The sequence below is a fragment of the Nilaparvata lugens genome, chromosome 7, assembly GCF_014356525.2.
Source record: "Nilaparvata lugens isolate BPH chromosome 7, ASM1435652v1, whole genome shotgun sequence".
NCBI classification, from domain to species: Eukaryota; Metazoa; Arthropoda; class Insecta; order Hemiptera; family Delphacidae; genus Nilaparvata; species Nilaparvata lugens.
Genome location: NC_052510.1, coordinates 45618456 through 45738957, shown reverse-complemented (window position 1 = coordinate 45738957; position 120502 = coordinate 45618456). Strand labels below are relative to the sequence as shown.

Sequence of the window (120502 nt, the reverse complement as noted above, 5' to 3'; positions counted from 1 at the left end):
TTCAGTAAGTGTTTCAAACATTTTCCAGGAGTGGCTCACCATCTGTTGCTATTGCAAGATTTACATTAGCGCGATGGGAAACGTCTCATTTTTCAATGTCTTTTATCCTACAATGCCATCCCACCCAATTACTATTGCCTGTAACAACCTCCAACTGTATCTTCCCACTTGTCCTCTCAGCTCTTTTAATTTTTCTCCACCACACCTGTCCAACTATCTGGCAGCTCTGTCACTTGTACAACCACGCCTTTCCTTTTTCTAATACAATATAGTCTACATGTCAGAAATTTCAGCGCATTATACATCTTATTATTCTATTAACTAGATAATCATTCAAATTTCACTATCAAAAGGAAACCTATAATAGAGGATATCACGAGAGGAGAAGAAGAAGATTCAAATTTGAAGCCTAGTTCCAAAACCAGATGATCCAATAATAACAGTTAACTTATTGCTTAATACACTTTGTTCGAAAAGACCTTGGAAGCAGAGTATTAGTTATTGCTTTTATTGTATTACATGAAGTTATTTATTTTTCTATTGTACTTGAACTTCCTCTTCTAAATACATCTATCATCAACAGGGTAGTCTATTTCAGGAAATTCCGTTTAAAGCATGGTAGACTAATGATACAAGATACAAAATACAATCACATTTTTTTCTCAAAATCCATTACAAAACAATAAGCTACAATCCTGCAACATTCAATCATAATATTCTAATGAGCATCCATAATTTTTGTATTTGATTATTTCTTTGAGAATATTATTATTTATCACTTCTACCAATTGAAATTTTTGTATGAATATAGTGTTCTTTTAAACACGTTTAGGTGGTTTGGGAAAAATTTTATGTGCTAATATTGGATTTTTTTTCTAGAAAAACAAGTTTTAGGAGAAATAAGTGAATCAATTTTAAATACTTTAATCTAATCAAGCATATACATAGCAATAGCATACATTATTCTAATCTGCAATGCTATTTGTGATCATCATTCAAAGACTCGTACTCGTACAAGCGTGCTACGTTACTGTAGTACAATTAGCATACTAACGTACATATTTCATAACCTAGGAATATTCCAGATCCTCAATAACGATCCAGCAGCCTTCTACGATTATTCTCCTGAACAGTGTTAATTGGTCGATTTCTTGAAATTCACTTTTCTTACATAGACAAACTAGATTGGTTCATCTGTTATAGTATACTAATTTTACTATTTCTCAAATGAGGCCCATATGCACCATCTCGCTTTGTACAGAGATAGATCAGTTGTTGGTTTGAACCCCGAGAGACACACATTATAATAAATGCGACCATACCTAGATGTCATCATAGATTGTCAACGTAGATGGTGCATATGGCATGATGCATGATGGCCGTAAGCCCCATCTCAGTTTAAACGTTGATTGATCAGTTGTTGGTTTAAACTCTGAATGTAACTCATCGGATGTTTCGTGAATGTTTCGTCACATCATCATGTTATGTGCGAATACAGCTTTAAACTTAGATAGTGCATAATTATGGGCCTTAAACATTGAATTAAACATAGATAGTGATACAAGCCTGTCAAATCTATATCACATAGCTTTGGACATATTGTCACAGAGCAGCTGCCAGAAGACATGTGGCGAGACGACCATATAAGTCAAGCTATGATATAACATGAGCCAAAGAAGCCTTTCAGCGATTCTGGTCACGGTACAAGACGCGTCCAGGTGAGCAGAGGGTGAAGTTCAAGGCCACGGTTCGATACCGGTACTTATTTAGAAGAAACGACAAGGAGCGAATGATGGAAGAAGATGGGGAGAGAGAAGGATGGATGAGAAATGAGAACCTATCTGGTTATAATTTATAGGGAGCGGCTCGATTCCTCTTCAATAGGATCGGTGAAATATTAACTCGCCGACAAGTGTGGCATTTACAAATACACTACTTTGAATTGACCTTTGCGATACCGGTGAGGTGTTTCATTTGGAAATTCTTTATGGTGAGTAGAGGCAACAAGAGGCAAATGGATTACTTGCGCTCAGTGCACTCAAAATAAAACCAAAAATTTTGTACAAGCATTTTTTGCACTCAGTTCACTCCGCCCAGTTCACTGAAAATGAAACATCTTGTATCAGGATTACTTGCATGTATTTCATTCGAAAACATGCAATCTTCTTTCAGAACGAAATGGTATAGTAAAGCCATGAAAAATGATTAGAAAATCTCTTTATCAAATCATTTCCACCAAGAAATGAGATGGTTAATAACAGAAATTTTTAAACTCAGTTTCAATGGTATCCTATGCTATACGGATTAAATGAAGAATTTATAATATTGTAGGAGGAGATTGGTCAAGTTGATTTCTGACATCAGAGATACTGTATTACAAATGAATTATTTTCCCCACCTTGTATGGAAGTTCCTTCTCCACATTAATTACACTTCGGACTTTACATTTCCACAAATTTACGTTTTTGGTGAATGTTTAAACTATGCTTCTCTCAGACAATATCAATTCATGTACAACAAGATCGACTCGGGTAGTTGAATCGAAATTGTATTCGAAAATAAGTGAACCTTTCAGTTAAACGTAGCCTCATGTAATAGGATGTGAAGAGTAGAAGAGCTGAATATGTTAAAATAGTTGGCAAGAATTTATTGTCGGTACAAGAGGAATCTATGAATAGAATTCACATTGACACGAATATTTATGTAAGATGGTGTCTCAGTTCAGGAAAACTTCATCAAGTGGGATGTAAAGTGCTGATTGTGTTGAAACAACTGTCAAAAATCAACGATCTCTCATTAAGAATAATTTATGAATAACATTTCTTGTTCAAGAATTCATATAGAATCGCAAAATCCTACACTGAAATTACGTCATTTGAAACGAGCTCCTCTCACGCTTGTCTAAGGCACAGATGGAAATATTTATCAGTTATAACTTCTCATAGATCATGTTATCAAAGTTATCACCCATTTTGAACATATACCATGTAAATATTAGAGTTATTTAATAAAATCTCTATAAATAAATACGATTCCAATGGAAGTTTCGAATACAATTCAGCAATATGAGACAATCATGAAAAATGGTAATGCGTTTCAAATTTTTCCCGATAAAGGCGCACTCACTTGAACAACTACCACCCTTGAACCCGGTATTTATTCCAAATATTGCACGATGCAGCTTGCAGCAGTAAACGAAGTTTACAGCTGAAAAATATTTATCTTCAAAAGTATCCGCAAATTTGTTCATTAGTTCATACAAAATGAATTTTAATTCACTTAAATGATGGATCAGGATGAATCCTGAGTCCTGGCACCGTCTTACATCTAGAAGTTTCAAGATAATTTATCATCTATTGTACTCATGAATTACATTCCAACATTATGAAATACGTATATACCGTATTTTACGTAACTGAGTACGTGATGTCAGTCAAGTTTCTTCAAAATTAAGTCTCAAACTTATTGTATACTTTAGAGTAATGTCATGCATTTCTCGTTTTCGCAGAGGAACAGGTAACTCCAGCCTCACATTATCAGCGCCAGAACAAAAATTCGTGACCAATCAAACGGAATTGAATTACTTAATAGGTGTAACTCGAATACTTCGCTATTGCCACAACAAACCGCTGGCGAATTTCGTGTCGCTGTTGCAGTGCCAACCAGATTCTATACTCTCTGGTGCCAACTAGTTTGGAAATCACTTGAATCGAGGTCTGCGATCGCTCTGTGTTTACAGTGGTGTGGAGTGTGGAGGCGAAAGTGGAGTCAGAGTCGCTACTCCGCAACTCTCAGCTCTCAGACGCATCACAGAGTAAGAAAGATCCTTCTATCCTTCTCTGTGGCGGCGTCCACTCAGAAAAGCGAGAGTTGTGTCAGTTGACCGTCAGTCAGTTGCACGTCCTCAGTTCCTGTCTTCTTGCAACTTTTTCAATCAATTTCCGTCGAGCATCAAGAGCACTCGTTTTTATTTCACTTTCGCGCTCGCGAAACGCACTCCCTCTCTCAACCCAACAAACTCTTCCACATCCATAGTAACAGTCACTTCAAACAGTCAGCATTGGATCAATGGGAAGCAGCAAGCAGTGGTTTCATTCATCTGAAATGCTCACAGTTTAAAGTGAATCTCACTTTAAAAAAATGCAGCCATCAACAACTTCCTGCTCTTGACTTCTGAAACTGTAACAGCTTCCTTATGAACCGGATTGAATGCTTCCATGCTTTTACAGTCTCAAACGAATTAATTTCCACTATAAAAAGTAACAATTTTATATTTATTGACCCATAACGCGCATAGTTCAGCTGATGAGCTCTGCACTCAACAGCTTTCTCACAGACAAATTATCGAGATGTTTGTGATGGATCTTGAAATCATTGGGAATAGTTTTGTTGAGTATAAGTACATTTTAAAGTCTAATTAAGAGCCATGAAGATATTTTTGCAATTGGCGTTTCAAGATTTTGCGATGAAAATTCGAAAGCATCCTTCATCATCAATCGGAACTGTTAAACTAATGTTTCAAGTTTTTTCATAATATATTCCTTGAACTAAACTTGGTAGTTTACAGCAACATTTTGAAGTGGCTGAAACGTTTCACAGCGATTGAGAATCGAGATGCAGAGAGTAATGAATTGAAGAGTACCTATTGAAGAACTCATACAATTATTGAAGACAGAATCAGGTTCAATTTCTAGGGGATTCTCAGACACAACTATTATTGTAATAGCCAATAAATGTCGGTAATATTCAATTTCAATTTTTTGCTGAATATGCAGGAGAATCAATGCGGAGCTACTCCAACACGTATTGGACATTATCGGGTATTGTTCTCGATTTGATTCTCTTATATGAGAATTATTATACGTTCCCCCATCTCATGGAAATTAGTGATTATAGTAGGCCTACTCAAAATTGAGAGCAGATGATAATATAAGCCTTCATTTCAACTCACAGCTCATCATAAACTTACTGATGGAGGTAAGCTTCAAACTCTGATCTTCAATTTTCACTAGAATTGAGCCTATAATCAATAATTTCAATCTAGTCAAATTTCCATGATTCTATCAACAATGTTTTTTTCCAGACACAGAAACAAAAAACTGTTAAAACATAGATCTCAGGTGTGTAAACACACGTCTTTCACACTACGACTATATTTTTATTCACATGTTCAAAATAGGTGCGATGCCCTCCTTTTGATGTGAGAACACTCTTTATTGTTCTTGAGAGCACAGTCTGGTAATGTAAAAGAATCTGTATGCAAAACAGTGAGTTAAAGAGTTATTATGGTAAACTTGAGAGAGTTATTCAACATGACAGAGTGGGTGGTTAGATAACATTGCGCAGACAACCAACCAGTTTATGCTTATTATTCCGAGATATCTTTCCAGTGATGAGTGCTTTTGCGGGTTACTCAGGTTCAACCACTGTATTAAAAGCAATTCCCGACCAACAATAAATGCTGAGGACCACCTGCGGTTTAATAAAGCTCCTCCATGTTGATGCTTGCTTCACAACGTTTACCATGTTTTTTGCAATGTACAATACTCGATTACAGAGAGCATTCTCATTTAGTACAGCTATGTTCCATGCTACTCCGACCGTGTTTAGAGCTAAAATAAATTAATTCTTCCAGAACTTATTTAGAAATGCCTTTGTTAAGACGCTGCACTAATTATCATCATTATTTCAACAATCATTCTGAATGCACCGCTCAAATGAGCTTTGAGTAGATTGAATCTTGTGAGGATTAGGTATTCAGATTTACATTCAGAAATGTTTATAATTACAGTTTAAGAATAATGTGACCTGGCTGACACTCCAACTGTCTCGGGAATGATTCCTACTTCAATCCTATAGTGAGGTCCACACTATAATGGCAGTGTTTCATTAACATTGGTGTTGCTATAATTGTCTATCATTCGACAAAGCAGATAGCGCTATCCTTTTCTAGCTCCGTAACGTTGCCATATCGTTCTTAAACAATGTGGAAATATAATTCATTAACAAAATATTTTATATCAATTATAAAAATATAATATTCAATCTATAAAAATATATTTTCTTGACGAATAAAATGTGATTGATTAAACAAGAATGAACAGTTAACAATTTACATCAGATATACCGGTATCAGCTATCCTCTTTAGTAGGCAGTGGCAAAGCAGAGGATCGGCAATGTTGTTCTCCTATCTTTCTTCACTGCTATTATAACGTGGATCTCATTATAGTGCATAAATTCCACTTAATATCACCAGTTTCATCCTCTTACTACAAACTCGATAACTTTGATAACGTTGCGAGTAAACAAAATATTTTATATAAATTATAAAAATGTAATATTTAATCTATAACTAAATTTAATTATAGATTTAAATTGAGTATCAATTTAAAACAATATATGCGAACAATATATTCCGACCAATCACAATTCACTCCCCACTCTGCTACAATTGGTTCGGTTTGATCCGTTCCACAAAATGGCCAATGAGAGTGAAGGGGAGTGAACTAGTCGCTTGTGATTGGTGGATAGTTGAATGGTTGAACGTTAAACGTAGTACCATCACTGTCCCATGAATCGCAGTGGTTGAATCGTTCTACAGTGACTAATAATATTTCTATAGTCTCTGTAGAATAATCTTTCCAGATGAAACGTCAAGAAATCAATCAATAATATAGTATTTGAATTACGAAATTTGCAGTTTCATTTTAATTGAAATTTGGAATTATGGACATGTATAATCAGGTGGAGTAAAGTAAATTTTCATGGCTTCTTGTTATTGGGGATTCCCTTGCGGGGAAGCTGAAGAGCATGATCTTAGAAAGCTAATCAGGTAATAATCAATAGCAATATAACAATCGATCTTTTGCGAATTTTCAATCAAGATGCTTGAACTTCAATCCTAATGCTTCTATGCATTATACCGTAATCACTTTGATTACTGATTTTTATTTTCTGGGAAGTATTGTTAATAAAATTATACTTTAATCATTTTTCTCAAAATTCCATTTTGTATAGATTCTCCTTTCAATATTTGTACAACATATCACGTGAGATTTTCTGTTTTTTAAAACTCTAACAGGAGAAACATGATTCATTTATTGCTATTTTCAACATCTATCATTCATCATTGGCTACGTAAACTTTTAGTAATTATCACCTTACTTTTTTGAACAGATGGGGTAACAGACTTGCACTTGAAAAAGTTGTGAATAAAATTCATTGTGAATCCAATCACAAGAATCACAAAGGAAAAAACAAAATTGTTCCTTGAAAAAAGTTGAACAAATTGTTTCTTTTTCTGTTCCAGAAAACAAGTCTTGAACTCCATCAAAAGAGAGCCCCAAGAGCTTCCTGAGAGAGCTCAATAAAAAACAATATCACTTGGATCAATTGGAAACAATTTTCATTGACACCCCAAGCAGAGAGCACCAGATTTAATAGATATTGTCATAGTTTCTGGCGGATCTCTGTTCGGAGTCGCCCAGTGTCGGCAAAGCAAAAATAACAATTTAAAGCTGGAAAAGCTTTCCATTGATTGTGGGCGATCAAGCCACAGATACGCTCGTTAGGCCGAAGCTTGACTTGATGCAAGGCCTCACTGAAGGCGGCTAACATTTTAGTGAAGCCTCGCTCCAGCTTCCCACAACCCTTGCCCGGGCAAAGGTCAATGGAACTAGTGATGCAGTGCAGAACCTGTGGACCTTGCTCCTTCTAGAACACCGCCTCTGCCTTCTGCCATCCAACATCCATCAGTCAGACCCTGAAAGAGGTGCAAGGTGATCAGTGCACTCCTCCTCATGTCAAACGCCGTCTTATTCATCCTGCCAAGTGATTTACTAATATACCAAAGAATAACCAATCTAGCTGTAGCTATTCTCTGGTAACACACAACCATCTAGCATCTACCCGTCTCAATCATCATTTTTTTTAGTTAACTCACCGTTTTTACTTCTATGATTATCTTGGTGATATACTTGTCATTAGAAAGTAACGTGATGGTGGTGAAGATTTGTAACTACTTCCCTCGTTAAGAGTTGAGAGCACCATCATTGTCTAGTTTTGAAGATACACGTCAAGGATCACTTTATCAACTATGAGTATGCTCACTTCTTGTGGAGAGGGACTGAAATAATCGAATAATAGCGGATGGGATGCGAGAAACGGCTAAAGCTGTAGAATAAACTCGCTTAAAAAAAGTATGCTTACTAATGTGTAAGAGTACACTATTGGCTATTGAATGAATGCTATTTTTTCTCGAAACTCCAAGTTGATTGAAAAATAATAAAGACGTAGACGTTCTAAAATCAATGGATTAGCTAATAGCAATTACTGTCTCAATATTTATTTCGGATAACACAGCAGTGCATAATAATTTGATACATAGTTTTCCGAAAAGAAGTACCGGTATCTCAACCTTTTCTTAGAGGAAGGACTTCGCATTATCAGCAGAATCAGGAATTCGATGATGTTTGAGCACGAAGAATAACTGGATTAATCTAATAAATTTATTAATGCTAATTCAATCCTCGACTTGTATATTTTCAAAACTAGACCACAAAGAAACTCTCAACTCGGTACGATTGTATCGTATGTAGTTACGAATCTCCGTTGCTTTCAATGACTTGGAGAGTCTCATCTCACTAGGCTTCAATCTGCAAAATTTGTACAGAACAATCTTGAAAAACAATCAATTGTTAGAAACCATTATCCTATCCCTCCACATCTCTACGGTACCAAAGATCAGAGTCTTATCATTCGATATCCACGTGACAAAAGATATTTTCATGTGATCCAAATCAGTACAGTAGTTAATAATAGTTTCGCTGTAAAGATTCTATCTATATGATGCTTATGCTACGGTATTGTTAGTTCTTATTAAATACAGTATTAGATTATACATTAGATGAATAACATTTTGTAAAATGAAATAATGACTATTCAAAGAATGCTATTTTGGATTTTTCTAGCCGTTTCTCATTCCTCTTGTTTTACTGAACCCCCATTCTCAATGAGGCATAGCAGAACGGTGATGAAAGACATCAGGAGTTGAGAAGAGCATACTCATAAACTAAGGCAGAAGACATCCGTTATGATATGCAGCTGTTTGCACTTCTACCTGTTACATGAATGGATTCTGCATACCTAAACTAAAGGGAATTATGATAGTGCCGACACACCGGCTGAGTAAATTGACTCAACTTTCATAAACCGTTTCGAACGGTTAGTCTGAATAATTCTGAAGAAGCTATGAATTTGTCATGAGTTTTATGCCCTGTGTAGAGGTCAGTGTACGAGGATCGACACCATTAAACCAACCTGTTGTACAATCTGTTGTCAAAGATCGCACAAAATACATAAGATATGTACCACATGTATATAATTATGCCTACATCCAACAGGCAACATCCCGCAAATTATTACTGTACAGCTTATTGTAGAAAAAACTTTGAGAGTTGAACAGAATAAAAATTATTGAACTCATTATCAAGTGGAGAGCAGTTTCATATTGGAGATTGTTGTTAAAGATAAATTCTAGATTTTATCTCCAAGAATCTTTTGCCGCTGGTAGGCTACGATATATTTGATCATTCTCTAAGAAATTACGAAACCCATCAACAGAGAATTTTCTAATGAGTTACTTGAAAATTCGGAAAGAGATTTGGTTTAGTGTTCGCGCTTATAAGCTATCGATAAGATAAGCTCCATGCGTCTACTACCATAGAGAAACATAGCATAAGCTTAAGTTATCTCTATGCTACTACTCCCTTTGTAAGGATAACCACTTTAAGAACCGAACTCCTGAGTCAATAAAATCGCTGCCCGGTGGTTCGGAAGCTGTAGGTCCACAGGTCCACTCATCTCTCATCATCATCATTCGTTTCATTAACCACTCACAAGCCTGGGTAAATGATGTGGACATCATCCTCAGCAAAAAAAAAACAAAATAGGGTAGGCCAACCGCCCAAAAACTTCACCATAGTTGATCGTGAATAAAACTGTGTTTTTTCAATTATGAAAAAAATCCACAATATCGTCAATTCTCATTCAACAAATTTGTGTATATTTATTCAATAATATCTCTATTTTAATATTTATTTATTTAATTGTATGGCAAAAAAATGAATTCCAATTTGGGAAAATTTTATCGTAAATACAGTACTTTACAGAGTGTTCTAGTATAAGTATACATAATATTCCTTTTCCACTATTGTTTTTCAAGTTAAAACACCAAAACTTCGAGACCGGAAAGTCCGTGAGAGATTTTTGAGAAGTCGGGTGTACGTGATCTGGATGGAATTCAGTGAGGAGTGTATGTTTACTACCATCAGAGTATTCATGACATCACCTCCCAACTTGTGTGAGGCCACTCCCAGATGCAATAATGCTCACTCACTGATCCCAATGCAAAGGCCACTCAATGCTTTACTAATGCTCTGCCACTCAATGCTTTACTAATGCTCTGCCACTCAATGCTTTATTAATGCTCTTCCACTCTCCAGTCACATTTTAAATTTGAAAAATATGATTGAAAGGTCGATGACCGTTTATAATGATTACCATGATGATCATTTCATTATAATAAATTAAATTAAATGACGATCATGATCTGTCAATAGCCATTCATTCATTCATTGATTTAATCGAATTGGTGAGATATCAAATGTATACCAACTCCGTCATTCCATTAATAGGATTGTCAAAATATCAAATCCTCCCAACAAGCTGATCTCACAGTAAACTCATCCGGTCATCAATTCATTTCACAATAACTTGATTTGATTGAATTTATTGATCGAATTGGCGAATGTGAATTGAACTCCAACAAATGGATTAAGCTATAGGTACTTCAGAAGTATCACTGTAACAATAAGTACGGTAAGCACTGTAGTAAACAAGTTCCAACACTGATGTACCATTGGTCAATCCAAGTAAATCACACCATAGAAAAAAGATAGCATGAGCTTATGTCTTATGCTATATTTTATCTATGATCACACCAAACAGTTTTAGTTATGGAAATTATTTCATCCTCTACGGATAAGAATGTAGGTCCAGAAATTGAGATTGTAAGAAAACTATGTAACTTTTCATATTATGCAACTATTAGCTATTTATTGTCTTGAGTTAGACTGAGTGGGATTTCAAGGATCTTTACCTATTGTCTTTCTTATATGATAAACTAGTTTATCAAATATCAAACTCCATACAAGATATGATACACAATACAATGTTTACAATGTTACAATGTTTCAATGTTCATCTTGAATAAAATTCACTTAATTTTGTGACAGGAGTATTAAACCATTTAATATTCATATTACCATTGGTTGCATCTGGACAATTGATTTATATTTATAATGTGCGCAATCTTATTTGAATTTTGATTGGTTTTAGCAATAAATTTTACAATAAAGTTTCATTCATTCATTTATAACAGTAGGCTACTCTTAATACATAGTAGGTACTTGAGGCTACTATACTATATTATGTAACGCATCTTTTGAGTCATTAAAAGCCAGCAACAATAAATCATTTTAATCACAAAATATTTACTGCTTGTTTCACCATCCAAGCAGAACGCAAATTATTAATGATTTTTACGTTTGAAAAGATTTACAACACACATGTAGACTTCAGTTTAAGTTGCAAAAATACAGCAGTTTATCGCTGCGGAAAATAATTATTCAGCAGTTGTTGGTGATAGGATTTCAAGTTTTACAGTGAAATCGTAAACATGCCAATTTTTCGATACGTTCCACGACTTGGAAGAAGATTGAGAAAGATTAGTTATTAGTTATTATCTACCTGCGTTACGGCAGCGTAACAAGCTAGGGCAAGACTGCTACAATTTCCCCCACCTCAATAATAATTTATGTCGATATTACCTCTTCAAGATGAGTAACTGCTACGAGTATAACTACTGGGGGTAGTTACTATTACAGAAAATAATTATAGCAGTACAGTAATTTTACAGTATTCAAATACAAGGAATTGTTTTATTGAGTAGAAAGTCAAGATTGGTTGTAAAACCTACCTATCTCATAACCTAGATGGATGGGGTGACTTCCAGTCCTCAGAAATGGAAAAGTCAAATGAAAATAGGTGTATAAATCAATTTTCTATTCATATAACAATTTCAACTATAACTTGGGACGATACTCACCCCTCAGTCCCGAATATTAAAAAAGTATCAGCTTTTCGAAGGAAAAAAGCTCATAAATTTCTTCTTATATAGGATTTAGGGAAATCGTTTTCATCCCCACTGTCATGTTTTTTGTGAAGGAATTCCAATAAAAATATCAGAACATCCATCGATTCAACACAATCTAGGCTTTACTGCAGTTATCAATAATAAAATTAACTGTGCTTTATGATCTCTTGTATGCAGGATTTGTGAATAATAATTGTATTATTTATACAATTCAATGGAGAGGAATGAACAATAGAGGAAGACACGAATAGAATAATTGAATAGATAAGGATGGAAATGGAATTAGTTACAAAACAATAACTTTACAGTACCAGTTTGCTCATTTTCAGCTCGTTCACCTTCTCCAACTCTATAACTTAAGTTACTAGTTTGTTATTTGCGTGTGTGTGCGTCATACGTGCATACGTGGAGAGAATGCTTGTTTTTCTTTGTGTATGTCTACCCACTTATCAAATTCATTCCAACTTTTATATATACAGTATATTCGAACAAAAGCTGTTCAGATAGGCGCATATTTTATTCCATCAGTGGGATACCACTTGGCATTTCAATTTTTCAATAATCATGAACAATCAATTGATTTCATTGTAAACGATAGCCTACCTCTGTGAGCTCATCATAGACATTTTTTCATCAGTAGGTAGGCTACCGTATAAGCATCTATTTTTTATACTCAATCCACGTTCGATTCTTATCAATGAATACTATTAATTATTTTTGCTGATTCGAAATCAGAAAACTGGAAATACCGTATCACTGGGAAAAACTCACCAAAATGCCTCAAAAGGTATCCTCATTTAAAAATTATTGAAATCAATTTTAATCCCTGAAAAAATCTATGATTTCATTCTCTAATCATTTTTCAATATTTGAAGCTATTTTTTAGGTGCGATAAGAATCCTGAAGTCTTCAAATTACAATCAGTTTACAAGAACAAGATATTTTTGAAAAATAAGTTGAGAAAAATATAGCACCAATGATTTCTTTTTCGTAAATAGCCTAAATATAGACCTTTATGGTCAAAGTGTTTCAGTTAGAAAATGGCCTCTTTCAATTGATAACTATTTAAATTCTCGATAACGATCCCCTGACAAGATTTTTTCTATGGAATTTCCCTATATTTTCTCAACTCAATTGGACTGATTTGCAGTCTAATATTTCCCAATAACTAATAGTGATATAATCCTATATACTAATAGTGATAGGCCTATAACCTAATAGTGAGTATCACTAATACTGTTGTAATAGTGTGATATTGAGAGGGTAGTATTATAGTTTTTTTTGTGTATCTTATTATTTTTCAGGTTTTTGAACTGGAATGAACTTTGATTTTTACTGTATGTTGAACCCTGCGTTTTAGTCTGAGAATTGACTCTGTCTTGTTTGAATTTGCTAACTTGTTGCTTAGTTGTCGAAATTAAAGCAATTTTCGTGCATTTTTCAAGTGCAGTTTCAATTTCTTGTCGAAAAAGCTACTGTATCTGGGAATTGTACCTTTTTGCAGTTTTGGCTTTTCCACTGGAAGTTATGCTCAACGCTCGTGGAGGGGGAATAATTTTCAGTGAAAAGGCCACAGTTGGTATTGAGACGTGAACGGAAAATCATGTAACGGTGCGCGAGCCTCGGTCCTCTGAATGGGTCTGTTGCCCATCCAGAGGGACAAATTTAAAAGTTTTCTAGTTATCAGTAATTTTTATGTAGTTAAATAGGAACCAAAATTTAATATTGTTAGTGAGAGTAGAACCAGGAAATTATTTGTGCGTGTGAGTACCAGTATAGTGAGTTTTCTTAAATCGTATGTGTGTGTTTCTGAAGAGTCGAAATTTGAATTGTAAAAATGGTAAGTGCCAAACTTTTGTTGTCTTCGTATTATAGCTCAAAATTTAGCAACATAGAATGACCGAGGCCCGAATTTAAATGCAGCAAGTTATAGCAGGTTCCCAAAATGTATAGATTAAAAATTGAGTATGTCTTCTTGACCTGAATCGATGGCTGAATAACTTTGTTCTGTTTGAAAATTTGACATGTTACATGACTTTTATTAATTTGTTCTATTCATTTAGAGTTCAATAAACCGGAAGTTGAATTTTATTAGTATTTTTCATTGAAGTTCCTGACTCGTAGTTGCTAGTTGCTAAAATAGGTGACAATTAGTGTTAATGATGATAATCTGTGCATTTGAATGAACGAATCCACTAAAAGCTCCCAACCAATCAAGGATTCAAATACCGTTAGATGATTTGATAGCATAATTTTGGTAAATATTATAGAAGAGAAGAAACAACCCCCTCCGTTTACATTGGTGCGCAGCGGTGGTATAGTCTGCAAGAATGACTATCGAACCACATGTATTCTTATATATTTAATATTTTGGAAGATTAATCAAGTCAAGAGGCAAAGTTATCACCTGTTTACAGAAATGATGTCAGGTGTGGTCTAGGGTTAAAAATACCTCCATCGGTTACACTGTCGTGAATTAATTATAATCACTGTCGTGATGACTAATTTTTAGAATGAAAATTATATCGAGATTTATAAGTTCCATTAGTTTTCAACTTTATGGCCCGGTTGCACAAAAGCCGGTTAATCGTGATTAATCGTTTAATCATGATTAATTTCAGGAGAACCAATCAGAGAAGGATTTTTCGTGAAGAAGGCTTCTCTGATTGGTTCTCCTGAAACTAATCACGATTAAAATTTAACCGGCTTTTCTGCAACCGGCTCTAAGTTGTTGAAGGAGTTAAAAAGTATTATCGATGGGTGCAAATTAAACCTATGATGGGAGTTATGGGAAAAATCGTTATGGAACATTCCAGGTAAGTGGCCAAGGGCTTGATGACTCGAGGATTCTGACGATGCATTTTAAAGGTTAAAATGTAATTTAAACTGGCTCTCTTTCGAGCTAGCTTATTTTCATCGTCCATATTCACTGAAGCAAGGAGCGTATCACAAAAGTACAGTAGTAAGTCACCTGGTAAATCGCTTTTCCGTTTCCGTAATAGCTTTGCTGCAGAATCCTCAAACAAAAACATGCACTCTCATTGGATGAGCGCCGCCTCCGTCTAACGACTCTCGTTCATTCCATCCTTTCCAAATAGCAGTCGATATTATTAGTTCTTGTTGATACATTTTCTACTCCTGCGATGAGCTTTTTAAAGGTCACGGGATTCACACTGCTACAATATACTATTCTTTGTAGGCTGCTATATTTATGCTGTTACTGTTCATACTTTCATGTCGATTATATACTTATTGAGAAATTCAAGGAAGCAAAGAAAGAACTTATCTGAGTTGAGATGAGAAACTATCGAAAAATTTGGATTTTTAAATCTTTATCTAAAGAAACTATAATATTTATTATATCTACTTATTTGATAGAGCAAACAATAGTCAGAAAAGAAGAAAATATCCAGATTTGTAGTGAATATATAGCCTACAGAGAAGTTTTGTGTAGAGAAACGGGTACATCCCACACGGTCTCACGTAACCTAACACGAGGGGAGTGTTATTTATGAATTATACCTCTCCAATTGTGTTTCATATGGACACGTAAACGTCGGTCCCGGCTAATCGTTAAACATTGGGTATGTTATCATGTCAGAGGCTCTGAAAACTCTGATACCAGACCTTATAGCCAACCAGAAACCAGATCACATGATTAGTTATCATTATTGATCGTAGGCCTATTATTAATATTATTATCATCCCTCTCCAAGATGCGGAAATAGCCTATGCTTTTAGGTTCAAAACTAAAAATTTAATAAATTGATATTGGGATACCCTGAAAATAAGCTTAAAATACTAGCTGTTCATTTATTTTTCAAAGAGTAGCTTTTTTCTGACCACTCTTTGCATTTTCCACTCTCTTTACAAGAATATTCTCTTCTTGGTAATAATTGAGGTAGGCTACGACTGTATTGAAAAAAGTTTTAGATGAGAGACGCACAGTATAGATACTTCAACTTATTGTTTTACTTTCATTACTAGTGCGAGAGTGACTGATAATGGAATTCTCTTCCTGTAATATCAATATTGAAAGGCATTAGGACAGCAAGTCAGTTGCAATTTACCTAGTCATCTATATTGCACTTTATTCAAAAAAACGTTCATTGAATATGATAAACCTGTTTACCTACATTTATTTTATTCCTATGTATTAAATTACCTATTTTCAACCATTCCTTCAAGTTTATTCTATTGTATTACTAGTTTTTTAGCATGAATATGCTGAGAATCGTAAACAGATCTGAATGAAATTAGCAATCAGGACACACGGAAAGTACTTTCAGTTTCAACTGGATACCGGTTGTGCAAGCATGCAAGTCAACCGGCTATGTGCAAAGCTGCTGCAGTCGCCAATTATTGACATGAGGCCAATGAGAACCAACAACGGCCAGTCCAACTCATATAATATACAGCTGGCTAAAAACTTGTCTTCTGAGCAGTTTCCATTTCGCAATCAAACCGCTTTGAATATTATTGGCTGGACCACACCCTTGCTGCTAGCATACAAATGGACCGCATCATGTAAATTCAGGTCTGAAAATAAATAATATTTATCCTGCTAAGGCAACCTTTAGTCACATTATCCTTGTGAAGCTGAACCAATAAAAAATGCAAATTTTGGCTTACTAAAAAGATATGCATTCTTCGGTGAGATGACCTTTAGCCTAACTTCTCTCTAGTGATCCTGTATGCTTTATAGCATACAATCACATCTAAGAAGGATGAATAATAATAAACTTCAGTAGCTCAACTAACACTTACGCGACTCAGGTCGAGAAGAGACTGCGACTTTAGACTCTTCTCGAGCAGCATGTGTTTTCAAATGGTGACGTCGTGGAGACTAGAATTGACTGGTCTGAGTGTCACCATTTGAAAACACATGCTGCATCGAGAAGAGACTAGAGTCGCTGTCTCTTCTCGACTTGAGTCGCATAAGTGTGAGTTGTGGCTAAGTATTTTATGACTCATTCACTAGGATTAGTTACTGAATTAAAATAATGATAAATTACTCTCTGAATAATCAATGCAAACTTGAAAATAGATGAGTCGTTGCAATAGCTAATTAATAAAATTTATTGAGTATGTATTGATATGTTGTGGAACTTCTTCATATAACTAAAAAATAACAAGGTTCTTCTTGTCAAATCCACTTTATAGTTGAGTTTTTTTTTAATTGAAGTTGACAATAAATTAGAATAGTGTCTCTTCAGCTAATATTAATATTTGAAATCAGACTGCTCTGCAAGGGTGTACATGATCATCCCTCCCCCAATATGCATAATATCTTAATCCTTTTTCATCTATATCTCTATTCGTGATAATATTTGGATAGGTGAAATATGTTGTAGGCCTAATCTTATTATTTTTAACATTGTTAATATCCTATCTTGAAAGAGAAAGGTACGGTAACTTACCCAATATTGTTTCTATCTTATGGGTACCCTACGGTATACTTTCTTGCTATATATAATTCAAGTTCTTCCACCGCTTGAAATAATACATCTTCTATAATGATTCTCAATTATCATTATCGAGTTCAGAATCGATCCTCCTTTACTCAAATTCACATTATTTTACAATTTCCTATAGGCCTGATTAAAAAATGTCAAAGAATAAATCCAAGATAATTTGAAATGTGACTTTGTCATTACAGTAGATTCGAGCTGAAATTCATACAAAGTAGGATCGTTACAGGCTGAGTCAGTGGACAATTAGATAAATTGTATTTGAGCAAGTTCACTAAAGGGCGTTGGTGAAGTTATAAGTGGTAATTATGAGAATTAGCCAATCTTCTCTCAGCATAGCATGCAAATAACTGGTCATACAAGCTCATTACTTATAATTTCAACTTTTTGCTAAAGAATAAAAATGCTTAGAACTCTGAAACATACACTGGATGTAGAACTACGTGTAGCAGTAGACTCCTCAGTCTCCAAGGAATAGACCAATACATGAAACTATTGGCCGAATGGCCAGCTAATAAGCGGTTCAAGCGAATATATATTCAAGGATACCCTATATAATATTAATCATTCTACATTAAACATGGAATACATGAAATACTCTTTCACGATAAAAGTGGGCTAGTATATTGAAAACGTTGTTCAATTAACAATGTGGGCATAAATTTATTTTAATGAGAATGAAAAGGAGCAAACTAATGTGGAACTAGAGGTGAGTTTGAAACACTTTTTGGAAGAAAGGAATAATAATTCTATAGTTTGTATGGTGAAACGGGTGGAGTAATGTGAAAAGTAATGATAGTAAAAATACTGGTGCCTAGGTATATTGTTTATGAATGAGAAGCTGAATTCATAAAAACATATTTTCTAATAAAGCATTCTATTAGAATTAATATTTTCTCATATTATTTGAACACAAAAACATACACCAATAACTGAATAGCTGGTATGAATATTATTGTTATAGATTACTGAAAAACGGAAAAGAAAGAGTTTCAAGTTTTACATCGATATTCATTAACCACAAATTCAATGAGAAAGGTGATTTACATGAAATGTCCATTCAGTAATTATAAAAATCGAAAGCATCATTTTAGCAGCAAAGAATGACTCATGATGATTTTAAAGTGTGACAATTGTTCTTTGCTATGGTAATTTCATGCTACTAATGTCAGGATGGTCTTCAATTAGCCGTCCCAAGTGTAGCCACATTTTAGGAAAGAGGGGCCGTGCTTTCGCACTGCCAAACAGGGTTGGTCGCGGAAAGAAGGGAACAGGAACCTTGCAGTGTTAGTCGTGAGAAAGGGCTTCGTGTCGGGACTAAGTCTTAGTCCTCGGGCACCGGGTGTCTTCCCGGGTCCGGGTTGGTTGCGGAGCTCTGGTAAAGGCTTTCCCTGGCCTTCCCAGAGGTCCTCTTCCGGTTCCGCACTGGTTTAGTGCGCTGCGGCGGCCCGCGCTCTGGACTTTCCTAAGTCCTACTTGCCGGGCACCAGCTGTCCTCCTGGGGTCCGGATCGGCCGCGGAGTTGCGGGAAAGGCTTTTCCTGGCCTTCCCAGACGTCCTCTTGCGATCCCGCACTGGACTAGTGCGCTGCGGCGGCCAGCACTCTGGACTTTCCTAAGTCCTACTGGCCGGCACTAGCTGTCCTCCTGGGGTCCGGATCGGCCGCGGAGTTGCGGGAAAGGCTTTTCCTGGCCTTCCTAGACGTCCTCTTGCGATCCCGCACTGGACTAGTGCGCTGCGGCGGCCAGCACTCTGGACTTTCCTAAGTCCTACTGGCCGGGCACTAGCTGTCCTCCTGGGGTCCGGATCGGCCGCGGAGTTGCGGGAAAGGCTTTTCCTGGCCTTCCTAGACGTCCTCTTGCGATCCCGCACTGGACTAGTGCGCTGCGGCGGCCAGCACTCTGGACTTTCCTAAGTCCTACTGGCCGGGCACTAGCTGTCCTCCTGGGGTCCGGATCGGCCGCGGAGTTGCGGGAAAGGCTTTTCCTGGCCTTCCTAGACGTCCTCTTGCGATCCCGCACTGGACTAGTGCGCTGCGGCGGCCAGCACTCTGGACTTTCCTAAGTCCTACTGGCCGGGCACTAGCTGTCCTCCTGGGGTCCGGATCGGCCGCGGAGTTGCGGGAAAGGCTTTTCCTGGCCTTCCTAGACGTCCTCTTGCGATCCCGCACTGGACTAGTGCGCTGCGGCGGCCAGCACTCTGGACTTTCCTAAGTCCTACTGGCCGGGCACTAGCTGTCCTCCTGGGGTCCGGATCGGCCGCGGAGTTGCGGGAAAGGCTTTTCCTGGCCTTCCTAGACGTCCTCTTGCGATCCCGCACTGGACTAGTGCGCTGCGGCGGCCAGCACTCTGGACTTTCCTAAGTCCTACTGGCCGGGCACTAGCTGTCCTCCTGGGGTCCGGATCGGCCGCGGAGTTGCGGGAAAGGCTTTTCCACACCTTCCCAGATGTCCTTTCTCGCCTCGATGTCCCACTGGTGGCCTACCAATGGGGAGTCAGGTTTCGACCAAACCTGACGTGTTGTCGTTGGTCGAAACTGGCAACCCGTCGTCCAAACAGGTTAAATGTCGTTCAACACTCGCCCAAACGAGTGTAGAGCAGTGGAGTTCACTGTGTGAGAGGCTAATCGACTTTAGCCTCGACACAACTCCCGGTCGCTGAAGAAATCGGAGTTCACTTAGTACTGGTGTACTGTGACGTTGCTAGCTGCTCGCTGCTTCCTTCTCACCTCTCTCGACCGCTCGACTTGGCTCTCCGAACTCGACTGCCTCTTGCTGGCCTTTCTCGAGCCTCCCTCAGTGACCGAGAGGGAGGGGAGAGAGGATGCGCAGCAACGCTGAGCGGTAGGCCAGTGGCTGGCTTGAACGTTGACCCCTCAGATTCTATGATAGATAGCCGAGCGTCGAATAAATGAGCCCTAAATTCAATGCCTTTCTCTAGTTACGATATACATCGTGACACACTGTTCCTACTAAGGGAAGGGGGGGGAAAAGAGAGGGGGAGGAGAGGGGGGGGTGAGGATGGAAGGGGTAAACGGCAGACAGAAGGTCCCAAATGCCTGAGTACATTCTGCCGCCTCTCCGCCGGTCAACATAGACCGAACATAAACTGGGCGCCAGGTTGGTTCCTCGCCAACCGGTGGTGATGCGTCGGCACCATCCGAAGAAATGAGCAAGCTACCCGGCCAGATCCTAGGCCTAGCTTCAGAGAAGATCTTGAAGATCTGCGCCGTGCTTTCGCACTGCGTTGAGACGCCGTGTTCGCACACTGCAAGAGACCGCCGTGTTTGCACACTGCAAGAGGCCGCCGTGCTTCCGCACTGCGATGGGGGACGCCGTGCTTTCGCACTGCAAGAAACGCCGTGCTTTCGCACTGCAAAGGACCGCCGTGCTTCCGCACTGCAATGGGGGACGCCGTGTTTGCACACTGCAAGAGGCCGCCGTGCTTCCGCACTGCGATGGGGGACGCCGTGCTTTCGCACTGCAAGAAACGCCGTGCTTTCGCACTGCAAAGGACCGCCGTGCTTCCGCACTGCAATGGGGGACGCCGTGTTTGCACACTGCAAAAGGCCGCCGTGCTTCCGCACTGCGATGGGGGACGCCGTGCTTTCGCACTGCAAGAGACGCCGTGCTTTCGCACTGCAAAAGACCGCCGTGCTTCCGCACTGCAATGGGGGACGCCGTGTTTGCACACTGCAAGAGGCCGCCGTGCTTCCGCACTGCGATGGGGGACGCCGTGCTTTCGCACTGCAAGAAACGCCGTGCTTCGCACTGCAAAAATAGGACGCGGTGCTTTCGCACTGCAAAAGGAATGCCGTGCTTTCGCACTGCCCGGGGCGCCGTGCTTCCGCACTGCCAGGAACACCATGCTTTCGCATCGCGAAAAGGACGCCGTGCTCCCGCACTGCAGAGTTGCCGTGTTTTCACACTGCCGAGGACGCCGTGCTTCCGCACTGCAGATGAGAGCGCCGTGCTCTCGCACTGCCAGGAGGGGCGGGTAACACAAAAAAAACGAGGTGAACACACCTCAGACAGGTTCTGAGAACCTAAGTAGCATTGCAAGGGAAACGCCGTGCTTCCGCACTGCAAAGAGTCGCCGTGCTCTCGCACTGCAAAAATAAGGACGCGGTGCTTTCGCACTGCCGAGTCGCCGTGCTTCCGCACTGCCCAGGACGCCGTGCTTCCGCACTGCAGGTGAGAGCGCCGTGCTTTCGCACTGCCGGGGAGCGCCGTGTCACACTTGCAGGACACTGCCGGGAAGTGTCGTGCTTCGCACTGTACATAAATGGACGCCGTGCTTTCGCACTGCCGAGTCGCCGTGTTTTCACACTGCAGAAGGACGCCGTGCTGTCGCACTGCAGGTAAGAGCGCCGTGCTCTCGCACTGCCAGGAGGGACAACACAGGGTACACAAAACACACAAAAAACACAGAAACACAAAAACACAGAAACACAAAAACACAGAAACACAAAAACACAGAAACACACAAACACAGAAACAAATCGCCGGGCTTTCGCCCTGCGGGCCGTGCTTGCGCACTGCGTGCCGTGTTTTCACACTGCCGCGGTGTTCCCACACCGCGAAGGTGTGCGTCCGCGTAATGACAATCCAGACACTCACTGACCGATGTGTCATGCTTGCGCACGACGTTCGGACGAGCTCGCAATCTGGCTGCCGTGTTCCCACACTGCCTTGGTCAAGCTCGCGCACTACCTTTGCCGGGCTTTCGCCCTGCGGGCCGGGCTTTCGCCCTGCATGCCGTGCTTGCGCACTGCGATGGGGGACGCCGTGCTTTCGCACTGCAAGAAGCGCCGTGCTTTCGCACTGCAAAAATAAGGACGCGGTGCTTTCGCACTGCCAAAGGAATGCCGTGCTTTCGCACTGCCCGGAGCGCCGTGCTTCCGCACTGCCAGGAACGCTATGCTTTCGCGTCGCGAAAAGGACGCCGTGCTCCCGCATGCGCACTGCAAAAGGAACGCCGTGCTTTCGCACTGCCCGGGGCGCCGTGTTTCCACACTGCCAGGAACGCTATGCTTTCGCATCGCGAAAAGGACGCCGTGCTCCCGCACTGCAGAGTTGCCGTGTTTCCACACTGCCGAGGACGCCGTGCTTCCGCACTGCAGATGAGAATCGCGGTGCTCTCGCACTGCCAGGAGGGGCGGGTAACACAAAAAACGAGGTGAACAACACCTCAGACAGGTTCTGGGAACCCAAATAACATTGCAAGGGAAACGCCGTGCTTCCGCACTGCAATGAGTCGCCGTGCTTGCGCACTGCATGTGCCGGGCTTTCGCCCTGCATGGCCGTGTTTTCACACTGCCTTGCTTCGCCGTGCTTGCGCACTGCATGTGCCGGGCTTTCGCCCTGCATGGCCGTGTTTTCACACTGCCTTGCTTCGCCGTGCTTGCGCACTGCATGTGCCGGGCTTTCGCCCTGCATGGCCGTGTTTTCACACTGCCTTGCTTCGCCGTGCTTGCGCACTGCATGTGCCGGGCTTTCGCCCTGCATGGCCGTGTTTTCACACTGCCTTGCTTCGCCGTGCTTGCGCACTGCATGTGCCGGGCTTTCGCCCTGCATGGCCGTGTTTTCACACTGCCTTGTTTCGCCGTGCTTGCGCACTGCATGTGCCGGGCTTTCGCCCTGCATGGCCGTGTTCTCACACTGCCTTGCTTCGCCGTGCTTGCGCACTGCTTGTGCCGGGCTTTCGCCCTGCATGGCGTGTTTTCACACTGCCTAACTTCCAGCATCAGACAGCTGGAATGAATCTCCAACACGACCAGGAACTCGTCGTGGTCTCAGCAATAGTCAGCTGAGATACAGCTCCAATAATTCCAGGAGCTCGTCGAGGAAGTAGACTCAAGTTGCAGTCCCCATCCTCAAGAAGAAACGTGATACACAACAATGTACCACTTCACAGGAGGCAGAAGTTGATAGAGGCGAATTGGAGTCCAGGAAAATTACCAAGTGTCAGAGTGATGGATACTCTCAGTTAGTTCAGTGTATCAGCAACTTATTGTTCACAATAGAATATGAGAGATGATAATATGATGAGGAATACTGAATTATATGGTTGACATGAAGCCACTAGTTGTGATGTTACACCACATATTTCGATTTTATATCACAATTAAATGTGGTCGAAATAATAATTCATTTTCGATCTGTTATGAGGATCTCAGCCTTCTCACTATATCACAATAATAAAATCGGAACTATAAATTTCAACTCAATATTCCACTTCTCACTGTTCATTTCAATAATGAAATCAATCACATGATTTACTTATGCAAAGTAACCTTCCATTGGATATAAATGACAGTGTGTTTATTATAACAGATAACATCTGCTAATTAATTCACAATCAGTGAACATTTATTGCTCAATCTCTCTTTCTCACTTCAAGACTTATTTCACCCCGAAATAAATCTTAATTTACTTTTTCAAAGTAATTATTCCACAAGGCGTGTATAATGACACAACAGCTGTTAATTAATTCACACTCAGTAAATATTGATTTTCCGAAAAATAATCACAACAATCAGCACAAATAATAATTATTGAATGAATCAATACACCGTCAATAATAACTCATGATGGTAGGCTGAGTAAGAATTAGATTCACTCTCGAGACGTGATCTAATTCCAAACTAACAATAGCACGATCAAACTCAGACTGACTCAATAACAGTAGAATATCTGGAAAAACTAGAATTCACATGAATTCAATTTTATAAATTGTTATTGAAAAGGAGAAGTAATTCTCTTCTACAGACTAGAAGCTTGGCGATAGCAGTTAGCCAGTTGAGATAACGTTTATCTTATCTTCACAGCACAGCACAAACAACTTTTCGATCCAACATAGAATTAATTCCAATTGAAATAATAATTATTTTATTCCAATTTATAGTAAGTCCTCCGACTTTATTTTCAAGTTGAATATTAGAAAATTTAAATCATAATCTGAAGCTAATAATCCCCGATTGTAGTACATCTCGACTCACAATCAAACGCAATTTATTCATTCCACATGAATAATTAATTGCAACGTAATTCACTTTTATCCCACAGTATAATAACGTCTGTTAATTAACTGCATCGTAACACTTTACACGGATTAAAGCAATTACCACCAGCTTCATTAAATGATTTCAATTATTATAACCATTACCTCATGGTTAAAATATTAGTCAGATCATACTGATCTATAATATTTTCTAATATTCTCTATCCACTCATTTCGCCATCAACTATTTATGGCAAGTAGAAAACAAGCTACTGCAAGTTTTGTTTGTTAACCTGTACCTGGTTACAACAATATCGGTAACATACCGATTAAGAAAATTTAGTCTAGTTGGAATCGATTTTAGCTGTTATTAACTAGTCATAGACTGTAGAAAATTTTCTTGATTATCATTGCTTGGTCACATCTTTATATTGTAAATAAATTTCAAACTGAAATTATTGAGATTGCCTTCAGATCAAAAGAAACGTATTGATTTGTCAATAATAATTTTTTCCATTTAATTCAGCCAGTGCTTTATGACTGATTATAATTGTTAAACTGTAATGGTTGAGTTGCCATTTAGTTTAAGTAGAACTCTATTTTATGAGAAAAATTAAACGGAATATGCTGTTTCCTTTTCCTTTCAAACTATTGACCAATTTCTTTCAATAACAATAATATTGTCAGTCTTTTAATATTTTCATCATTTTCGGAATCGTGCTAATGCTATCTTCAAAATTCGGCTAATAAATTCGTGCTAATAATTCTGAATTAATTTTCTTCAATTTCTATACAATTTTGTCTTTGATAACAAAATTTAATTTCCTCATTTTAAATGGGATAATTTATGAATCAAAAATAGCTCTAAAGCTGTGATATGATTGAACTCTATGATATTCACCCCTTCTCGCCTCTTACCTCCTTATTGGCGGCGCGTGACACCTCTCTGGTATCCCATCCTCCGGATAGGCAGCGACCCTCTATAGACTCGCTCGGCCTCCTGCTGTCCATCCGCTCGAATTCCGTCCACCTTTTCCGCAACTGCTCCATCACCATCCTCTTCCTCATCCTCGGGCAGGTGTGGCTGGAGCTTGGTGCCCTTCTCGTGCACAGTAACCCTCTTACCGGCACTCAACATTTCCTCGACCTCATATGGGCCAGAAAATTCCGGCGCTAACTTCGCGGCAAGCTGATTAGCACCCGAGGACAGGTGACACTCCTTCCTGTAGACTAGCTGTCCAGAGTTCACCTTCCTTGTCCTCCTTTTCCAATTATAATACCGGTTGGCATTATAATTCTTGTCTCCAACATCTGAAACTACTTTGAGTGTAGTTTCCAGCACCGGCAGTCTTCTAGACTGCACTACTTGACGATTATCTCCAGCTCCTTGCTGAAAATTATCCTCCTTCTTCCGCCTCCGGTACCGCTTTTCCGGACAGTTGAACCTCCAGTGCCCAGCTCGTTTACAGTGCCAGCAAATGAACTTTCCACGGGCTGGAGAAATTTTCTGAGAAAGAAATTCCTCTTTTCCAGTCTTCCACACGGCTCCTACGTGTTTCTGGACTTGAGGAAATTTCTTCTTCTCCTGCTTCTTCACAGGAATAATTCCAGGTGGCTTCCTTGACCTCCCTATGTCAGGCTGGGTTTTAACAGTAGCCAGCCTCGAGTTGACAGCTCCTTTTCCCACTTTTGGAGTGGAAATATCGTCTCCAATGTGCTTTTTGACGAGATGAGGATCCCATTCCACTGACCGGGAATAGGGGTCTATTTTCACCCGGTGCTCACGAAGAAACTCCATACCAAGCAGAACATCTGGAGAAAGCCCATCCATTATTGTGAGTGTTGTTGATAGGGATATTCTGCCAATTTTCAGGTTGGTTATAACACCACCTCGCAGACGTGCAGCCGCTCCGTTAGCCATAACAGCGCCGCGCTGCACAGGCTCTCGTTCCACTGCTTCCAAACTATTAAAAGCTTTAGAGCTAATATAGTTGGACTCTGCTCCGGTGTCGAGAAGAGCACTATACTGTCTGTCTCCTATTTCCACTGTAGTGAAAAGACGGTTGTCATCCTGGAGCTCTGGCTCTAGCTGGATTTGAAGCCTTGTTTTAACCCCAGCTGTTTTATCAGAAGTCTTCTTCTGCTCTCTCTCACAGGAACAATTTGGTCGTGGCTTCCCGCACTTTGAGCAGAGTGAAACCTCCGGACACTCTGATCTCCAGTGTCCCACCTTCTTGCACTGCCAACACACGGGGCCTTCTGGAGGTTGTTCACTCCGACGCTGTGTAGTAGTAGTCTCCTGTCGAGGCTTGGTCTGCTTCCTCACCTCCTCCTGCTTCACAGCTCGTTGTCTCTGTTGAGCACTCTTCTCCTCGAATTTAATTCGTTCATATTGCCTCGCTAAGTGTAGCAAGTCGTCGGTGGTGTACACTTCAGCCTCCCTGATGTAGAGCTTGTAGCGTGGTAAAAGATTTTTGTACAATCTCTGTACCTGGCTACTCTCTGAAAAACCACCTCTTCTCCTCATCAGCGTTAGCAGCTCCTCAACATAGTCGTCTATGAGCTCGCCTTCTTTCTGCCGCCTGTCGAGAATTTCATTCTCAAGATCCTCCACATAAGTAGGTGGATAGTAACGAGACCGAAAGTCTCTCAGGAAATCGTCCCAGTGTCTCCACTGTTCTCTCCTATTCCTCATCCATAAGGAACATTTCCCCGCTAACATTTCAGGTAGCGCTGGAAATAACTGTCTGCCAGACAAGCCATATGCTTGTTGCAGCTCCTCGAGCCGCTCCATAAAACTTGGAGCATCTCCACTCCCATCATATGAGAGCCGCCACCCTCGAACCTTGTCACACACGGCACCCGGGTCCATACAGGATGTAGCAGGCACCGCTGACCTGGTAGGTGACCTCAACACATGCCTAGGCATGTTATTATGCCTCTCCGGCATCTCCGGCCTCACCAGTGCAGGCTCTGCCTCCTCGCTAACTGGTGCTGGCCTTCGCGCTCTTCGACGAAGCGCCTCCTCCCCATTATCCAGAACGGGGAGCATCGCAACAATCCGCTGTCGTTGCTCCAGTAGAGCCCTCCTCAGGCTCGTACTTGTGCTATCTGTCAGCACTGAGTCGAGTAGTAGATCAATCAAGCCTTGATCGTGCACTCTGTACACCCAGGAGTTGCTGGAGTCTCCATCAAACTCTGGAGACGTCTCCTTGGGTATTTCTTCCAGTCTGGAACATGCAGTGGCCTCCGCGACTGGTGGCCACAAAGCTGCAGCTCCTTCCTCTTCCTGACCTGTGCCAGCTCCGCCACCGATCCTGTTTAGACCGGCGGCCTCCACCATTGTCCTCCGGTGGTTTTCGACAAGAGCTCTCCTGAGCTCTGCCATGGTACCTGTTGTAGGTAGCCCTGCTGATGCTGCTAGATCCACTGCTTCATTCCGGTGGAGTTTGTAAATCCAGGACACTCCTGGATCGCTGTTATCCTCTCGCGCCTCCTGGTCTTCTCCGGCGCGATTACATTTCTCTTCTGCACTCATTGCTGCTTTTCTCCTCCTGCCTTGGGCCCCACGTTGGGCGCCAATCTTCTGAGTAGATTTTTGCCCACACCTGTCTCTATCAGAGTTCCCAGTGTCGCTCTGGGCCGGCTAAACTCAGTCGGCGACTGGGGAGGGCCGCGGCAGGGGACGGGAGTCTTGGTGGGGCGTCCGTCAACCACCCTCGTTCGGGTTGGGGGTTGAAACAGGGTTTTGAGTGCTTTGGAGAAATGTTTCCCTCTTTTAGGAAAGAGGGGCCGTGCTTTCGCACTGCCAAACAGGGTTGGTCGCGGAAAGAAGGGAACAGGAACCTTGCAGTGTTAGTCGTGAGAAAGGGCTTCGTGTCGGGACTAAGTCTTAGTCCTCGGGCACCGGGTGTCTTCCCGGGGTCCGGGTTGGTTGCGGAGCTCTGGTAAAGGCTTTCCCTGGCCTTCCCAGAGGTCCTCTTCCGGTTCCGCACTGGTTTGGTGCGCTGCGGCGGCCCGCGCTCTGGACTTTCCTAAGTCCTACTTGCCGGGCACCAGCTGTCCTCCTGGGGTCCGGATCGGCCGCGGAGTTGCGGGAAAGGCTTTTCCTGGCCTTCCCAGACGTCCTCTTGCGATCCCGCACTGGACTAGTGCGCTGCGGCGGCCAGCACTCTGGACTTTCCTAAGTCCTACTGGCCGGGCACTAGCTGTCCTCCTGGGGTCCGGATCGGCCGCGGAGTTGCGGGAAAGGCTTTTCCTGGCCTTCCTAGACGTCCTCTTGCGATCCCGCACTGGACTAGTGCGCTGCGGCGGCCAGCACTCTGGACTTTCCTAAGTCCTACTGGCCGGGCACTAGCTGTCCTCCTGGGGTCCGGATCGGCCGCGGAGTTGCGGGAAAGGCTTTTCCTGGCCTTCCTAGACGTCCTCTTGCGATCCCGCACTGGACTAGTGCGCTGCGGCGGCCAGCACTCTGGACTTTCCTAAGTCCTACTGGCCGGGCACTAGCTGTCCTCCTGGGGTCCGGATCGTCCGCGGAGTTGCGGGAAAGGCTTTTCCTGGCCTTCCTAGACGTCCTCTTGCGATCCCGCACTGGACTAGTGCGCTGCGGCGGCCAGCACTCTGGACTTTCCTAAGTCCTACTGGCCGGGCACTAGCTGTCCTCCGGGGGTCCGGATCGTCCGCGGAGTTGCGGGAAAGGCTTTTCCTGGCCTTCCTAGACGTCCTCTTGCGATCCCGCACTGGACTAGTGCGCTGCGGCGGCCAGCACTCTGGACTTTCCTAAGTCCTACTGGCCGGGCACTAGCTGTCCTCCTGGGGTCCGGATCGTCCGCGGAGTTGCGGGAAAGGCTTTTCCTGGCCTTCCTAGACGTCCTCTTGCGATCCCGCACTGGACTAGTGCGCTGCGGCGGCCAGCACTCTGGACTTTCCTAAGTCCTACTGGCCGGGCACTAGCTGTCCTCCTGGGGTCCGGATCGTCCGCGGAGTTGCGGGAAAGGCTTTTCCACACCTTCCCAGATGTCCTTTCTCGCCTCGATGTCCCACTGGTGGCCTACCAATGGGGAGTCAGGTTTCGACCAAACCTGACGTGTTGTCGTTGGTCGAAACTGGCAACCCGTCGTCCAAACAGGTTAAATGTCGTTCAACACTCGCCCAAACGAGTGTAGAGCAGTGGAGTTCACTGTGTGAGAGGCTAAACGACTTTAACCTCGACACAACTCCCGGTCGCTGAAGGAATCGGAGTTCACTTAGTACTGGTGTACTGTGACGTTGCTAGCTGCTCGCTGCTCCCTTCTCACCTCTCTCGACCGCTCGACTTGGCTCTCCGAACTCCACTGCCTCTTGCTGGCCTTTCTCGAGCCTCCCTCAGTGACCGAGAGGGAGGGGAGAGAGGATGCGCAGCAACGCTGAGCGGTAGGCCAGTGGCTGGCTTGAACGTTGACCCCTCAGATTCTATGATAGATAGCCGAGCGTCGAATAAATGAGCCCTAAATTCAATGCCTTTCTCTAGTTACGATATACATCGTGACACTCCTTGCAACACTTTCCCCTTTGATTAATTTCGTGGTCAATTGGTCTTCTGACAGAATTCCAATAGCGCATTAAAATGTTGCTATCGGTGACTTGCAGAACTAGAGCTACCTACTACAAGAATATTATTGACACATTAATAGTGGGAGAAACAGATTAAGCTCAAATTGTTCAATATACATTAAAAAAATAAATTCTTTCAAAATTGGTTTTCTAATGTTGAGTGATTTAGTTGAAAGTGTTTAATATAATTGAGATTCGAAGTTTAAATTGATACTTGGAGGATTAGAACGGTCCTACCCTAGCCAGCAGCCATCTTATCTTGAGAGAACCGCCCAAAGACCTTAAAGAGATAAGGTCTTTCTTGCATCTTTAAGGTCTTTGGAACCGCCTGAAGCTTCAAGTGCCCCACCTAACCACACCATCAATTGCCAACCTCACTAATAAAGAATACAAGTTTACAAATTATTTTATTATTCTCAATAAAACTTTATTTTAAAACTGTTTTGAATTTATTTACCCCTTATGTTGTTTAGAATTATTTGTTACCTCAGAAATAGAACCTTATTATTATTACTGTGTATCTGATAAATTCCCGGTAAAATGTGAGTCCGCATATTGATTACACTGATATTACTATCAAGTTTATTAATATTTTGAATATAGAATTGAAGATTCGATTTTTATTGAGAAAATGTAATATTACAATATAGATTCATGAAACACTTAATTATTGATTTAGTTTTAACAGAATATTCAATTACCTCAAACTTAATTAATAATTTCAAGTTGAATACTTTTATTTGAATTTTTAAAATTTAAATCAACATCAAGTCATTTCACTTGATTACAGACATCTAGATATACGACAGCAATAGTAGGCTTTGTAGCGTGCAGAATAACAGCCCAAGTCATTTATACTTATTTGCACAAGTCAATGGATAAAAAGAAAAGTCAGGTACATTGTTAGATAATATGAATGTCTTCATGTTGCTGAAACAACTTAATTGCATTTTAAATTAGCATTCATGAGGAATCCTTGTGGATTACTTTGACTTAGTTCTAAAATCCTTTGCTGGCTCAATAAGTATATTCTTTGGAATTCTTTTTGACAAATATTTATAAAATTCATGACAGTTTTGTTTATTTTCGGTCCTGTTAAATACTGTGAGTTTCAAGCTGGTGCCTTGAACTTTGGTCTTTTGATCTTATTAGTATTATATCTGATCATCAATTTTCCAGCAAGGTTGAAAATATGCCTTTCTTTAAGTCTTTGGACCTTGGAAAGTACAATATAATAATACCTACAGTATGTGTCATAAAAAGCTCCTTTATTATGGTATAGTCAAACGTTTACATCACCAAATGAGCTTTTTAACAGAATTTCCATCCTCTATGGTCAAAATAAATATTGTATAAATATCAACACTGATTGTTTTTTCTTGATTGGAAAATTTCGATAATTATTTTTTCTGTGCAAGAAATTTTGAAGAGTTTTGCCATTTTACGGTAGCAAATGATCAAAGAACATCCTACCAAGAGGACGAATAATTGCAAGATATTATGGTAAACATATTTGAAAAACTGATTCGAACAACTCCTGTATGAGAACTGATCACAAGATCTGCCAACAATTTTTACATGACTTATTATAAATATATACATGAGAATAATCAGGAAAATCATGACAGTCTTGCAAACAAGAGCTCGGCCCCTCTGACTTCATCTGGCTTCATAATATTATAAACTTATTTGCCTGTGATTCGTAGACTATGTGATTGTGACAAGGCAATGCAATGTGCCAGACAGTGCACAAAACAATCGACATTCGGGATATGTGCTATCCAAAAATAGGCTACCTAGTTATTTCACGCAGAAGCTTTGTCAACAACAGTGATATAGATTTTGGACCCGCCAATGGCCACTGGTGGCATTTAAAATTGAATTAAATAAATTTTGTCGCCAAAAATCACAAATACATATTTTACCATATAATACAAGAGTAAATAATATAAATAGACATTGATTATAAGTTGAGTGTAGCAATAACATCAATGTAATATTCGGCACTGCAAAACATATAATAGTTTGCAGTGCCGAATATTACATTGATGTTATTGCCACACTCAAGTTATAATCAATGTCTATTTATATTATTTACTCTTGTAATTATATGGTAAAAATATGTATTTGTGATTTTTGGCAATAAAATTTAATTTAATTCAATTTTAAATGCCACCAGTGGCCAGTGGCGGGTCCAAAATCTATATCACTGTTGTTGACAAAGCTTCTGCGTGAAATAACTAGGTAGCCTATTTTTGGATAGCACACATCCAGAATGTCGATTGATTTGTGCACTGTCTGGCACATTGCATTGCCTTGTCTTGTCACAATCACATAGTCTACGAATCACAGGCAAAATAAGTTTATAATATTATGAAGCCAAGATGAAGTCAGAGGGGCCGAGCTCTTGTTTGCAAGACTGTCAATGATTTTCCTGATTATTTCATGTAAATATTTATAATAAGTCATGTAAATATTGTTGGCAGATCTTGTGATCAGTTCTCATACAGGAGTTGTTCGAATCAGTTTTTCAAATATGTTTACCATAATATCTTGCAATTATTCGTCCTCTTGGTAGGATGTTCTTGATCATTTGCTACCGTAAAATGGGCAAAATACTTCAAAAATTTCTTGCACAGAGAAAATAATTATCAAAATTTTCCAATCAAGAAAGAACAATCAGTGTTGATATTTATACAATTTTTATTATGACCATAGAGGATGGGGAATTCTGTTAAAAGGCTTATTGGTGATGTAAACGTTTGACTATACACATAATAAAAGGAGCTTTTTTGACACATAGGTATTATTATATTGTACTTTCCAAGGTCCAAAGACTTAATGAAAGGCATATTTTTTCAACCTTGTTGGAAAATTTATGATCAGAGAATAATACTAATAAGATCAAAAGACCAAAGTTCAAGACACCAGCTTCAAACTTACGGTATTTAACAGGACCGGAAATAAACGAAACTGTCATGAATTTTATAAATATTTGTCCAAAAAAATTCCAAAAGAATATACTTATTGAGCCAGCAAAGGATTTAGAACTAAGTTAAAGTAATCCACAAGGATTCCTCTTGAATGCTAATTTAAAATGCAAGTTGTTTAAGCAACATGAAGATATTCATATTATCTAACAATGTACCTGAACTTTTCTTTTTATCCATTGACTTGTGCAAATAATTATAAAGGACCTGGGCTGTCATTCTGCACGTTACAAAGCCTACTATTGCTGTATATCTAGATGTCTGTAATCAAGTGAAATCACTTGATGTTGATTCAAATTTTAAAAAATTCAAATAAAAATTATTCAACTTGAAAATATTAATTAAGTTTGAGGTAATTAAATATTCTGTTAAAACTAAATCAATAATTAAGTGTTTCATGAATCTATATTGTAATATTACATTTTTCTCAATAAAAATCGAATCTTCAATTCTATATTCAAAATATTAATAAACTTGATAGTAAATATCAGTGTAATCAATATGCGGACTCACATTTTACCGGGAATTTATCAGATACACAGTAATAATAATAAGGTTCTATTTCTGAGGTAACAAATAATTCTAAACAACATAAAGGGTAAATAAATTCAAAACAGTTTTAAAATAAAGTTTTATTGAGAATAATAAATATAATTTGTAAACTTGTATTCTTTATTAGTGAGGTTGGCAATTGATGGTGTGGTTAGGTGGGGCACTTGAAGCTTCAGGCGGTTCCAAAGACCTTAAAGATGCAAGAAAGACCTTATCTCTTTAAGGTCTTTGGGCGGTTCTCTCAAGATAAGATGGCTGCTGGCTAGGGTAGAATTGTTTGAGTCCTCTTGAAATTTTTCTATATAAGTGAAGTTTAAAATGTTTTAATTGAGATCTGAATAATTTTATTATGTTCTAAATTTGTGTTGAATGTTTTGTGTAATTTTGGAAGCCTGTAGCCAAATAAATGAGTTCAATATGAAGAGATAAGTATTTTAGTTTGTAAGAATTTTCTGTTTAAGTTAAGTATCAAATGGTTTTGTTCAGTAAATTTTGTTGTCAATTGCCCAGGTTTTATGAAAATTATAATTTGATTTGCTCTGAACTGGATTTCTTATTCATAGACATTAAATCCATTCATGATTTATCAAGAAGTTAGTATAATTGGAACCGATGACTTTCCTTGGGTGAACTATCAAACCTATTGGATAAAATTGGTAGTACATCAAAATGTGTCTCAAGTTATATAAAAAAATTATAAGAAAAAGGGTTTGTAACCAATGGTACAGCATCTACATGCATGTTTATCATGCACACACACATGTTCATCATGCATGCTTTGTCATCAGCAAGAGGCTTCTAATAGTAAATAAACAACCAATAACAATGAATAAACCACTAGAAAATTACAAATGATAGCATAATAATTGAACCTCAAATAAAGCAGTGAAGAAAACATAAAAGACAAAAATGGAAGAACCAAAAACCGAAAAACTCAGGAAATGTTGCTCAAAGCCTTTCGCTGGTGATGCAATAATTTATGAGGACATGTATAGAATGCATGTCTTAATTATAATAGAAGCTACTTTACTATTCTATCCTTGTGGATGGCCTACCATTAGTGGCCAGCCTTGAATTGAGAAATTGTTTTGGCAGATTATAGCTATATACCTTTTTATTGGAAAACATAACCTAATAATAGCCAGATGGTTTGGATGGATATTTCCAATACCTATTCTGTAAAAACAGAAAAAAAATAATGATCTTTGTGATCAATTTTAATTTGAAGGCCGCGGCACCATGTGAAATCTGCTATAATTGCAGGTTTATTGAATAGCAAAAAACAGGAATTCACTTCAATTTTCTTTTTAGAAAAGACTTTCTCTTTATTTTTCAAAACAATTTTCTTTCAAAAGAATTATTTGATTTTTGTGTATGGATTTAAATTTTCAATTTCACTGAAAACTCATATTAAAAGTGACTTTTGCAAGTGTAGGCTTCATTGTGAGTTGAAATCAGCGCCAAATCAACTATCTTTCAAAATGGCTTCTACTGTAGACTTGAAGCACATTTTTTCTTAGTGCTCTGTGCTATTTTGTGTCTGTGGTTAGTACTACAACAGAAAACTCAAATTTATTGGAGTGAGCGAAGTAAAATTTGATTGTTTTTATAACATAATTTTGGTAAACTGTTGATATAAAATTAGTGATTTGAAAATTCTACTGATAAGAAAACTTTTAGTAAGTATTCACATCTGTCTATACTTTGTTAAGAAATGTCTTGTATTGTAATTTCCTAATTTGTGTCTTGCACTACTAGTACACTTATAGGTTAGGTAAAGCAAATTCCAAACACTCATGAATAAACATGATTTATGTTTGTGTTTGAAGAGAATTTATCTGCTACCATGTATTCATGATTTAAATTAAAATGCAACTATTTTGCCATGTCACTTGAACATAAGTTGTGTCAATTTACTTTCACCTGTTCTTTGTCATTATTACCAGACTTCATTCTATATATTTTAAAAACTTAAAAATCAACTTCGTGAAGTTCGTGAGTGCTTCCAATATTTCAACCTACATAACAATAAATTAACAACCAAATTATGTAGCTCAATGCCAGGAATTACTCACTTCAAAACCTAAAATCATTGAAATTGAAATTAACGCAAATAAGCTGGAGTACAATAACAATCTGCACAGGTTGATTCAAAGTATAACAATTTTACTAAAATACTGCGTCTTCATATAGATCACATAATGCCTAGAGAGCCCAAGAAAATAAGCAACTTTCAAAAAACAACATTCTGGGACAACAACGCCATTTTTTTAAATAGAAGACTAGCCAATGCTCAAAATAGATACATGCTTACCGGATCTGTGACAGACAAGGAACACTACAACATTCTAAAAAAATTATATAATATCGATGTAATGAATAAAAAAGAACACATTTCGAAAGTAAAGTGGAACACTCCAATAAAATAACTCAAACGTTGTGGAGAATAATAAAAAATGAAAGAAATAGCCAATTTACAGGAAAAACTCTGCCTGATCACAGATAAAAAGAAAATAACAGACCCCTACCAAATCAGTAACTTTTTAAACATATACTCCGCCCAGAAAAACACTACTACAGCCAACGAAATGCCTCACAACCATAAAATCAATTTGATATACCAGCACTCTGGGAGTTCTGGAAAATTACTAAAGAAGAACTGGACCATCTACTTGCAAGACTCAAATTTAACAACTCTGCTGGCCACGATGACATCACGGGCGAAATTCTAAAGTACTGTGGGGAAGAATGAAGAATGTTATAAATTGTAAATGTACCTGACCTTGTTAGGCTATACAATTTGTTTTGTAATGACAATAAACAATTTTGATTTGATTTGAACTAACTACACCACTACTGGACATAGTGAATTCGTCTATGGAACATGCTGCGTTCCCAAAAAAACCTCAAAATTGACAATATCTACCCAAAATTTAAAGGTGGAAATAAAAATAATGCAAAGAATTTTAGACCAATTACTAATCTTTCAGTGACATCTAAGATCTTAGAGCGGGCAATATACAATCAACTGATGACTCACCTGGAAAGCAACAAACTACTGACTGTGAGACAACATGGATTCAGGAGGGGTCTTAGCACTACTACAGCTATATCAGAACTATGCAACGGAACAGCCACTGGACTCTTCATAGACCTGAAAAAAAGCATTCGACTCTATAGACTGGAACATCTTATAATTAAAATTGAAAAAGTTGAAGATTGAGGGTAAGGCACTTAAATAGATCGAGAACTACCTATCGGAAAGACTACAGTATGTGGAGATTGACCACCATACCAACAACTTCACCACTACCTACAAATCTTCACTTCGCCCAGTGACCAGAGGTGTACTCCAGGGATCCATACTGGGCCCTCTGCTCTTCCTGGTATACATAAATGATTTTCCAAAGGAACTACAGAGTGAGAAAAAATATATCTTGTTTGCGGATGACACCACAATACTTATCCCATCTGAGAAGACCACACCAATAACAAATATAATCGAACCATCAATAGAGGAAGTAACCCAATATGCAATAGACTACAACTAACTATGAACAAAAATAAAACAGTCCACCTCAAATTCACACCAACAGGAAATGGCGCAGCAACGGAACATATAGATGACAACATAATGACAAAAAGCTCCACAAAATTCCTTGGCATACCGTATTAATATACAGCCACCTGACATGGCAGCATCATATAGACCACCTTAGCAAGAAATTATCCTCAGCAGCCTATGTGATCCGAAGAATACGACACATCTCAGATGAAGGCACTGCCTTTATTGCCTATCACTCACTCACTATTCGCATCGCACCTTCGTTATGGCATTGCGGCTTGGGGCACAAACAAACCTTGAAAGAATACTGAGAATCCAGAAAAGTGTAATAAGAACGGTATTAGGAGTGGATAGGATTGAGCACTGCAGAGACCTATTCAAGAGCAGCAAAATCCTGACATTCATATCGCTCTATATTTTGGAATCAATAGTGCAAGCTTTTTTTCTTAAATTTACTACTTAGTTTGCTCTCAATCCCTTCATCAAACCTTTTCATAGTCTAATAAAGCCTCTTAATCCAGTTTTTTGTTTTTCTTTCAGCTATTTATATTATTGTGAAAAAGGCTCTGTTTCTTATTACCCCAACTGAACAAAATGTCTGTGTAAAAGAAATATAACTTTTAAATTCGTATTCAATCAGTTATTGTCTGTTTTGTTATTATTTTGTTGTGTATGACCTGTTTATCATGTTTAATGTTGTTTCTTATTTCCCATATATTTAAAAAAAATTCAGATATATTTAAATTTTCAGTTTTCAAGAATAATTTCCAAGTGTGCAATTTTTAAGCACAATTTTCAAGTATAATTTCCAAATATAGTTAGGTATTCAACATGTAAATAATGATTTTCTAGTGTTTTACTTACAAATTAAAAAGTTTTATAAAACTTTCGGCCTTCAACTTTTTGAACCTAATTTTTGAATACCGGTACTCATAACTTTGAAATTAGTTGACGGGAAAACCTGAAATTTGGTGGGGCATTAACATACACCAAGGAGATGTCCCTAACAGTCTCCGTTGATTTTTAATGCTATCACTTTGTGAAATGACTTCTCTGTTCCTTGTTATCCCAAGTGGAGCAATAAGATACACTTGAATGGGGTACTAAGAAACCAATTTTTATCTCTCTTCATTTTCTAGTTAGAGATTTCATGTATTTCCAAGGGTATAAATTTCAAGTAATATGGAATTTTCAAGTATTATTTGTATTTAAATTTGATAACGTTTCATGTGATAGGAAAAAATGAGTTAATAAAATCCATGGTTTGCATTGTTGTAACTAAAAGAGGATCGATATATTTCACTTTCAAAGTTTATTTACAACTAGGCCTTTAAAAAAAATCATTTATTTTTCACATAATGCATTACAAATTCTTACAAAAAAAATCAATAATCCATCCATTCCTTTTGTTTCAGATGAGAGCTGTCTGATTATTACCTATATTCTCTTTGACGGCACTGGTTTTTTAATTTCGAAAGCAGTCTCCAATAGCAGCCAACACCATCTAATAACCTCGGAGCAAACTAAGAACTTCCTGGTAATTGTTTCATGTTGTGGAAATTAAATATTCGAATACTGTATTTTACTGAAATTTTAATGAAAATTGTAAAGAATGCTCTGGTGTGAGAATAAAATGTATTGAGGTTTCACTGTGCATTCTAAGAGCGGTACGACGCTTGGTCGCGCTGATAAGCTATCGCTTGAGTAAGTTAAGAATCATGCGCCTGCTTCTCCCTTTGGAAAGGTGACCGCTTGAGCCAACTCCTCTGAATATGATCATAGAGAAACGATAGCATAAGTAGATATCCCATGGTATAGGGCGTTTATGTCGCAACTTTTACTGTTATCCCAAGTTCTTTCCTATGTAGCTGTGTGACGCTGGTAGTCTCTCAAATTGTGCCGTTCATACACTATCACCCCAACAAAACAGTAAAAATTGACAATAATCGACAGTAATCGGCTTGAGATAACAGTAAGAGTTGCGACATAAATTCCCTATACCATGAGATATCTACTTACGCTATTGTTTCTCTATGATATGATTCATGAGTTGTAAAATCGCTTCCTCGGAACCCACCTAAAACTGTAGGTTCATTCATCTCTCATTATCATTCGCCTCATTACCAATACACAAGCCTAGAGCTCATGTGGGCATCACCATCAGGAAAAAAATTTGTTACTGAAGGCTCTTAGTCCTTTGAGTGAAGTATAGCATTTATTCAGCTAGTAATTAATGAACTGAACTAGTTTGTCGGGACCAACAATTTAACGTGCCCATCCGATATCATGAGAGTGACCTGGCTAAAAACTGATGTGATATTGTACAATTTAAGATACTACTCAGATTCAATCACTGAATTCATATCCTACATCATTCCTTTCCCAATGAAATCAGATATTATTCTTTGCTCAGGTTCTACAGAATAGTAGTCATGGTAGAATAAAAGAGGTACCTAATGTAATAGAAAGTAATAATAGATAGACTGTCTTTATTTTAACCTGGAGGGCGAAGTTAGGGCGCAGACGGCCCTCTCTCACACTTAACCCTCCTTTACAATTCTAATGCATTCACATCACAACATAATGAGATAATCTCTTGAATAGAATAATAATAAATATGATAAAAAAGTATAAATCAATAGTATTTAAAAAAACAACAATTTCATTTAATTTGGTAGACTGAAAAAAGTTAGAAAAAACAGTTTTGAAAAAAAATTTGTCGAAAAAATGTTTTTTCTTAAGCAAGAAACAATAAAATTTCACGCAAACACACAATGTACACACACCTCCTCATCCTTTGCCCCGATCGCCCTCCCTCAGCAACACCAAGACCTCAGCGCCAAACAATGTCCGCCTCTTCACACTCCTCAAAGACGCGGGTAAGCTATTCCACAGTCTGCAAGCAGTCACACAGAACGACCATGTCACAGTGCGATTGATGGGAATGCTCAAAAGGCTTGCGCCATGTCTCGTATCTCTTCTGTTGATTCCGGCGAGGAATTGAAATTTCTGACCCAAGTAGAGAGGAGACCCAGTTGCTAGAACCTTGTGGAGGAGCATCAGCACATGATAAATTCTTCTGTCTCGAAGCTTCAAAATACCCATGTGAGTGATGTAAGGGCTTATGTGAACGTCCCTTTCAAGTCCAAAGACGAATCTCACACAGTAGCTTAATAAGTAGTTGTATAATTGAATGGTAGAATAGTTATACTAGAATTTAATGTATAATAGGTTATATCTATATCTTTCCAAGACCGCTGATATTCTTTGAAGAGGTGCAATTCCTTAGCGGTGTCTCGAGACGCTAAGGAATTGCACCTGTACCAAGGACTTTTGATCTGAATGTATTTATATTCTTGAAGTTATTAAATGAAAATGAATTGATGTTGTCAAACCCACCGACTTATTAAAACAGTTTAAGATACCATACAATCAATTTCTAGTAAAGTAAATTCGTATGGCTTTTGTTGGTGGGGAACCCTTGCGGGAAGGTCCCACCGCCTGAATATACAATTTAAGCCGTCAATGGGCCTTACGACTCTCATACTTCAGCCGGGACCGACAGTTTAACGTGCCCATCCGATAACACGGGAGTGATCTGGTTAAATTTCTAGTAAAATCTATTAAATCGAGATTTCTAGAGACTAATTATGGTGTAGCAACTGAAACTAGTATCTCAAGTTGTTTTAATAAGCCAGTAGTTTTGATAACTTACTAAAACCTTCTGCCCGAATATTTGAATAAATTATTTCAATGCTATTTCTATTTTATCAGGAAATAAGTTAACTTGGAACTGACTTATATTAGTTTGTATCAATTACAATTTCAATAGTTGTACACAACTATTGTAATGTTGAACGGCAATAATTTTTTTATGGATAATTGCCACATCAATACGGAAAGTCTTGTAGTTATATTGTAATAGAAATAATAATTAACATGAAAATGTTCCATAACATTTTTTATAACTAGGTGCTTTTTCTTTCAACAGATCTCTACTGCCTCAATAATTATGATCAGCTGCTGTATATTGAATATTGATAGTGGCTGAAATACCCGATCATCAAAATGGAGTCTGACATAAAGGTAGCAGCTAGGATTCGGCCACCAATCCAGTTGGGCCATTCACGTGAAGATGTGTGTCTCTATGCGCTGCCTCAAACCAGCGAGATCCTGCTTGCCAACCAGATGTCATTCTACGTGGACTATGCCCTGCCAATGGACTGTGACCAGAGTCAAGTGTTCGATGCTGTCATCCAGAAACGAGTGGATCACATGCTCCAGGGCTACGATGTGTCTTTCGTCGCCTACGGCAATGCCAACTCGGGCAAGACTTACACAATATTGGGACCAAGTCTGCACTGTGCACTCAGTGAGACGAAGTACGGCATTCTTCCCAGAGCTGCTCGCGAAATATTCAATAAACTTTTAACCTTCCGCCAACATTATGGTATCCAGTTTAGTGTGAGTATCAGTTTCGTTGAGATTTTCAATGAAGAAATGAGAGATCTCTTAAGTACTAGTCAGTGTAATAATAACGTCAATTTGTATTTTAAAACCGATGAAAAAGGTCTGACCACTCTTGCAGGAGTTGAAGAGATTGTTTGCCAAAATGTGTGTGATCTGTTCAACTGTATTCGGACTGGAATGAATGCACGACAAACTGCTAGAACGTACAAAAACCCGGCCTCTAGTTTGTCTCATTGTGTTGTTGTGATAAAAGTGAAACAGAAGCGGTTCTCAAACCGTGGTCGAACTGAAGTGAGGTCATCCCAGGCCCTATTTGTCGATCTGGCAGGTAGTGAACAGATGTATGTGATGAGCCCCACTGGCCCAATGCAAACCACACAACAAACAGTCACCAATGCTGGATTGGGTGTGATATCATCCATCATTGCTTCGTTGTCTGGCCAATGGCTGCCCTCCTCACCTTTCACTCAATCTTTATTGTTCCCCATTCTCAAAGACTCATTCAACGGCACTATGAAAACTCTTCTGCTGTGTTGTCTTTCGCCAGCATCAGCTGATTACAGTGAAACTCTCAACAGTCTACGCCTCATTGATCATATCCACATGCTAAACAAGTACACCTTTGTGAGAGACGATATAGCATCATCCAACTGTAGGAACGATAACAATGTGTTGAGGTCAGACTCTTTCGGTCTTGAATTTGCAGCATCCCAGTGGCTCAAGTTGGTTTCCAATGCTGAAGGATTGTTCAACAAGCTAGTCAACAATGATAACCAAATGCCGGAAGGAACGAGGGAACAGATTGAAGAGTGGCTGTGCCTGAAGCAGGAATGTGAAGAGTGTATTGTGACCGAGGAGAGCAAGACTAGCAGTCATCAGAGGTTCGCGGGCAAGTCGCTGGAGAGAATTGAAGAGGTCACCGAAACAGACACAAAAAGCCAGTCTGACTCCGGCAATTCTACGAGCTCCTTGGATTCAGATGAAGACAATGTAAGCGAAAGCAAATGTATTGATGAGCAGGACGAACCAGAAGATCAGAATGAAGAGTTCGATGAAGATGACATCTTTGACTTTGAAGATGCTACAGAGAATGACGATTTGGGTGAATCTAGTAGTTGCGCGAATAAAATTGGCCTACCTCCTGTAACTCTCTCTGATAATCTACTAGTAAAATTGGAAGCTTCCTTCACCAAGTTCAAAAATATGACTGATGAATTGGTTGTGGAACAAATGAAGAACAACTGTAGCAAGCAAGTTACTAAGGAACCGGAATCGAAAAAAATACCAGACCAATCCTATATGTCTGCTAGAAGGAAAAGTATATTACCTGGTGAGATTTCTGCTGGTTTATTGTCTGGTTTGCCATCTCATATACAATCTAATGCTATCCTTGAACATGAAGAGTTGACTGATTTGTCTGATGGAGATAATGCTATAACTAATTCGGGTGTTGAGAAACAGGAAGTGGTTGTTAGAGGAAAACTTGAAAAAGAGATGAGTTTAGAACTTGGGGTGGGAAAAGATCTCGAAAAATCGAAAAGTAGTCGAGGATTTGGAACAGAAAGCGAGAATGATGAAAGGTTTAAGTGGATTGCAGAGGAGGAAGCAAGGTTACAACGTCTGCAAGAGTCGTCTCAAAAACTCCAAGAACAGCTGGATATAAAGCAGGAATCGCTTGAAAAGCGGGAACAGTTTCTAAAGGAGAAACTTTCTCAAGAGAAACTGTCACAGGATAAGATAGCTAACGCAAATATGTTATTGGGTAGTGATAGATTTTCACATTTGGAACAAGTTTTGAAAAATAAATCTTCAAGTTTTGAGGAGACTGCTGTTGATGCCAAAGAAGTGCTCAGGCACGAAATTAGGAATCTGAGGAAAACAAAGGACTATCTCATGGAGAAGAGGAGGAATTTGGATTCGAAGTTTAATAAGGATAAAGTTTTGACACAGTTGGAAGAGAGAAAGTTTATCGAGTGTGATGAAGCAATTGAAGCGATCGACGCTACGATTGAGTACAAGAACGAGGTGATGTGTGGAGGAAGCTGTGAACTGACGTCGGGAGAGAGAGAGAAGGGGGAAGAGATGCTACTTGCACGCGTCATGAAATTGTCCTTGATGGAAACGAAATCTCTGTTGTGCAAGTATTTCAACAAGGTGGTGGATCTTCGCGAGAGTGGACGTAAGCTGGAGACCCAGATCGCGGAAATGGACCGGCAATCGGCGGCGCAGGCGTGGAAGATCCAGGAGTTGAGTCACACATTGAAGCAGGCGAGGTTGGAGTATGAGAAGAGGCTGATTGCGGCGCAGAAAGACCACCAGGAGAAGATTCATTTGTTGTTCAGGCACTACGCCGACGAGCTGAGCAGTGTGAACTCGGGTGCAGACGAGTCGGACCGCTGTTGCCGGCAGAACAAGGCTCTCAAGCAGCGGTTGCAGGAGTTGGATGCGATTTACAGGGGCGGTCGCGGCGGAGGGGCTAGCTCGTCGTCGCCCGTTTACAGGGGTGGTCGAGGCGGTGGGGCTAGCTCGTCTCCCGCCTCCCATCACAACGTGCCGGCTCGGCTGGACGAGACGCGTCCCTCTGAGAATGGCGCCCTAGTCGCCTGTCAGCAGCCCAGTATTCCTCAACACAATCTCAAGCGGCTGCAGGGATCGGCTAGCAGCTCCTCTACCAACACCAAGGTCACTGTCTTCAAGAACAAGCTCGTCATTCAAAAGCAGGATAAGGACAAGAAGAAACAAGCCAAGTGATTCTAGTAGAGTAGTACGTATGTATGCTCACCAATTTTATTACTTCTATACCTAATATATTCTGTAAATACTACATCAGTCGCTGTTTTTAAGAAAAAGCTCTCCATTCAACAGCAAGACATCAACAAGAAGAAACAAAGTGAGTGATTCAAGTAGATTAGGCAGTATGTTTTATCAATAGGGGTATTCACAATGTTGTTTTAGCCAGCTAAAGTGCTATTTGCTAACTCTGGATTGTGAACGCCCCATCTAAAGCCATCTGCTATTAGCTAACTGCAATAGAGTTCCAAGCGGATAATTTGTGTAACTCAAAGATTATAACCTCATTTTTGCTACCAAATATGACCAAAACAATATGGCCGCCGTTTTAACAGAGTTAGCTAGAGTTGGCGGACTCAAACCTGCGCTATCTGCTATCTCGTTTGTTAATTTTTTTCTAACGTAGCACTACAGCATTGAGTTAACACAGACTTAGCAAATAGCTGGAGTTAGCGAATAGCTCGACTTAGCCAGCTAACTCCAACATTGTAAATACCCCTAATTTTATTACTTCTATACCTAATATATTCTGTAAATACTACAACAAAGTCCCTGTCATTAAGAACAAGCTCGTCATTCAAAAGCAGAGTGATTCATGTAGATTAGTACATCAATTTACAAATTTTATTACTTCTATACCTAATAATGTGAATACTACTTTATTATGCATTTCTGAACAAACTACAAAACTATTCTTTGTGTGTGATTACATCGAATGTGTATAAGCTATCTGCTAGTGCAAGTCGAATCATGCATGAGCCGCAAAACAAAATTTGAAAAGTGCCATTGAAACACTTGCACTTTCTGGTGCGTACAGTTTTCCTTTTCTCTTTCCAGATTTTGTATCTCATCTGCAAGCTTGCTCATGCGTAACCAAGCGTGCACTTGCACATAGTAAGCATCCAATGTGATTACACACTTGAACGTAACACTTGTCACGAGAGCCGTTTGCACAGTCAACGCTTAAACTGACTTTAATGAGCTGGTGGCTTGAACTCAAAATGAACCATTATTATAACGAACAAGAATTTATATGGATTTAGGCCCGCCGCAAAGTAGACCCACGCTAATCCACGAAAAGCAACCCTCGCCGTGGGATATTTTGTAAACCATTGCTATAGAATTATTCATAATGAATCAGCTGACAAGTGGAATATTCATTGTATGTATTATTATCATTACACAGATGTCTGGAGCAATGGTTTACAAAACATCCCACGGCGTGGGTTGCTTTTCGTGGATTAGCGTGGGTCTACTTTGCGGCGGGCCTTAATCTAGTTTAAAATGAAATTTAGTTTCACTAAAGTATCACCATAAAAAGGCACTACTGTATCAACGAGATATTAGAATCCTTTTTTAGCTGAGTGTTGAGTGTTTTGTAAACTTATGGAGTTTCTGTAAGGAGTTTTACAATATTCATAGAAGTAACAAATTTTTAAAGATTTCTTTCATCAAAGTTGGTTTAACTATTAGACCCGTTTAATCAATGTATTGTTTCAATTATTATAATGTGATACATTTGAGTCAGTTGATCGTTGAAACTAGAATTGAGTTCAACTTCAAACCATCAGCTTATACTCAATTGTAACACATGATAAATGCATTGTAATAAATTCATCAAACAGGTTTGTAGTTGAAATACTCGAATTATTTCCAGTCAAGAATTATTAATTCTAGAATGCTCCTTAAGTCTAGAGTTTCATGCATTTATGTTCAAATATTTTAATTGTAGACTGTTGTACATTTTTTTAAATTATTATTTTAAATAATATGAGACCTCCTGTGATAGTTCTTTATTTTTCAAAATTGTTTATTTCGTCAAGTTTCTTTCAAGTTAATTCTAATTGATCGCATTGTCTTTCATATAATAATTAAAAATAATTCAATACATTTTTTGATTTACATAGGATAGCTATTACTGTAAATTAGATTTTTAAGTACGAATTAAGTATTTCTTATTTTTGTACTTGAAAGATGCTTGTAACTGCCAAGAACTGAATTCTAATAAACAGTGTTTGAGGTGTAAAGTTATCAAATTTGCATCAAGTATTATATAATATACTGTATATTCATTTGTACAGTAGATCATTGTAGTAGATACATTTTTGTGGACTGAAAGTTGTGTGCGAATTAAGTTATCATTTAAGTTACATTTATGTTACGTAAGTAACATAACCTTCAGACTGTGTATTCCAAACTAAGGTTTGAAGCAGTTTTGGGCAAATGTCTGTTGTTTTTACCTGAATTGTATTTGTATATGAATAAATGAATATCTTAATTTAATTTTTAAATAAATTAGTTGTAGGATTTACGTAATGCTGTTTTACTAATTTAAACTGGATAAGCTGTGACTGCATTGTCTCATCTATTAGAGCAAAATAAATGAAAAGTCCCAAGTTGAAGATTGTTTAGTCTCTAATATGTTTTTCTAAGATCTATTCAACTAGGTTCTAAAATAAGTGTCAGTTTAACTCTAAGGCCCGCCGCAAAGTTGACCCACGCTAATCCACGAAAAGCAACCCACGCCGTGGGATGTTTTGTAAACCATTGCTAGGCTTCTCCATACATCTGTTTAATACAGGCAATGAATAATCCACTTGTCAGCTGATTGATTATGAATAATTCTATAGCAATCAATGGTTTACAAAACATCCCACGGCGTGGGATGCTTTTCGTAGATTAGGGTGGGTTTACTCTGCGGCGGGCCTAAGGGTCATTTGCACAGTGACAGTTTAAACTAAATTTTATTTTAAACTGGATTAAATCCGTATCAAGTCTAGTTTGTTATAATGTGTTTCATTTTGAGTTTAAGCTTTGACTGTGCAAACGGCCCTAAATCAGTATTGTAATAAACAATGTACCTAGGATGTATTAGGTATTGCACCTACTTTGGTAATAAGTGCAGATTCTATTCGTATGCAACCCCTACCATAGTATTTTACTTCCATAGGTTCTCTTCATATACCGTACCCATCTACAGTATATATATGCCATCTATCTTTTCTTGAGAAATTTCATATCAATTCTACATAATTACCGTACTACTGTATTTCATTCTAAAATAAAATGAATCTTCATAGTCTCTCAATAACTCATAATACTCCATTGCCCTTCTTGTCGTTCATTGTCTATTAGCATGGATTAATATTATATGCTTGTCTTGAGCAGATGTACAGTATTCTAAATTTTATTGTATTCTAGATTTTATAGAAAATTGTTTTATAATAAAAGCTATGCCAATGATTTGTTTGTTTTTAGTTTCTCTTCAGACTTCTTTACAATATTTATAACCCAGTAGAATTTCACAAAAATTAATTCCATTTAGTTGGAATGATTCGAATACATATAGTCCAGGCAATGAATTCTCAAAAAAGGGTATAGAGGGAAATGTTTGGAAGACAATTTTTGATCCCCCGGTTCTGTTAAGGGTAGTAAGGAGGTAAATTTATCAAAAGTCCCCACCCCTACCCCCTGTGCTAAGGGGGTGGTTTAAAAGTAGGTACCATTTTTGGGTTTCTCGCATAAAACTCAAAAACTATGTATTCTAAGGACTTGACTGTCATAGCAAATTGAAGCTTACATGATTTCCTACAATATTCATTCTACATTGTTTTATATCTCCTTTTGTTTTCGAGATATACACTCTTGAAGGTGTGACATGGAAAAAACACGATTGCCACCAATTTTTTTTTCTATTTTTGCTCATAACTTTTTAAAAATCGATGGGAAAATTAATGCTGATTATGAGCTTATAAAAGGCATTAAATTCTCTTCAATTTCACACTTTTACGAATTTCCCTACACTTTTGCAGCAGCTTTAGTGTTGAGTGGGAGATCTCAATTTTCGCAACAATAGACCAATTTTGAGAAAGGAATTTGAAGGGAATGTTTTAATCAAAATTTTTGACTTTGCAGCTTTGTTGACTAGTTAGGAGGAGAACATATCAAAAGTCCCCATTCCTTACTCATGTGCTAAGGAGATAAGGGTGGTTTAAAAGTTGCATTTTCAGCGTTTTGTTTCCACGCTCATATCTTGAGAACAATGCGTTCAACCGACATAACTAACCATTCAAAAGTGCAGCTTCATAAATTGTCTACACTTTTTGTTCAGTGGAATTTTGTGATATTCCCAAGAGTTCCCGAGATATTCGCTCTTGAAGGTGTGTAATTGTTGAAATAACAGGTTTTATCCAATGTTTTGCTCTTTTAGGGCTTGTATATAACTCTCCAACAATGCATCATAAAAACTTATGCTTATCGTAGGTTTGTAGAGCATTGAATTTCAATATTATTTTACTATTCCAAGTTTTCCTTTCATTATTATAGCAGCTTCAATGTAGTGGGTGAAATTTTCATTGCTGCAACAAGTGTCAACTCAGCGATTCCACACCTTCAACAGAGGGGATAAAGATGCGCTCTTTTTCTATGTTCACCTAACTAATCCCAATTAAGCTGCAAAGTCAAAAATTGTGTCACAGACACCCCCTTCAAATGTCATTGTCAAACGATCAATTGCTGCAGCAATGAAAGTTTTACCCCCTACATTGAAGCTGCTATAACAATGAAAGGAAAACTTGGAATAGTGGAATAATATATAATTTCAAAGAGAATTCAATGATCTACAAACCTACTATAAGCATCAGTTTTTATTATGCATTGTTGGAGAGTTATAAGCCCTGAAAGAGCAAAACATCGGATAAAAACCTGTTATTTTAAAAATTGGCAGTTGTGGCCCTTTCGTGATTTTCTCATATTCTCTTATCAGAGCCTGGCTGCGTCGTATTTTAGGAGGAGCAACAATGCAAAGCACCGGAAGCCATGGTGTTGGCGTTGCTATGAGTGTGCCACTAACTGACCTCATGGCCCTGTTGAGTTAAACATTAACATTTTTGACATGCACAATATTGGCAATGATTTAGCAGCTCTTTAGTTTTATTACAATCATGTTGAGCTGTTCAACTTTGTCGCCTTTCAAAAAGTGGCCTGTATATCAGAAAATTATTCCAATCACTAAATTAATTATCATTATACATTATAATATCACAAATATTATTGTATAATTATGATGTATTGATTTGAATTTTAAACAAAGGTAGCAATGCTTCCATCTGAGAATGTTTTAAAATTAGCGGTAAATTTAATTTCTACAAAGATGGCGAAGTCTCGGTATACTCCAGGTGTTGGTGCCATGTAAAATGCATTGGTTAGATAGGAAGCTACCCTTTTGTATGTATTCTGTACTATAGATTCAGTTTGCTAGTATTTCTGACTCTAGGTGGCCGTGGATCATGGGCAATGTTTAGAGGTTATGTTTTGTTAAACTTCGTGTTTTGATTAGATTTAAATGGTTAACTTACTTTAAATTATTTTTACAGAGTAATTATTTATGATTGTTCAACGCTTAGAACTGCAATTTTCAATTTAGTCAGAGATTCATTTATTAGTGTAAGTAGGCTAATAAGTAGGTAATTGGAACTAGGAAAATGTCCTAGTAATATAGATAACTCTTAAATGTAATTTTTTATTACGGTACTTGAATCAATCAACTCTATCAATAGTAAATTTATTTCAAAATATTAGTCAATTGACGATAGAAATTAATAGCCTATGATATATAAATATTGTGCACTGCAGTAGATTTGAAACTTCAGTCTTTCTTTTTGTTTACAATAAAGAGCTTTGCCCAGCCACAAAAACACAATAATTGCACTCCCTTCCCATAAATATCCCAAATTTGGGCTGCACTTTAGTATATGGGCCGCGGAATCCAGCATTGAGACCTATACAGATCGATAGAGGCGATCAATACGAGATCAACCATGTATGACATTGTTGTCGATTTCCAAGGATTAGCTGAAAAAACATTATGGAAAGTTCAAATTTTTTATATCAATTTTTATTTTTAATAATTTCTTTATGGCTAAAATATGTTTAAAACTAGTGCAATCTTATGTAAAATTTGACGAGGAATCCAATGAAACTAATTTCAGGTTCGTAACTTCAGTAGTTTTTGAGATATTGCAAAAAATGTGCAGAAAAATGCAAATTTTTGCTTTAAAAAAGGTTAACTTGTTTTCATGATGCTTAATAGGTATTTTTAACTATTGGATTTAGTAGAATGATGAATTTTGAAGAAAAAATGTCCAGTCACTCGATAGCCTAAACTTGAAATTGTTGGAGATATTTGAGAAAAAACATGGCGGAAAGTTCAAAATTTTTAGATAAATTTTTATTTTTAATTTTCTATGGCTGAAATATGTTTAAAACTAGTGCAATCTTATGTAAAATTTGACGAGGAATCCAATGAAACTAATTTCAGGTGCGTAACTTTAGTAGTTTTTGAGATATAGCAAAAAATGTGCAGAAAATTGCAATTTTTTTTATTTAAAATAGGTTAACTTGTTTTCATTGTGATTAATAGGTATTTTTAACTATTGGATTTAGTGGAATGATGAATTCTAAAGAAAAAATGTCTAGTCACTCGATAGCCTAACCTAACCCAACCTAACCTAACCTAATCTAACCCAACCTAACCTAACCTAACCCAACCTAACCTAACCTAACCCAAATGTGACTAAACATTTTTTCTTTAGAATTCATCATTCCACTAAATCCACTAATTCAGCCATGTTTTTTCACAAATATTTCCAACAATTTTAAGTTTAGGCTATCGAGGTTAGGTTAGGTTAGGTTAGATTGGGTTAGGTTAGGTTGGGTTAGGGTTAGGTTAGGTTGGGTTAGGTTAGGTTAGGTTGGGTTAGGTTAGGTTGGGTTACATTAGGTTAGGTTAGGTTTGGTTGGGTTAGGTTAGGTTGGGTTAGATTAGGCTAGGTTAGATTAGGTTAGGTTGGTTAGGTTAGGTTAGGTTGGTTGGGTTAGGTTAGGTTAGGTTGGGTTAGATTAGGTTAGGTTAGGTTGGGTTAGGTTAGGTTAGGTTAGGCTATCGAGTGACTAAACATTTTTTCTTTAGAATTCATCATTCCACTAAATCCACAAATTCAGCCATGTTTTTTCTCAAATATTTCCAACAATTCCAAGTTTAGGCTATCGAGGTTAGGTTAGGTTAGGTTACGTTAGATTGGGTTAGGTTAGGTTGGGTTAGGTTAGGTTGGGTTAGGTTAGGTTAGATTAGGTTAGGTTAGGTGGGTTAGGTTAGGTTGGGTTAGGTTAGTTGGGTTAGGTTAGGTTAGTTAGGTTGGGTTAGGTTAGGTTAGGTTAGGTTTGGTTGGTTAGGTTAGGTTAGGTTAGGTTGGTTGGGTTAGGTTAGGTTAGGTTGGGTTAGATTAGGTTAGGTTAGGTTAGGTTAGGTTGGGTTAGGTTTGGTTGGGTTAGGTTAGGTTGGGTTAGATTAGGCTAGGTTAGATTAGGTTAGGTTAGATTAGGCTAGGTTAGATTAGGTTGGGTTAGGTTAGGTTGGTTAGGTTAGGTTAGGTTGGGTTAGGTTAGGTTGGGTTAGATTAGGTTAGGTTAGGTTGGGTTAGGTTAGGTTAGGTTGGGTCAGGTTAGGTTAGGTTGGGTTAGGTTAGGTTAGGTTAGGCTATCGAGTGACTAGATATTTTTTCTTTAGAATTCATCATTCCACTAAATCCAATAGTTAAAAATACCTATTAAGCTGCAAAGTCAAAAATTGTGTCACAGACACCCCCTTCAAATGTCATTGTCAAACGATCAATTGCTGCAGCAATGAAAGTTTTACCCCCTACATTGAAGCTGCTATAACAATGAAAGGAAAACTTGGAATAGTGGAATAATATATAATTTCAAAGAGAATTCAATGCTCTACAAACCTACTATAAGCATCAGTTTTTATTATGCATTGTTGGAGAGTTATAAGCCCTGAAAGAGCAAAACATCGGATAAAAACCTGTTATTTTAAAAATTGGCAGTTGTGGCCCTTTCGTGATTTTCTCATATTCTCTTATCAGAGCCTGTCTGCGTCGTATTTTAGGAGGAGCAACAATGCAAAGCACCGGAAGCCATGGCGTTGGCGTTGCCATGAGTGTGCCACTAACTGACCTCATGGCCCTGTTGAGTTAAACATTAAAATTTTTGACATGCACAGTATTGGCAATGATTTAGCAGTTCTTTAGTTTTATTACAATCATGTTGAGCTGTTCAACTTTGTCGCCTTTCAAAAAGTGGCCTGTATATCAGAAAATTATTCCAATCACTAAATTAATTATCATTATACATTATAATATCACAAATATTATTGTATAATTATAATGTATTAATTTGAATTTTAAACAAAGGTAGCAATGCTTCCATCTGAGAATGTTTTAAAATTAGCGGTAAATTTAATTTCTACAAAGATGGCGAAGTCTCGGTATACTCCAGGTGTTGGTGCCATGTAAAATGCATTGGTTAGATAGGAAGCTACCCTTTTGTATGTATTCTGTACTATAGATTCAGTTTGGTAGTATTTCTGACTCTAGGTGGCCGTGGATCATGGGCAATGTTTAGAGGTTATGTTTTGTTAAACTTCGTGTTTTGATTAGATTTAAATGGTTAACACTTACTTTAAATTATTTTTACAGAGTAATCATTTATGATTGTTCAACGCTTAGAACTGCAATTTTCAATTTAGTCAGAGATTCATTTATTAGTGTAAGTAATAAGTAGGTAATTGGAACTAGGAAAATGTCCTAGTAATATAGATAACTCTTAAATGTAATTTTTTATTACGGTACTTGAATCAATCAACTCTATCAATAGTAAATTTATTTCAAAATATTAGTCAATTGACGATAGAAATTAATAGCCTATGATATATAAATATTGTGCACTGCAGTAGATTTGAAACTTCAGTCTTTCTTTTTGTTTACAATAAAGAGCTTTGCTCAGCCTCTAAAACACAATAATTGCACTCCCTTCCCATGAATATCCCAAATTTGAATAGGTCTATTCTATTCACTAATGGCTCCCAAATACATTTTGATAACACCCTACAGTCTCTAGTCTGGGTCTCAGGCCTACATGATTTGAACTTATATGATACTATATGATACACGAACAGTTAGAAGTGCTCTGTAAGATAAAAACAAAAAAATCTTTAAATGAATTGAGTTGACAAGCGCTTTTCAACAAAACTACCGTAGCCTAATTAATATAGGCTATATATAGCTGAAAATAGCCTACCCTAGAATTAGAGCCAAAACATGAATTTTAGAAGTTAATTGAGTAGAAAAGCGCTTGTCACTAAACGTGTCTTAATTAAATCATACTCAAGGCTCAAATACAGCCAAATCATGAATTTTTGAAATCTTGAATATTTTTTATATCCTACTCAACCAGGAAAGTAGAAAGTCTTGCTTATAAGATCTGTCATAAATATATAATAAGTCGTTAATTCCCATTAGTAATTGTCAAGCTTCATTTAGGATCAAGCCATATGAGGCGTTTTCAGATGACTTGGCAGGGCAGGACGCACTCTGATTGGCTGATGTTTCGCCTTCGGAAATCAGCTTATAATCAGCCAATCAAAGAGCTTGCTGCCCTGCTGAGTGAAAATGTTTTCATCTGGCTTTGCACTTTATAGTTGAAAATAACTCATTTATAAGCAACAGTTTTTCTAGGGTTTGATTGTATTGTTGATCTTTGCTACTTTTATTCAGATAATTAGGGTCAATGTTTCTATAAAATGATATAAATTACTTTTTGATCCAAATCATCGCTTTGAGAAGTGATTGGCTTCGTGATTGTAATGATAAGCTACCTCATACATAAGTTAAGAATCATCCGCCTAATACTCCTGTTGTAAGGGTGACCATTTGGCATTTAAAGTGCCAACTCCTATGTGAGTCACAAGAGTTGGAGCTCATGTAGGCACCACACTCACCAAAAATTTGTGAATCTAATCACTGCAGCACGTTGGATTTTATATATAAAGCACAAGTAAAATTCTCTGAAGATCAGTTTTTCCTTTAGATGCGGTGAAATACTACTTGTTAATACTTGTCTATTTCTTTCAGGAAATATCTAGGTTTGTCCAAAATGACATTCCAATTTTCATCAGGTGATCCATTGAAGTGGAGAGTCAACATAATCATTTCATCCAGGTAGACTGAGTTACTCATTATATATAATGCATACAGTAATTCCTTGTAAATACAAAATCTTGTAAGACGTGGTTTAGTAGTTAGAAAAACACTATGCAAATATGCATTCACCTCGTCTAATTCTGGAAATGAAAAACTCATACAAATTGTATATCAATAAAAAATAATTTGAAGAAAGAAATCTTTTGAAATCAAATAAATTTCAATTATTTAGTAATGAAACACTAGAATATTGTTTAATATCACGAGTTCATTGAAAAATTACTTGCTTCACACGTATGGTGTCATCTTTAGTGTAAATCACACGACGGTTGAAGCATGTATGTAACTTTTCAATAAACTCGTGATATCATTAGACAATATTGTAGTGTTTCATTATGGATAAATTTGATATCATTACTTCTCACCAAAAACTGTATCATAAGTTTCATAAGGTTTTGGCTTTTATGTCTGGTCTTTGTTTTTTAACCAAAGGTACAAGGAAAATATTCAAAGACTATAAACAAAAACAGAATCTGCATTTGCCGACCACATAATACAATAAAATCACAGACACACAAATATAAATACAGACCTACAAATCGTACATATAAAAAACAAAGGACCAGAACCAGACAAAATAGAACAGTTTGAAATATACCCCCAATTTAAAAGCAATAAACAATGCAATTATTATTAAATGAACAAACTAACTTCAAATCCCAGATTCTCTTTGATTACCTTCTCAGCCACAACAAACCCAATAAACACCAATAACAACTCACTAAAAATTGTCATCCAATAACCTTTTGCTTGTCTATGATTACAAGCATGAAGATGGCGGACCTGCCGAAAGATCACGTTGTCACAGTAAATGAATAAAATCATTTATTGAAGAAATTTGACTGCTAGTCGTTCCATTTAATAACAAAAAAATCTGGTGTGGTGCACTCACTCAACTTTCCTTGCCGTTATGAAAATTGATCAACTGACGCTAGTGTTCCCGCGCATCTCAAGTCTACTTTTCTAAGATCTGAGCCAGCTGGAGACAGGACAATAGCGCTGCAGACACACGGTGTCTGCTATCTCTTCATAGTGAATGATTTAATAGAATCAACAGTTGCCAACAGTTTGCAATTGAATAATCGCTTTTTCTCTAATTTCGAGCTTATTTTAAATTTTAGGTGAAAATGCTACTAAACATTAATTGTAGAGATTTTTATGCTCAATCTTTTCCACTTGAAATTTTTTGTTTAAATTGTATCTGAAGCCTGATAATTGGGAATCTAAAATCAAACTTTGCATAGATGGTGCAGTGCTCCTGAAAGTTTTACAGATTTTCGCCATTTTAGCCGCCATCTTGAATTGCATTTGATCGAAATTGTTCGTGTCGGATCCATAAGGACCTTAAGTTCCAAATTTCAAGTCATTCCGTTAATTGGGAGATGAGATATCGTGTACACAGACGCACATACACTCATACACACACACACACACACACACACACACACACACACACACACACACACCACACACACACACACACACACACACACACATACAGACCAATACCCAAAAACCACTTTTTTGGAATCAGGGGACCTTGAAACGTATAGAAATTTAGAAATTGGGGTACCTTAATTTTTTTGCGGAAAGCAATACTTTCCTTAGCCTACCTATGGTAATAGGTCAAGGAAAGTAAAAATTATTCAATGTATCAGTCATGCAAACTAAGTGAAACATTTTTTCCAGGGATCTGTCAAGAGTTTTAGAACCTGTTGTCTGCTTGGAGATTAAACTGGACTCAGGCGAAACCAAGTACATTGAGGTTCCCATCTCCAAGTTTCATCTTATGAGGCAAAATGTAGCAGTAGCTTTGGACCAAATGGAGCTGTGTAGGAAAAGACTTGACTCTATCAATCAAACTATTCCGGGTTGATGTATCTAATCAGGTGAAGTGAACAGTTGTTTTTTTTTAATAAGTTCGGCGAAAGAATCCTCCGCAAAAGATTTAATAAAATCAACGTATTTCTGTGCAATAGACAGGGTCATAAAAACTAAATAATGATTAGTGTCGATTTTACATAACATTGTAACACAATAATAGCAGTTGATAAAGAATATTAGTTTTCTCATAAAAATCGCATTTCTCTTCTTTGATTATGGTACACCTGTGTTTTGTTTTTGAAGATTTCTATTGCTAGAAACATTTTTATATGATCGGTTAAGAGGTGACAAATATACATAAAACATAATAAATTATAAGATTGTATGTATTTTTAAAATAAATTAATTATTTAAATAGTGTAGGCTTCATTTTAATATTAATATTCTCCAAATGGTAAAACTTGATATGATATTTTCAGATCAGTGCAAGAAGCATATCTCTCAACAGCAAATGAATGGAAATTTTATTGTAATGTCCATTGCTTTGTTGAGAGGTTCGAAGGAATTTGCTATGAAAGTAACAAATGATGATGAAACTTCATGTTTATGTATAAAACTTCTAAGCTAGAAAGCCAGTAGAATATATTTAATTTAATAGAACCAAAAAGCTATAAATTTGTATTAAGACATCAATCTAGAAGATATCAGGATGTCCAGGCATCAAAAATCTACTGCAAAGGCAAAAAATACTTTGGTCTTGTTGCACAAAATACTGTTAAATTTTAATCGTGATTGAAAGCCACAAAAACTAATCAGAGAAGCCTTCTTCTTGAAAAAGTATTAGGCCCGGTTGCATAAAATCCTGTTAAATTTTAATCTATATTAAATTACACTAGAGCCAATCAGAGAATACTTTTTTGAAAAGAAAACTTTTCTGGTCGTTTTTCGTGGCATTTAATTACGGCTAATATTTAACAGGCTTTTGTACAAAATTTAAAATGTTTAATGTCAAAGCATATTTATACTTATTATTTTCGTAGAAAAAACAAAACTTATGCTCTTTTCTCTATGTTAAGCAAGTTACACCACTACCTCCGTAAACAACCTCGTTTACAGAGGTAGTGGTTACACACACATCAATTTTTGAAAGCTCGATTTTTGCCTTCTTTATAAATTTTACCAAATTAAATGGAACTTGACAAACATCATAATAATTATGTTTAATCTAAAAGAATTTATTGCATCGATTCTAAATATCGATATCTCAAAATCGATGTTTGTGTAACAGGCTTTACAGAAAATTTCATCTGTGTATATCTTGCAATCTATTATATCACATGTTCATTTTCTTAGGAAAAGTCTTATTCAATTGATATTTGAACATCGTTTCCTTGGATGAATGCATGTTCAAAGTTATAAACAACTGAAAACTGCATACAGAATATAAAAAATTCTTCAATCAAAATTGGTAGTTCTCAATCTCAGTTACATAGTTTTTAGCAATTATTATAATTTGTGAACAACTGCAACGCATGACGAATGAAACACTGTCAAAATGATGGAATACCCGCCGAGCTATGACACAACCCCATTCACGGCAAGTACAGTGGAAGCGCTCTGGCGAAAAAATGTACTTTCAGAAAAAATTCCAAGCAAAGAATGGGAGAACTACACTGATAGTTTGGGAGACAGCAAGTTGCACGTTCAAATGGGTCTACTCGAGATGGCTCTGCTTTCTGAAAAAGTGGTCATGAACAGAGTGGCTGAGTGCACTCTCTCCCCCCTGCAAACCGAAATACTTGCCACTCTGGTGCCTGATGAACTCATCGATCAACCAAACTTTCAAGGTAAATACTGAATCTAATTGAGTCATTTTTGGAAACATGAACTGGTAGATGAATTAACCTTACAAAATAGATACGAAATTCAAGTTGGACATTTTTAGAGACATTCCAATTCTTTATGATTGATTTGTGTTAATGATTGATAGTTTTTTCTACTCTAGACACAGTAATATTGTAGAATATCCTAATGAAATAAAAACACACATATATTGTCAAATTCTACAGTTTTATTTGGTACAGGACCATGGTTTCGTGACCACCATGGTCCTATAACAAATAAAACTGTAGAATTTGACGATATATGTGCGTTTTTATTTCATTATGAAAAGGTTCTACAACATCGACAGTGACTTAGTCGAATTTGTAGAATTTCCTCCCTAGTAAGGTGAAATGAAGATTTTGTCAGTTCCACATGCTGTTTATTTTATCCTAACTAGCTCCGATGCTTAGTGCATCATCTTCAGTGGTATTCAACTTGTTGATACATTTTGAATATTAAATGTATTATGTATACTCCTGTAATATGCCCTGTCACACAGCAGCTTCCTGACGGTTCGCCTTGAAGGCGGCCACACACCAGGAGGCAGCTTGTTGAAGTATTTCAAGGCGGAAATCCTATAACTGGCATGTGATCGGTGGAGGCGTCACCTGGGGTCATCCAGCAGGTGTTGTGGTAGTGGATGGGCAGCCAGAGTATGCTGTTTCCTCTTGATATACACCAAGCACAGGAGGATGAAACCTAGCGCCGCAGTGCAGGATGGTTTCTCACAGCTTGGCGTTGTTGTCATTTGAGATGGGTGTCTGGCTTGGAAGTGTTCCGGCCGCATTGCAGGATGACTGTTAACGGTTGCCGGAAGATCAACAGCTGGGTTTTTTCGTTATTTTTCGTAATAGAGAAATTCTGATTGCAGATTCGTTCTCAGCGTCTCCAAGTTCAGCCTGAAGGCTCAGAATGTCAACAATGTTTTTAAATAATTGAAAATCATCATGAAAAGTCATTAATATGGTAGTACACCACGTTTCTGGAAAACTTTTTACTGGTGACTGGAGTTATTATTGATTATAGGTAACACAAAAATTAAAATAATCATGAGAAAGAAAACTGCTGATGAACGCGAATAAGACCGCCACTCCATTGTTCTATTATCTCGGCTGCTTGGCTGAGCCCGGCTGGAGGGATCAAATAACCGACCGGATTGATCTTTCCTCTGTCCGCTAGGCGGAACTACGCCGACCATTGCTGGGTGGAAGATGTTACTGCGGCCGCTCGCATTCCCACCAACGCTGCTATTATTTTGCTGTCTCAGCGCCAAGTCCGAGTCAGACAAGCATCCAGCCTGCACTGCGGAGCTAGGTTAATGGCTGATGACCGTCAGTACACCGTCATGCAAATATGGGCTTGCAGTGGGCATGACGGACGCTGCCAGTTATGATTCTCACAGCTTTTTCCCTGGCGAGTGCAACACAGAGGATGATGTCCTGAACATCAAAACTAGCTTAGTTAAAAAAATGTACAACTTTCAAAAAAGTTTACCTCAAGATAATTATTGAATTCTTCAATGTTGTTTCCCATCACGAACTGCTTATTATTAAATCACTTTTTGCTTTTAGAAAAAACGACTAGCAGTCAGATATTTTACAATAAATGAATAAATCACTCACTGGACAACGAGATCTTCCGCCATCTTCTTGGTTGTCCAGAACCAAGAAGACGGCGGAACTGCCGAAAGATCTCGTTGTCCAGTGAGTGATTTATTCATTTATTGTAAAATATCTGACTGCTAGTTGTTTTTTCTAAAAGCAAAAAATAATTATTGAAGTTTTGATGATTTTGTTTTTCGTCTAACCGTACTGGAAAGAATTATCATTAAGCCTGCTTGAGCTGGTTCAATTATCAAGCTTTCTTGGCTGAAGACAAGCTTATAGAGTAATACTGTATTTGCTTACTCCAATAAATTATCACAATTAATTTGTTGAACATTAAAAGACGTTGTATAGTTCTTATTAGGTGGTTTTCATGAAAACAAATTCTATAATTATCAAAAATTTTCTACTTGAGTTTTTTATACATGTATATACAGTGCGTTCATTATGTCGCGCCTAGACTAAATAGTGATTCTTTATTACGGTAGCCACACACCGAAATAAAACCACCAATTTTTACAGACATGTGTATTTTGATTTGCGCGACATAATGAACGCTTTGTATGAAAAATTATTTTCCTCTTTATAATACTGTAGTTATATTTATTATTCTATATTTTGCAGGTAAACCAAAAAGTAAGTTCGTTGGTGTGCTTATGTTTGGTGACGTGTCAGGATTCACAGCATTGTGTGAAACGTATAAAAAAATGGGGCAAAGCGGCACGTACAAGCTAACGGTGACACTGAACAGCTACATAGGAGCTATGGTCGATGTCATCTACTCATTTGGTGGTGACATTATCAAGTTCTCAGGAGACGCATTTCTTGCTGTCTGGAAAGTGACCATAAATGATTATATTTATTCAGTCATTCACAAGGCGATTCAGTGCGCGGTGTCCATTCAATATTCACTGGGCAGCTATAACACCGATGTGAATGTCTTGCTCAGGGTAACTATCTATTACTTCAATTCATAATGCAATTCTCAAAACTTGGTCTAAAATTCAATAGCCGGTCAAGATAGCCGAGACAACTTGAGCTGAATTTGCATTCTACAGTGACAGTGAAGAATAAATATAAATAAATGTAAATATAAAGAGTAAAATATAAAGAGTAAATGTAAATATAATTCCCATGAGTTCTAATTAGACTATTCCTACTCAGCCGGGCCGAGTAAGTATGAAGAATGCCATTAGAACTTGTGAGAATTATATTTTCACTGTCACTGTTGTGAGCGAATCTAGCTTAAGGCTCAAGTCTGCTAGCGCTACCTGGTCGCGAGTTCGAATCCCACCAATAGGCATGGACGTATGATCTCATTAAATTATCCTCTTACTTCTCATTACCCTTGCACAAGCAAAAACCTCATGTGGGCATCATCAAAACTTATTTCCCAATTATTTACAAATGAAATGTATGGTAGGTGTAGAAAATAATTTATTTTATAATGTAAGGTTTCACCCTATACGTCTGTGTTTATGGGAGGATTCTAGTCAATTTATAAACAATTCAATTCAAAAAAGATTTTATTTCAAAGAAACATAATAAAAAACAAATTCCAGCTGTACAAAATAATCATACACTTGACAATGAATAAGGTACACTGAAAAGAGTCTTAAATTAAATACAAATTAATATGAATAGGAAATAAAATTTTCGCATAGGCATTGCTGCCTGTGTGCGAAAATGAGTCCAAGGTAGGTATCTTTATTGGTTACTCTTGTACAATATATACTTATTAACTTATCAACTTATTATTTTTTACTCATTTACTAATAACTACAAAAATGATAAAAAATTAAATGAAGGAAAGAAATAAGCCCCAATCCCCAACCGTTCCCTATCAAAAATTGTATTCGTAAATATGTAGTACTTTTACATATATAAATATATATAAAATGGTACAGTAATAATTATATTATATATGTATTAATAAATAAAATGATTATTCATATTTAAGCTGTACTAAAAATGAATCACCTGCCCACTCTATCCCAGTCCCCGATCAACCCCCCAAACCCCGACCCCAATTGCAGAAGAAGAAACACAGAAAAAACTCGGCGAAACACATTCACACAAACACACACACACCACACACACACACACACACACACACACACACACACACACACACCACACACACACACACACACATGAAGCCTCAATAGGATTATTTTGAATAAAAAAATATTTAAAATATTTTTTAAGATTGTTTAATAACAATTATTATTTTTAAGACTAAACTGAATTCATCTAGATTACAATCTAGAATCTGTACTCCGAAGTGATCAATCTCTCACAGCACTCATCTCTTCCAATACTCGAAATCCACCTTTTGACAGCTATTTTAAATGAAGATATCGTATAGTTGGCGAAATCCGCTGGAGCTATTGGAAGATGTTTCACCAAAACGTGAGCTATATAGTAGGAGTTGGTAATAAATATAGTTCTATTTACTCTAGGCATTTGAATATTATACTGTACTGCTCTCCTAGTTGCATGACTATGTGTAATGGTATTGAATATGCTAGCATGATTCTTGAATATGTACGATGCCAAGGTTCTAACATATAATTGTCTGACATCAAGCACCTTCATATCCTCAAACACTGCGTTGGATGGGTAATCTCGACGCCTTCCAAGTGCAGATTTTATTATAAGTTTCTGGGTGGTGAATAGTGGGTTCAAAATAGATCTGTATCCTCCTCCATAAGCTAGAATTCCCCATTCAATAATGGACTGTACAAACGCATAGTAGATTGTTTGGAGTTCATTCCTATTCAGATATTCTCTGAGTTGCCGAAAAACATAAATCATTTTTCTCAGTCTACTGTTCTGATAAGCAACATGTGCAGTCCAATTAAGTCTGTTGTCCAGAATGACACCCAAATACTTGTAAGAGTTCACCCTTCCAACCGATGCACAGGCACAAGAGTCATTTTCAATGTTCCCACATGTATGGAGTTTGATTCCTTCAACTGATGTGTCACTTGAGTCCCGAAGGGAAATCGGCATTATCTTTGTCTTGCTAACATTTAGTGTTAGAACATTATGGTCAAACCATGACTTCAAAGTGGCTAAATCACATTTTGCCCTATGCAGTACAGTTTCCCAATCAGGTCCCCTAACAAGGACAGCAGCATCATCCGCAAAAAGGAAGATCCTACTATTTAAGTTCACTTTTGCAAGGTTATTTACATAGATTAAAAATAATGGACCCAAGGTGCTACCCTGGATAACTCCATATTCTACCTCTTTTAACTGACTGTTTACTCCATTTATGACAGTTAACTGCTTGCGGTTACTAAAGTAGGAATTGAACCAATCAAGTGGAACTCCATTTATCCCCATAAGTTCCATCTTTTTAAGCAATTTTCCTCTATCAACGGAATCAAATGCCTTAGCCAAGTCCAAGAATATTAGAGCACTCTTTTCATTGTTACCTATAGCCAAATTCAGGTCTCTAGTTATAGAAAAGAGGGCATCTGAGATATTTTTTGATTTTCTGAACCCATATTGGGAGTTAGTTAGTAATTCATTACTTTCAATGTATCTTGTTAATTGATCTTTTACTATTTTTTCAAGAATTTTGGAAAATATGCTAAGCAGGCTGATTGGACGAAAGTTTGAACTCTCTCTAATATCTCCTGACTTGAACAATGGGACTGACTACTTTTGCTATTTTGAAAGCATCAGGAAATATACCAGAGGTAATGCTTAAGTTGACAATATGTAGAAGCGGAGCAGATAAACTGTCAAAGTTAGACTTCAGAGTATCGGAAGAGATACAATCATAGCCAGGAGCCGAGCCGCCGCGCAGGGAGTTAACATAGTTGCGCAATTCATTATTATCTATAGTGCGAAGGTTGAATCTACTGTGCACTGCATAGTCTGAGTCATTGACAACCGGTGGGCCAACAGGGTTAATTTTGCTAGCTAGACTACTTCCCACGTTGGAAAAATAATTATTGAATTCATCTGCAACCTGTTTTCTTTTGTCTTCTAAATATGTCTTACCTGATGTATACTGGTCCAGTGGAAAAGGGTCTTTGTTTTTTCTCTTACCTGAAATTTCATTTACTGTTTGCCAAAAAAGTTTAGGGTTATTTTTTGAGACAAAAATTTTAGATTTGTAGTATTGGATCTTAGTTCTCTTTATTAACGAATTCAAGTGATTTCTGTAAGTAATGTAGTAATTTTTGAGTTGTTGATTGAAGGGTTGATTTCTGAGCTGTTTACTTATTTTATCCCGTTCTCTAATAGAGCGTAATAAACCGTCTGTCATCCAGGGCTTTAATTTTACCTTTCTGTTACTACTTTTTCTGTTTTTGTAGGATTTACATATGAATTCATCTAGTGTGGAGAAAAACAAATTGCATGATGAATTTATGTCTTGAGAACTAGTAACATTACTCCAAACACACTTGCTGATTAACTCATGAAGAGTTTTTTTGTCAATATATTTATCTTCTTTTTTTGATGAATTGATTCTTGGGAATGAAATTTCTAATACAATACTGAAATGGTCGGTTACATCAGTCATGACTACCGCTGTTTTTAGACTATCACAGGTCTCGTGTCTGACAAAGATATGGTCTATGCATGACTTGCTGTTTCCTTGTACCCTCGTATATTTATCAATGCCGCTCATGAAACCATTTTCATACAACATATCAAGATATCTTTCTGTTTTATTATCTGCTTGTAGTATATTGGCATTAATGTCACCCATCAGAATACAGAAGCTATTTATATTGAAAGAGTTATAATAGTTATGCAATGCTTCGGTGAATTCATCCAGATCACTGTCGTGAGTACGATAAACCGAAAGAAGGTTTATATTTTTTCCCTGGAATGATATATCTATACTTAAACCATACACGTGGGCCAGCTCCATCTGTCTACATTCATTCACACTCACTCCCTCCCTCACATACACAAGCACTCCATCATTTCTGTTTCTCCATCCGCTTGTTTTGAAAACCCTGTAACCCTCTAATTGAATACCCGCCGTATCATCCCCCAACCAAGTTTCTCCCAGCATTATCACATCCCATATTACGTTACTTCCTTGTAGATAAGCTATGAAGCTATCGAAGTTTTTATTGAAGCTTCTGATATTCAAGTATATGAACTTTAGGAAATGTTCACCATTGGAAAAAACGTTATTCACCTCAAAAGCTTCAATACTTTTACATTCAATATGTCTATATTCATCCAAGTGAATGTCCCTGAATGTCATAGAAGTATATATTAAAGAATAAACTAGTTAGGGAAGAACACGAAGAAAGAATTATTCCATTATTTTTTCACCTTATTATATATTGATTTCTTGATACATTATGATAGTATTTGTAACTTGTATTTCTTATTTCTTACATTATGATAGTATTTGTAACTTGACAAAATATCACAAAATCATACAAGTAAGGGAAGAGTTGTTTAGTCAATTATGCTAATTTCAAATATTGTGTGGATTTCCATGTAGAATATGAAAATTGAGTACAGTACCTATCACAGTGAATTTTTTTCAATTATTGTGTTCTAAAATATTTAGATGAATGGGACGATTATGAATAATCAACGAATTCAGCAGAAAATTTCATTATAATTGAGGATTGTTTTTTCTCATTTCATATTTGAAGGTTTTCTTATTCTTATTATTATACCAAATATTACGTAGTGTACCTTTAATTTTTATTTTCCATCTTGAACTAGTGTTATTATAGAACTTGAGAAGGCAAATAAACCGATTATTATATCTCATCACTCATCTAAATCTTGTATAAAATCCAAGGTTGAAATATTATTCATATTCATCTATATATTCTTTTGTTATAGGTGAAACTAGCCATTTCTTGTGGTAATTGCATGTTTTCCTGCATTGGCGAGAACAATTGCAAATACTATGTTATCTACGGCCAACCAGTTGACGATGTCAAAGTTGCCCAAGACTTGTGCAAGTCTGGCGACATAATTCTGGCATCGTCTGCCTGGAATCATTGTAGTCTTGACAATTACCTGTATTCTTGGATCGATAAGTTCCACATAAAAATCGATCGAATCGTCTACCATCCTTTGGAGCTGCATAATAAAATTGTGCCACTGCCTGTGAGGGAGAGGATCGACATTGATAAAAAGTATAAGAATGAAATTTTGCGATTCAAGAATATTGGAAATAATGAAAATAACCACGAGACAATTTATCACGAGGAGAAAAATTGTCGGCCGGAAGTCAAGAAAGCGGCAGAAAGAAATATTGGCGCAAGTTTGAGACAATTTGTTATCCCTCCTGTTGTTGCTCAGGTATGCGTATGTTCTCCTTATTCAAATTCAAATTAAACTAATAAAATTAATATTTAGATCATGATAAATTATGTAGTATGTTTCATTAAAGAAGATAGTGTACTCTTTCCATATATTGCATGGCCTTATAAATTCCCATTCAGTTTAGATTCAAATTTAAATTATTTTTTATTTGCATTTTCATTCGTTTACAATAATTATTAATTACAACATGTAAAGAATTTCTGCATTGTCAGCATATACATTTCAACATATATTCAATTATATAAATCACAAATTCATAAAATGCATAATAAGACACTAAATAAGTTTAGTAACTTTTAAGGCTACAAGTTTTTGAATCCAATCAATCTGGATCTAAATTAATTAAAATCTCGTTAATATTATGTAAGAAATACGAGGGTCATTTCTCTTTTAACCTCCGATCAGCCATAAAAAACTAATATATATAAAAGGATAATTTTATCGCCAAACGCCACTTACACTTATGGTTATTCTTCAACATAATTGCCGTGATGATTGAGGCATTTGTCATATCAGTGGACCAGCCTACCAAAACTCTCTTCATAAAATGCTACCGCCAAATAAGTTGAAGGGGGTTGACGTGTTGTTTTGGATCTCCTCGTTAGTTTGCAAGCTCTGCCCCTCAAAGTCTTGTCTTGAGTTTGGATAGTGGCCAAGTCTAGTGGTCTTGTTGCTTGTACTAGTAGCAAGGTCAGTTCTGTATGGTGGGTTATTTACCATAGTGCGGAATTAGAGTATTTGATTTCCTGGAGATGCCGTTTGGTTGCACCAGAACTGTGAGTCCGATTTGACATGCATCACAACGATTCCGGAATTCATTTCAACTAACGTCTTTCATTGTCCGAAACCATTCACGCACAACATCATCACTTATTACATTACGTGCGTAGATTGAATAATTCTTCGTTAGATTTATGCTAAAATATTGCCTTTCGCTTGCAAAAACGAATAACGCTAATCAACTAGCATTTGGCGGGAGACTTGAGTGAGGCGGCCATGTTTGTGAGTCTATTTTTTTTTTTTTTTTTTTTTTTTAATCTACCAATGTCTCTAGTACGTACTGATAAATATGAGATCGAATACTTTGCCGGTCGAATTTGGTCATAAAAATAGAAAACAAAATTTTAATGAAATAAATTATCATCATTTTTCATTTAACTACCGCTATGGTAATCTTATAATAATGGAGGCTGCATATATAAGCAAAATATTCAATTTCAATTTATTAAAAACACAAAACAAAATTACAAAGAATTACGAAACAAATAAAACACAATAAAATGTTACAAATATAAAAAACCATGGGCTTTGTGGTTGGGTGTGTTGGAGAAGAGAAAAAAAGAGAGGAAGATACCTAGCCAACTATGGTTTCCCAAGTAATAGGCAGGCAAAGAAGAGAAGAGAAGTAATGAGGAAAAAAGGGAAGGGAGAAATGGGGGGAAGGAGGAAAACAGATATATTCTGGAATAATGTTTTTTGTTTTTGGTAATCTACTAATGTCCCGAGTAGCCTACGTACTAATAAATATGAGATCGAATACTTTGCTGGTCGAATTTGGTCATAAAAATAGAAAACATATCATATTGAGGTGTATAGGTGAATCCATCATCAAATTAACAATAATTGATTGAATCACATTCAAATTTCTAGCACAAACTGGGATCATCTATTGAGCTGAGAGTTGATATTATTTTTACATTTGTCACCACAATTTTTACATACACGTCCCAGGTAGCACAGAAACGTTGAAATAACGTTAGAAACACGTAATACCTTAACGTTGAAAAGACGTTTAAATTCAACGTTGAAAACACGAGAAAATGTCCGCCGTTTCCACGTTATTTTCAACGTTGAATAATAGTTGAAAAAACATTGTAACAACCATTATTTTCAACTATAAATAGACGTTGAAAGCACGTCGTGACAACCATTATTTTCAACAATAAATAGACATTGAAAGCACGTTGTGACAACCATTATTTTCAACTATAAATAGACGTTGAATTAGCCATACTTTTGAACCGGTACCTTATCAATTACATGGTAATATTTCTAAAATCATTTGAAAAAAGATGAAAATACGAAATCATATTTCCATTTATTTACATATGATTTCATGTAACAGAAATATTACCCTGCAATGCGGTACATTGGTAAGTTGACATTAAAAACACACAATAAAAACCATATTCATCTCTTTTCTGTATAGGGCTACTTTTTATAGAAATAGAAAGGAAAATAAAAATCTCAGTATCCTTTTTGAATTATTTAATCACTATTATTAATCATTATTTAAATGATTCAAAAAGGATACTGAGATTTTTATTTTTCTTTCTATTTCCATATTACTTCAATTTTGATCCACAAAAATAGTATGATGAAAGGTTGTTTAAAGAACTAAGATGGTTACAACCAAATTACCATGGTAATTTAATATACTCTGCCAAGCTCAAAAACATTTTATGTCTGTAAGAAACATAAATTAAAACTATTATTTCAAGAATTTAGCAGTTGTTTAAAAATCTTGAATTTTTAGTATGATAATTTTATCTGTGGTGAGCAAAAATAGCTCAATTCTTTCTAGGAAATAATATATATCTAAATTTTTACTTGACATTTATGCCAGGTTTAAACTATGCCAATTGGCAAAACAATAATAATTGTCAATTAGTTTTTATTTAGCTATGCCTAGATGATGGTTCTAGAATTAAAAGATTCAATTGATACTTTACACCAGCTATAAATTTCAGAAGACAATATTATTGTCTTGTCAATTGGCATCGTATAAACCCGCCTACATTTTAGTTTTCAGGTATGATGATAGTTTGTGATTTATGCAATAGAGAAACAATATTTTATTACAGTGTTTCAATAGAAAGGGACTTTCAAAATAACTTTCCACTTTCATTTCATAATACTTTTTAATTACCGACGAAATTAGATTGTTTTTTCTCCACTGAAAATACTCTGCCGCATATTTTAGCCAATCCTTAATAGCGTCTTCAATTTGGGTCTCAATGCCCACAGTCGACCCACAAGATTTTTTGATAGAATCTGAAACATAAGGTAATATAAATTTTAATAAGAAATTCTATAATATGAAGGCAGATGAAATTTTGCCACTACATAGGAGTTATTATTTGATACAGATGTTGCATGGTTAAAAGGGAATTGCTTTTAACAACAAGTACAGAAATTTTTCTCAAGTGCACATCTAATAATGTTATACATTTGATATTTTGTTACACATATTGATATTTTGAATCACAAGGCGAGGTGATGATTGTTTTTTAGATAAAAATAGTCCATTACTATACAATAGTCAGACGAGAAAGTCACACAAGCTGTTCGTTCAAACATTCAAAAGAACTAAGAATAAAGTAAGAATATTGGGTTTCCAAATTTTGTAGCATAGACGAATTTTAACTTGAAATACTCCTCTTTCATTAGGCCTATAGAAGTAAACAAATAAGGCTCTATATAAAAACGGTAGAAAATTTATTTTTTAATTTATGAGTAAAATTTAATAGTTACTGTAGGTACATACTTAGTTTTATGAAAAAAACAGTTGTATCCCGATATTTCAACCATTTTTTATTGGCCTACTAAATTTTGTAAACCTAGACCAAAAGTTTAAAATCACAATGAAATTAATCAAAAATATCCTTGACATATATGGGTTGTAAACATGCATAAATTAATTGAAAATTTAATTTTAAAATGAACAAGTTTAAGCTAAATTTCGTCACCATGGAATGACGATATTTGGAAAATGTTAATATTTATGAGCTGAACTCCGGACACCCGTTTTCAATTTCTTGGATCACCGAGTTAATTACTGAACTTGTTAAAAGCAATCACTTTGATGTTAAGTGATTTATATTATATTAAGTTCAGTGTTATTATATTAAGTTCGATGGAATTTCTCAACACAAGCAGTCCTGTGACAAAAACAATACATAGATAGCATAATGAAAATATTTGTGCAGGAATCAAAGTAATAGTAATTTATTTGGAAGTTAAGTAGTAGGCTACATGTAAAATACTTAAAACCAAGCTTATTGTATTATATTAATTTTTAATAATTATATTAAATTAGAGTCCTCTAATTTAAAACATAATATAACTTACCTAACCCTAACCTCAAATGTAAACATAATTATGTTCAACACACAATATTTGTTTTGAAGTTTAGACAATAAATCACCAAACAATCTCATCTTTTAAATAAGAATAATAAATTAAATAAACTTACCAAGTCAAAGTGGAATAAGTAGACTCTTCTAAAAGAGTTCACAGCTTTCATCAACGTGATGAGAATTCAAACATGAAATGGCGTTGATCAGTCGATCGTCGTTGATAGATCCGTTTTTGTGTAAGGACTACTGTAGCGCTGTGAGTGGTGGAATTGGAAGCTCGTTTCAACAAATTCAACAAATTCAATCAAGATGAAAATTATCAGAATGGTGTTGCTTGTCTCTCACTATTGTAATGATTTGTGAAGCACTAACTATTAGTGGTTTTCGAATAAACAAAACACTGACTTCAGATACTGTTGTTGGAAAAATGTTGAAATATCTATCCATAATAAAAAAAACTGGGATGTTGTCAAAAATATCACTTATTTATTGTTACAAACATGTTTCAACACCAATGGTGTCATCTTCAATGTCATGAAAATCTTAATTCATTCAAAGTGCGGTGATATTAAGTGCAATATTTGACTATAATTTGGTATTTTAATAATTCTAAATTCAAAATTTCTAGCTCATATATATTTTTGCACAGAAATTGAACTTTAACTTTCCTCAGTAAGAACATAACCTATTTTTTTCGGACATTTTATTATTTATCAAAATTTGTAAACAGAATAGTTTTGGGCTAAGCCTGTTGTTCTATCCCGATCATATTCATATGATTTGTAATTGTATGAACAAATAAATAAATAAATGAAGATGACACCATTCGTGTTGAAACATGCATGTAATTTTGCAATACATTAGTGTTATTTCTGACAACATACCAGTGTTTTCATCTAACAAAACACTCTTCAAAAAGACTTCAAAAACTTATTATTCAATCAAAATTTTTCAATAATTGAACACTGAAATACAGAAATTTAGAGGAGGTCTGAATGCCAATCGATTGATGGTTGAAACAGAACTGAAAAGCGTTAACTGAATTCTGCTCGTTAATTACACTATTGCTGACTTAATCGTGAGAAATATTGATTCTATACGGTTGTTAGTCATATAACTTTTATATTATATTTATTTGTTGGCGAAATTTTGACTCAATCTGATGTGTCTCCGTGTGTACCGAGCATATGATGTGTTCCAGGATTGTGTACAAGGAGATGGGAGTAGTGAACAAGGTGTGCATGTTCGACAAGGATGTGATGTTCCTGGTGATATTCGGGCTGCGTGGCGCGCGTCACGAGTACAACGCAGTGCGCAGTCTCAAGTGCGCACATCGTATTCGCAGCATCATCAGCAAGCTGCCTGGAGTCATCACCATCTCTTGCGGCGTCACTGTTGGTCGGTTCTCACTTACTTAACACCAGATAATAAACAATCTCCAGTAGAGTAGAATCCTGTTTTTTCTTATTGGATGTATGAAAATAACTGTTATTGGATTTAATCTACCCATATAGTATAAAACACAGTAGTACAACAGTCATTTTTTTCAACCCGACACAGAAAAGCGGTAGGGGGACGATTTTCACAGAGCTGATCAACTTGTCATCCCCACCAAACACCTTGTGATCGATGCGGTCAGATTGTCAATTGCTGACGATTTATAAACCAACAAACATGGCTGCCTCACTTGAGTCTTCCGCTAAGTGCTAGTAACATTGCATTATTCGTTTTTGCAAGAAAAAGCTTAGTTCAGCATAAATCTAACGAAAAATAATTCAAGTTTACGCAGAAAATGTTGAGTGATGATGTATTAGAGGTGGCTATGGTCTGAATGGTCTAGGAAATTGGAAGACGCCAGTTGAAATGACCTCCGGAATCGTTGTGATCCATGGCAATTTGGATTCACATTCGGAAAATGTGTGTATGCCGGCTCGAGATCGCAGTTTTTAAGTTCGAGACGAAGTCTCGACAAACTGAAAACTTGACGTGATGATATATTGACAAACTCTAACCTGAGGCACTGAAAAGTATTGAAAACTTGATGACCATAAAACTTGAATTGAATACTTGACGAACTGAATACTTGACTAATTTACTTCAAACTTGATGTACCTACCTTAATGATAACTTGACGGACTCAAAACGTGATGCTGTTCATGGTTATGAAATAATTTGTAAAATAAAAATAGTGTGTTACACAGGCACAACATACTGCGGCGTGGTTGGCCATCCCCTACGCCAAGAGTACACAATAATCGGAGCCCCGGTGAACAAGGCTGCAAGGCTGATGGTCTACTACCCCAACACAGTCTCCTGTGATCAGGCCACCTTCTTCAACTCTGGACTGTCTACTGTCCACTTCCGGCAGCTCGAATCCAAAACCCTCAAAGGACTGGGCAAGGTTACTGGCATCTATGAGTATCTGGAGGGGCAGGGGTACGTGTTTTTATTTCTTCATTGAAATATACTATTATATTTATTTATTTATTATATTTACGTTGGATTTATTCCAAGAATAATGTTTTTGTAATCATCTATTTAAAACGATTTTCCTACCCCATGAAGCTGTTGGAACATTCAGAGAGTTTTATAATAATAGTTCGATCATACCAAGCTTTTAGAAGATATGGAGAGTTCGTTGGAACTTCAGTGAAGATTATGAATGTAATTTGTAACTTTTACTCATTTAATCAGCACGGGTAAACCTCTTTAATTACTCCCACATTTGGATAGTTTCTTTAATGATAATGGTAATTAATGAAAAATACTGGTAATGGCTCGATTGTATTCCAAATCAAATAAAATCTTTATTTGTTCCAGAAACATAGGCTAGTTACAATGACAATGGTTGTAATAGAGAAAAGTAAAATACACTATGAAATTAAAAAATGAACTACATTACCAAATAATAATGTACTTGATGTAATTGATAATGTACTTATTGTATAAATTAATATTTCTGATCATTAAATAGGATAAAATATATTACACTGGTCCCTACAAGGTTTGAAAAAACCTTAGCGCAGAGGGAGAGGCCGATTATGATTCAATGTGTTCAATGATTATGAAATAAAATGATGATGGGATAACATGCAACTTAGTTTTGTTATCTAACATTTATTGAGAAAATCTGGAAGAAAACCAGGGAGTGTGACAGGGAAGAGGAAGTAGAGAAGAAGCATAAGGAAAAGTAGAGAAGAGTTGAAAATGACATAGAAAAAACATGAGAATTCTTTACACTAAGCTACGAGGATATATCTCTAGATAATATGATTCATGAGTTGTAAAATCGCTTCCTGATGGTTCGGAACCCACCTAAAACTGTAGGTCCATTCAGCTTTCATTATGATCCACCTCTTTAACCACGCACAAGTCTAGAGCTCATGTGGGCATCACTCTCAGAAAAAAGCTACTTATACTGAAATCTCAATGTGCGAGACTATACATGTATGAATTTCAGTTACCAGTTTTCTATCAAATTTACTTGTGATAAAATGGTTTGGAATAACATGGATGAGTTACAATCACTCTCACATTTATATGTATTTTGATGATGGAATACAGATAATGTATTAATGATAGATGATGAATGGTTATGACTTGATTGAATTCCAAATTCAAAACAACCCTATTTATTAATGTTACCTACTATAACCCTTATAACCCGGGTTAAATGGGCCTATTTCTTTATTCATTCATACGAGGGTGAATCGAATGGGAACCTTAAAAGTGTTATATATTATTTATTTTGACAACTGAGTGAAACTTACATTTATCATTTTTTTGGCATAGTCTCCTTGAAGTGTTATGCTAGTGTTCGACCGCTTAAGAGGCGCATTGATACTACGTTTGAAGAATTCTTTTGGTTGTGCCTCAGGCTGGCCGAGATGACAAACTTGCACCTACCAGTGCTGCTGGGCATGCAGGCAGAGGTGGAGTCTTTCCGTGAGCTGTTGGCGGGGCAGAAGGGCTTCCCGGCGGGCATCATCTATAGCGGCGAAGTGGGCATCGGCAAGACCCGGCTCCTGACAGAGCTCTACATTCTCTGCGTCGACTCGCATCTCCGACCTGTCAGTCTCACGCTCAACGCTTCCCAACTCAAGAAACCTTACATTGCGTTGCGCTATCTTTATCGTGAGGTCAGATATTAATAGAACTGTATTTTTCATTATCCATGCAGTCAATTCTACAGAATATCCTTCGAAAGTTGAACAAAATATGTCCATCAATCAGTACAACACTTGTTACACTGTCTTGTAAAATTCTATGAATGTTTGAAAGCATATTTAAATCATTGAAATAATAATTGCCAGCATACATGGAACTATAGTGTGGTCCACATTATAATGGCAGTGGAGAAAGATAGAACAGCGTTGCCAATTCCCTGCCTTGCCACTGCTTTCTATGGAAGATAACTGATACCGGTATATCTGAATATTACATCATTCTTGTTTAAAATAATCAATTATATTTTAATCGTCAAGAAAATATATTTCCCAATGATAAATTAATAATATTTCATAGATAAGATCAAATATTTTGCTAATTGACTATGTTTCTATATTGTTAAAAAACAATCTGGCAACGTTGCGAAGCTAGAAAAGGATATAGCGCTATCTGCTTTGTCGAATGATGGACAAGGATAGCAACACAATTTCTAATGAAATACTGTCATTGTAAGGTGCACCTCACTATTAATAGGTTGTCAAGGGTTCAAATACCTCAACTGTCCGTGTATTCAAATTAATCCAGTCAAATGGTCGTTTTTCAGGAAACAGCCCCAAAAGAATTTTTCTCGACGGTTCTGTAAGTATTTTGGGGCGCTGAATTCGAATCTGAAATTTGCTGACACGCCAGAGGGCGGCTTCACCCCCAAAACCCCTAAAATTTCGGACTTTTTTTATTTTTTCCATTTAATCTCGAAAACTTCGAGTTTTTGAGAAAAATCATTCTGTACAAAATTAAAGATGATAAAATTTCCAATAAATTGAATGGTCGCGTAGGATTCTACCATTTTTGTATCCGGAGCTACGAATTTTCAAAAAAGTGGTATTTTTTAAGGGGTTTTCAAAATTATGCAAACCTACCACTTCTACCCTATACAACTTGGATATTTTTCTAGTATGGATAAAAAACCACACATCACGTGAAAGAACAATTAATTCTGAACAGTATTCCTTGGGAACTTTCGAATTTAGTAGTTGTGGGAGGGGGAATACACCCAAAAATAGAAAATCATGTCCTACAGCCAAAATACAAATTTTTCATTATAATACATTTTCAAGGCCTTCCTAACAAAAATACATATTCCGGCTGAATTCATCTCACGAGGGTTATTTTCTATGAGAATCACCCGTTAGAAAAATTTAATTTCAGTATTTCCCATTGGTGGGGGGGGGGGTACGTCATAAGGATACTTCAAGGATCAAAACTTTAAACACTTATAACTTTTGATAGAATGATCAGATCTCCTCGTACTACAGCTCATTCTTCTCAGCTCGTCAAGGCGGTTCAAAATCATTTATCTTAACTGGAATTTGATGAAAAAAAAATTCCTCCTTTAGTGTATTTTAGCCCATATTTAAATTTCTATATTCAAAACTATGTATCTTGATAACCCGGAATGGTAAAAAATGGTACTTGGTCTTGATTTGAAAAACAGAATCTCCTCTTTCATGTGAGGTAAATGAATTTTGTAAAAATATAATCGTGAGGTAAGATACGTTTGTTTCAAAAAATCAAGAAATTTGCTATATTTTGCTCATTTTCACAGTCTTGACAGTTTTTCGATAATAAACAGTCATGCAAAATGGATTTAAGGCAACGTAGCTTATAGAGCATGTAATTCTCTTTCATTTGAGACCAATCGCAAGTTTCTATCATGTATCTTACTCTTTTTAGAGACTCTTGAATAGTAAACAGTGACTCTTGAACAGTAAAATCGCAGAAAAAATATGAAAATAATCATTTTTTCAATTTGTTGTAACTTTTTAACGATATTGAAATCAGAAAAACGATTTATGGGTGCGAAAAGAGTAGAAAATTCTCTACAACCTTGACTACTTTTTGGATTTTTTATCTGAAGTTTTTCACAAGATACGCAACTTTGAAAATGCCAAAAATTTGTGATACGTTAATCATTTTCACAGTCTCGCATATTCGCAGGAGCACAGTATTGTAGGTAGCCTACAATATCATAACGCATAATTTTCCTATACTTACGACACGTCTTGTAGTGTTCTCTTTCTGCTAATTACTCAACTGGGAAATGGATAATTTCACTCTCAGTCTGACAAATAAAGGGAACACCAAGATAATTTACCGTGACTTTTCCTATAGAAAATCGTTTGAGAATCTTTCTGGTGAGATTCAATGGCGTTGTTCATCAAAGTCGTGCAAAGCGTCTCTAAAAACTGACAAAGCAATATCTAAAATAATAGAAATAGATTCTGCTGCCTCACATAAACATAATCATCCCCCGCAATGTAATAATAAAACGGTTGAACATGTTGATTTATCAGTGATCATAGATGAGGATACTGATCGGGATCGCCCCCACCTAGTTACAATTGACCCGTTGTTGGCTTCATCCGGAGCAGCCTTATCTTATACACCAGTATATGATAATAAGGGTAAACGTCTACTGGATTTGAGTACGAACAACATTCACTTCACTCTCTCGATGGAAGTGTTTGCTATGAGGGAAACAATTCTGATAATGTTTGTGATAAATGTTCTATTAATGTTGGGGAGTTGAAAAGGAAAATGCAGGCATTGTCTGAGGAAAATGCTCGTTTGTTAGTGCAGTGGCATGCTGCAATAGATCGGTCCATTGTTAATGATAGGATTATTATGGAGTTGAATGATAAGACAACTATTGATTTTGGGACTCAACAGACGATAAAGAAGGATGGGAGGACTCTGTTGCTGCTGTCTTGTCAAGCTGCAGAGCGGTGAAGGCAGGTGCGGTGGGAAATATTATTAGTGATAATCTTGATAAGAAAAATGTATTTCTTAATAAGATCTCTGAACTAGCAAATGATTTGAAATTGAATGAAAAGCTATTGACAAATGTGGGAAAGAATGTTGGTTTGGCGAAATTGGCTTTGAATAGTTTCCGCAGATCATGCTCCTTGATTAATGCTGCCTGCAGAGATGTCAGTTCGCTTAGTGGGTTTGGTTTAGATAGAAGACTGCATTTGTGGGCTGATAGTCATGGTAGGGGGTTGCGTGAGCGTGTGGGCTCCTTGCTACCAAATGAGTTTTCTTGTGTTGCCCACATTCTTCCAGGGGCAAGGCTTGAAGCTTTGACTGACTGGATGTTCTCCCCAAATGAGGTCAAAAACTGCAAACAAAAAGATTGGTTCGTCAGCATTCATGCAGGGGTTAACTGAGGTGATTGAAGCATATATAGAGAGTAATTCAATTCAATTCAATTCAATTCTTTTTATTTGCCATCAATACAATTTACAATAAATTATTCAAGAAATTCATAGAAATAAAAATAAAACATAGCTTACAATCAAAACAAAAATTATAAATTAAATATATTTAAATCAAAATCTATTCATTAAGGCAACAACCCAGCAAGGAAAATCCTGTCCGCTGGGCATGAGCATCAGTTCAATATTATTATATCAAATGTTATTTTATTATTATAAATAAAAATAAATATGGCAAAATTTTAGAATCACGTAAGTAAACAAAAAAATAAGGTTGAAATAAAAAAATGTATATTATAAAATATTATCGAGAGTAAAGAAAAATGTCTCAATTATCCATTTATTTATCTGTGCCCCATGTCTATCCTCAGTTAAAAATTGCATACCATTTGGGATTAAATTAATTAATTTTGTGCTTAAATAATTTAATTGTCGACGTAATATTGTTAGGTTAGTGTGATTTATGTTGAATAAATTATGAAAATTTAACCTGTAATATAATCATATCCACTATTCCCTACCGCTATGATTTACCTGGAAGCTCACATATTAATAAAACTATAGCTGCTATAAATACACTAATAAGACGTTTAACTGATGTGTATCCGGTTCATGTACTAGAATTGTGGACTTTGGAGAGGCGGTTCCATACAAGCCACGGACTTCATCTGAATGGAATGGGTAAATTACTTATTGCTAATAAAATAAATATGATATTATAAGGGATGTTGACAGCAGATGTATCGGCCACCCCTCGTCAAGAGTGTCCTCATTTTCTTCCAAGGCAATGCAGTCAAGTGTTTCAGTCTCTCCTGGTTTAAATGATGATGGTTTGGCAGTTGGCAGTTCCTTGTACCCTGGTGTGGAGGATCATCTCAATGTATTTGAAGATCAGCATTCTCTGTCTGATGTGAGTCAGCCTTTTCTAGGGTTCGATCTGGCGAATCATGTAAGTGAGGACACTCTGCTTGAGGATGGAAGGGATTGTCTGAATGTTTCTGGAGGTCAGCAATCATTGTCTGATTCGAGTCAGCCTTTTTTAGGATTCGACCTGGCGCCCCTAAGAGTGATCTAAGTTTTGATATACATGTAAATGAGTCAAGCCCTAATTATTTAGAGTCTTCTAGAAATAATAATAAAAAAATCCGATTGAATTTATGCTCCATAAATGTGCAGTGTTTAAGAAACAAATTGAATGAACTTGAAATCTTATGTAAATCACAGAATGTTGACATATTGTGTATCATAGAGCATTGGCTGGTTGAACAAGAGTTACCATTCTACCAGAATATTGATAGGCTGGCACTTCCTGGCAGTTTCTGTAGACAGTCACCTTGGGGCGGTGTAGCTGTATATTTTAACAATAGGAATAATTTTACTATTAAACCACTTGACTTGTCAACTTACTGTGTGGAAGTTTCGGCGGAATTTGCAGGTTTTTATATTGTTGAGCTATCACTCATAGTGATATCGATGTATAGGTCTCCTAGAGGGGATGCAAACCTGTTTTTTGATAAGTTGGAGCTTTGTATATTTCTTATGCACTGTCTGTGGGTCATTATGTGTTGATTGGAACTGACCATAATTTCAATGCAATTTATTCACCAAGGGATGCCAGGGTGTTTCTGAATATTTTGCAGGGGTTTGGGCTGATAAGTTTAATAAGTGAGGCAACAAGAGGATGCTCAGCTCTTGACTCAGTTGTAACAAACTTAGATTCGGATTGTTTCACTGTGAATGTTAGCAAGGATCAAATATCAGACCACAAACATATCCTTCTGAGAGCTCGGTTGGCTTGCTATAGACAGGGTAAAACACTCAAAACTATCCAGTATCGATCATTTAATGAGAATTGTCTTCAGATTTTTTGTGCTTCACTACAGGATCGAATTGAGCCCTGGTTTAATATGATTTCAACGTTGTCAGCAAAGGAGGGGTTTACGTTTTTCTTTTGTAGTTTTAAGGAACTTTTTGATTCTTTGTTTCCTGTGAAGACTAAAAGGGTTTTCTCATCATTGGGGAGGGATACTGGTCGACTGGGGGGTGGTCCAACCCGTCCAAGTTGCGATTGGTTCACTCCAGAACTTGAATAACTGAGAGAGCTTATTCTGTTGGTAAGTGACATGTGTAAAACAAACCCTAATCTGAACATTGTATTGAAGAATCTTAGATATGGGTATCGCAATAAAATTAGGGAAACAAAATTGGAAGCAAACGCAAAACTCATTATGGAGTCTAGTAATAAAATAAAAGCTGCCTGGACCCTTATAAACAAAATAAGACCATCATCAAGAGAGACCAACAACTCATTTGCCACAGCAGATGACTTCAACAATTACTTTCTTGAGTCAGTTTAGAAGATTGTGAATGATATACCAAATGACGGTGAACCTATTCATCAGTTTGATCACATGCCTGCCATAGTTTCTGAATTCACCTGGAGTCCTGAATGTGCTCAATATGTAATTGAAGCGGTTTTAGCTTTCAGGAGTTCCAATTGTAAGGATATTTATGGCATGACCCCAAATTTGCTCAAGCAGATGATAGTTATTATTGCACCCATATTAGCATTGTGTATAAACAACTGTTTAGCTAGCGGTACTTTCCCTGAACAACTCAAAATCTCCAGAACAGTCCCAGTCTACAAGAAGGGTCCATATTGTGACACCTCAAGTTTCAGACCAATTTCTATAATTCCTGTTCTTGCTAAGATATTTGAGGCAATCATATTTGCACAACTGTATAAATACCTTGAGGAGCATGTCCTCCTGGCTCCTTCTCAGTTTGGTTTCAGGAAGGGTAAATCTACTGTCATGGCTGTGGAATCACTGTTAGAATCGATTATCAATTCTTTTGAGGAGCGGAAATCAACTTTTTCAATGCTATGTGATCTCTCACGAGCATTTGACTGTATTCCTCATACAGTTCTATTAAAGAAATTGGAGCATTATGGCTTACAGGAATGTGCAATTCGGGTGTTTGAGTCTTACCTTTCTGAGAGAAAACAGATTGTACATTGGAATGATCAGTGCTCAATTCCTCTTCTGGTAAAACGAGGTGTGCCACAGGGCTCATTGTTGGGCCCATTACTCTTTCTTGTAGCAATAAATGATTTGCACTACTATCTAGAGGGAAATGTGCTGTTCTATGCGGATGACACTTCCTTGTTCTCTGCAAATAAGACTGTCACCCAAGCTAAAGCAGATGTGATGGAGCTGTATGATAAAGCTGTTGATTGGTTCTCACTAAACAGATTGTCTCTGAATGAGGCAAAAACCCAAAGTATATTGTTCTCTCTATCTGATGTCAGTGAGTATTTGCAGCCGGTCCGATTATTGGGGTTCACTTTTGATGCCAAGTTACTCTGGGAACCTCATATAGACATGGTGTGCTCCAGTCTCAGCAGCATTGTCTATCTACTGAGAAGGCTGATATCTGAACTGCCAATTTCGGTGGTCAGACAGGCCTATTTTGCTTTTTTCATTCGAGGATGAGTTATGGTTTGAAATTGTGGGGTCATGCATCTAGCACTTCTAAAGTTCTGTTAATTCAGAAGAGAGCGGTCCGGGTGATTTCTGGGGCGTGCTATCTAGATCACTGTAAGCCCCTTCTTTCTAAAAATGGCATTCTATCCGTCATTAATGAGTTCATCTATCAATCTTTGAAGGGTATACATCAGATGCAGGATAGGCTACCAAAGAGCAATGACATTCACAGTCACTTCACAAGAAACCGTGAGAGTATATATATACCAAGATGCAGACTTGAAAAGTCCAAGTCGAGCTACCCTGTGATAGGCTACAAATTCCATAACTTGCTACCAACTCAAGTTAGATCCTTGCCAAATAAACGTTTTCTCCAAGTACTTAGATCCTGGTTGATTGTGAATCAATTTTACTCAGTAGAGGAATTCATTACTGCTGATCACGACACCCTAGTCGATTTAATATAATGCTTTTTTTTTGTCTATTGATACCCAAGTACAGGAGACTAAATTATCTGATCTAATTGTAAATTTGCTTTTAGTGATCTGTTTTATTTTATTTATTATTGTCTATTGTATGTATTGTATCTGTGCAATGTATTGTATGTTTCTTTAATGTGAATTGTGACTTGGCTATATGTAACTTCTATGTTCAACTGGCCCAATAAAAACTTGAAACACACTGTTGCTGTTATTATGCTGATTATTTCAAAATGACATACGCTCCCTTTTTCACTCTTCCTCTCACACAGGTAACTCACAGGCTTTCTGTTTCTGGCTTGTGTGTAGTCTGGCAGCACTGTACTTCATAACAGCAATACAATCTAACGTTGCAGACTATAGAAAAGTGTATTCCTACTAATCATATATACAGTATAATCTCAGCCATCTATCAGAGACTATAGTGTGTTAAAAGTTATGGAATATTTATTTGTCATATTTATTCACACAATAAAATCTTTGATTAGGAAGGAATCTAAAAGATTAAACTTGAAATTAATCTCTCAAGGTTGAGAGGTAGAGAGGACTTGAAAGTCTAACTCCCCCTAATGAAGGATATTTTCATTTTTATTTCAAACCCAAAACTGTTTCTCTCCTAAATCTTATATAAAAATAAATATAATGAAATATTTTATTAGATAGTCAATAGTTTAGAGTACATTCCTGTGTATATAGAACAATTGAAATTTTTCAAAAATATCGTTAAATATTATTCATTTTCCAGATATTCGAGCTAGCCAGTGACACGCACATCTCCAGTGTTGCTAATAAAATAGAGAGTCTGTACAAGGACACCGACTTGGAAATGTTTGTGAGTCTGTTGAACCCTGTCTTCAATTTGGATCTGCCCAGCAGGCTTCCTAAAAATCATGAATTCACTGAACTGGATTTGGCCGCGATGCAGAAGAGATTGTTGGCCAGGCTTGTTGAATTGGTAAGGTTTTCACTAATAAATCTCAAGTCTTCTAAGATATTTTTAGATTACATTATTATCATACAGTTACCACTTGTTGAAGAAATTATTGAGGAAATTTTACAAAAAACAGATTAGCTGGAATTCAGTGAGTTGGGTATCAAGTTTATAAGAGAAAATTGTTCATATAATTTATATTAACGATTTTTTCGAAATAATTTCTCGGTCGGTGGTGTAGATAATATCTTGATTAAGAATAAATATTTTTCCCAAAGTATTCACATAGCACATATTACAATGCAATGTAAATCTTGAGATGATTAGTTACACTCGGAGAAATCATGTGTCTAAATTTGTATTTGTCCTAATCTCACTAATAGAGTGTAGGGTAGATTTATGTCAAAAACTCAATACAAATTTAGATTCACGTAAAAGGTACTTCAAATAATAACACTACCAATAAAAAGAAATAATTAATTTTCATGTTGATCTCAAAATATAAAGAAAAAGAAATCCCACGATGAGAATCCACAATTAGAAAACGATGGAAGAAGAATAAAGAGCCTTATCAACTAAAGTGGTACAAATTAATACAAAAATGTGTAGATCCTTTGTTATAATTCTTGAAAACCTTTCAAAAGATTATACTCCAAAGTTGTGATTCCATTAAATAGGCATAATTTATTGTTATTTGTACTCCAAAGTTGTGATTCCATTAAATAGGCATAATTTATTGTTATTTGTATCCAACTATATTGTAATTCTCTACCATTAATTTTCAATTTAAATAATTTTTATAATGTTGGTTTTTGAATTCCACAGACAGCTATAAATCTGGCCATATTCATAGACAACATGGATTACTGTGATCCGAAAACAGTAGAAATGATTCAGTCGTTCCTGACGAAAGGCAATTGTCTGGTTGTGATGTCTTGCAACCGCGCTCGCTCCGTAAAGGTGACGCGCTGGTTTCCCAACTGCGCATGCGTAGAACTGGAGAACCTAGAGGAATCTCTATTGCCAGCTCTTGCCTGTCAAATACTCAATGTGCGAGCTATACCGAGAACCGTTCACCTGTTAGTAATGTCTCAATTTTTAGACAATGATAATCATTCCTATATATCTATCAATAACTTCTATATAAACTTATATCAAATTCGGAAAGGGAACAGCTTTGGGCAAGGGCAGTTTGTCTTTTTCTAATCATGTATATATGGTTTGTTTATGTTCAAGTTCATGAATAGTAACATAAACACATAATCAGAGAATGATTCAGTCAAGTTAAAACAGCAATGGAAAGCTCAAATTTTTCAAGGTATGATCACATTGGATGCAAGTATGTGCAATTCACGCTAGATCATTCATGACCAAGCGCATCATCCGGATAGAGCATAGGAACACTCACTGAACGCGTGAATTGGCTGGTGGCGTCCTGTGTGAGCCGCCAGTGGCATGTCACAACGTGTTTCTATGGCTCATCTGCTGTTTCTCATCTGCGCACTTGGTCATGCATGGTCTAGTGTACACCTACACTTATCCAAAGTACCCTAATATTTTCTTATCAAGAACAATATTTTTCCCAAGATGTTTGTCATAATTCAATTTTATCAGACTTAAATTTCTTCTTATTAAATCACGAAACATTGCACCAAAGCTTATATTTTGCCCAATGATAAAATATAAAATATAATATATCAGATCTTTATTATAGTATGTTCTGAAATAATTTTATAAGCTTCTTTATCATCATCAATCATCAATCATCAATCAATGAACTTCTGTATTCTACCTAGTAGTATTTTTACTATATTATGCAACTTATTTTCATATTACAACTTAATTGCCGGTCAGGATAGCCGAGACGACTAAGGCGTTACACCCACAGTCTGTTAGCGCTACCTGGTAGTGTGTTCGAATCCCGCTGGTAGGCATGGACGTTTGATCATCTCATCAAATCATCCTCTTACTTTCTATTAACCACGCACAAGCAAAAAATATTATGTAGGCATTATCCGAGGAGTTGATAAATGAGTAAATAATAGTAGTGCAATGTTGTCATTGCAGACTGATCTGCAAGCACGCCGAAGCGAGCCCTGGCTGGTGTCAGCGCTACCTGCAGAGCCTCATCGATTCGAAGGCCATTCAGGTGGTGAAGATGCAGCGCAAGGACCTCGACAAATTGGACAATATGATTGTACCCGACTACAATCTCCTGATCAGGCGCCTCATTGGCCAGGAAGTCACCACCAAGCGCGTCATCTCTGTTCAGCTTCCTTCTCTTGTCAGTAAATTATAATAATTTACAATACTCTAGTTCTTTCAAGTTAGTTATGAAAACGGCTTTCCATTGTATGTGGGTGTATTTTATGTTTGAATAAGCTATTCACAGACAGTACTATTATATAAATGTAGTCTAATGAAAAATTTCAACAATAGATACTATAAATGTAGTTTTGGGTACATCATATGGGACAAAAGAACTTTTTCTTGCCCTAGCATTTCCGCCCCAGGAAACAAAAGTGCAAGTTTTTCTCCTAAATATACTGCAGAATAGAGCTACTATAACTACTATAGAGTAGAGCAGAAAACGTTATTCATCACTATAAATATATACATGTACCATGTAATGTAATATATTTCAACTATTTTTTGATTTTATATTTCAACTTATTTGAATTTGAATGTCAATGTTATGACAAGTTTAGCAATCACTCCCTGTTTATTCCAATACAAAAATGAGCAAAATCTCGATGGCGAGTCTCAAGTCATGTCTTTAGTTGGTTTATACCTATACAAGGTCTATAGTAAGGTCCACGTTATAATGAAAGATAGGAGAACAGCGTTGCCGATTCTCTGCATTCTATAGAAGATAGATGATACAGTAATATAAAATGTTCATTCTTGTTGTATATATGAATGAATAATGCATTTATTGCCAAATAAAAGATATATTTTCACAAATAAAAATAATCATTAAAAATACAATACAGCCTACTACAAAAAATATAATAGGCCTACTAAAAAAATGTGGTAGGATCTATTGCTCCTTGGAAATCCTCTTCAATTTTGTTGCATCCAACTTTTCGGTTTTTTGACACCTATTAATGGTTTCTTTTGATGTGGCGTTTATTCCATGAAACCAGCAAGAGACGTTCGACTCGGAAGTTGATGTTTGCATTTTGGAAAGTTCTGACGCTATTGACGAAACTGTACCTGCATCAATTGAAGGTAACTTATAGAGATCGATTCTTCTCAACAGCATTTTACTTATTTAAAAATACTTTTAATATTTTCTCAAGCTATCCAAAATGAATTTGAAATATATAGAGGACACTATTGTTTTAAATTGTTTCAAGTCAATATAAATGACGTTTTTATAGCCTGTATTTCATTACATGTAATTCTCATTTATTAAATGAAATTCTCATTCTAACAGGCATACCTTGAATCATATCTGATTTCTTTATCCATAGACAAGTCACAGACTTACCACTCACGTTATATTAATAGCATATTGATAAATTGATTATTGATGAAATCGACTGCTTACAATGGAGCACTCCTACATTTTGTCTCATTAAACGTAAATTTATTCATTTTCCAATTAGTAAAAGACTAGACTATCAAAGATTCGCTAAATCAACATAATTATACTTTATTCTCTCTCTCTAATAATAAAACTTTTCAAAAAAATAACATGCATAATCACATGAGAACTTTTTAGCGCAATTATTTCCAATTACATCCCTTACTATTAAGTCATGACTGGCAAATAGTAGTCTTGAAAACGACATTAAAAGTCGAAACAAGCAGTGAGAAATAAAATAAAGTTGAAAAAGGGCACTTTGATTTTCAATTTTTATGTAAATTCGAGTAGCCCTTACCAAAAAAGTTAATATTTCATTCTATGTATAGCCTAATAGTCTTATATTATTACTTCTATTATTATTTAGTCACAGTTTTTCAAAGTTTCTATTATTATTCACAGTTTTTCAAAGTCTGTCTCTATTTTTACAATGTTATTAATAGTAGTTTTTTACTATTTTCATTTACATCCCTTATCATTATGTCAAGACTAACAATTATAGTAGTCTATACTCTGAACAGTACTTTTCAATTGCAGCTATCATAATGTCAGCGTTCGATTCTCTTCAACCATTCGAGCAGCTGCTTCTCAAATGTGCTGCAGTCATTGGAGACATTTTCCCGAGGGATTTTCTTGTCGCTATGCTACAGAACAAGAGCAAAAATATGGTGGCTGTTGGTGAGTACATTCTCAATTCATCAATAATGAAGTATTTATGTTGGTGACGACGTTTTGATGACGAAGTATTTTAGTGACAACGTTTCAACCATCCTGTTGTTGAAACTGAGACTGTGTTCAGTCTGAATGACCAGGTCTATACGTCGTCAATGCTAAAAAGTAAGTGTTTCTGAAGAAAAAGTCAGTGAAAAGGAATGGATCGACAACACTGTTCTAAATGTACGAGTATCTCGTATTTCTCATCCACAATTCTTAGAGCTATATGCATCATGCACGTTTAACGCTAATCTACTATTAGGCCCACATGAACGAATGGGCTAGTTTATTATAATGTGTTTCATTCCGGGTTTAAACCTACAGGTGATCTATCTCCGTTCAGACCAAGGTAGTGAATAAGAGCCTAAGTCAGCGATATTTCGCCAATTTCATTCAAGAAGTGTCACCCACAATATTTTTCAGATATATATAGAACATATAAATAAGTCACGGTATATTCTTGCGAAATTTGTCTTTGGACACTCTCTATGTCAGTATGGATTTTTTGACTATATGATATTTTCCTTCAACGTTTGTATTTATATGTTGTATATAAGTAACGGTAAATGTATGTATATCTTGTATTATATTGCAAAAACAATATTTGCCAGTTCCATTTGTCTCAAATCAAAATCATTTTTTTCCTCTCTGTTACAATACAAAATACTAAGTGCCGGTTGCACAACAGCCGGTTAAATTTTAACTTTGATTTATCCCACGAGAACCAATCAGAGAAGCCGTCTTTTCAAAAACGCCTTCTCTTATTGGTCCTTGTAAAATTAATCACGGTTGAAATTTAACCGGCTGTTGTGCAACCGGCACTAAATAATATAAATAATGTAGGCCCACTGCAGTATAATACAAAATCTTTCACCTATTTAAATGTGTTTCCTGCCTTTTACAACACCCTATTCCCTCATTGTAACTCAGTCACATTTTAGTTCACATTAGACCGAGTTTTTGGGACTCTACTGTTACATTAGGTTAATCATCAATCATCTTTCATTCCTCCATAGTGAATAATTAAATTTAATTAATGAAAAATACAATTCTCTCATAAATTATCAATTTATTGCAGCTACAAAAAGACTTTTCGAGATGCACATACTCTGCTGCTATAATGAAATGCAACGCGAAAAGTCGCAATCAATTGACTCTCGGATAAACGAGACGGGTTTGACTGTTGATCCAGTGTGTTCATGTCCCTATATAGAAAGCAATCGTGAGTATTTATCATCAAATGACAATTATAATATAATTCCATTAGAATTCAAGTTATATGATACCATGATACCATCTCTGACTAACACTGAATATAATATCAGGTTAGATATTCAAAAGTGCAGCTAGTATCATTGTATTTTTTTGGTATTGTTATATATGCTATCAAGCAAACACACATTCAATTAAATTTATTCACAGCACACAAAAAATACTATGAGATAAAACAATACAAGAATTAAAATAATAGTTACATTTAATATAAAACAATAAAATCAAGGAAAAAAGTAGAAAAATACCTTGTCAACTATGTTTTTCCATGTAATAGGCATGTAAGGTTTGAGTGAAAAGATGTGAAAGGAAAGTGAAGAAGGTACATTGAATAATAAATTATTATACTTTGTACAAAAATATAAGAATAAGCGAAAACGTATCTCTAGAGGAAAATACTCCTGTATTTCTTATTGATTGCATTTGATCAATCCGTACGCTGCAGACTATCGAGAGTGGGTTTTCAAATTTTAAAATACAGTATTATATTAAGTACTAATAAAAAATTGATTAAAATGAACTCTTGCAAAATTATTCTAACAACAAAAATGTTTTTCACTAAATTTATAATATTACAATGATCTGAATTTCAAACATCTTAAACTAAAGTAATGAAAATGCATAACCCAATTATTTTTGTCGCAGCTTCTTTTCTCAAGCAGGTCACTCCCGTATATAGGATGGGCACGTTGAACGGTCGGTCCCGACTAAAGTATGACAGTCGTAACGCCCATAGACGGCTTGAATGATGTATTCAGGCGAAGTGGGACCTTCCCACCAATAAAAGTCAAACGAATTTACTTTTTCGCAATCAAATTCCTTACGTATTTTTAATAAAATCATTTTATAAGCTTTTCCATTTATTTTTGTGTTGCTTTTCAGATGATCTTTTGAGAGAAAAAGACGAACTGAAATTACCTACCTTTGCATTTTGTCAAGAAATAGCCTTCACGTTGCCTATGTTCAGGCATAAAACGTATGATCTTCTACCCCTAAATCAAAGGCAAATGTTTCATACAAGAGCTGCTAAATATCTTGAAAGTCTTCTGAAATCTGGATCAGTGGTATGATCAATCGTATTCTTTATAATTAGTAGCAAATTTATCAAGCAGTCATATTTCAAAATGTTTTTTGTAAGGTACACGAATCAGTAAACTTATTTATAAAAATTGAGATGATATTTTTGATAATTATATTTTTAAATGTGACTTTTTTATCAACATTTAGAAAATATATTTCTTTTTCAGGTAGACGATATTGGACAGTCAGGTACGTATGGTGGTGATTGAAATAATGATGATTATTGTATTTATTATGTAATTTATAGAGTTTACAATATATTTTGGCTTATACACTAATATAAATCAACTGATAATATAGCTAACTTTTTCAGTAATTTACAAAGTATGAACTGGAGAATTCATTGTTTCTTTCTGAATCAAAAGGGAGTAGATGTACAATTTCATTCTATTGGTTTAATTTCTCGATTGAAGTTATTCATAGGAGACCAGCACGTTATCTACTCTCAATAATTCATTCAAGACTACGTCACTGGAGGAGTATAGGTAATCAAAATCATGTAATCCTAACTCATTACTATTGAATTATTAAAGTTAACTTCAATTTTCACAAATTTTCTTTTTTCCAGACTTCAAATTTGTTGACATTTGTACAGCATTCACGTACCGCCCTTTGATTTACGACCAGCTCATAAGACACACTCATAACGGAGGTAGGTTCTCTTGCTCTAATTAGAATTTCAGAGATTTCACCAATTGAAATCTTTATACAAGTAGTAAACTGGACTCTCGAGTTCTTCTCAAGATTGAAATTATTTATTAATTCTGCTTTTACTATTACTATCTCTATTTCAATAAATTAATTTAATTGCATATTTTGTTTCAAACATAACTTCCATTCATCATTTTACTTTCATTTCCGTAATTTATCAGTAGATGTTGAATAATTCACTATTGAAATAATACACTCAAAATTATTGATAGCGATTCCAATTCATAGAATTTCCAGAGTTTTTAAAAATATGTTATTGTTGCATTCCAGTCCTTCCCGTGAAAGAGGTCCATTGCATGATTGAATATGCGCAATATTCTATACTGAGGAATAGCCCTAGGAGAGCACTCACTCATCTAGAAAAAGTCATAGATTTGGTTCAAGTGAGTATTCTACATTATTGATATAATAAAAATAATAATAATAATTTATCAATTATTAATAATTATATTATTATATAATTGATATGAATTTGGTGTATTGAAATGTACTGTACTCGAATAAGAATACAGATTAGCCTTCTACATATTCTACATCATAGATATGGATATATTTTGACATCAAAACCCATTCAATTTTTGAAATATTATTTTGTGAATTGGAAATCTGGTCGCGGATTTAATTATTAAACGTAATTGATAAAGCGAGAAGATCTCCAATGAATAAAGATGAAACGTGTGTTTTATCACGTTTCGTGAAGGCAATATTATGGTTTTTAGCTCCATGCTATACAAACAAGAGTGAGTCGACTTTTGGTCTGTGAATCAAGGCTGCATTTTTTTCACATAAATAGATTTTGAATTTTTCTTTCGAGGCCCGTATTCTTTGAACCGTTTGTGAAGTTAGTTGTTGAGTTAAGGCATTGGTTACCTGAAGGATTCTGTCTTGAGAATTCAATTATTATAGGCTGTCACAGTTCGGGCAGTTTAAACCTACATAATTGTGTTTTCAGGATTTGAGTCTTGTAGGGAAAGCTGGTGTTTTGATTCATCAGCTGGCAGACTTTTTTTATATATTTTTTTATTTAAAATCGGGAGTGGTTTAACTGGACCTTGAGGATCAGGCCATGGGACAATTTTCAAGGTAAAGTAAGAATATCCATCATTTTTTTCAGACCTATAATTTTAAATTATAATTTTTTTATCAAAAACCCTGAACAAACAAAACTATTACATTTTTCTTCCTTTTTTCCCGCCATTTGATTACAATTTTATCGAAATGTACTGAACTCAGATGAGAATGCAGAGTAAGATACTACCCATTATTGGTTACTATGGATATCCTAAGAGATGTACAAAGTACGGTAATATCTATTAAATATTAAATATCATAAAAGTTTCTATAAATATTTCATTTTCTCTAATTAAGATATTAGTTTTTCACAAGCGAAGCTCAGCAATAGCAAGAACCCTGCATAATTCTCCAAACAATCTTTGAGAAACTCTTATGGTTGACACAGCCATTCAAATTCCGTCTGGACTGAGAATCTCAACTTTATAGCCACATTCATTTTACATTTAATGTGTACAAAAACTATACCACATTAATGTATGTATAACTATATACCACAGCTTTTTATTAAGCCACATTTTTATTATTTACAGACAAACAATGAAATTCGAGAAACTGTAAACTCTGATATGCTTATATTCAAGGCGAAAACTTTAGCAGGTACGTAGGCCTACTTCAGCAGACATGATATTCATTGCATACTTATTTACTTTTCCATTCAAAACTCTGTATTGAGTAACCTTATTTTTTCTCTCCAATCTTTTTAATGGTGTGTTTTTTGAAAAAGTACAATGAAGAATAATATATTTTGAGATATTGATAGCTCAAAATGTCGGTTAAAATTTAAAATCAAGGTTCAGATAGAACCTTTCAAGTTGATGAAGAATAAGCTTATATATTATAATGAGATTCAAATTAATTCATTCTTACAGCCGAAGCACATGTGCAGTTGGATAATTCGTTTGTGGCCAAGATTGATATAATAAAAATAATAATAATAATATATCAATTATTAATAATTATATTATTATATAATTGATATGAATTTGGTGTATTGAAATGTACTGTACTCGAATAAGAATACAGATTAGCCTTCTACATATTCTACATCATAGATATGGATATATTGTGACATCAAAACCCATTCAATTTTTGAAATATTATTTTGTGAATTGGAAATCTGGTCGCGGATTTAATTATTAAACGTAATTGATAAAGCGAGAAGATCTCCAATGTATAAAGATGAAACGTGTGTTTTATCACGTTTCGTGAAGGCAATATTATGGGGTTTAGCTCCATGCTATACAAACAATAGTGTTGGTCTGTGAATCAAGGCTGCATTTTTCTTCACATAAATAGATTTTGAATTTTTCTTTCGAGGCCCGTATTCTTTGAACCGTTTGTGAAGTTAGTTGTTGAGTTAAGGCATTGGTTACCTGAAAGGATTCTGTCTTGAGAATTCAATTATTATAGGCTGTCACAGTTCGGGCAGTTTAAACCTACATAATTGTGTTTTCAGGATTTGAGTCTTGTAGGGAAAGCTGGTGTTTTGATTCATCAGCTGGCAGATGTTTTTTTATATATTTTTTTATTTAAAATCGGGAGTGGTTACCACTCCCGATTTTAAATAAAAAAATATATAAAAAAACATCTGCCAGCTGATGAATCAAAACACCAGCTTTCCCTACAAGACTCAAATCCTGAAAACACAATTATGTAGGTTTAAACTGCCCGAACTGTGACAGCCTATAATAATTGAATTCTCAAGACAGAATCCTTTCAGGTAACCAATGCCTTAACTCAACAACTAACTTCACAAACGGTTCAAAGAATACGGGCCTCGAAAGAAAAATTCAAAATCTATTTATGTGAAGAAAAATGCAGCCTTGATTCACAGACCAACACTATTGTTTGTATAGCATGGAGCTAAACCCCATAATATTGCCTTCACGAAACGTGATAAAACACACGTTTCATCTTTATACATTGGAGATCTTCTCGCTTTATCAATTACGTTTAATAATTAAATCCGCGACCAGATTTCCAATTCACAAAATAATATTTCAAAAATTGAATGGGTTTTGATGTCACAATATATCCATATCTATGATGTAGAATATGTAGAAGGCTAATCTGTATTCTTATTCGAGTACAGTACATTTCAATACACCAAATTCATATCAATTATATAATAATATAATTATTAATAATTGATATATTATTATTATTATTTTTATTATATCAATAATGTAGAATACTCACTTGAACCAAATCTATGACTTTTTCTAGGTGAGTGAGTGCTCTCCTAGGGCTATTCCTCAGTATAGAATATTGCGCATATTCAATCATGCAATGGACCTCTTTCACGGGAAGGACTGGAATGCAACAATAACATATTTTACAAAACTCTGGAAATTCTATGAATTGGAATCACTATCAATAATTTTGAGTGTATTATTTCAATAGTGAATTATTCAATTTATCTCTTTTCTGTATAGGGCTTCTTGTAATATAAATATAAAGAAAATAAAAAATCTCAGTACCCTTTTTTGAAATATTTTATCACAATATGTTTCGGACATTTATGCCATTTTCAAGTGATATCAATCACATGTTGTGATAAAATATTTCAAAAAAGGATACTGAGATTTTTTATTTTCTTCATATTGAATAATTAATTATTCAATATCTACTGATAAATTACGGAAATGAAAGTAAAATGATGAATGGAAGTTATGTTTGAAACAAAATATGCAATCAAATTAATTTATTGAAATAGAGATAGTAATAGTATGAGCAGAAATTCTGCTCATACTATTACTATCTCTATTTCAATAAATTAATTTGATTGCATATTTTGTTTCAAACATAACTTCCATTCATCATTTTACTTTCATTTCCGTAATTTATCAGTAGATATTGAATAATTAATTATTCAATATGAAGAAAATAAAAAATCTCAGTATCCTTTTTTGAAATATTTTATCACAACATGTGATTGATATCACTTGAAAATGGCATAAATGTCCGAAACATATTGTGATAAAATATTTCAAAAAAGGGTACTGAGATTTTTTATTTTCTTTATATTTATATTACAAGAAGCCCTATACAGAAAAGAGATAAATTGAATAATTCACTATTGAAATAATACACTCAAAATTATTGATAGTGATTCCAATTCATAGAATTTCCAGAGTTTTGTAAAATATGTTATTGTTGCATTCCAGTCCTTCCCGTGAAAGAGGTCCATTGCATGATTGAATATGCGCAATATTCTATACTGAGGAATAGCCCTAGGAGAGCACTCACTCACCTAGAAAAAGTCATAGATTTGGTTCAAGTGAGTATTCTACATTATTGATATAATAAAAATAATAATAATAATATATCAATTATTAATAATTATATTATTATATAATTGATATGAATTTGGTGTATTGAAATGTACTGTACTCGAATAAGAATACAGATTAGCCTTCTACATATTCTACATCATAGATATGGATATATTGTGACATCAAAACCCATTCAATTTTTGAAATTTCACCAATTGAATGAAATCTTTATATAGCAAGTAGTAAACTGGACTCGAGTTCTTCTCAATATTGAAATTATTTATTAATTCTGCTCATACTATTACTATCTCTATTTCAATAAATTAATTTGATTGCATATTTTGTTTCAAACATAACTTCCATTCATCATTTTACTTTCATTTCCGTAATTTATCAGTAGATATTGAATAATTAATTATTCAATATGAAGAAAATAAAAAATCTCAGTATCCTTTTTTGAAATATTTTATCACAACATGTGATTGATATCACTTGAAAATGGCATAAATGTCCGAAACATATTGTGATAAAATATTTCAAAAAAGGGTACTGAGATTTTTTATTTTCTTTATATTTATATTACAAGAAGCCCTATACAGAAAAGAGATAAATTGAATAATTCACTATTGAAATAATACACTCAAAATTATTGATAGTGATTCCAATTCATAGAATTTCCAGAGTTTTGTAAAATATGTTATTGTTGCATTCCAGTCCTTCCCGTGAAAGAGGTCCATTGCATGATTGAATATGCGCAATATTCTATACTGAGGAATAGCCCTAGGAGAGCACTCACTCACCTAGAAAAAGTCATAGATTTGGTTCAAGTGAGTATTCTACATTATTGATATAATAAAAATAATAATAATAATATATCAATTATTAATAATTATATTATTATATAATTGATATGAATTTGGTGTATTGAAATGTACTGTACTCGAATAAGAATACAGATTAGCCTTCTACATATTCTACATCATAGATATGGATATATTGTGACATCAAAACCCATTCAATTTTTGAAATATTATTTTGTGAATTGGAAATCTGGTCGCGGATTTAATTATTAAACGTAATTGATAAAGCGAGAAGATCTCCAATGTATAAAGATGAAACGTGTGTTTTATCACGTTTCGTGAAGGCAATATTATGGGGTTTAGCTCCATGCTATACAAACAATAGTGTTGGTCTGTGAATCAAGGCTGCATTTTTCTTCACATAAATAGATTTTGAATTTTTCTTTCGAGGCCCGTATTCTTTGAACCGTTTGTGAAGTTAGTTGTTGAGTTAAGGCATTGGTTACCTGAAAGGATTCTGTCTTGAGAATTCAATTATTATAGGCTGTCACAGTTCGGGCAGTTTAAACCTACATAATTGTGTTTTCAGGATTTGAGTCTTGTAGGGAAAGCTGGTGTTTTGATTCATCAGCTGGCAGATGTTTTTTATATATTTTTTTATTTAAAATCGGGAGTGGTTTAACTGGACCTTGAGGATCAGGCCAAGGGACAATTTTCAAGGTAAAGTAAGAATATCCATCATTTTTTTCAGACCTATAATTTTAAATTATAATTTTTTTATCAAAAACCCTGAATGACCAAAACTATTACATTTTTCTTTCTTTTTTCCCGCCATTTGATTACAATTTTATCGAAATGTACTGAACTCAGATGAGAATGCAGAGTAAGATACTACCCATTATTGGTTATTATGGATATCCTAAGAGATGTACAAAGTACGGTAATATCTATTAATATTAAATATCATAAAGGTTTCTATAAATATTTCATTTTCTCTAATTAAGATAATAGTTTTTCACAAGCGAAGCTCAGCAATAGCAAGAACCCTGCATAATTCTCCAAACAATCTTTGGGAAACTCTTATGTTTAACAGAGCCATTCAAATTTCGTCTGGACTGTGAATCTCAAGTTAAAGGCCACATTCATTTTACATTAAATGTATACAACAACTATACCACAAATGTATGTATAACTATATACCACAGCTTTTTATTAAGCCACATTTTTATTATTTACAGACAAACAATGAAATTCGAGAAACTGTAAACTCTGATATGCTTATATTCAAGGCGAAAACTTTAGCAGGTACGTAGGCCTACTTCAGCAGACATGATATTCATTGCATACTTATTTACTTTTCCATTCAAAACTCTGTATTGAGTAACCTTATTTTTTCTCTCCAATCTTTTTAATGGTGTGTTTTTTGAAAAAGTACAATGAAGAATAATATATTTTGAGATATTGATAACTCAAAATGTCGGTTAGAATTTAAAATCAAGGTTCAGATAGAACCTTGAGTTATTTCAAGTTGATGAAGAATATATCAATTATAATGAGATTCAAATTAATTTATCCTTACAGCCGAAGCACATGTGCAGTTGGATAATTCGTTTGTGGCCAAGATTGATATAAAAGAAGCAATATTGCATCAGAAATTCAATCTATTCAATAACCGTTTCATAAATTTCAAAACAAAATTCTATGAGAGAGTGGTGCTGATGCATCGTGATTGGAATATCTGGAACAAACATGGAAAAGAAGCAAACAAAGACAGAGCACTCTGTTTCATCATTTGCTGTAATATTAAAATGGTAATTTTATGTACTTGTAATGGAACACCAGTACTTATTTTCAATCTATGCCTCATTATTACTGGCTACTCTAGCCATAAGAAAACATGCAGCTCAATATAGATTCTATTTACCGTCAGTTTAGTTTTTTATATCCTTCAAAGTGATGCATGCGTCCAAGTGGTCGCAGTTCATCTGTATGTTTAGTCCACAAAGTGATATATCAATCAAAATTTCCAATCCAATTTTCTAAAGATCGCTTTAATTACCAGCATCTTCCAATCCGTATCTCAAATGTACGTAACTTATATCAAAATTCTCATAAAATAGCTCTATTTGGATTTATAAAGCTATAAGTTTGAAATAGTTTGAGATTATCAATAAAATTTTCTACAGATGGCTTTAACCACCAGCATCTTCCAATCCGTATCTCAAATTTACGTAACTTGAATTAAATTTTTCATAAAATAGTTCGATTTGGATTTATAAACCTATAATAAGTTTAGAAATCTTGAGTTGAAGCTTTCAACTGGATTCACTGGATTACCTCATTGGGATGTTTTAGTTGGATCTCTACCATACAAGCAATTTCTTATGGATCATAAATACTACAACAAAAGTATAGAATTCTCCAGTAGGTCTACCTGATCTTAATTTTAAATTATTCCGTTCATTATTTGCATACTTTTGAACTGTACCTTCCAAAAAATTCTTACACCGCCTATAACATTGTGTTTAGCTGTCAATCATTAAAGTAGTGGGCAATCTTCAACGGTGCCTCTTTGACTCCAATCTCCAATGGTTACGCCTTGGGTACGATTCCCGGGTTCAATCTAGCATTTCGATGAGCACTACCACCCTTGCACTCATAGAAAAATTTAATTAATTCATCAACAATAGAGCACTTTAAGTAAGTAAGTAATTATTACAGCTTGGGCTAGTATTGGCTAATAACTTACTGTTCAACTATTTTTCTGTAATTATATTTTTTCTATGATGTTTCAATGTAATATTTGTCTTTCTTCAATAAATACATGAATAAGATATAATTATTTTCTGTAACAGATGGAAGGAGATCTCCCAATGGCACGTGTTCTAGCACTGAAATCTGTCCATGCAATCCTCAGTAGTCGTGGAGCAAATTTAGCAGATCTGTTCATAGCGTTGGCAAATCTTCTGGACGTGACCTGCTTGCTCGGATTGTTCAGCTACTGCGATCGAATACTTGAAAAAGGTCAATCGATTCTGAATATGCGGGTGAAAAACATGCATAATACAGATTTTGTGGCTGAAGAAATCGCCATTGGGAAATTCATATCAACTGCGTTCAAAGTCAAGTGAGTAATTTCAAGTGAAAATGAAATATCATATGAAGGGTTTAGTTGAAAATTAGATAACTTGGATGGCTGGAGCAAGATTCATAAGAAAATTAAGTAACAGCAAATGTTTGGATATAAATGGACTGAACTCTGTTATTTTAAAGATTGCTGCTCCAAATATAGCGAAAGTTCTAACACACATTTTCAATATGTGCATAGAGTTAGGAATATTCCCAGATGAGCTTAAGAAAGTAAAAATGATACCAGTTCATAAAAAAGGTGACAGGACAAAAATAGAAAATTATAGACCCATTTGCATAGTGGAGATATTGTCTAAAGTTTTTGAAATTCTCCTTCATGAGCAACTAGTCGCTTTTTTCGAAAAAATAAGATATTGTCAAAAGACCAGTATGGCTTTAGGGAAAATTTAAGTACAAGTGATAATGTTTTGAACCTTGTAGAGGGAGTTATCAAGAACTTGGAGCAACAAAGTAAAGTTAATCTAAGAGCTTTTGATTTAACTAAAGCTTTTGATTCGGTTGAGCATGAAATTCTATGTAATAAACTCTCTTTTTATGGCATTGAAAAAGCGGCAGTAGATCTTATTCGTTCCTACCTTGGTGACAGAATGCAATTTGGGTTTAGGAATGGTGAGTTCTCAAGTAGCAAAGTGGTCAGGTATGGTGTACCGCAAGGTTCCATACTTGGGCCGCTGTTGTGCATAATCTACACATCAATGATTTGCCAAATACAATAAGTAGTTTCTGCAAAAACAGTTGTTCTTTCCTTTTTGCCGATGATCTGGGCTTGAAAGTCAGTGGTACTGATGGACAGCATATTAATGCAGTGCTTGAGAGAAGCACATTGACTATTAAAGACTGGTGTGCTTCCAATAATCTGAGTCTCAACTCGTTAAAAACCAGTGACCTCCAATTTAGTTTCAATACGAGGTTTACTTGCTTGAGTTCTCTGAAATTCTTAGGTCTTATGCTGGACACAAACTTGAACTGGAAATGTCACATAGATATACATCTGGTAAGCTCAGTAAAGGGATATTTCTTTTGCGTAGACTAAGCAATATTGTCGAACATGATGTATTGATGAGTGTCTATTATGGGCACATATATAGTCACTTAGCTTATGGTGTCCAGCTATGGGGAAATTGCTCTACGGCTGTTACACTTTTCAAATTACAAAAAAAAGCTCTTAGAATTATTTGCCATGCACCGCCGCTTGCAAGTTGTAAACCTCTCTTTCAAGGATTAGGTTTGTTGACTCTTCCATCACTATGTCTATGTGTGTTTGATTTACATGAGGAAGAATGTGAGCAAATATGTTATAAATAGTGATGTACATAATTATTCTACTAGACACAGGGAGGACGTGAGAGTAGATTCACACCGTTATACTGGCACTCAGAGAAACTGGCAATTTACTTCTATAAAACTGTTCAATAAACTTCCTCTAGAGACTAGGCATCTAGAAATCAAATAATTTAAAAGATCTATCAAAGCTATTCTTCTACAAAAATGCCTCTATTCAGTTGAGGAATTCTTAGTATAGCCTTAATACAATATTTAATAGTAGCACGCATTCAATACTTACCTATAATTAAAATTGTTTTATGACTTCAGACATATTGATTGGTGTAAATGTTTGTTTGACGATTGTTTTAACATGTGAAAGTGTTTCTGACAATGAAAGTGATTTGATTTGATCATTGAAATCAATGTTGATTTTTCAAGGATCGTTTTTTCTAAGGGATTCTCCAATATTTAAATGCAGGCATAAAAGGATGATAAGGCATAAAAGGATGCAATGTAATACAGGCTAGATTTATAGGCTATAATTATTGAAATTTATATTATTTATTGACAAATTTATATTAGTAGAGGCGCGAGATATCACATGAACCATCGATTCCCACCACATGGGGCTCAACTCTGATTTATTCAAGGCGGGAGCAAGAATTTGGTCAGTTTGTTCTGGGCAGCCGGTATCCTCACTTGAAACATTCTCTACACTGGCCGATTGTATGCAGAGTGACTGTGTTTGTGACTGTGAGTGAGACATTCTCACCCCTACATCCCTACCACGCCATGCACTCTTTCACCCAAGGCACCTAGAATACAATGTATTCTAGGTACATTGCTTTCATGGTTAAAGCTCATGCTATATCTCGTGGCCTCTATTAGACAATGACATCTTATTCTAAAGTTCTCATTGTGTTTATTCATCATGAAACATTTTTCAGATTGAAGAAATAAACAATTTCAAATTATTCATCATTCACAACATAGATTATTGTATGTTTATTTTATAGTGGTCACTATATACTCTCAATAAAATGAGTTAAAACCTATTTTGAGCCTGACTTTGTTCAAACTATTTGGTTTAAATTGAGATTAATTTGGTCTAGTTTGCATTCGTCCAAGTATCAGCATTATCAGATTGTGTGAAATTGAGACTTCCTGTTGATAACCATGGACTGAAGATATCAAATCAAATCAACCTTTATTGTTCACTTCAGCAAGATAGAACAAAATGCACTAAATCAACAAATCATCCTATCACAAATAACTTACAATCTATAATTTATATTGCTGTTACATTGAATATATTGAGTCACATAGACATGGGCTTTCATGGAAAAGTTTCAATTCACACAATCTGGCAAAAACACAGATATTTGTTCAGCTCTGGAAGCTCAAGTCGCAACTTATTTTATACAGAATTGAGAACACAGTAGTGCTCAAATATTATATGTGTGGCTAGGTGTGTATTTCTTGGGGTATAATTTATTCAATATGATTATGCATTTTAATGGCTATATAAATTGAATGTTGAATGTGTTTCGGATGATTTTCCTGATTTACTAGATTGTCAGATAAAACATAACAATAATAAAATTAATTATTCTTTTGCAGACTTCTAGAAGGTAAATTGGTGCCAGCTTATGAACTTGGAAAAGCAGCTGAACTGAAAGCCGAGGAATGTGAGGCTGAGGCTGCATTGCTCTGGAATAGATGTTTCTGCATTTTACTGGCTGTAAGTTGAAATATCCTTAAGTCAATTCCACAAATCATTTACACACTTTATCCTAAAACAAAATGAAAGTCACATATCACAAAATCAGACCACCTGCCAGGAAAACTCATGTGCTGGGATAGAAGCTACTTATGTGACAATAATTATTCTTGAGAACATTTGGTGATAACCAAACAGAACTTTTCCCTCAGCTACTGGACTTATTCTGATTGGTTCCTATTTCTTAATAATTGTCCATGGCCGTCAATAATTGTACATCTTTTATAAAGCAATTTGAAGAAATGTAAAAAAAAGTATTGGAATTACTCTTTTGTTAGAGTTGAAATGAATTTATTGTAATTTTTTTTGTCTAGTGTAAGAAAATGTTTAGTGATTACCCTGATTATTGTTTAGTGTAGTGATAAATGTTTGAAGTGGAAAAAGACAAAATTATTTCCCAATAACCTCTGACATATTTTTGTTCCTTATATTTGTGACACATTCATGTGAATTTTCATGTCTGTTTTGAATTCAAGTTTGATTGATTGATTGAAACATGAAGCTATCATATAAAGCATAAAGCATAGCCGTAATCATCTTTGATTGATTGAAATGTAAAGCTATCATATAAAGCATAACCGTAACCCAAGTACGGCCGTAAACCTTTCATTTACTGTACATATTAAAATTTGTTGAACTAATTCACTAATGGCAAACATCTCAATTTCCAGATACATTTGAAAAAGATTGATCAAGCTGTTTATTATTTGGAAAAGTTGAGAAACGAAGGAAAAGAAATGTCTTCAACGTGCTACTTTATATTCTCAACCTACCTGATCCTGTATACTGGTTTGATCGAAGAATCTCCACACAGGGCGCTCGAGGAAGTCCATCGAAGTCTCATTGACCTTGAACGGCCACTGGCTATTGTATTGGCTGTATTTTTCATTCGCAGGTAAGTTTTTTATTCTTTCATAACAGTATTTTATGCTGCAGCGTTCAATAATAAATCTTTAAAACAGATGTCAAAGATTTATTCGTGCCATCTGAAGGATGGCAAATTTTGAAGTTTTAAAATATCATAGAATTTTTTTCTTTGCCACTTTTTTATGATGTTTTTTTTTAAATTCCCATTATTATGTGTGTAATCTTGTACAGATACAAATCTACCTCAAAGCCCTGATTGAACAAAAGCCTGTTAAATTTTAATCTTGATTAAAAGCCATGAGAACTAATCAGAGAAGTCTTCTTCACGGAAAAGCCTTCCTTGATTGGTTCTCGTGACATGCAATCATGATTAAAATTCAGCAGGCTTTTGTGCAATCGAACCAAACTAGCTCATTTTCTCTCTACTTACTACTGGCATGAAATAAGATTCTGCACTTGTTAGAATGACTTTCTGATTTGTAAGGCAACTCTCCGTTGATTGTTGATAATACCATAGAGAAAGGAAAAGCCTATATTTGTTTGTCTCTGATAATACCCTACTGTTGTAAAGTAATTGTGCAGATCGAGTGCTGAGAAGTGTAAAAATATGACATATAAGCGTTCCAACATACTATTTAATTTGAAGATTAATTCAATTCGTATTCAGTAAATTCAGTCAAACTTAAATAGATATTCTTAATTCAATTTAATATAAGTTCTTTTTCATAAATCCTAGTGCAGTGTGAATATGGCATATAAACAGACAATTCAATTTGAAGAGATAACTTGGAAATTTTAACGGAAAATCTCAATTCTAATTTAATGAACAATTTTTTCTCAGAGATGAAATGTACAGATACAAGTTTATTGAGCATATTCTGTCGACGGAAGAAGTTACAATGTCAAATGTGTTTTTTGAAATCATGCTGCTGGAGTTTTTCATCATTAGAATGGTGCGCAAAAATGATTCGAGAAGGTGGGATAAGAAGCACATGGCTAGAGAACTGTCGCACATTGCGTCATTCTGCATCACTCTGTGGAATGTTATCAAGGCTCGCGTCATATTCTTGCTTCCTAGGTAGAATAACAAATTTTTTGTACCAAATTAGTGGCATTTCCAATATATTATCAATTTTTTACTTATTTTTGAATGGGTTATTGGTTTTTTGAGTCATTCTCTTGCGTCCAAGGTAGGAATAACTAACTACCTGTTGCATCAGAACAGTGGAATTTTCAATGGCTATCAATACCATGATCAGAACAAATTGTAGAATTATTATTTATTATTTTACAAAGGCGACTTTCTAGAAGTATTTTAAGCCTAGGTGGTGATGGTGTGATGAATGATAATACAATGAAGGTAGAGATATGAATGAATAAAAATTATAGGTTATGCTATCCACTTGATTTGAGTTCATTTTTCAGTCCAGAAAGTAGAGTCAGATTAGTTGTAGAGTCTCATTAACTTTACAATAACAGGATGCACTATTCAAATACTTTGGCCAGAGAAAACTTATAGATTGTTTATTCCGAGCTTTGGCGTACGGTGATCCACTAGTCATTATAAGAGGTAAGGCGAGATAAGGATGATGACTGATGGCTTTCGTAAATGACTGTTTGATGACTTTTATATAAACGTCGTAGATCGTAAATGAGTAATTGTGAAATATGTAGCATATAAAATGAATTTCAATTAATTATATAGATACCAAATTGGAGGAGTAGCAGTAAAGTTGTGGTGCTATTCCTGAAATATCATTCTATATATTTGGATGAATAAAATGCCCCCAAACTGGCCTAAAAAAAACATTTATTGTTTAATGAAATTGAAGCAGGAGGATGTGTATTAAAGAGAAGTGAAATTAAAATATACCAAAAATGCATGACTTGTAAATCGGGAATTGTTGTGGTAAAATATTTCATTTTTCAATTAGAAAAAATCGATGATTTGCAAAAGATTAAAATGTTATTAACAAATCAAATTGACACTTGCAGATTCTATTTGATGATGGCATACATCCATAGGATTTTCAAGGCCAAAAGTTTATCAGACCTTTACCTCACCAAGGCTGAATCAGAAAGTCAAAGATTAGGAGATATTCTCGAGACGGAATGGATCAGTCACAATAGGATGGTAATGTGCTAAATATTCCTCCTATCGAGAAAATTTGGATTAATAATTTTTTCACTATATGAACTATCTTAGAGCGATTGAGTATGTGTTACTTAGTCAAGCTCTATCCTGGATATACTGTATCCTATTTAGATAATTTTAAAAGGAAGATATTCAAAAGAAACTGAACTTCCAAAATTCGGCTAAGTAAGTTAATACTTATTTGTGAAGTTCAGTTTCAATAATAATATCTCAATCTTGGTCGGGACACACATATCTGCACCGAGCCCGCGCCGCGCACGGCCGAGTGACGGACGTACTGCGGCGAGTGAGAAAACAAATGCTTTGAAACGTGTAGGGACACATACTACCGCACCGCGTCAGCACCGTCACCGTGTTTGTTGCCCGAGCCGTGCCCGCGCCGTCACCGTCTAGTTCAGTTTACTTTTTGACGGAGACGTGGAGAATGAAAAACTGATTGAAGAGATACGGAATTTTCCAGTTTTGTACAATAAAAAAGATGAGAAATATGGTTGAACGAAAAAAATAAGTTAAACCAAAAGTAAAAGTAGAACCAAACAACTTAAGCCAAAGGTATAATAGACATAATAAAATAAACAACAAAAAGTATAAAAGAAGGAACCCATGACTGTGTCTAAAATTTTAAATTTGAAACTAATTACTTTAGATATACATAAGGCAGAAGATAACAATTTTTTTGCTGATATATTTTACGATACATGACTGATTGTGGTATTGTTATGCTCCGAAATATATAAATAAATAATTTATTGTCAAAAACATGAAAATGTCATAACAACGTCAGTTCAAACTTACAGTAGTCTAACACATCATATATAAATATATATATATAATATATATATATACACATACACACACACACACACAACACACACACACACACACACACACACACAACACACACACCACACACACACACACACCACACAACACACACACCACACACCACACACACACACACAACACACACACCACACAACACACACACACACACACACACACACACCACACACACACACACACCACACCACACACACACACCACACACACACACACACACCACACACACACACACACACACACACACACACACACACACACACACACACACACACACACACACCACACACCACACACACCACACACACACACACACACACACACCACACACACACACACACACACACACACACACACACACACACACACACACACACACACACACACACACACACACACACCACACACACACACACACACACACCACACACACACACACACACACACACACACACACACACACACACACACACACACACACACACACACACACACACACACCACACCACACCACACACACCACACACACACACATATATATATATATATATATATATATATATATATATATATCACATTCATTTATATTATTTTAATCTATTTTATTTTTAAACTCAATTGTCTAGCACTCTCAAGTCCAAAAAACAAACATATACTCAAATAACTTTCAAAATTGAATTTCGAAAAACTCTTCTACCTTATATAGACATTTTCCAACCAGCAAATTCTTTAAAAATCGTTTAAAACTCACACAGTTACTTTCTCTTATCTCATTAGGGAGAGCATTAAAAAGTTTAATAGACATGTATTGCCAATTCTTTTGCGATCCCGCATACTGACAATAATTAACTCTAACATTATTTCTATGCCTAGTTCCATAGCTATGTACATTACTGTTCAACACATATTCACTAATAGTTTTCTTCATTGATGTTAGGCATGCCAGTATATACAATGACGGCACTGTCAACAGTCCCATACTAACAAATAAATCTCTGCATGATGTGAGAGGGCCCTTCTTACATATTATTCTCAAGGCCTTTTTTTGAAGCTTGAACAAGACATGGGAGGATGAGGAATTTCCCCATAGTTGAATGCCATAAATTAGATGGCTATGAATATGCGCAAAGTACACATTCATTAATACTGAGGTATCTACAATTTGGCTCAGTCTCCGAAGAAGATAGATGCCTTTGTTTATTCTTTTTGAAATGTGTCTAACATGTTCATTCCATGTTAAATTTGTGTCCAGCATCATTCCTAGAAATTTCATGGATGTTATTTCTGTTGTACTCCTATCAAAGCTAAATTTCATGTCAATTGTTTTTTCAACGTTCAAGCTCAAATTATTAGCCGCACACCAATCATTTATCAATGAGGTATTTTCAGTGAGCATTACCTGTAATTTTCCTTGCTCTTATCATCTACTTTCAGTCCTAAATCATCTTCATACAAATAAGAAAGGCCATTTCTATTACATACATTTATCGAACTAGGCAAATCATTGATATAAATTATAAATAGGAGTGGTCCTAAGATAGAACCTTGTGTTACACCGCACTTAACAATTTCACCTCTGGAATACTCCCCATTCTTGTAAATGAATTGCACTCTATTTGATAAGTAAGAAGAAATTGTTCTAGGCCATAATGAAACAGTTTTTCACATAATGTGCTATGATTGACAGTATCAAATGCACGAGACATATCAAAATTTCTAAACATTGCTCCCATCTACTAACATGAATATTATTAATATTAGCAATATTATCGATGCATGTGCCACCCGTTTCGTTGGGTCTTGTCATTTCCTTTACAGTTAAATGCATATTAAAACTCAACAATAAACTTAGCAGATCTTCTCTATAACTAGATTGAACATTTAAATCAACATTGAAATCGGAACATAAAACCACATTGAAACCACTATAAGCGAACAGGAAGCTCAACATCCCATTGAGTATGACTAGAAAATTTATTGAAATTTAAAGCATTCACTCTATAAGGCCTATAAACAGATAGAACAATCACATTCATAGCAGGTACTTTGATTGCGCAAGCCTCACATATCATTTCAATAGACATTCCTTTTATAATTACTATGTCATTATATTCTATATCATTTTTAATAAAAATTGCACTTCCACCATGAATGTGATTCGATCTGCAAAAGGATGAAGCCCGTTTAAAATTACCAAAATTGACAAACCCAACATCCTCCTCATTCATCCAATGCTCACTAATCGCTATTATAGTTGACTTATTCTCATTAGCAATCAATTCTAAATAGTCAATTTTATTGCTCAAGCCCTGGACATTCCAAGATAAAAGACTCACCTCATTATTAGTAATTTTTGTTTTTTCCGTACTTTTAGCTGGCTTGAATCCTGAGTACAATAATTTAGATTTCGCAGCTGACTTAGAGTGAATTTTTTCATGCCTAGAACAATTGAAATTTCTGTTGCGAGAAGCGCCAACGCTATTAATATTGCAATAATTGTGAGAGTTCAAATTGTTGTGTTCAGAAACAGGGATGGAAGAGAAATGTCTAAAAAATTATTCTCATTTAGTGACTTGTGGGCGTCTGATAGAGTTGTAGAATTCATTTCAGGGGAGTGAATGTGGGCAGGAGAAATCTTATAGGAGTATCTGGACAATCTGAAGGCAGAGATACCCTAGCGTGAATGGGAGAGGCAGGAAAAGGTTTTATACCGTAACTGGCGAAACTGCTGCAACGAGGCTATCAATGATAGTTTCACTCATCTGAGCTCCCTTCATGTCAGTCACAGAAAAATCACAAATAGATTGCTTAATGAACCCTATTAAGTGATTGACTAAAGTCTTTTTACCACGTCGATTGAGGTGAAGGCCATGTCTGGTAAAATGAGACCTTCCCAGAGAAGTGTTCACATCACTGTAGTGCAGTTTAAGACCCCCTTTGTAGCCTCTCACTGCTCTTGATAAGGACGCATTAGAATGCCAAAGATTAGGAGATATTCTCGAGACGGAATGGATCAGTCACAATAGGATGGTAATGTGCTAAATATTCCTCCCATCGACAAAATTTGGATTAATAATTTTTTCACTATATGAACTATCTTAGAGCGATTGAGCATGTGTTACTTAGTCAAGCTCTATCCTGGATATACTGTATCCTATTTAGATAATTTTAAAAGGAAGATATTCAAAAGAAACTGAACTTCCAAAATTCGGCTAAGTAATACTTATTTGTGAAGTTCAGTTTCAATAATAATAACTCAATCTTGGTCGGGACACACATATCTGCACCGAGCCCGCGCCGCGCACGGCCGAGTGACGGACGTACTGCGGCGAGTGAGAAAACAAATGCTTTCAAATGTGTAGGGACACATACTACCGCACTGCGTCAGCACCGTCACCATGTTTGTTGCCCGAGCCGTGCCCGCGCCGACACCGACTAGTTCAGTTTACTTTTTGACGGAGACGGTGCGGCCTCGTTCAACATGGAGAATGAAAAACTGATTGAAGAGATACGGAATTTTCCAGTTTTGTACAATAAAAAAGATGAGAAATATGGTTGAACGAAAAAAATAAGTTAAACCAAAAGTAAAAGTAGAACCAAACAACTTAAGCCAAAGGTATAATAGACATAATAAAATAAACAACAAAAAGTATAAAAGAAGGAACCCATGACTGTGTCTAAAATTTTAAATTTGAAACTAATTACTTTAGATATACATAAGGCAGAAGATAACAATTTTTTTGCTGATATATTTTACGATACATGACTGATTGTGGTATTGTTATGCTCCGAAATATATACCAGCACTATGATTCTCATCTTCTGTGTCTACAGGTAATTAGTTTAAAATTGAAAAGTATAAATTTAAATCGGATGTAACAAGCTTTAATAGTGTTATATTATTAACAATAGTTCAACACATTCAGAAATCAGACCACAGTAGCACTACAGAACTGAGACACTGCTTTTGCTCGGCTGTCGCACGGATATGTGTGTTCTCCTACCATCATCACCGTGTCACGGACGTAGCTCGGCCGTACCTCGGCACGGGCTCGGTGCAGTTGTATGTGTCCTGAGCTTTTATTGTATATTGTTCAATTTGCTTAATAAATATTGTGAAAATTGTGGATTAATTGCAGAGCTGGTCACGTGAAGAGGATGAGATGTTCTGCAGCTGGTTGGAACACTCGTCACGGCTCAGACATGTCAACTGGAAGGAAACTGAGAGTATGTTCTACTATCCGCTGCCTTTGCCCAGAGAACCACTCAGTGTCGGCATGAATATGGACGTCTTCAATCCAATATTCGACTCGACATTCCGCTAGATTGCAATACTCACTTCATTGTGTAGCAATCTAGACAATATGTATAGCATTGTTGTACAAATTATACGAAACAACACCTCCTTAAAACAACTCTTGTATAACTAACATACTAAATACAGCCGTGATTACAGAGGATGTGAGGAAGGAAGCACTTGATGTGTTGTTCTGACGAGACAAACATGCTACTTTCTTCGCCAGTGGATCCTTGAAACAATACTTTATCTGAAAGGTACATTGAAGACCTTATTTATGAGCTAAAGACCTTTGATTATTTCTGGACTGGGCACTTCAGAAGTTATAATTTTCAATGCTTTTTGAGTTATGAGCTTAGCCCTCATGCCTCAGATAAGGCTTTGATTTTATTACTGGACGGAACAATCTAGAAGTTATAATTTTCAATGCTTTTCGAGTGTCACTCAAGTTATGTGCTTAGCCTTCATGTCTCAGGTAAAGCTGGTTTTTGTCAAGAGGAAATTAAGAGCTCAATCAACTTGAACACCTAGCGATGTCTGTCTAATCGATCAAGAGCAATGGAGCGGAAACTTGTTTTGAGACATCTGACTTCATTTACCGTATTTATTATTCCTTGTCAGTTTCTAAAACGAGATTTGCCGTTTCAACACTTAGTGCCGGTTGCACAAAAGCCTGTTAAATTTCAATTGTGATTAAATTCCCCGAGGATCAATCAGAGAAGCCTTCTTCTCTTCAAAAAACCCTTCTCTGATTGGTTCTCGTGGCATTTAATCATGATTAAAACTTAACAGGCTTTTGTGCAACCGGGTCTTATTATTGTCCTCCGTTTGGCTGATAATTCAGATGTTTGTGAGAATTAGCCGATCGGAGGACAATTTATTTTGAGTGTCGGCCGGCAATCTGTAAGTGTGAATAGGCCATTTGATTCCCTAACTTGTTGACATATTTAATGAAGGCACAGCTTTCTTAGGACAATAATATGAAACTGACAACCATTAAAAATGTTTATTGACTTTTATTGTAAAAATAATAAATCAACATTTAAAATGCGTTACAATATTGTTCTATTTTTCTAGTAGAGAACAGCAGTTTTACTTCAGGATTTGAATAAGCTAAAAATAAATAATCAACTATCAAAGTATTTTTTCAATTCATCTTATAATTTATTTAGATGCAAAAAATGCACAACCAAAAATTGAAACTTGTTTCTAAAACTTCGAAACAACATTACATAGATAAATGTGAATTGACTGCTAAAAGGTGGAATAACAAAATATGATGCAATCCCATGATTAAATAACGGTGACATTAATTTCAATAATATCATCTTTGATAGCTTTGATTATTCTAAAGGTACTTTAGAATATCTTCAAGAGGGTTGAAAGTTGGCTAGAAGAACACATTATTGGAACTCAAGTGCATAATCCAACTAAAGCTTATTTATCAGATCACAACGATTTGCACAGAAAATGTATTCATAATCACAAATTAAGTAGTATAGCTCACTTAGAATTTTCAAGAAATAGAAGAGATGGTGCAGAGTTGTTATCATATTAATCATTCAAACGATATGTATCTTTGAAAGCATATTTAAATCATTGATATGCTCTCTGGAAATAAGAAACAATATACAATAACCAATAGTAACAGAATATCAAGTACTGGATGTATAATTATCATGAATGAGAAATAAAATATCGCATCTAATAAAACATGAAAGATTAGAAAGACTCAGGCAGGTTGCACTTTAAAAACAAATTTGGAACTTCAGTTTGCTCATAATTTTTGTATCCTGTTAATAAACAGATACACAACCCAAATGATGTCAAACTGTTCTCAGTAAATATATTGAAAATCACAACACTCATTGCAAAACCAAATTTATAGAGACAGTAATTTTTCTACAGATATTTGGAAAGATAGAGATTATACTTCTATGAAACACAAAGGCCAAATCGATTGGCATTGTAATCATAACTTAATAGTGATACAGCATGGGTGGTGATAGGCCTGGCTGATTGACATCACATGAAAAATGTTCCCCAACCAAAGGTTCGTTTGATCGGCTCCCAGTAGAAACGGTCCCAGTTCTCAAGAGTACCATCAGCTTCGCTGCAAATATTAAAACAAAATTATAATGAATTTATACTGGAATAGTTTAGTATTTTTTGGCTAATCAAATATAATTACAGAACTACAAACTCAGCGTCCAGTCTCACAGATAGCCACATTGTGTACGTTCTGTGTACAGTAAATTGTTCCACTTCCAATCGTAAATTGTTCCATCACGTGACTAGTGCAAAATGTTCCCATGGAACGCCATTTCAAAATCGTTGGTTCAAGCTTTTGGCGCGCACATATAAAGTTGATTTACATCAAAATGTGTCGTTTACTAGCTGCGTGAATGAAGAAAGGATGTTTTACAAACTTACCGTGTGCATTTCTTTTATTCCATTACTCTCAAATTTTCTATAGAGAAAAATTCATTTAATGAATGGTTATCAAACATTATATTGTTGGTTATGTATTCTATGGCTATGCTATGGTAAACAAACTATCACCGCATGCGCAGAGAAGCAAGCAGACTACAATAATCGACCAGTGAGAGCTCAGGGGCCCGTTTCACAAAGGTACAAGTAGGTTACAAGTCTTGTTGCCAACCATGGTTTTGGAGAACAGCTGATTACTAGCGTTTCACAAAAGCAGAATTGTAAACTTGTAGTTACAATGAATTTCTACAAGTTTACAAGTGATTTGCTTGTTACGAACAAGTGTTTCACAAAGATTTTCATTGTAGCCAACAATTTTTGTCGAAATCACTTGTTCGTAACTATGAAATTTCTACCGAAGTAGAAAGCTATGTAAAGGATTTACAAGTGATCATTAAAATTATTTTAAATATTCAATAAATATTTCTAATAATCAAAAATGCCCTATATTCCTCTATAATTCATTATTTTGGAAATATATGCATCAGGAAATTGAATTTAATAGATTTCCAAAATAGTTATTAATGTGTTACCTCATAGGTTATGTGTACTATAGTATATATACACATTATATATAGTAAACATTATAGTACATTTACTATACATATACAGAGTACATATACTGTGTAGGTTACAAATTCAGCAATAAATGAAGTAGACTGTACAAAGAACATTATATTGCTTTCAAATATTTTCAAAGTAATTATTGAAAAGTACAAGTAATCTTTATAAAGGATGAAAAAAGGAAATTATCATGAAAATAGGTTATGTTTACTATTGAAGTACTTGTAGACTTGTAAAATTGTAAACTTGTAGATCATAAATTTTTGTGAAACGTGAGTACTTGTAAACTTGTAACTACAAGTACTTGTTCGTAACCATGGTTGGTAACAATACTTGTACCTTTGTGAAATAGGCCCCAGATAGTTGGAGCTGTACCAGGTTGGACAATTTACCACGCTTCGACTGTGGGGCAGGATTTTGGAACTGGAACTGGTTTCTGGTACAGAATCTGTCAAAACTCTTCCCATGGAACGTGGAACTTTTTACCTGGTAAATTGTGAATCGGACAATTTACCACATTCCATGTACACAGAACGGGCCCATTTTTTCATACTGTGGCCGCAGTCGAGTGGATTAGATGCTGGCTTTATAATTCAGAGGCCCGGGTTCGAATTCCGGCCCGGGCTAGATATTTCTTTCCTGACAGCTCTGTTCCTGATTGCCTCAAGTTTACACAGAAACGATTCACTTTTGCTTATAATTCGAAGCATTCTATTCTTAGTTCTAATTTTTTATTCCATTTCAATATTATTTTCTATATTTATCTTAATAATTGTCCATGGATTGTATAATTCTATTCTGCATCTCCATTCTTTAGAAAGGAGCGGATTTGTAAGAGAATCAGGTAATCAATTCAATAGAATATTCCACGAAAGTAAAACTTATTGTGTTCAACAATCTTGAAAACTGCAACACTTGTTACATTTTTTTGTGATAATTTAAAAGATATTGTGTGAAAGCATATTTAAATCATTGAAATAATAACAGCCAGCATGTATGGAACTACAGGGTGTCACTCATATGTGTCTTATCTCAAATGTGCAAGTATTTCAACTTTTCGTTATTTGAGTTCATTATCTAAAATTATCAAAATATTTGATACAATATTCACACAATTATTGCTATGTAAAAACAGTAACCCAACGTCCCTAACTTTTCATTTTACCTTTAAAACCTAATTAATACCCTAATAGATGCCCGAGGTTGGAAATAATAATGCTTACATCTCCAAAGTTCGGGAGTACCTAAGAGGTTCTGTTCATCTCATTTCATACAATTGCACATTTGAGACATAGCACATCTGAGGAACTACCGAACTTCAGAGATTAGCATTATTTCTTCGGGCATCTAGATTTTTCAAGCCCTGGGTGATTTTTCACCCTACCTAGTTCGCTAATTAGGGGTTAAAATGGTGTATTGTTGTCTACCTTTGAGGAACTCCAGACTGGGTCAATCGTAGGTTGGTGTGGTCCTGTTGCTGATCAATGGTCATGGTAACAGTCGAGTAGTGATTAGCTGGCCATAATTTTGATCTCCATTTCTGCACGATTTTTTTATGTTCAACCTGTGGAACGAAAAAAAATAATTCATAAAATAATAGCCTAATAATTAATTTCGTTTAATTATTGAAAATAATTCAAACTTTGCATAGAAAACACTTTTGAAGTGGAGACACTTTTTAGCAGTGACTACGTTTCGACCTGTTGTTGATCATCTTCAGACTCAGAAAACTGGCTCTTCTTCAGTATCTCAGTCAGCTTCCGCAGTCTGAAAATGACCAACTGTTTGGAAATATCCAAAAATATTTATTAGTGTTTTTTTTCTGTTCTACATGAACATTTTCCATTATCTTATGACAAAGTAATAATGATTTGAAAGACACTCACCAATTCGACGAACTCTCCGTGAACATTTCCACCAAATAGTTCAAATTTTCCATTCTTCTTAGGTTCTATTTTCACTGGTCCATTAGTGAATGCTGTCACCATCTGAAAAAATATTGAAAACAAATCTTAAATGCAAGGAACGAGAAAGGAAGATCGCACAGTAAAATCAATAGATGATGATGAAGATGGTTATGTATTGAAGATCGAGAAATATATTGCTGTATAAATTATTTCTGAAAGGCTGCTTCGTTATCTGTGAAAACCGTCGATGTAAAGCTTTTATAACAACGGGATGGTTGAATATTTATTCATTTGTCAATGGTGACGTGTCAACCCAAATATTATGAATCATTTACAAAAAATTAGTTAGCAAAAGCAGAAAATAGATTACAAGGGAAAGAGCGCATGCTCTATTCTGGTTTTCCCCGCACACTACATTAATTTCAACCTTTTTTCTCAAGACTGAACCAATGGTTATAAACAAAAGAAGTGCTTGTTGACTTACTTGGATATCAGTGAGCGCTCTGAAGAGTTCTGCGCCTGTGCATTGGAAATTATGACTGCTATTCAAAGTGGTTGTGTCTGTTTTCTTCTGTTTTTCGTTGCTATCTTCTAGTTTGTTGACGCTATTCATTTGCATCTGAAAAAAGATGCATGCTGATAATCATCAAATTGATAAAATTATTATAAGCTAATCATGTTTTCATTTACTTAGGCCAATCGGATGAAGCAAACAAATACAATATTCAGAAAATAAAATGCATGCTATTGCTCGAAACTTTTCCCATTTTTCAATTTTTATAATAAATTTGCTTATCATCAATTTATTCAATTCTATGGAAAATAGCCAATTTCACAAGTAAGGTATTTTGGAGAAAATCGTCAAGAAATTGAATAAATAGTACTTCTAAAAACTACATAGAAGAGATTGAGTGTGTAAAGATACCCAAATCACAAAAAGCAGCACTTACTGTCAATTTTTATTATTTTTTGTAGATGTAAATACAAATTTCCAAAAATTTCAAAATGACAACCAATAATCAATCTTCAGAAGCAGACCGCTCATGTAAAAAATGTAACGCTCACAATGTCTGCCGTCTAATGTCACTTACGACAAGTCTTCAAATATAATTATATAAGTAATATGATTGAATTCAAAAGGATTTCTATCATCTTACCTTTTTATTAAAGCCTGATGATAGATTAGAAATTTGACTCTCATTATTTACAGGTCCATCTTTCTTCGGGAGTATCATCCCTTTTGAAAATTCTGGAAAAGAATGAAAAGTTCAAGTAATACACAATACAGTATTTTCAGGTAAAAAACTAGGCTTTGAGGTCTCTGGTGGGTCCAACTTTTCTACCTGAAGGTAGAAAATATAACAGGTTGATGGGATCGGAAAGGGTTGTCCTATTGTTTTTAAAGTTGGCAATATTTCTTCCTTCATCATTTTTCTATTGTTCAATAATAGTTAAAAAGTTTGACCATTTTCTTCATGTTGAGCCTCCCCTGTTGCTGTTGACTATAGAGCGCAGGTTTCGGAGTAGATATTTTGTGGACGCATGAGACGTCCGTACTGGTCGTATTATTCAACCCCGCACTGGCCGGTATAAAACTGCTAAAAAATTACACTACAAACTTCCATTACACCACAAAAATCTTATTTCGAATCAAACCTTGGGTTTCAGTACCTAGTATAGATCATTTGACAAGAAAATAGTAGAAGCATTGAGAAATCATACTCTCTAGAGATCTATCTGTCTACGGCACACAGATAATCTTTTACTTTTACAATAGACACACACATATTCGTTTTCTTCTACCATAGACAGATAGACCTATAGAGAATATGATTTCTCAATTCTTTTACTTTATCTTGTCTTCAAATGAACTATAAGTAGATTAGTAGGTAGTTGAACGTCTCAAACTTCTCACCAACTTGATTCTGAGCCAAATAATTCCCTCGACAGAGTGATCTTACTTTTGCTGTATTTCATATAGTAGCTGACATATATCAAAATGGTAAAGTGTAATTGCTGTGTAATTTCGTATCAGTGAGTAAAGATAGATTAGGGGGGCTTAGTAATAATACTAGTAACAATTATTATTATAGTCCTTAAACTCCTAAATCCATTGGTTCACTTGCCAATACGCATGTGTAGCCTAGTACTCCACTTTACTCCAAATCGTGCTCTCTTTAGATAACAAATTACCTTTGGGTCCAACTTCATACTAGCCATCAACAATCAGCATTCATAGACCTACGAACAATAGCTGACCCTTTCCAACAACCTGTTGCCCTGTCCAAGGTAGAAAATAAACTTGGACCCATCACAGACATTGAAGCCAAAAACTACATATAATGGACAAACATATCATATTCTCTACCACAAAGAAGTTTTAACTATATTCCAATAATATTTACAAAATCAGAGTAGGCCTACTATGATAAATGTCAATGCTACGATGAAGATCCTTGACCTGAACTATGTAATTACAGTGGTAAAATAAACAATCTATAGATAGTTGATGTGTCTACATAAAATTCATTTTTTTCGCAGCCATCCAACTCTACCAACACACAAACACTATTTCAATAAATTAAATAAAAATATTCAAAATGTGAATGAACTTTAAAGTGAAGTTAAATTGTCATCAATTGAAAAAAAAAGAATTCTTGTTCAATAAATCACGATAAAAATTGTGTATGTAGGAAAATGAATAATTATTTACCTTCTTTTAGTGAGCTAATGTAACAACTCAGTTTCTCCTTCACTTTTCCTGGACCTTCAGCATGCAAAAAACTCTTGAGAATATCGCCATCAACACTCTTCTCCTTGGTGGTGAAGTTGACCTGTTTATAGATTTATATTTAATATAGATCATAGTATTATCCATATAATGCATAATAATTCATATAGCCTATAATGCGTGGCCAAAAATGGCATTTCAAATAGGTCGGTTGGCTTCAACAGCTTTCTTATTGGAAGCATGCTAAAAAATTTGTCTGAATTGTTTGCTGAATGAAACTTGCAAAGGTATGTTACAGAACTGAAGGTTATAATAAAGTACAGGATACCTGGATAAAATTCAATAACTAACGTGATTAACAAACATATATTTGTATTTCCAGTCCCAACCGAATATATTTCTCTATTCATAATTACTATCAGTAGCTACTGTGATATACCGTACAAGGACATGGCCCCTGGCTGATACATGAAACGATGTCAGCCACACTCTGTTAATGCTCACACTCTCGCCAAGTCACTGGGAAGCTTGACCACGTTGGTCTTGCCAATCAAATTGAAATGTGACTACTATTCGTGGATGCTCAGCAGGCCTCTCGCCTCCGCAGAAATCGGAGCGCTGGCAAAGCAGCCATCCACACTCTCGCGTTCGTCTTCAGCAATTGGCGAGAGTGTAGATGCGGCATCATGATAGAATGATATACTCAACCTATTTCGGATTATGTGTATAACCTTGTCTAACCAGTCTAAATTTGGAAGAGGAATATCACAAGGTTACCTTATTTACGTATGATACTAACCTTATTTACGTATGATACTAAGTGTTATTGTATGAGTAAATAATAATATAATAGTCGTTTAATTTAATAGACGTACGTTAATCCATACGGTAAATACTAATATATCTACTTCCTTACTAAAGTGTAGAAAGTACTTACTTCGATTTCCTTCACGTCGTTCTCCTCGCTCAAATTGGGAATGTTCATCTTCCCCTCGATACACTCGACAGTGCCGTTAGTCAGCCGCCCCTTCCAGGACATGGTGATGTCCCACTCGTAGAAGAAGATGAGCTTGCCCTTGCGGTTGTTGACGACCGCCTCGCCTTCGCACTTGTCCATCTCGGTTAGCGTTACTATGGCCACCTCGCTCTCTATCTGCATGCCCATCAGCAGGTCCTTCAGCTTCTCCGTCGACCAGCTGCATGCGTTCTTTTCCGTCCTGAAAATTCAAGCAAAATCGTCTGAAATCGAACTAGAATAGTCTTATAACATCTCTTTATTACAGACTAGCAGGTAACCCGTGCTCCGCAAGGGTATAACTGAAAACATGACCTACTGGAATCTTGAAGAATTTAAAAAAGGCCTATAACCATCCTCGGAAAATTGAGAATCTACATGCATAATTTCATGTTAATCAGTCGAGTAGTTCAGACGTAATGATGCGTCATTCGTGAATTTCCTATCCCGTACATGTATAAGCCAATTCTTTCCTCTATTATATTATAGATTAGCGTAAAAGGTTTTTTGCAAAGACAAAGATTCGCCAGACTAACAACGCTATTGATCCTACAAGTGTGAGTAATGGATGGAGAAGAAGGTATAAAGTAAGAAGAAATCTGGTGTGGCACATTCACTCTACTAATTTGAGAATAAGTTAAAGAAGGTATAAGGTGAAGAATAAATCTGGTGTGGTAAACAACTGATGTGCATCACAACAACGACTGATGTGCATCACCACAACGACTGATGTGCATCACCACAACGACTGATGTGCATCACCACAACGACTGATGTGCATCACCACAACGACTGATGTGCATCACCACAACGACAAATGTGCATCACCACAACATCACCATCGACATCAACATCGAGAGCTGTTTCACGTCCCCAGGATGCCTCTCCATGAGAGGGAGGTTACCAACATACCAAGTCAATGTTTTTATTTTTAACACGCGAGTAGTCGCGCCCGCGGCAAATTGCCGCACAATTGTAACTTTTGTATGTAGCTTTGGGAATTTTCGTTTTCCAAGGTTGGCAGCTCATGTAATCCTCGCTGTGACTGTCCTCTAGACAATCTTGAACAGTTTGAGTCCTTGAACAGTTTGAGAAAGACAGAATGAACGTTGACTAATTTCAATATATAGGTATTATCTTCCTATTTTATATTCCATCTTCTGATTTAAACTTTCATTATCTTTTCATTTTATCTAGATGTCGAAAAATGAGTCAAATGTAGAAGGTATATTCATTCCATTCATGAGTAGATTATTTTATCCCATAGAAATGATAAATTCCAACAATAAATTTGCAGTATGTATTTTTGGAATCTCCTCCATGTATTATGTTATTATATATATACTATTAAATAGTATATAATAAAATAAAACACGTTAAGAAAGATTTGAAATTAATAAATATTGAAAGAGCATTGTCAAAACCAACTGTTTATAGTCTAGGGAGCCATAAGGGAGAGTGTGAGCAAAATGCTCCCGCGCGACCACTGACGTTCTGCAAGTCCGTGCGACTACTCGCATGTTAAGGTTGGGGGGTGGAGCCTCTGCTAGTCTCCCAGGATGGAGACTCATGCCAGTTGATAGAGCTTATCAATAGAAATATTTCCTATGATTTTTTCAAGACCATCCAGGGTATCAATTTAAATTTTTAAAAGTCGTCCAATTTGAAAAAAGCAGTTTGATTATTACTTATAGCCTACACTAATTTGTAGGCTATAAGTATTTGTAAGATTTAAGCAATCTGCTGAGTTTAACATACCAATGCCAATTGTTGACGTTTGTGGCATCTGGACGTTCTTCTACAATCCATCGAGGATCTCCTTCTCCCCACTTGGCCATTCTTATGCGCAGTCTGTAAATGGAAAATTCGAAGATTTAAAATAAGAAAACAATCAAGTTTTATTGCTTGAATACCTCGCATAGCAAACGTGATTATGATACAATAAATAGCCTAGATTTATGTGTCTTAATTGCAATAGGAACCGATCATGGGAAAAAATTCTGTTAAATCGTTTTCTAAAATTACCGTATTTCGAAAATTAATTAACTTATACCAGAAAGT

At 36.0% G+C, this 120502-nt stretch overlaps 5 protein-coding genes across 9 annotated transcripts; 4 read left to right on the top strand and 1 right to left on the bottom strand.

Annotated features, from left to right (window-relative positions):
• Positions 1-35370: 35370 nt before the first annotated feature.
• On the top strand, positions 35371-44939 carry LOC111054284 (kinesin-like protein KIF7). Its single transcript, XM_039432895.1, has 3 exons — positions 35371-35500; positions 38802-38923; positions 41378-44939. The coding sequence occupies exon 3, from the start codon at positions 41455-41457 to the stop codon at positions 44605-44607; it is 3153 nt and encodes a 1050-aa protein (XP_039288829.1). The 5' UTR covers positions 35371-35500; positions 38802-38923; positions 41378-41454; the 3' UTR covers positions 44608-44939.
• A 4957-nt stretch (positions 44940-49896) lies between these two features.
• Positions 49897-56988, top strand: LOC111054280 (COMM domain-containing protein 5-like). Of its 3 annotated transcripts, none has more exons than XR_005571840.1 (3): positions 49897-50091; positions 54618-54704; positions 56436-56988. XR_005571840.1 is itself a non-coding variant. In XM_039432894.1 (2 exons), exons 1-2 carry the CDS (start codon positions 54640-54642, stop codon positions 56620-56622), a joined length of 252 nt encoding a protein of 83 aa, XP_039288828.1. In that variant the 5' UTR covers positions 54618-54639; the 3' UTR covers positions 56623-56988. The 3 variants fall into 3 exon arrangements, 1 of the variants encoding a protein (XP_039288828.1); XR_002606294.2 differs by lacking the exon at positions 49897-50091 and adding an exon at positions 53080-53253; XM_039432894.1 differs by lacking the exon at positions 49897-50091.
• A 927-nt stretch (positions 56989-57915) lies between these two features.
• On the top strand, positions 57916-66513 carry LOC120352434 (adenylate cyclase type 10-like). Its single transcript, XM_039432893.1, has 3 exons — positions 57916-58417; positions 60683-61008; positions 65900-66513. Exons 1-3 carry the CDS (start codon positions 58126-58128, stop codon positions 66398-66400), a joined length of 1119 nt encoding a protein of 372 aa, XP_039288827.1. The 5' UTR covers positions 57916-58125; the 3' UTR covers positions 66401-66513.
• Positions 66514-71734: 5221 nt separating this feature from the next.
• On the top strand, positions 71735-111421 carry LOC111054281 (adenylate cyclase type 10). 3 transcript variants are annotated; one of them, XM_039432889.1, is made up of 19 exons: positions 71735-71925; positions 72729-72963; positions 74405-74666; positions 82679-82888; positions 83690-83943; positions 84932-85148; positions 86011-86095; positions 86991-87131; positions 88246-88389; positions 89322-89503; positions 89687-89708; positions 90088-90171; positions 90501-90613; positions 98235-98506; positions 101416-101536; positions 102247-102470; positions 103284-103520; positions 104438-104576; positions 109577-111421. In XM_039432889.1, the coding sequence occupies exons 1-19, from the start codon at positions 71745-71747 to the stop codon at positions 109760-109762; spliced, it is 3309 nt and encodes a 1102-aa protein (XP_039288823.1). In that variant the 5' UTR covers positions 71735-71744; the 3' UTR covers positions 109763-111421. The 3 variants fall into 3 exon arrangements, with proteins under 3 accessions (XP_039288823.1, XP_039288825.1, XP_039288824.1); XM_039432891.1 differs by lacking the exon at positions 103284-103520; XM_039432890.1 differs by lacking the exon at positions 104438-104576.
• LOC111059565 (activator of 90 kDa heat shock protein ATPase homolog 1) lies at positions 110731-120292 on the bottom strand. The gene is made up of 8 exons (XM_039432892.1): positions 120200-120292; positions 118364-118643; positions 117409-117529; positions 115853-115944; positions 115180-115314; positions 114675-114776; positions 114216-114352; positions 110731-111847 (listed from the first exon to the last, which is right to left on the bottom strand). The coding sequence occupies exons 1-8, from the start codon at positions 120277-120279 to the stop codon at positions 111760-111762; spliced, it is 1035 nt and encodes a 344-aa protein (XP_039288826.1). The 5' UTR covers positions 120280-120292; the 3' UTR covers positions 110731-111759.
• Positions 120293-120502: the final 210 nt, after the last annotated feature.

Bases quoted from the DNA above. Each gene is read 5' to 3' on its own strand.
- LOC111054284 (XM_039432895.1), top strand. From the start codon at position 41,455: ATGGAGTCTGACATAAAGGTAGCAGCTAGGATTCGGCCACCAATCCAG.
- LOC111054280 (XM_039432894.1), top strand. From the start codon at position 54,640: ATGACATTCCAATTTTCATCAGGTGATCCATTGAAGTGGAGAGTCAAC. The intron at 54,705-56,435 runs GTAGACTGAGTT...CATTTTTTCCAG, and splicing joins AACATAATCATTTCATCCAG to GGATCTGTCAAGAGTTTTAG.
- LOC120352434 (XM_039432893.1), top strand. From the start codon at position 58,126: ATGATGGAATACCCGCCGAGCTATGACACAACCCCATTCACGGCAAGT. The intron at 58,418-60,682 runs GTAAATACTGAA...TATATTTTGCAG, and splicing joins CGATCAACCAAACTTTCAAG to GTAAACCAAAAAGTAAGTTC. The intron at 61,009-65,899 runs GTAACTATCTAT...CTTTTGTTATAG, and splicing joins ATGTGAATGTCTTGCTCAGG to GTGAAACTAGCCATTTCTTG.
- LOC111054281 (XM_039432889.1), top strand. From the start codon at position 71,745: ATGGGAGTAGTGAACAAGGTGTGCATGTTCGACAAGGATGTGATGTTC. The intron at 72,964-74,404 runs GTACGTGTTTTT...GTTGTGCCTCAG, and splicing joins GAGTATCTGGAGGGGCAGGG to GCTGGCCGAGATGACAAACT. The intron at 98,507-101,415 runs GTGAGTAATTTC...ATTCTTTTGCAG, and splicing joins TCAACTGCGTTCAAAGTCAA to ACTTCTAGAAGGTAAATTGG.
- LOC111059565 (XM_039432892.1), bottom strand. From the start codon at position 120,279: ATGGCCAAGTGGGGAGAAGGAGATCCTCGATGGATTGTAGAAGAACGT. The intron at 117,530-118,363 runs GTAAGTACTTTC...ATCTATAAACAG, and splicing joins ACGACGTGAAGGAAATCGAA to GTCAACTTCACCACCAAGGA. The intron at 111,848-114,215 runs GTAGACAACAAT...TAATATTTGCAG, and splicing joins CAGTCTGGAGTTCCTCAAAG to CGAAGCTGATGGTACTCTTG.